Source organism: Carcharodon carcharias, unplaced genomic scaffold, assembly GCF_017639515.1.
Source record: "Carcharodon carcharias isolate sCarCar2 unplaced genomic scaffold, sCarCar2.pri scaffold_784_ctg1, whole genome shotgun sequence".
Lineage (NCBI taxonomy): Eukaryota > Metazoa > Chordata > Chondrichthyes > Lamniformes > Lamnidae > Carcharodon > Carcharodon carcharias.
Window position 1 is genome coordinate 10,001 of NW_024471111.1, and position 128,521 is coordinate 138,521.

A 128,521-nucleotide genomic window follows, 5' to 3' on the forward strand; every position below is an offset into this window, starting at 1 on the left:
CTCTCAAATACACACACAGAGACACACTCTTACTCTCACACACACAGACACACACACTCTCAAATACACACACAGAGACACACTCTCAAATACAAACACACATACATACACACTGAAACACACACTTACACTCACACAGACACATACACTCTCAAATACACACACACACTCACAAGACCTGCACAGACCCCCAATACACACACACACACACACACACTCACAAGACCTGCACAGACCCCCAATACACACACACACACACATACGGACACGAACACACACGGACTCTCACCCACACACAGACTCTCATCCACACATGGATGGACACAGACACATATACACACAGACACAAGACACACACGTTTACAGATGCACGGGCACACACACACACACACTCAAACACACAAGATGCACACACATACACACAAACATGGATTTTAAGAGTGGGATGAAACAGTTTAATAGCACCGATTCCGGAGTACAGGATTCGATGGGTTGATTTTGAGCGATGTCTTCCAAACTCCTTTCAGTTCTTGTTTATGACACGAGGTGGTCTCCCAACATTTTCAATATTTAGTTCACTCGTTGAGCATTTGCTTTCAATGTCTCTGACAGTGATTTTCCCCTTTGCCTCTTGACAGGGGTTTTGAGCAGGTTATAGAGATGAGAGAAAAACAACCACTCGTTGTAATTGTGGGAATGATTGGAATCTTCCATACAAAGGAGAAAGCAGTTCTGTTGAAGGGTCATTCGGACTCGAAATGTTATCTGCAGATGCTGCCAGACCTGCTGAGTTTATCCAGGTATTTGTGTTTTTGTTTTGGATTTACAGCATCCGCAGTTTTTTTTGCTTTTAAGCAGATTTGGGTCTTATTCCTTTCAGGCTAGGAGCTCTACTGCACTGCTGTCACACAAAACCTGGTCACCTGGTCAGGAGCCAATTAAAATGCTGTTGTCAGGCTGCCCCCTTGGTCCAGGACTCCTTTCGGACACCATCCTGTCTTCCAAGGGACATGCTGTTCCAAGATTGTGACCTTGTATATATCTCTCATCCTGTTCCAGTGGACATGTCTTTCAAACTGCAGCCATGGAACAATAATTCGCAGTCCGAAGAAAATAAAAAGATATGTTCTTAACAACAGTCCAACTGAAATAAACGGATATGTTCCTTACACTTCCCACACCCCAACACGCAACCCCCAACATCACACGGACCCCACCCAATCACCCAGACACCCCCAACATCACACAGTAAACACCCATTCACCCAGACACCCGCAGCACCCCCAAAACCCCCCCCCAACATCCCCAACACCCCCCCAAACATCACACAGTAAACACCCACTCACCCAGACAGACCCAAAACCCCCCCAACATCACACAGTAAACACCCACTCACCCAGACACCCCCAACACCCCCAACACCCCCCCCAACATCACACAGTAAACACCCACTCACCCAGACACCCCCAACACCCCCCCAAACATCACACAGTAAATACCCACTCACCCCGACACCCCCAACACCCCCCCCCCAACATCACACAGTAAACACCCACTCACCCAGACACCCCCAACATCACACAGTAAACAGCCACTCACCCAGACACCCCCAACACCCCCCCAAACATCACACAGTAAACACCCACTCACCCAAACACCCCCAACACCCACCCCAACATCAAGCAGTAAACACCCACTCACCCAGACACCCCCAACATCACACAGTAAACACCCACTCACCCAGACACACCCAACACCCCCCCAACATCACACAGTAAACACCCACTCACCCAGACACCCACAACACCCCCCCCAACATCACACAGTAAACATCCACTCACCCAGACACCCCCAACACCCCCAACAACCCCCCAAACATCACACAGTAAACACCCACTCACGCAGACACCCCAACACCCCCAACACCCCCCTCCCAACATCACACAGTAAACACCCACTCACCCAGACACCCCAACACCCCCAACACCCCCCTCCCAACATCACACAGTAAACACACACTCACCCAGACACCCCCAACAACCCCCCAAACATCACACAGTAAACACCCACTCACGCAGACACCCCAACACCCCCAACACCCCCCTCCCAACATCACACAGTAAACACCCACTCACCCAGACACCCCCAACACCCCCCCCCAACATACAGTAAACACCCACTCACCCAGACACCCCCAACACCCCCCCCAACATCACACAGTAAACACCCACTCACCCAGACACCCCCAACACCCCCAACACCCCCCCCCCCATCACACAGTAAACACCCACTCACCCAGACACCCCCAACACCCCCCCCCAACATCACACAGTAAACACCCACTCACCCAGACACCCCCCAACACCCCCCCCAACATCACACAGTAAACACCCACTCACCCAGACACCCCCAACACCCCCAACACCCCCCCCCCCATCACACAGTAAACACCCACTCACCCAGACACCCCCAACACCCCCCCCCATCACACAGTAAACACCCACTCACCCAGACACCCACAACACTCCCCCCCAACATCCCCAACACCCCCCCCAACATCACACAGTAAACACCCACTCACCCAGAAACACCCAACACCCCCCCAACATCACACAGTAAACACCCACTCACCCCGACACCCCCAACACCCCCAACACCTCCCCCAACATCAGACAGTAAACACCCACTCACCCAGACACCCCCAACACCCCCCCCAACATCACACAGTAAACACCCACTCACCAAGACACCCCTAACACTCCCCCCCAACATCACACAGTAAACACCCACTCACCCAGACACCCCCAACACTCCGCCCCAACATCACACAGTAAACACCCACTCACCCAGACACCCCCAACACCCCCAACACCCCCCCCCCAACATCACACAGTAAACACCCACTCAACCAGACACCCCCAACAACCCCCCCCAACATCACACGGTAAACACCCACTAACCCAGACACCCCCAACACACATAACACCCCCCACAACATCACACAGTAAACACCCACTCACCCAGACACCCCCAACACTCCGCCCCAACATCACACAGTAAACACACACTCACCCAGACACCCCCAACACCCCCCACAACATCACACAGTAAACACCCACTCACCCAGACACCCCCAACACCCCCCCCAACATCACACAGTAAACACCCACTCACCCAGACACCCCCAACAGCCCCCCCCAACATCACACAGTAAACACCCACTCACCCAGACACCCCCAACACCCCCCCCAACATCACACAGTAAACACCCACTCACCCAGACACCCCCAAGACCCCCCACAACATCACACAGTAAACACCCACTCACCCAGACACCCCCAACAGCCCCCCCAACATCACACAGTAAACACCCACTGACCCAGACACACCCAACACCCCCAACACCCCCCCAACATCACACAGTAAACACCCACTCACCCAGACACCCCCAACACCCCCCAACATCACACAGTAAAGACCCACTCACCCAGACACCCCCAACACCACCAACACCCCCCCCAACATCACACAGTAAACACCCACTCACCCAGACACCCCCAACACACCCCCCAACATCACACAGTAAACACCCACTCACCCAGACACTCCCAACACCCCCCCCAACATCACACAGTAAACACCCACTCACCCAGACACCCCCAACACTCCCAACACACCCCCCCCAACATCACACAGTAAGCACACACTCACCCAGACACCCCCAACACCCCCAACACCCCCCCCAACATCACACAGTAAACACCCACTCACCCAGACACCCCCAACACGCCCCCCAACATCACACAGTAAACACCCACTCACCCAGACACCCCCAACACCCCCCCCATCACACAGTAAACACCCACTCACCCAGACACCCCCAACAGCCCCCCCAACATCCCCAACACCTCCCCCAACATCACACAGTAAACACCCACTCACCCAGACACCCCCAACACCCCCCCCAACATCACACAGTAAACACCCACTCACCCAGACACCCCCAACACCCCCCCCAACATCACACAGTAAACACCCACTCACCCAGACACCCCCAACACCCCCCCCCCAACATCACACAGTAAACACCCACTCACCCAGACACCCCCAAGACCCCCCCCATCACACAGTAAACTCCCACTCACCCAGACACCCCCAACACACCCCCAACATCACACAGTAAACACCCACTCACCCAGACACCCCCAACACCCCCAACACCCGCCCCAACATCACACAGTAAACACCCACTCACCCAGACACCCCCAACACCCCCCCCAACATCACACAGTAAACACACACTCACCCAGACACCCCCAACACCCCTCCCAACATCACACAGTAAACACCCACTCACCCAGACACCCCCAACACAACCCCCAACAACACACAGTAAACACCCACTAACCCAGACACCCCCAACACACCCAACACCCCCCTCAACATCACACAGTAAACACCCACTCACCCAGACACCCCCAACACCCCCCCCCAACATCACACAGTAAACACCCACTCACCCAGACACCCCCAAAACCCACAACACCCCCCCCAACATCACACAGTAAACACCCACTCACGCAGACACCCCCAAAACCCACAACACCCCCCCCAACATCACACAGTAAACACCCACTCACCCAGACACGCCCAACACCCCCCACAACATCACACAGTAAACACCCACTCACCCAGACACCCCCAACACCCCCCCCAACATCACACAGTAAACACCCACTGACCCAGACACACCCAACACCCCCCCCAACATCACACAGTAAACACCCACTCACCCAGACACCCACAACACCCCCCCAACATCACACAGTAAACACCCACTCACCCAGACACCCCCAACACCCCCAACACCCCCCCAACATCACACAGTAAACACCCACTCACCCAGACACCCCCAACACCCCCAACACCCCCCCAACATCACACAGTAAACACCCACTCACCCAGACACCCACAACACCCCCCCAACATCACACAGTAAACACCCACTCACCCAGACACCCCCAACACCCCCAACACCCCCCCAACATCACACAGTAAACACCCACTCACCCCGACACCCCCAACACCCCCCCCCAACATCACACAGAAAAAACCCATTCACCCAGACACCCCCAACACCCCCCCAACATCACACAGTAAACACCCACTCACCCAGACACCCCCAACACCCCCCCAACATCACACAGTAAACACCCACTCACCCAGACACCCCCAACACCCCCCCCAACATCACACAGTAAACGCCCACTCACCCAGACACCCCCAACACTCCCAACACACCCCCCCCAACATCACACAGTAAACACCAACTCACCCAGACAACCCAACACCCCCAACACCCCCCACCAACATCACACAGTAAACACCCAATCACCCAGACACCCCCAACACCCCCCCCAACATCACACAATAAACACCCACTCACCCAGACACCCCAACAACCCCCCCCCATCACACAGTAAACACCCACTCACCCAGACAGCCCCAACACCCCCCCCAACATCCCCAACACCTCCCCCAATATCACACAGTAATCACCCACTCACCCAGACACCCACAACACCCCCCCAACATCACACAGTAAACACCCACTCACCCAGACACCCCCAACACCCCCAACACCCCCCCAACATCACACAGTAAACACCCACTCACCCCCGACACCCCCCAACACCCCCCCCAACATCACACAGTAAACACCCACTCACCCAGACACCCCCAACACCCTCCCCAACATCACACAGTAAACACCCACTCACCCAGACACCCACAACACCCCCCCCAACATCACACAGTAAACACCCACTCACCCCGACACCCCCAACACCCCCCCCAACATCACACAGTAAACACCCACTCACCCAGACACCCCCAACACCACCAACACCCCCCCCAACATCACACAGTAAACACCCAATCACCCAGACACCCCCAACACCCCCCCCAACATCACACAGTAAACATCCACTCACCCAGACACCCCCAACACCCCCCCCAACATCCCCAACACCTCCCCCAATATCACACAGTAAACACCCACTCACCCAGACACCCCCAACACCCCCCCCAACATCACACAGTAAACACCCACTCACCCCGACACCCCCAACACCCCCCCCAACATCACACAGTAAACACCCACTCACCCAGACACCCCCCAACACCCCCAACATCCCCCCCAACATCACACAGTAAACACCCACTCACCCAGACACCCCCAACACCCCCCCCAACATCACACAGTAAACACCCACTCACCCAGACACCCACAACACTCCCAACACACCCCCCCCAACATCACACAGTAAACACCCACTCACCCAGACACCCCCAACACCCCCAACACCCGCCCCAACATCACACAGTAAACACCCACTCACCCCGACACCCCCAACACACCCCCCAACATCACACAGTAAACACCCACTCACCCAGAAACCCCCAACACCCCCCCAACATCACACAGTAAACACCCACTCACCCAGACACCCCCAACATCCCCCCCAACATCACACAATAAACACCCACTCACCCAGACACCCCCAACACCCCCCCCCAACATCACACAGTGAACACCCACTCACCCCGACACCCCCAACACCCCCAACACCTCCCCCAACATCAGACAGTAAACACCCACTCACCAAGACACCCCCAACACTCCCCCCCAACATCACACAGTAAACACACACTCACCCAGACACCCCCAACACCCCCCCCAACATCACACAGTAAACACCCACTCACCCAGACAACCCCAACACCCCCAACACCCCCCCCCCAACATCACACAGTAAACACCCACTCAACCAGACACCCCCAACACCCCCCCCAACATCACACGGTAAACAACCACTAACCCAGACACCCCCAACACACATAACACCCCCCACAACATCACACAGTAAACACCCACTCACCCAGACACCCCCAAAACCCCCAACACCCCCCCAACATCACACAGTAAACACCCACTCACCCAGACACCCCCAACACCCCCCCAACATCACACAGTAAACACCCACTCACCCAGACACCCCCAACACCCCCCCCCCCAACATCACACAGTAAACACCCACTCACCCAGACACCCCAACACCCCCCCCAACATCACACAGTAAACACCCACTCACCCAGACACCCCCAAGACCCCCCACAACATCACACAGTAAACACCCACTCACCCAGACACCCCCAACAGCCCCCCCAACATCACACAGTAAACACCCACTGACCCAGACACACCCAACACCCCCAACACCCCCCCAACATCACACAGTAAACACCCACTGACCCAGACACACCCAACACCCCCAACACCCCCCCAACATCACACAGTAAACACCCACTCACCCAGACACCCCCAACACACCCCCCAACATCACACAGTAAAGACCCACTCACCCAGACACCCCCAACACCCCCCAACATCACACAGTAAAGACCCACTCACCCAGACACCCCCAACACCCCCAACACCCCCCCCAACATCACACAGTAAACACCCACTCACCCCGACACCCCCAACACCCCCCCCCCAACATCACACAGTAAACACCCACTCACCCAGACACCCCCAACACCACCAACACCCCCCCCAACATCACACAGTAAACACCCACTCACCCAGACACCCCCAACACAACCCCCAACATCACACAGTAAACACCCACTCACCCAGACACTCCCAACACCCCCCCCCAACATCACACAGTAAACATCCACTCACCCAGACACCCCCAACATTCCCACACACCCCCCCCCCAACATCACACAGTAAACAGCCACTCACCCAAACACCCCCAACACCCCCCCCCAACATCACACAGTAAACACCCACTCACCCAGACACCCCCAACACGCCCCCCAACATCACACAGTAAACACCCACTCACCCAGACACCCCCAACACCCCCAACACCCCCCCCATCACACAGTAAACACCCACTCACCCAGACACCCCCAACAGCCCCCCCAACATCCCCAACACCTCCCCCAACATCACACAGTAAACACCCACTCACCCAGACATCCCCAACACACCCCCAACATCACACAGTAAACACCCACTCACCCAGACACCCCCAACACCCCCCCAACATCACACAGTAAACACCCACTCACCCAGACACCCCCAACAACCCCCCCAACATCACACAGTAAACACCCACTCAACCCGACACCCCCAACACACCCCCCAACATCACACAGTAAACACCCACTCACCCAGACACCCCCAACACCCCCCCCCAACATCACACAGTAAACACCCACTCACCCAGACACCCCCAACACCCCCCCCCAACATCACACAGTAAACACCCACTCACCCAGACACCCCCAACACCCCCCCCAACATCACACAGTAAACACCCACTCACCCAGACACCCCCAACACACCCCCAACATCACACAGAAAACACCCACTCACCCAGACACCCCCAACACCCCCAACACCCGCCCCAACATCACACAGTAAACACCCACTCACCCAGACACCCCCAACACCCCCCAACATCACACAGTAAAGACCCACTCACCCAGACACCCCCAACACCCCCCAACATCACACAGTAAAGACCCACTCACCCAGACACCCCCAACACCCCCAACACCCCCCCCAACATCACACAGTAAACACCCACTCACCCCGACACCCCCAACACCCCCCCCCCAACATCACACAGTAAACACCCACTCACCCAGACACCCCCAACACCACCACACCCCCCCCAACATCACACAGTAAACACCCACTCACCCAGACACCCCCAACACCCCCCCCCAACATCACACAGTAAACACCCACTCACCCAGACACTCCCAACACCCCCCCCAACATCACACAGTAAACATCCACTCACCCAGACACCCCCAACATTCCCAACACACCCCCCCCCCAACATCACACAGTAAACAGCCACTCACCCAAACACCCCCAACACCCCCCCCCAACATCACACAGTAAACACCCACTCACCCAGACACCCCCAACACCCCCCCCCATCACACAGTAAACACCCACTCACCCAGACACCCCCAACACGCCCCCCAACATCACACAGTAAACACCCACTCACCCAGACACCCCCAACACCCCCAACACCCCCCCCATCACACAGTAAACACCCACTCACCCAGACACCCCCAACAGCCCCCCCAACATCCCCAACACCTCCCCAACATCACACAGTAAACACCCACACACCCAGACATCCCCAACACACCCCCAACATCACACAGTAAACACCCACTCACCCAGACACCCCCAACACCCCCCCAACATCACACAGTAAACACCCACTCACCCAGACACCCCCAACAACCCCCCCAACATCACACAGTAAACACCCACTCAACCCGACACCCCCAACACACCCCCCAACATCACACAGTAAACACCCACTCACCCAGACACCCCCAACACCCCCCCCCAACATCACACAGTAAACACCCACTCACCCAGACACCCCCAACACCCCCCCAACATCACACAATAAACACCCACTCACCCAGACACCCCCAACACCCCCCCCCAACATCACACAGTGAACACCCACTCACCCCGACACCCCCAACACCCCCAACACCTCCCCCAACATCAGACAGTAAACACCCACTCACCAAGACACCCCCAACACTCCCCCCCAACATCACACAGTAAACACACACTCACCCAGACACCCCCAACACCCCCAACATCACACAGTAAACACCCACTCACCCAGACACCCCCAACACCCCCAACACCCCCCCCCCAACATCACACAGTAAACACCCACTCAACCGGACACCCCCAACACCCCCCCCAACATCACACGGTAAACAACCACTAACCCAGACACCCCCAACACACATAACACCCCCCACAACATCACACAGTAAACACCCACTCACCCAGACACCCCCAAAACCCCCAACACCCCCCCAACATCACACAGTAAACACCCACTCACCCAGACACCCCCAACATCCCCCACAACATATCACAGTAAACACCCACTCACCCAGACACCCCCAACACCCCCCCAACATCACACAGTAAACACCCACTCACCCAGACACCCCCAACACCCCCCCCCAACATCACACAGTAAACACCCACTCACCCAGACACCCCCAAGACCCCCCACAACATCACACAGTAAACACCCACTCACCCAGACACCCCCAACAGCCCCCCCAACATCACACAGTAAACACCCACTGACCCAGACACACCCAACACCCCCAACACCCCCCCAACATCACACAGTAAACAACCCACTCACCCAGACACCCCCAACACCCCCCAACATCACACAGTAAAGACCCACTCACCCAGACACCCCCAACACCCCCAACACCCCCCCCCAACATCACACAGTAAACACCCACTCACCCCGACACCCCCAACACCCCCCCCCAACATCACACAGTAAACACCCACTCACCCAGACACCCCCAACACCACCAACACCCCCCCCAACATCACACAGTAAACACCCACTCACCCAGACACCCCCAACACACCCCCCAACATCACACAGTAAACACCCACTCACCCAGACACTCCCAACACCCCCCCCAACATTACACAGTAAACATCCACTCACCCAGACACCCCCAACATTCCCAACACACCCCCCCCAACATCACACAGTAAGCAGCCACTCACCCAGACACCCCCAACACCCCCAACACCCCCCCCAACATCACACAGTAAACACCCACTCACCCAGACACCCCCAACACGCCCCCCAACATCACACAGTAAACACCCACTCACCCAGACACCCCCAACACCCCCCCCCATCACACAGTAAACACCCACTCACCCAGACACCCCCAACAGCACCCCCAACATCCCCAACACCTCCCCCAACATCACACAGTAAACACCCACTCACCCAGACACTCCCAACACCCCCCCCAACATTACACAGTAAACATCCACTCACCCAGACACCCCCAACATTCCCAACACCCCCCCCCCAACATCACACAGTAAGCAGCCACTCACCCAGACACCCCCAACATCCCCAACACCTCCCCCAACATCACACAGTAAACACCCACTCACCCAGACACCCCCAACACCCCCAACATCACACAGTAAACACCCACTCACCCAGACACCCCCAACACCCCCAACACCCCCCCAAACATCACACAGTAAACACCCACTCACCCAGACACCCCCAACACCCCCCCCAACATCACACAGTAAACACCCACTCACCCAGACACCCCCAACACCCCCCCAACATCACACAGTAAACACCCACTCACCCAGACACCCCCAACACACCCCCCACAACATCACACAGTAAACACCCACTCACCCCGACACCCCCAACACCCCCCCCAACATCACACAGTAAACACCCACTCACCCAGACACCCCAACACCCCCCCCAACATCACACAGTAAACACCCACTCACCCAGACACCCCCAACACCCCCCCCAACATCACACAGTAAACACCCACTCACCCAGACACCCCCAACACTCCCAACACACCCCCCCCAACATCACACAGTAAACACCCACTCACCCAGACAACCCAACACCCCCCCCAACATCACACAGTAAACACCCAATCACCCAGACACCCCCAACACCCCCCCCCAACATCACACAATAAGCACCCACTCACCCAGACACCCCAACAACCCCCCCCCATCACACAGTAAACACCCACTCACCCAGACACCCCCAACACCCCCCCCAACATCCCCAACACCTCCCCCAATATCACACAGTAAACACCCACTCACCCCGACACCCACAACACCCCCCCCAACATCACACAGTAAACACCCACTCACCCAGACACCCCCAACACCCCCCCCAACATCACACAGTAAACACCCACTCACCCAGACACCCCCAACACCCCCCCCAACATCACACAGTAAACACCCACTCACCCAGACACCCACAACACTCCCAACACACCCCCCACCAACATCACACAGTAAACACCCACTCACCCAGACACCCCCAACACCCCCAACACCCCCCCCCCAACATCACACAGTAAACACCCACTCACCCAGACACCCCCAACACCCCCCCCATCACACAGTAAACACCCACTCACCCAGACACCCCCAACACCCCACACAACATCACACAGAAAACACCCACTCACCCAGACACCCCCAACACCCCCCCAACATCACACAGTAAACACCCACTCACCCAGACACCCCCAACACCTCCCCCAACATCACACAGTAAACACCCACTCACCCAGACACCCCCAAAACCCCCAACACCCCCCCCAACATCACACAGTAAACACCCACTCACCCAGACACCCCCAACACCCCACACAACATCACACAGAAAACACCCACTCACCCAGACACCCCCAACACCCCCCCAACATCACACAGTAAACACCCACTCACCCAGACACCCCCAACACTCCCAACATCACACAGTAAACACCCACTCACCCAGACACCCCCAACACCCCCCCCAACATCCCCAACACCCCCCCAACATCACACAGTAAACACCCACTCACCCAGACACCCCCAACACCCCCCAACATCACACAGTAAACACCCACTCACCCAGACACCCCGAACACCCCCAACACCCCCCCAACATCACACAGTAAACACCCACTCACCCCGACACCCCCAACAACCCCCCCAACATCACACAGTAAACACCCACTCACCCAGACACCCCCAACACCACCAACACCCCCCCCCAACATCACACAGTAAACACCCACTCACCCAGACACCCCCAACACCCCCCCCAACATCACACAGGAAACACCCACACACCCAGACACCCCCAACACCCCCCCCAACATCACACAGTAAACACCCACTCACCCAGACACCCCCAACACTCCCAACACACCCCCCACCAACATCACACAGTAAACACCCACTCACCCAGACACCCCCAACACCCCCCCCAACATCACACAGTAAACACCCACTCACCCAGACACCCCCAACACACCCAACATCACACAGTAAACACCCACTCACCCAGACACCCCCAACACCCCCCCCAACATCCCCAACACCTCCCCCAATATCACACAGTAAACACCCACTCACCCAGACATTCCCAACACACCCCCAACATCACACAGTAAACACCCACTCACCCAGACACCCCCAAAACCCCCAACACCCCCCCCCAACATCACACAGTAAACACCCACTCACCCAGACACCTCCAACACCCCCCACAACATCACACAGTAAACACCCACTCACCCAGACACCCCCAACACCCCCCCAACATCACACAGTAAACACCCACTCACCAAGACACCCCCAACACCGCCCCCAACATCACACAGTAAACACCCACTCACCAAGACACCCCCAACACCGCCCCCAACATCACACAGTAAACATCCACTGACCCAGAAACACCCAACACCCCCCCCAACATCACACAGAAAACACCCACTCACCCAGACACCCCCAACACCCCCAACACCCCCCCAACATCACACAGTAAACACCCACTCACCCAGACGCACCCAACACCCCCCCAACATCACACAGTAAACACCCACTCACCCAGACACCTCCAACACCCCCAACATCACACAGTAAGCACCCACACACCCAGACACCCCCAACCCCCCCCCAACATCACACAGTAAACACCCACTCACCCAGACACCCCCAACACCCACCCCCAACATCACACAGTAAATACCCACTCACCCAGACACCCCCAACACCCTCCCAACATCACACAGTAAACACCCACTCACCCAGACACACCCAACACCCCCCCCAACATCACACAGTAAACACCCACTCACCCAGACACCCCCAACACCCTCCCCAACATCACACAGTAAACACCCACTCACCCAGACACCCCCAACACCCCCAACATCACACAGTAAACACCCACTCACCCAGACACCCCCAACACACCCAACACCCCCCCCCAACATCACACAGTAAACACCCACTCACCCAGACACCCCCAACACACCCAACAACCCCCCCAACATCACACAGTAAACACCCACTCACCCAGACACCCCCAACACCCCCCAACATCACACAGTAAACACCCACTCACCCAGACACCCCCAACACCACCAACACCCCCCCCAACATCACACAGTAAACACCCACTCACCCAGACACCCCCAACACCCCCCAACATCACACAGTAAACACCCACTCACCCAGACACCCCCAACACCCCCAACACCCCCCCCAACATCACACAGTAAACACCCACTCACCCAGACACCCCCAACACCCCCCCCCAACATCACACAGTAAACACCCACTCACCCAGACACCCCCAACACCCCCAACATCACACAGTAAACACCCACTCACCCAGACACCCCCAACACACCCAACACCCCCCCCCAACATCACACAGTAAACACCCACTCACCCAGACACCCCCAACACACCCAACAACCCCCCCAACATCACACAGTAAACACCCACACACCCAGACACCCCCAACACCACCAACACCCCCCCCAACATCACACAGTAAACACCCACTCACCCAGACACCCCCAACACCCCCCAACATCACACAGTAAACACCCACTCACCCAGACACCCCCAAAACCCCCAACACCCCCCCCCCAACATCACACAGTAAACACCCACTCACCCAGACACCCCCAACACCCCCCCCCAACATCACACAGTAAACACCCACTCACCCAGACACCCCCAACACTCCCAACACCCCCCCCAACATCACACAGTAAACACCCACTCACCCAGACACCCCCAACACCCCCCGCCCAACATCACACAGTAAACACCCACTCACCCAGACACCCCCAGCACACCCAACACCCCCCCTCAACATCACACAGTAAACACCCACTCACACAGACACCCCCAACACCCCCAACACCCCCCCAACATCACACAGTAAACACCAACTCACCCAGACACCCCTAACACCCCCCCCCAACATCACACAGTAAACACCCACTCACCCAGACACCCCCAACACAACCAACACCACCCACAACATCACACAGTAAACACCCACTCACCCAGACACCCCCAACACCCCCCCCAACATCACACAGTAAACACCCACTCACCCAGACACCCCCAACACCCCCCCCAACATCACACAGTAAACACCCACTCACCCAGACACCCCCAACACCCCCCCAACATCACACAGTAAACACCCACTCACCCAGACACCCCCAACACCCCCCCCAACATCACACAGTAAACACCCACTCACCCAGACACCCCCAACACCCCCAACATCACACAGTAAACACCCACTCACCCAGACACCCCCAACACCCCCCCCAACATCACACAGTAAACACCCACTCACCCAGACACCCCCAACACCCCCAACATCACACAGTAAACACCCACTCACCCAGACACCCCCAACACCCCCCACAACATCACCTAGTAAACACCCACTCACCCAGACACCCCCAAAACCCCCAAAACCCCCCCCCAACATCACACAGTAAACACCCACTCACCCAGACACCCCCAACACCCCCCCCCAACATCACACAGTAAACACACACTCACCCAGACACCCCCAACACCCCCCCCAACATCACACAGTAAACACCCACTCACCCAGACACCCCCAACACCCCCCCCAACATCACACAGTAAACACCCACTCACCCAGACACCCCCAAAACCCCCAACATCCCCAACACCCCCCCCAACATCACACAGTAAACACCCAATCACCCAGACACCCCCAACACCCCCCCCAACATCACACAGTAAACACCCAATCACCCAGACACCCCCAACACCCCCCCCCAACATCACACAGTAAACATCCACTCACCCAGACACCCCCAACACCCCCCCCAACATCCCCAACACCTCCCCCAATATCACACAGTAAACACCCACTCACCCCGACACCCACAACACCCCCCCCAACATCACACAGTAAACACCCACTCACCCAGACACCCCCAACACCCCCCCCAACATCACACAGTAAACACCCACTCACCCCGACACCCCCAACACCCCCCCCAACATCACACAGTAAACACCCACTCACCCAGACACCCCCAACACCACCAACACCCCCCCCCAACATCACACAGTAAACACCCACTCACCCAGACACCCCCAACATCCCCCCCAACATCACACAGTAAACACCCACTCACCCAGACACCCCCAACACCCCCCCCAACATCACACAGTAAACACCCACTCACCCAGACACCCACAACACTCCAACACACCCCCCCCAACATCACACAGTAAACACCCACTCACCCAGACACCCCCAACACCCCCAACACCCGCCCCAACATCACACAGTAAACACCCACTCACCCCGACACCCCCAACACACCCCCCAACATCACACAGTAAACACCCACTCACCCAGAAACCCCCAACACCCCCCCAACATCACACAGTAAACACCCACTCACCCAGACACCCCCAACATCCCCCCCAACATCACACAATAAACACCCACTCACCCAGACACCCCCAACACCCCCCCCCCAACATCACACAGTGAACACCCACTCACCCCGACACCCCCAACACCCCCAACACCTCCCCCAACATCAGACAGTAAACACCCACTCACCAAGACACCCCCAACACTCCCCCCCCAACATCACACAGTAAACACACACTCACCCAGACACCCCCAACACCCCCCCCAACATCACACAGTAAACACCCACTCACCCAGACAACCCCAACACCCCCAACACCCCCCCCCCCAACATCACACAGTAAACACCCACTCAACCAGACACCCCCAACACCCCCCCCAACATCACACGGTAAACAACCACTAACCCAGACACCCCCAACACACATAACACCCCCCACAACATCACACAGTAAACACCCACTCACCCAGACACCCCCAAAACCCCCAACACCCCCCCAACATCACACAGTAAACACCCACTCACCCAGACACCCCCAACACCCCCCACAACATCACACAGTAAACACCCACTCACCCAGACACCCCCAACACCCCCCCAACATCACACAGTAAACACCCACTCACCCAGACACCCCCAACACCCCCCCCCCCCAACATCACACAGTAAACACCCACTCACCCAGACACCCCCAAGACCCCCCACAACATCACACAGTAAACACCCACTCACCCAGACACCCCCAACAGCCCCCCCAACATCACACAGTAAACACCCACTGACCCAGACACACCCAACACCCCCAACACCCCCCCAACATCACACAGTAAACACCCACTGACCCAGACACACCCAACACCCCCAACACCCCCCCAACATCACACAGTAAACACCCACTCACCCAGACACCCCCAACACCCCCCCAACATCACACAGTAAAGACCCACTCACCCAGACACCCCCAACACCCCCCAACATCACACAGTAAAGACCCACTCACCCAGACACCCCCAACACCCCCAACACCCCCCCCAACATCACACAGTAAACACCCACTCACCCCGACACCCCCCAACACCCCCCCCCCAACATCACACAGTAAACACCCACTCACCCAGACACCCCCAACACCACCAACACCCCCCCCAACATCACACAGTAAACACCCACTCACCCAGACACCCCCAACACAACCCCCAACATCACACAGTAAACACCCACTCACCCAGACACTCCCAACACCCCCCCCAACATCACACAGTAAACATCCACTCACCCAGACACCCCCAACATTCCCAACACACCCCCCCCCCAACATCACACAGTAAACAGCCACTCACCCAAACACCCCCAACACCCCCCCCCAACATCACACAGTAAACACCCACTCACCCAGACACCCCCAACACGCCCCCCAACATCACACAGTAAACACCCACTCACCCAGACACCCCCAACACCCCCAACACCCCCCCCATCACACAGTAAACACCCACTCACCCAGACACCCCCAACAGCCCCCCCAACATCCCCAACACCTCCCCCAACATCACACAGTAAACACCCACTCACCCAGACATCCCCACCACACCCCCAACATCACACAGTAAACACCCACTCACCCAGACACCCCCAACACCCCCCCAACATCACACAGTAAACACCCACTCACCCAGACACCCCCAACACCCCCCCAACATCACACAGTAAACACCCACTCACCCAGACACCCCCAACAACCCCCCCAACATCACACAGTAAACACCCACTCAACCCGACACCCCCAACACACCCCCCAACATCACACAGTAAACACCCACTCACCCAGACACCCCCAACACCCCCCCCCAACATCACACAGTAAACACCCACTCACCCAGACACCCCCAACACCCCCCCCCAACATCACACAGTAAACACCCACTCACCCAGACACCCCCAACACCCCCCCCAACATCACACAGTAAACACCCACTCACCCAGACACCCCCAACACACCCCCAACATCACACAGAAAACACCCACTCACCCAGACACCCCCAACACCCCCAACATCACACAGTAAACACCCACTCACCCAGACACCCCCAACACCCCCAACACCCGCCCCAACATCACACAGTAAACACCCACTCACCCAGACACCCCCAACACCCCCAACACCCGCCCCAACATCACACAGTAAACACCCACTCACCCAGACACCCCCAACACCCCCCAACATCACACAGTAAAGACCCACTCACCCAGACACCCCCAACACCCCCCAACATCACACAGTAAAGACCCACTCACCCAGACACCCCCAACACCCCCAACACCCCCCCAACATCACACAGTAAACACCCACTCACCCCGACACCCCCAACACCCCCCCCCAACATCACACAGTAAACACCCACTCACCCAGACACCCCCAACACCACCAACACCCCCCCCAACATCACACAGTAAACACCCACTCACCCAGACACCCCCAACACCCCCCCCCAACATCACACAGTAAACACCCACTCACCCAGACACTCCCAACACCCCCCCCAACATCACACAGTAAACATCCACTCACCCAGACACCCCCAACATTCCCAACACACCCCCCCCCCAACATCACACAGTAAACAGCCACTCACCCAAACACCCCCAACACCCCCCCCCAACATCACACAGTAAACACCCACTCACCCAGACACCCCCAACACCCCCCCCATCACACAGTAAACACCCACTCACCCAGACACCCCCAACACGCCCCCCAACATCACACAGTAAACACCCACTCACCCAGACACCCCCAACACGCCCCCCAACATCACACAGTAAACACCCACTCACCCAGACACCCCCAACACGCCCCCCAACATCACACAGTAAACACCCACTCACCCAGACACCCCCAACACCCCCAACACCCCCCCCATCACACAGTAAACACCCACTCACCCAGACACCCCCAACAGCCCCCCCAACATCCCCAACACCTCCCCCAACATCACACAGTAAACACCCACTCACCCAGACATCCCCAACACACCCCCAACATCACACAGTAAACACCCACTCACCCAGACACCCCCAACACCCCCCCAACATCACACAGTAAACACCCACTCACCCAGACACCCCCAACAACCCCCCCAACATCACACAGTAAACACCCACTCAACCCGACACCCCCAACACACCCCCCAACATCACACAGTAAACACCCACTCACCCAGACACCCCCAACACCCCCCCCCAACATCACACAGTAAACACCCACTCACCCAGACACCCCCAACACCCCCCCAACATCACACAATAAACACCCACTCACCCAGACACCCCCAACACCCCCCCCCAACATCACACAGTGAACACCCACTCACCCCGACACCCCCAACACCCCCAACACCTCCCCCAACATCAGACAGTAAACACCCACTCACCAAGACACCCCCAACACTCCCCCCCAACATCACACAGTAAACACACACTCACCCAGACACCCCCAACACCCCCAACATCACACAGTAAACACCCACTCACCCAGACACCCCCAACACCCCCAACACCCCCCCCCCAACATCACACAGTAAACACCCACTCAACCGGACACCCCCAACACCCCCCCCAACATCACACGGTAAACAACCACTAACCCAGACACCCCCAACACACATAACACCCCCCACAACATCACACAGTAAACACCCACTCACCCAGACACCCCCAAAACCCCCAACACCCCCCCAACATCACACAGTAAACACCCACTCACCCAGACACCCCCAACATCCCCCACAACATATCACAGTAAACACCCACTCACCCAGACACCCCCAACACCCCCCAACATCACACAGTAAACACCCACTCACCCAGACACCCCCAACACCCCCCCCCAACATCACACAGTAAACACCCACTCACCCAGACACCCCCAAGACCCCCCACAACATCGCACAGTAAACACCCACTCACCCAGACACCCCCAACAGCCCCCCCAACATCACACAGTAAACACCCACTGACCCAGACACACCCAACACCCCCAACACCCCCCCAACATCACACAGTAAACACCCACTCACCCAGACACCCCCAACACCCCCCAACATCACACAGTAAAGACCCACTCACCCAGACACCCCCAACACCCCCAACACCCCCCCCCAACATCACACAGTAAACACCCACTCACCCCGACACCCCCCAACACCCCCCCCCAACATCACACAGTAAACACCCACTCACCCAGACACCCCCAACACCACCAACACCCCCCCCAACATCACACAGTAAACACCCACTCACCCAGACACCCCCAACACACCCCCCAACATCACACAGTAAACACCCACTCACCCAGACACTCCCAACACCCCCCCCAACATTACACAGTAAACATCCACTCACCCAGACACCCCCAACATTCCCAACACACCCCCCCCCAACATCACACAGTAAGCAGCCACTCACCCAGACACCCCCAACACCCCCAACACCCCCCCCAACATCACACAGTAAACACCCACTCACCCAGACACCCCCAACACGCCCCCCAACATCACACAGTAAACACCCACTCACCCAGACACCCCCAACACCCCCCCCCATCACACAGTAAACACCCACTCACCCAGACACCCCCAACAGCACCCCCAACATCCCCAACACCTCCCCCAACATCACACAGTAAACACCCACTCACCCAGACACTCCCAACACCCCCCCCCAACATTACACAGTAAACATCCACTCACCCAGACACCCCCAACATTCCCAACACACCCCCCCCCAACATCACACAGTAAGCAGCCACTCACCCAGACACCCCCAACATCCCCAACACCTCCCCCAACATCACACAGTAAACACCCACTCACCCAGACACCCCCAACACCCCCAACATCACACAGTAAACACCCACTCACCCAGACACCCCCAACACCCCCAACACCCCCCCAAACATCACACAGTAAACACCCACTCACCCAGACACCCCCAACACCCCCCCCAACATCACACAGTAAACACCCACTCACCCAGACACCCCCAACACCCCCCCAACATCACACAGTAAACACCCACTCACCCAGACACCCCCAACACACCCCCCACAACATCACACAGTAAACACCCACTCACCCCGACACCCCCAACACCCCCCCCAACATCACACAGTAAACACCCACTCACCCAGACACCCCCAACACCCCCCCCCAACATCACACAGTAAACACCCACTCACCCAGACACCACCAACACCCCCCCCCAACATCACACAGTAAACACCCACTCACCCAGACACCCCCAACACTCCCAACACACCCCCCCCAACATCACACAGTAAACACCCACTCACCCAGACAACCCAACACCCCCCCCAACATCACACAGTAAACACCCACTCACCCAGACAACCCAACACCCCCCCCAACATCACACAGTAAACACCCAATCACCCAGACACCCCCAACACCCCCCCCCAACATCACACAATAAACACCCACTCACCCAGACACCCCAACAACCCCCCCCCATCACACAGTAAACACCCACTCACCCAGACACCCCCAACACCCCCCCCAACATCCCCAACACCTCCCCCAATATCACACAGTAAACACCCACTCACCCCGACACCCACAACACCCCCCCCAACATCACACAGTAAACACCCACTCACCCAGACACCCCCAACACCCCCCCCAACATCACACAGTAAACACCCACTCACCCAGACACCCCCAACACCCCCCCCAACATCACACAGTAAACACCCACTCACCCAGACACCCACAACACCCCCAACATCACACAGTAAACACCCACTCACCCAGACACTCCCAACACACCCCCCACCAACATCACACAGTAAACACCCACTCACCCAGACACCCCCAACACCCCCCCCAACATCACACAGTAAACACCCACTCACCCAGACACCCCCAACACCCCCAACACCCCCCCCCCAACATCACACAGTAAACACCCACTCACCCAGACACCCCCAACACCCCCCCCATCACACAGTAAACACCCACTCACCCAGACACCCCCAACACCCCACACAACATCACACAGAAAACACCCACTCACCCAGACACCCCCAACACCCCCCCAACATCACACAGTAAACACCCACTCACCCAGACACCCCCAACACCTCCCCCAACATCACACAGTAAACACCCACTCACCCAGACACCCCCAAAACCCCCAACACCCCCCCCAACATCACACAGTAAACACCCACTCACCCAGACACCCCCAACACCCCACACAACATCACACAGAAAACACCCACTCACCCAGACACCCCCAACACCCCCCCAACATCACACAGTAAACACCCACTCACCCAGACACCCCCAACACTCCCAACATCACACAGTAAACACCCACTCACCCAGACACCCCCAACACCCCCCCCAACATCCCCAACACCCCCCCAACATCACACAGTAAACACCCACTCACCCAGACACCCCCAACACCCCCCAACATCACACAGTAAACACCCACTCACCCAGACACCCCGAACACCCCCAACACCCCCCCAACATCACACAGTAAACACCCACTCACCCCGACACCCCCAACAACCCCCCCAACATCACACAGTAAACACCCACTCACCCAGACACCCCCAACACCACCAACACCCCCCCCCAACATCACACAGTAAACACCCACTCACCCAGACACCCCCAACACCCCCCCCAACATCACACAGTAAACACCCACTCACCCAGACACCCCCAACACCCCCCCCAACATCACACAGTAAACACCCACTCACCCAGACACCCCCAACACTCCCAACACACCCCCCACCAACATCACACAGTAAACACCCACTCACCCAGACACCCCCAACACACCCAACATCACACAGTAAACACCCACTCACCCAGACACCCCCAACACCCCCCCCAACATCCCCAACACCTCCCCCAATATCACACAGTAAACACCCACTCACCCAGACATTCCCAACACACCCCCAACATCACACAGTAAACACCCACTCACCCAGACACCCCCAAAACCCCCAACACACCCCCCAACATCACACAGTAAACACCCACTCACCCAGACACCCCCAACACCACCAACACCCCCCCCCAACATCACACAGTAAACACCCACTCACCCAGACACCCCCAACACCCCCCAACATCACACAGTAAACACCCACTCACCCAGACACCCCCAACACCCCCAACACCCCCCCCAACATCACACAGTAAACACCCACTCACCCAGACACCCCCAACACCCCCCCCCAACATCACACAGTAAACACCCACTCACCCAGACACCCCCAACACCCCCAACATCACACAGTAAACACCCACTCACCCAGACACCCCCAACACACCCAACACCCCCCCCCAACATCACACAGTAAACACCCACTCACCCAGACACCCCCAACACACCCAACAACCCCCCCAACATCACACAGTAAACACCCACTCACCCAGACACCCCCAACACCACCAACACCCCCCCCAACATCACACAGTAAACACCCACTCACCCAGACACCCCCAACACCCCCCAACATCACACAGTAAACACCCACTCACCCAGACACCCCGAACACCCCCAACACCCCCCCCAACATCACACAGTAAACACCCACTCACCCAGACACCCCCAACACCCCCCCCCCAACATCACACAGTAAACACCCACTCACCCAGACACCTCCAACACTCCCAACACCCCCCCCAACATCACACAGTAAACACCCACTCACCCAGACACCCCCAACACCCCCCGCCCAACATCACACAGTAAACACCCACTCACCCAGACACCCCCAGCACACCCAACACCCCCCCTCAACATCACACAGTAAACACCCACTCACACAGACACCCCCAACACCCCCAACACCCCCCCAACATCACACAGTAAACACCAACTCACCCAGACACCCCTAACACCCCCCCCCAACATCACACAGTAAACACCCACTCACCCAGACACCCCCAACACAACCAACACCACCCACAACATCACACAGTAAACACCCACTCACCCAGACACCCCCAACACCCCCCCCAACATCACACAGTAAACACCCACTCACCCAGACACCCCCAACACCCCCCCCAACATCACACAGTAAACACCCACTCACCCAGACACCCCCAACACCCCCCCAACATCACACAGTAAACACCCACTCACCCAGACACCCCCAACACCCCCCCCAACATCACACAGTAAACACCCACTCACCCAGACACCCCCAACACCCCCAACATCACACAGTAAACACCCACTCACCCAGACACCCCCAACACCCCCCCCAACATCACACAGTAAACACCCACTCACCCAGACACCCCCAACACCCCCAACATCACACAGTAAACACCCACTCACCCAGACACCCCCAACACCCCCCACAACATCACCTAGTAAACACCCACTCACCCAGACACCCCCAAAACCCCCAAAACCCCCCCCCAACATCACACAGTAAACACCCACTCACCCAGACACCCCCAACACCCCCCCCAACATCACACAGTAAACACCCACTCACCCAGACACCCCCAAAACCCCCAACATCCCCAACACCCCCCCCAACATCACACAGTAAACACCCACTCACCCAGACACCCCCAACACCCCCCCCCCAACATCACACAGTGAACACCCACTCACCCAGACACCCCCAACACCCCCCCCCAACATCACACAGTAAACACCCACTCACCCAGACACCCCCAAAACCCCCAACACCCCCCCCAACATCACACAGTAAACACCCACTCACCCAGACACCCCCAAAACCCCCAACACCCCCCCCCAACATCACACAGTAAACACCCACTCACCCAGACACCCCCAACACCCCCCCCAACATCACACAGTAAACACCCACTCACCCAGACACCCACAACACTCCCAACACACCCCCCCCCCAACATCACACAGTAAACACCCACTCACCCAGACACCCCCAACACCCCCAACACCCCCCCCCAACATCACACAGTAAACACCCACTCACCCAGACACCCACAACACTCCCAACACACCCCCCCCCAACATCACACAGTAAACACCCACTCACCCAGACACCCCCAACACCCCCCCCAACATCACACAATAAACACCCACTCACCCAGACACCCCCAACACCCCCCCCAACATCACACAATAAACACCCACTCACCCAGACACCCCCAACACCCCCCCCAACATCACACAGTAAACACCCACTCACCCAGACACCCCAACAACCGCCCCCCATCACACAGTAAACACCCACTCACCCAGACACACCCAACACCCCCCCCAACATCCCCAACACCTCCCCCAATATCACACAGTAAACACCCACTCACCCCGACACCCACAACACCCCCCCCAACATCACACAGTAAACACCCACTCACCCAGACACCCCCAACACCACCAACACCCCCCCCCAACATCACACAGTAAACACCCACTCACCCAGACACCCCCAACATCCCACCCAACATCACACAGTAAACACCCACTCACCCAGACACCCCCAACACGCCCCCCAACATCACACAGTAAACACCCACTCACCCAGACACCCACAACACTCCCAACACACCCCCCCCCCAACATCACACAGTAAACACCCACTCACCCCGACACCCCCAACACCCCCCCCAACATCACACAGTAAACACCCACTCACCCAGACACCCCCAAAACCCCAACACCCCCCCCCCAACATCACACAGTAAACACCCACTCACCCAGACACCCCCAACACCCCACACAACATCACACAGTAAACACCCACTCACCCAGACACCCCCAACACCCCCCCCAACATCACACAGTAAACACCCACTCACCCAGACACCCCCAACACCCCCAACACCCCCCCCAACATCACACAGTAAACACCCACTCACCCCGACACCCCCAACACCCCCCCCAACATCACACAGTAAACACCCACTCACCCAGACACCCCCAACACCCCCCCCAACATCACACAGTAAACACCCACTCACCCAGACACCCCCAACACCCCCCAACATCACACAGTAAACACCCACTCACCCAGACACCCCCAACACCCCCCCAACATCACACAGTAAACACCCACTCACCCAGACACCCCCAACACCCCCCCCAACATCCCCAACACCTCCCCCAACATCACACAGTAAACACCCACTCACCCAGACACCCCCAACACCCCCCCCCAACATCCCCAACACCTCCCCCAACATCACACAGTAAACACCCACTCACCCAGACACCCCCAAAACCCCCAAAACCCCCCCCAACATCACACAGTAAACACCCACTCACCCAGACACCCCCAACACCCCCCCCCAACATCCCCAACACCTCCCCCAACATCACACAGTAAACACCCACTCACCCAGACACCCCCAAAACCCCCAAAACCCCCCCCAACATCACACAGTAAACACCCACTCACCCAGACACCCCCAACACCCCCCCCCAACATCACACAGTAAACACACACTCACCCAGAAACACCCAACACCCCCCCAACATCACACAGTAAACACCCACTCACCCAGACACCCCCAACACCCACCCCCAACATCACACAGTAAACACACACTCACCCAGACACCCCCAACAACCCCCCCAACATCACACAGTAAACACCCACTCACCCAGACACCCCCAACACCCCCCCCAACATCACACAGTAAACACCCACTCACCCAGACACCCCCAACACCCCTCCCAACATCACACAGTAAACACCCACTCACCCAGACACCCCCAACAGCCCCCCCAACATCACACAGTAAACACCCACTCACCCAGACACCCACAACACTCCCAACACACCCCCCCCAACATCACACAGTAAACACCCACTCACCCAGACACCCCCAACACCCCCCCCAACATCACACAATAAACACCCACTCACCCAGACACCCCAACAACCGCCCCCCATCACACAGTAAACACCCACTCACCCAGACACCCCCAACACCCCCCCCAACATCCCCAACACCTCCCCCAATATCACACAGTAAACACCCACTCACCCCGACACCCACAACACCCCCCCCAACATCACACAGTAAACACCCACTCACCCAGACACCCCCAACACCACCAACACCCCCCCCAACATCACACAGTAAACACCCACTCACCCAGACACCCCCAACATCCCACCCAACATCACACAGTAAACACCCACTCACCCAGACACCCCCAACACGCCCCCCAACATCACACAGTAAACACCCACTCACCCAGACACCCACAACACTCCCAACACACCCCCCCCCAACATCACACAGTAAACACCCACTCACCCCGACACCCCCAACACCCCCCCCAACATCACACAGTAAACACCCACTCACCCAGACACCCCCAAAACCCCCAACACCCCCCCCCCAACATCACACAGTAAACACCCACTCACCCAGACACCCCCAACACCCCACACAACATCACACAGAAAACACCCACTCACCCAGACACCCCCAACACCCCCCCCAACATCACACAGTAAACACCCACTCACCCAGACACCCCCAACACCCCCAACACCCCCCCCAACATCACACAGTAAACACCCACTCACCCCGACACCCCCAACACCCCCCCCAACATCACACAGTAAACACCCACTCACCCAGACACCCCCAACACCCCCCCCAACATCACACAGTAAACACCCACTCACCCAGACACCCCCAACACCCCCCCCAACATCACACAGTAAACACCCACTCACCCAGACACCCCCAACACTCCCAACACACCCCCCCCAACATCACACAGTAAACACCAACTCACCCAGACAACGCAACACCCCCCACCAACATCACACAGTAAACACCCAATCACCCAGACACACCCAACACCCCCCCCCAACATCACACAATAAACACCCACTCACCCAGACACCCCAACAACCCCCCCCCATCACACAGTAAACACCCACTCACCCAGACACCCCCAACACCCCCCCCAACATCCCCAACACCTCCCCCAATATCACACAGTAAACACCCACTCACCCCGACACCCACAACACCCCCCCCAACATCACACAGTAAACACCCACTCACCCAGACACCCCCAACACCCCCCCCAACATCACACAGTAAACACCCACTCACCCAGACACCCCCAACACCCCCCCCAACATCACACAGTAAACACCCACTCACCCAGACACCCCCAACACCCCCCCCAACATCACACAGTAAACACCCACTCACCCAGACACCCACAACACTCCCAACACATCCCCCCAACATCACACAGTAAACACCCACTCACCCAGACACCCCCAACAACCCCCCCAACATCACACAGTAAACACCCACTCACCCAGACACCCCCAACACCCCCCCCAACATCACACAGTAAACACCCACTCACCCAGACACCCCCAACACCCCCAACACCCCCCCCAACATCACACAGTAAACACCCACTCACCCAGACACCCCCAACACCCCCCCCAACATCCCCAACACCTCCCCCAACATCACACAGTAAACACCCACTCACCCAGACACCCCCAAAACCCCCAACACCCCCCCCAACATCACACAGTAAACACCCACTCACCCAGACACCCCCAACACCCCACACAACATCACACAGAAAACACCCACTCACCCAGACACCCCCAACACCCCCCCAACATCACACAGTAAACACCCACTCACCCAGACACCCCCAACACCCCCAACACCCCCCCAACATCACACAGTAAACACCCACTCACCCCGACACCCCCAACAACCCCCCCAACATCACACAGTAAACACCCACTCACCCAGACACCCCCAACACCACCAACACCCCCCCCAACATCACACAGTAAACACCCACTCACCCAGACACCCCCAACACCCCCCCCAACATCACACAGTAAACACCCACTCACCCAGACACCCCCAACACCCCCAACATCACACAGTAAACAGATAGACCTAGTGGGGGTGGGGTGGGGTTGAAGGTACAGATAGCCCTAGTGGGGGTCGGGTGAAGGTACAGATAGCTCTAGTGGGGGTGGAGGTGAAGGTACAGATAGCCCGAGAGGGGGTAGGGTGGGATGAAGGTACAGATAGCCCTAGTGGGGGTGGGGGTGGGGTGAAGGTACAGTGGGCTCTAGTGGGGGTGGGGTGAAGGTACAGATAGCCCTAGTGGGGGTGGGGTGAAGGTACAGATAGCCCTAGTGCGGCTGGGGGTGGGGAGAAGGTACAGAGAGCCCAAGTGGGGGTGGGGGTGGGGTGAAGGTACAGATATCCCCAGTGGGGGTGGGGTAAAGGTACAGATAGCCGTAGTGGGGGTGGGGGTGGGGTGAAGGTACAGATATCCCCAGTGGGTGTGGGGTAAAGGTACAGATAGCCCTAGTGGGGGTGGAGGTGGGGCGAAGGTACAGATAGCCCTAGTGGGGGTGGGGCGAAAGTACAGTTAGTCCTAGTGGGGGTGGAGTGAAGGTACAGATAGCCCAAGTGGGGCTGGGGTGGAGTGAAGGTACAGATACCCCTAGTGAGGGTGGGGGTGGGGTGAAGGTACAGATAGTCCTAGTGGGGGTGGGGTGAAGGTACAGATAGTCCTAGTGGGGGTGGGGTGAAGGTACAGATAGTCCTAGTGGGGGTGGGGTGGGGTGAAGATAAAGATAGCCCTAGTGGAGGTGTGGTGAAGGTACAGATAGCCCTAGTGGGGGTGGGGTGAAGGTACAGATAGTCCTAGTGGGGGTGGGGTGAAGGTACAGATAGTCCTAGTAGGGGTGGGGGTGGGGTGAAGATACCGATAGTCATAGTGGGGGTGTGGTGAAGGTACAGATAGCCCTAGTGGGGGTGGGGAGGTGTGAAGTTACAGAAAGCCCTAGTGGGGGTGGGGTGAAGGTACAGATAGCCCTAGTGGGTGTGGTGTGAAGGTACAGACAGCCCTGGTTGGGGTGGGGTGAAGGTACAGATAGCACTGGTGGGGGTGGGGTGAAGGTACAGATAGTCCTAGTGGGTGAGGGGTGAAGGTACAGATAGCCCTGGTGGGGGTGGAGTGAAGGGAAGATGTGTTTGGTGGTGGCATCATGCTGGAGTTGGCGGAAATGGCGGAGGACGATCCTTTGAATGCGGAGGCTGGTGGGGTGATAAGTGGGGACAAGGGGGACCCTATCAAGTTTCTGCGAGGTAGGAGAAGGCGTGAGGTCGGATGCGCAGGAGATGGGCCGGACACGGTTGAGGGCCCTGTCAACGAACAAGGGTGGAAAACCTCGGTTAAGGAAGAAGGAGGACATGTCAGAGGAACTGTTTTTGAAGGTAGCATCATCGGAACAGATGCAACGGAGGCGAAGGAACTGAGAGAATGGGATGGAGTCCTTACAGGAAGCGGGCTGTGAGGAGCTGTAGTCGGGGTAGCTGTGGGAGTTGGTGGGTTTGTAATGGATATTGGTGGACAGTCTATCACCAGAGATTGAGACAGAGAGGTCAAGGAAGGGAAGGGAAGTGTCAGAGATGGACCACGTGAAAATGATGGAGGGGTGGAGATTGGAAGCAAAATTAATAAATTTTTCCAAGTCCTGACGAGAGCATGAAGCAGCACCGAAGTAATCATCGATGTACCGGAGAAAGAGTTGTGGGAGGGGGCCGGAGTAGGACTGGAACAAGGAATGTTCCACATACCCCATAAAGAGACAAGCATAGCTGGGGCCCATGTGGGTACCCATAGCCACACCTTTTATTTGGAGGAAGTGAGAGGAGTTGAAGGAGAAATTGTTCAGCATGAGAACAAGTTCAGCCAGACGGAGGAGAGTAGTGGTGGATGGGGATTGTTCGGGCCTCTGTTCGAGGAAGAAGCTAAGGGCCCTCAGACCATCCTGGTGGGGGATGGACGTGTAGAGGGATTGGACGTCCATGGTGAAGAGGAAGCGCTTGGGGCCAGGGAACTGGAAATTGTTGATGTGAGGTAAGATGTCTGTGCCCCCTCCCTCCAGCGCGGGACCCTCTCCCTCCACCGCGGGACCCTCTCCCTCCACCACGGGACCCTCTCCCTCCACCGCGGAACCCTCTCCCTCCACCGTGGGACCCTCTCCCTCCACCAAGGGACCCTTCCCATCCACCGAGGGACCCTCTCCCTCCACCGCGGGACCCTCTCCCTACACCGAGGGACCCTCTCCCTCCACCGCGGAGTCTGTGACAAAAACAGAAACAGAAAGAGCTGGAAAAACTCAGCAGGTCTGGCAGCATTGGCGGAGAGGGACACAGTTAAAGTTTCCAGTCCTCATGACCCTTCAACAGAACTAAGGAAAAATAGGAAAGGGGTGAAATATAAACTGGTTTAAGGTGGGGGGGGTTGGAGAGAAGGTGGGGGGATGGTGGTTGGGACAAGCAGCCAGTGATAGGTGGAGATAACCAAAAGATGTCACAGACAAAAGAACAAAGAGGTGTTGAAGGTGGTGATATTATCTAAAGGAATGTGCTAATTAAGGGTAGAAAGCAGGACAAGCAAGGTCCAGATAGCTCTAGTGGGCGGGTGGGGGGGGTGGATGGTGGGGTGAAGGTACAGATAGCCCTAATGGGGGTGAGGTGGGGTGAAGGTACAGATAGTCCTAGCGGGGGTGGGGTGAAGGTACAGATAGTCCTAGTGGGGGTGGGGGGAAGGTACAGATAGCACTAGTGGGGGTGGGGTGAAGGTACAGATAGCCCTAGCGGGGGTGGGGTGAAGGTACAGATAGCCCTAGTGGGGGTGGGGGTGGGGTGAAGGTAGCGATAGCCCTAGTGGGGGTGGGGGTGGGGTGAAGGTACAGATAGTCCTAGTGGGGGTGGGGTGAAGGTACAGATAGCTCTAGTGGGGGTGGGGGGAAGGTACAGATAGCCCTAGTGGGGGTGGGATGAAGGTACAGATAGTCCTAGTGACGGTGGGTTGAAGGTACAGATAGCCCTAGTGGGGGTGGGGTGAAGGTACAGATAGTCCTAGCGACGGTACAGATAGCCCTAGTGGGGGTGGGGTGAAGATACAGATAGCCATAGTTGGGGTGGGGTGAAGTTACAGATAGCCCTACTGGGGGTGGGGGTGGGGTGAAGGTACAGATAGCCCTAGTGGGGGTGGGGTGAAGGTACAGATAGTCCTAGTGGGGCTGGGGTGAAGGTACAGGTAGTCCTAGTGGGGGTGGGGGTGGGGTGAAGGCACAGATTGCCCAAGTGGGTGTGGGGTGAAGGTACAGGTAGCCCTAGTGGGGGTGGGGTGAAGGTACAGATAGTCCTAGTGCGGGTGGGGGTGAAGGTACAGATAGCCCTAGTGGGTGTGGGGTGGAGGTACAGATAGCCCAGGTGGGGGTGGGGTGAAGGTACAGGTAGTCCTAGTGGGGGTGGGGGTGGGGTAAAGGTACAGATAGCCCTAGTTGGGGTGGGGGTGAGGTGAAGGTACAGATAGCCCTAGTGGGGGTGGGGTGAAGGTACAGATAGCCCAAGTGGGGGTGGGGTGAAGGTACAGGTAGCCCTAGTGGGGGTGGGGTGAAGGTAAGATAGTCCTAGTGGGTGTGGGGTAGAGGTAGAGATAGCCCTAGTGGGGGTGGGGTGGAGGTAGAGATAGCCCTAGTGGGGGTGGGGTGAAGGTACAGATAGCCCTAGTGGGTGTGGGGTGAAGGTACAGATAGCCCTAGTGGGCGTGGGGTGAAGGTACAGGTAGTCCTAGTGGGGGTGGGGGTGGGGTAAAGGTACAGATAGCCCTAGTTGGGGTGGGGGTGGGGTGAAGGTACAGATAGCCCTAGTGGGGGTGGGTTGAAGATACAGATAGCCCTAGTGGGGGTGGGTTGAAGGCACAGATAGCCCTAGTGGGGGTGGGGGTGGGGTGAAGGTACAGATAGCCCTAGTGCGGGTGGGGTGAAGGTACAGATAGCCCTAGTGGGGTTGGGGTGAAGGTACAGATAGCCCTAGTGGGGATGGGGTGAAGGTACAGATAGCCCTAGTGGGGGTGGGGGTGGGGTGAACGTTCAGATAGTCCTAGTGGGGGTGCTGTGAATGTACAGATAGTCCTAGTGGGGATGGGGTGAAGGTACAGATAGCCCTAGTGGGGATGGGGTGAAGGTACAGATAGCCCTAGTGGGGGTGGGGGTGGGGTGAACCTTCAGATAGTCCTAGTGGGGGTGCTGTGAAGGTACAGATAGTCCTAGTGGGGATGGGGTGAAGGTACAGATAGTCCTAGTGGGGGTGGGGTTAAGGTACAGATAGCCCTAGTGGGGGTGGGGTGAAGGTACAGATAGCCCTGGTGGGGGTGGAGTGAAGGGAATATGTGTTTGGTGGTGGCATCATGCTGAGTTGGCGGAAAAGTCGGAGGATGATCCTTTGAATGCGGAGGCTGGTGGGGTGATAAGTGAGGACAAGGGGGACTATATCATGTTTCTGGGAGGGAGGAGAAGGCGTGAGGGTGGATGCGCGGGAAATGGGCCGGACACGGTTGAGGGCCCTGTCAACGACCGTGGGTGGAAAACCTCGGTTAAGGAAGAAGGAGGACATGTCAGAGGAACTGTTTTTGAAGGTAGCATCATCAGAACAGATGCTACGGAGGCGAAGGAACTGAGAGAATGGGATGGAGTCCTTACAGGAAGTGGGGTGTGAGGAGCTGTAGTCGAGGTAGCTGTGGGAGTCGATGGGCTTGTAATGGATATTGGTGGACAGTCTATCACCAGAGATTGAGACAGAGAGGTCAAGGAAGGGAAGGGAAGTGTCAGAGATGGACCACGTGAAAATGATGGAGGGGTGGAGATTGGAAGCAAAATTAATACATTTTTCCAGGTCCCGACGAGAGCACGAAGCGGCACCGAAGTAATCATCGATGTACCGGAGAAAGAGTTGTGGGAGGGGGCCGGAGTAGGACTGGAACAAGGAATGTTCCACATACCCCATAAAGAGACAAGCATAGCTGGGGCCCATGCGGGTACCCATAGCCACACCTTTTATTTGGAGGAAGTGAGAGGAGTTTAAGGAGAAATTGTTCAGCGTGAGAATAAGTTCAGCCAGACAGAGGAGAGTAGTGGTGGATGGGGATTGTTCGGTCCTCTGTTCGAGGAAGAAGCTAAGGGCCCTCAGACCATCCTGGTGGGGGATGGAGGTGTAGAGGGATTGGACGTCCGTGGTGAAGAGGAAGTGGTTGGGGCCAGGGAACTGGAAATTGTTGATGTGAGGTAAGATGTCTGTGCCCCCTCCCTCAAGCGCAGGACCGTATACCTCCACCGAGGGACCCTATCCCTACACCAAGGGACCCTCTCCCTACACCGAGGGACCCTCTCCCTCCACCGCGGACTCTGTGACAAAAACAGAAACAGAAAGAGCTGGAAAAAACTCAGCAGGTCTGGCAGCATCGGCGGAGAGGGACACAGTTAACCTTTCCAGTCCTCATGACCCTTCAACAGAACTAAGGAAAAATAGGAAAGGGGTGAAATATAAACTGGTTTAAGGTGGGGGGGGTTGGAGAGAAGGTGGGGGGATGGTGGTTGGGACAAGCAGCCAGTGATAGGTGGAGATAACCAAAAGATGTCACAGACAGAAGAACAAAGAGGTGTTGAAGGTGGTGATATTATCTAAAGGAATGTGCTAATTAAGGGTAGAAAGCAGGACAAGCAAGGTACAGATAGCAAAACAAAAACAGAATTACCTGGAAAAACTCAGCAGGTCTGGCAGTATCAGCGGAAAGAAAAGAGTTGACGTACAGAAAGCTCTAGTGGGCGGGGGGTGGGGGGGTGGGGTGAAGGTACAGATAGCCCTAGTGGGGGTGGGGTGGTGTGAAGGTACAGATAGACCTAGTGGGGGTGGGGTGAAGGTACAGACAGCCCTAGTGGGGGTAGGGTGGGTTGAAGGTACAGATAGCCCTAGTGGGAGTGGGGTTAAGGTACAGATAGCCCTATTGGGGGTGGGGTGAAGGTACAGATAGCTCTAGTGGGGATGGGGTGAAGGTACAGATAGACCTAGTGTGGGTGGGGTGAAGGTACAGATAGCCCTATTGGGGGTGGGGTGAAGGTACAGATAGCTCTAGTGGGGGTGGGGTGAAGGTACAGAGAGCCCTAGTGGGGGTGGGTGGGTTGAAGGTACAGATAGCCCTAGTGGGGGTGGGGTGAAGGTACAGATAGCCCTAGTGGGGGTGGGGGTGGGGTGAAGGTACAGATAGCCCTAGTGGGGGTGGGGTGAGGTGAAGGTACAGGTAGACCTAGTGTGGGTGGGGTGGGGTGAAGGTACAGATAGCCCTAGTGGGGGTGGGTTGAAGGTACAGATAGCCCTAGTGGGGGTGGGGTGAATGTACAAATAGCCCTAGTGGGGGTGGGGGTGAAGGTACAGATAGCCCTAGTGGGGGTGGGGTGAAGGTACAGATAGCCCTAGTGGGGGTGGGGGGAAGGTACAGATAGCCCTAGTGGGGATGGGGGTGAAGGTACAGATAGCCCTAGTGGGGGTGGGGGGAAGGTACAGATAGCCCTAGTGGGGGGTGGGGTGGGGTGAAGGTACAGATAGCCCTAGTGGGGGTGGGGGTGAAGGTACAGATAGCCCTAGTGGGGGTGGGGGGAAGGTACAGATAGCCCTAGTGGGGATGGGGGTGAAGGTACAGATAGCCCTAGTGGGGGTGGGGTGGGGTGAAGGTACAGATAGCCCTAGTGGGGGTGGGGGTGAAGGTACAGATAGCCCTAGTGGGGGTGGGGGTGGGGTGAAGGTACAGATAACCCTAGTGGGGGTGGGAAGAAGATACAGATAGCCCTAGTGGGGGTGGGGTGAAGGTACAGATAGCCCTGGTGGGGGTGGAGTGAAGGGAAGCTGTCTTTGGTGGTGGCATCATGCTGGAGTTGGCGGAAATGGCGGAGGATGATCCTTTGAATGCGGAGGCTGGTGGGGTGAAAAGTGGGGACAAGGGGGACCCTATCATGTTTCTGGGAGGGAGGAGAAGGTGTGAGGACGGATGTGCGGGAGATGGGCCGGACACGGTTGAGGGCTCTGTCAACCACCGTGGGTGGAAAACCTTGGTTAAGGAAGAAGGAGGACATGTCAGAGGAACTGTTTTTGAAGGTAGCATCATCAGAACAGACACGACGGAGGTGAATGAACTGAGAGAATGGGATGGAGTCCTTACAGGAAGCGGGGTGTGAGGAGCTGTAGTCGAGGTAGCTGTGGGAGTCGGTGGGTTTATAATGGATATTGGTGGACAGTCTATCACCAGAGATTGAGACAGAGAGGTCAAGGAAGGGAAGGGAAGTGTCAGAGATGGACCACGTGAAAATGATGGAGGAGTGCAGATTGGAAGCAAGATTAATACATTTTTCCAAGTCCCGACAAGAGCATGAAGCAGCACCGAAGTAATCATCGATGTACCGGAGAAAGAGTTGTGGAAGGGGGCCGGAGTAGGACTGGAACAAGGAATGTTCCACATACCCCATAAAGAGACAAGCATAGCTGGGGCCCATGCGGGTACCCATAGCCACACCTTTTATTTGGAGGAAGTGAGAGGAGTTTAAGGAGAAATTGTTCAGTGTGAGAACAAGTTCAGCCAGACGGAGGAGAGTAGTGGTGGATGGGGATTGTTCGGGCCTCTGTTCGAGGAAGAAGCTAAGGGCTCTCAGACCATCCTGGTGGGGGGTGGAGGTGTAGAGGGATTGGACGTCCATGGTGAAGAGGAAGCGCTTGGGGCCAGGGAACTGGAAATTGTTGATGTGACGTAAGATGTCTGTGCCCCCTCCCTCCAGCGCGGGACGCTCTCCCTCCACCGCGAGACCCTCTACCTCCACAGCGAGAACCTCTCCATCCACCGCGGGACCCTCTCCCTCCACCGCGAGACCCTCTACCTCCACAGCGAGAACCTCTCCATCCACCACGGGACCCTCTCCTTCCACCGCGGGACCCTTCCCTCCACCGCGGGACCCTCTCCCTCCACCGCGGGACCCTCTCCCTCCACCGCGAGACCCTCTACCTCCACAGCGAGAACCTCTCCATCCACCACGGGACCCTCTCCTTCCACCGCGGGACCCTCTCCCTCCACCGCGGGACACTCTCCCTCAACCGCGGGACCCTCTCCCTCAACCACGGGACCCTCTCCCTCCACCCTGGGACCCTCTCCCTCCACCCTTGGACCTCCCCCTCCACCCTGGGCCCTCCTCCTCCACCCTGGGCCCCCCTCCTCCTCCTCCACCCTGGGCCCTCCTCCTCCACCGTGGGACCAGCTCCTCCACCCTGGGACCTCCTCCTCCACCCTGGGCCCTCCCTCTCCACCCTGGGCCCTCCTCCTCCACCCTGGGACCAGCTCCTCCATCCTGGGACCTCCTCCTCCACCCTGGGACCTCCTCCTCCACCCTGGGACCAGCTCCTCCACCGTGGGACCTGCTCCTCCACCGTGGGACCTGCTCCTCCACCCTGGGACCTCCACCTCCACCCTGGGACCTGCTCCTCCACCCTGGGGCCCTCCTCCTCCACCCTGGGACCTCCTCCTCCTCCACCGTGGGACCTCCTCCTCCTCCACCCTGGGACCTCCTCCTCCACCCTGGGACCAGCTCCTCCACCCTGGGACCAGCTCCTCCACCCTGGGCCCTCCTCCTCCACCCTGGGCCCTCCTCCTCCACCCTGGGTCCTCCTCCTCCACCCTGGGACCAGCTCCTCCACCCTGGGACCTCCTCCTCCACCGTGGGACCTCCTCATCCACCCTGGGACCTCCTCCTCCACCCTGGGCCCCCCTCCTCCACCCTGGGGCCCTCCTCCTCCACCCTGGGACCTCCTCCACCACCCTGGGACCTCCTCCTCCACCCTGGGACCTCCTCCACCACCCTGGGACCTCCCCCTGCACCCTGGGCCCCCCTCCTCCACCCTGGGCCCCCCTCCTCCACCCTGGGGCCCTCCTCCTCCACCCTGGGACCTCCTCCTCCTCCACCCTGGGACCTCCTCCTTCACCCTGGGACCTCCTCCTCCACCCTGGGGCCCTCCTCCTCAACCATGGGACCTCCTCCTCCACCCTGGGACCTCCTCCTCCACCCTGGGCCCCCCTCCTCCACCCTGGGGCCCTCCTCCTCCACCCTGGGACCTCCTCCGCCACCCTGGGACCTCCTCCTCCACCCTGGGACCTCCTCCACCACCCTGGGGCCTCCCCCTTCACCCTGGGCCCCCCTCCTCCACCCTGGGACCTCCTCCTCCACCCTGGTCCCCCCTCCTCCACCCTGGGGCGCTCCTCCTCCACCCTGGGACCTCCTCCTCCACCCTGGGACCAGCTCCTCCACCCTGGGACCAGCTCCTCCACCCTGGGACCCTCCTCCTCCACCGTGGGACCTCCTCCTCCACCCTGGGCCCCCCTCCTCCACCCTGGGGCCCTCCTCCTCCACACTGGGACCTCCTCCACCACCCTGGGACCTCCTCCTCCTCCACCCTGAGACCTCCTCCTCCACCCTGGGACCAGCTCCTCCACCCTGGGACCTCTTCCTCCACCCTGGGACCTCCTCCTCCTCCACCCTGGGACCTCCTCCTCCACCCTGGGACCAGCTCCTCCACCCTGGGACCTCCTCCTCCTCCACCCTGGGACCTCCTCCTTCATCCTGGGACCTCCTCCTCCACCCTGGGGCCCTCCTCCTCAACCATTGGACCTCCTCCTCCACCCTGGGACCTCCTCCTCCACCCTGGGCCCCCCTCCTCCACCCTGGGGCCCTCCTCCTCCACCCTGGGACCTCCTCCACCACCCTGGGACCTCCTTCTCCACCCTGGGACCTCCTCCACCACCCTGGGGCCTCCCCCTTCACCCTGGGCCCCCCTCCTCCACCCTGGGCCCCCCTCCTCCACCCTGGGGCCCTCCTCCTCCACCCTGGGACCTCCTCCACCTCCACCCTGGGACCTCCTCCTCCTCCACCCTGGGACCTCCTCCTTCACCCTGGGACCTCCTCCTTCACCCTGGGACCAGCTCCTCCACCCTGGGACCTCCTCCTCCACCGTGGGACCAACTCCTCCACCCTGGGACCTCCTCCTCCACCCTGGGACCAGCTCCTCCACCCTGGGTCCTCCTCCTCCACCCTGGGTCCTCCTCCCCCACCCTGGGACCTCCTCCACCACCCTGGGACCTCCTCCTCCTCCACCCTGGGACCTCCTCCTCCTCCACCCTGGGACCAGCTCCTCCACCCTGGGTCCTCCTCCTCCACCCTGGGACCTCCTCCACCACCCTGGGACCTCCTCCTCCACACTGGGGACCTCCTCCTCCACCCTGGGACCTCCTCCTCCACCCTGGGACCAGCTCCTCCACCCTGGGTCCTCCTCCTCCACCCTGGGGCCCTCCTCCTCCACCCTGGGACCTCCTCCTCCTCCACCCTGGGACCAGCTCCTCCACCCTGGGGCCCTCCTCCTCCACCCTGGGACCTCCTCCACCACCCTGGGACCTCCTCCTCCTCCACCCTGGGACCTCCTCCGCAACCCTGGGACCAGCTCCTCCACCCTGGGACCTCCTCCTCCACCGTGGGACCTGCTCCTCCACCGTGGGAACTCCTCCTCCACCCTGGGCCCCCCTCCTCCACCCTGGGCCCCCCTCCTCCACCCTGGGGCCCTCCTCCTCCACCCTGGGGCCCTCCTCCACCATGGGACCTCCTCCTCCACCCAGGGGCCCTCCTCCTCCACCCTGGGCCCTCCTCCTCCACCCTGGGACCAGCTCCTCCACCCTGGGCCCTCCTCCTCCACCCTGGGGCCCTCCTCCTCCACCCTGGGACCTCCTCCTCCACCCTGGTCCCCCCTCCTCCACCCTGGGGCGCTCCTCCTCCACCCTGGGACCTCCTCCTCCACCCTGGGACCAGCTCCTCCACCCTGGGACCAGCTCCTCCACCCTGGGACCCTCCTCCTCCACCGTGGGACCTCCTCCTCCACCCTGGGCCCCCCTCCTCCACCCTGGGGCCCTCCTCCTCCACACTGGGACCTCCTCCACCACCCTGGGACCTCCTCCTCCTCCACCCTGGGACCTCCTCCTCCACCCTGGGACCAGCTCCTCCACCCTGGGACCTCTTCCTCCACCCTGGGACCTCCTCCTCCTCCACCCTGGGACCTCCTCCTCCACCCTGGGACCAGCTCCTCCACCCTGGGACTCCTCCTCCACCCTGGGACCAGCTCCTCCACCCTGGGCCCTCCTCCTCCACCCTGGGTCCTCCTCCTCCACCCTGGGACCAGCTCCTCCACCCTGGGCCCTCCTCCTCCACCCTGGGCCCTCCTCCTCCACCGTGGGACCAGCTCCTCCAGCCTGGGACCTCCTCCTCCACCCTGGGACCACCTCCTCCACCCTGGGCCCTCCCTCTCCACCCTGGGCCCTCCTCCTCCACCCTGGGGCCCTCCTCCTCCACCCTGGGCCCTCCTCCTCCACCCTGGGCCCTCCTCCACCACCCTGGGCCCTCCTCCTCCTCCACCCTGGGACCTCCTCCTCCACCCTGGGACCTCCTCCTCCACACTGGGGACATCCTCCTCCACCCTGGGGCCCTCCTCCTCCTCCTACTCCACCCTGGGACCTCCTCCTCCTCCACCCTGGGACCTCCTCCTTCACCCTGGGACCAGCTCCTCCACCCTGGGACCAGCTCCTCCACCCTGGGACCTCCTCCTCCACCGTGGGACCAGCTCCTCCACCGTGGGACCAGCTCCTCCACCCTGGGACCTCCTCCTCCTCCACCCTGGGACCATTCCACCCTGGGTCCTCCTCCTCCACCCTGGGTCCTCCTCCTCCACCCTGGGACCTCCTCCACCACCCTGGGACCTCCTCCTCCTCCACCCTGGGGCCCTCCTCCTCCACCCTGGGCCCCCTCCTCCACCCTGGGCCCTCCTCCTCCACACTGGGACCTCCTCCTCCACCCTGGGACCAGCTCCTCCACCCTGGGACCTCCTCCTCCACCCTGGGACCTCCTCCTCCACCCTGGGACCTCCTCCTCCACCCTGGGACCTCCTCCTCCACACTGGGGACCTCCTCCTCCACCCTGGGACCAGCTCCTCCACCCTGGGTCCTCCTCCTCCACCCTGGGCCCTCCTCCTCCACCCTGGGGCCCTCCTCCTCCACCCTGGGACCTCCTCCTCCTCCACCCTGGGACCAGCTCCTCCACCCTGGGGCCCTCTTCCTCCACCCTGGGACCTCCTCCACCACCCTGGGACCACCTCCTCCTCCACCCTGGGACCTCCTCCTCCACCCTGGGACCAACTCCTCCACCCTGGGACCTCGTCCTCCACCGTGGGACCTGCTCCTCCACCGTGGGACCTCCTCCTCCACCCTGGGACCAGCTCCTCCACCCTGGGACCTCCTCCTCCACCCTGGGACCAGCTCCTCCACCCTGGGACCTCCTCCTCCACCGTGGGACCTGCTCCTCCACTGTGGGACCTCCTCCTCCACCCTGGGACCTGCTCCTCCACCCTGGGCCCCCCTCCTCCACCCTGGGGCCCTCCTCCTCCACCCTGGGGCCCTCCTCCACCATGGGACCTCCTCCTCCACACTGGGGCCCTCCTCCTCCACCCTGGGCCCTCCTCCTCCACCCTGGGACCAGCTCCTCCACCCTGGGACCTCCTCCTCCACCCTGGGACCAGCTCCTCCACCCTGGGACCTCCTCCTCCACCCTGGGGCCCTCCTCCTCCACCGTGGGACCAACTCCTCCACCCTGGGACCTCCTCCTCCTCCACCCTGGGACCTCCTCCTCCTCCACCCTGGGACCTCCTCCTCCACCCTGGGACCAGCTCCTCCACCCTGGGACCTCCTCCTCCTCCACCCTGGGGCCCTCCTCCTCCACCGTGGGACCACAGCCTTTCTCATGCTCTCACCTTGTGTAGTGCAGACTGGGTGGTTCGTCTAGAATCCTCAGTGTTCTGAGCTGTAACAGAACGAAACCAAAATACTGCCAAAGTCAACAAAAAAAAACTGGTCTTTCCAGAGCTGCTTCAGCCTCCTCCAAAACATGTCAACAAGATGCAGACGATTGCAAACGAGATAAAATCGAACAAAGAATCACTTCAGAAGGATATCAGAGACAGGAGACTCGGTCAAAGAGGTCAGATGAAGGAGCGTCTAAAGGGTGTGGAGAAAGAGAGAGAGAGAGGAGAGTGATAGAGAGAGAGCGAGGGAGGGACAGAGGGAAAGAGAGAGAGAGAGAGAGGAGAGTGATAGAGAGAGAGAGAGGGAGAGACAGAGGGAAAGAGAGAGAGAGAGAGAGAGGAGAGTGATAGAGAGAGAGCGAGGGAGGGACAGAGGGAGAGAGAGAGAGAGAGAGGAGAGTGATAGAGCGAGGGAGGGACAGAGGGAAAGAGAGAGAGGAGAGTGATAGAGAGAGAGCGAGGGAGGGACAGAGGGAAAGAGAGAGAGAGAGAGGAGAGTGATAGAGAGAGAGCGAGGGAGGGACAGAGGGAAAGAGAGAGAGAGAGAGGGAGAGACAGAGGGAAAGAGAGAGAGAGAGAGAGGAGAGTGATAGAGAGAGAGCGAGGGAGGGACAGAAGGAAAGAGAGAGAGAGAGGAGAGTGATAGAGAGCGAGGGAGGGACAGAAGGAAAGAGAGAGAGAGAGAGGAGAGTGATAGAGAGAGAGCGAGGGAGGGACAGAGGGAAAGAGAGAGAGAGCGAGGCAGGGACAGAAGGAAAGAGAGAGAGAGAGAGGGAGAGACAGAGGGAAAGAGAGAGAGAGAGAGGAGAGTGATAGAGAGAGAGCGAGGGAGGGACAGAGGGAAAGAGAGAGAGAGAGAGGAGAGTGATAGAGAGAGAGAGAGGGAGGGACAGAGGGAGAGAGAAAGAGAGAGAGAGGAGAGTGATAGAGAGAGAGCGAGGGAGGGACAGAGGGAAAGAGAGAGAGAGAGAGAGAGAGGAGAGTGATAGAGAGAGAGCGAGGGAGGGACAGAAGGAAAGAGAGAGAGAGGAGAGTGATAGAGAGAGAGAGAGAGGGAGGGACAGAGGGAGAGAAAGAGAGAGAGAGGAGAGTGATAGAGAGAGAGAGGGAGGGACAGAGGGAGAGAGAGAGAGAGAGGAGAGTGATAGAGAGAGAGCGAGGGAGGGACAGAAGGAAAGAGAGAGAGAGAGGAGAGTGATAGAGAGCGAGGGAGGGACAGAAGGAAAGAGAGAGAGAGAGAGGAGAGTGATAGAGAGAGAGCGAGGGAGGGACAGAGGGAAAGAGAGAGAGAGCGAGGCAGGGACAGAAGGAAAGAGAGAGAGAGAGAGGGAGAGACAGAGGGAAAGAGAGAGAGAGAGAGGAGAGTGATAGAGAGAGAGCGAGGGAGGGACAGAGGGAAAGAGAGAGAGAGAGAGAGAGGAGAGTGATAGAGAGAGAGAGAGGGAGGGACAGAGGGAGAGAAAGAGAGAGAGAGGAGAGTGATAGAGAGAGAGCGAGGGAGGGACAGAGGGAGAGAGAAAGAGAGAGAGAGGAGAGTGATAGAGAGAGAGCGAGGGAGGGACAGAGGGAAAGAGAGAGAGAGAGAGGAGAGTGATAGAGAGAGAGCGAGGGAGGGACAGAAGGAAAGAGAGAGAGAGGAGAGTGATAGAGAGAGAGAGAGAGGGAGGGACAGAGGGAGAGAAAGAGAGAGAGAGGAGAGTGATAGAGAGAGAGAGGGAGGGACAGAGGGAGAGAGAGAGAGAGGAGAGTGATAGAGAGAGAGCGAGGGAGGGACAGAGGGAAAGAGAGAGAGAGAGAGAGAGGAGAGTGATAGAGAGAGAGCGAGGGAGGGACAGAAGGAAAGAGAGAGAGAGGAGAGTGATAGAGAGAGAGAGAGAGGGAGGGACAGAGGGAGAGAAAGAGAGAGAGAGGAGAGTGATAGAGAGAGAGAGGGAGGGACAGAGGGAGAGAGAGAGAGAGAGGAGAGTGATAGAGAGAGAGCGAGGGAGGGACAGAAGGAAAGAGAGAGAGAGAGGAGAGTGATAGAGAGCGAGGGAGGGACAGAAGGAAAGAGAGAGAGAGAGAGGAGAGTGATAGAGAGAGAGCGAGGGAGGGACAGAGGGAAAGAGAGAGAGAGCGAGGCAGGGACAGAAGGAAAGAGAGAGAGAGAGAGGGAGAGACAGAGGGAAAGAGAGAGAGAGAGAGGAGAGTGATAGAGAGAGAGCGAGGGAGGGACAGAGGGAAAGAGAGAGAGAGAGAGAGAGGAGAGTGATAGAGAGAGAGAGGGAGGGACAGAGGGAGAGAAAGAGAGAGAGAGGAGAGTGATAGAGAGAGAGCGAGGGAGGGACAGAGGGAGAGAGAAAGAGAGAGAGAGGAGAGTGATAGAGAGAGAGCGAGGGAGGGACAGAAGGAAAGAGAGAGAGAGGAGAGTGATAGAGAGAGAGAGAGAGGGAGGGACAGAGGGAGAGAAAGAGAGAGAGAGGAGAGTGATAGAGAGAGAGAGGGAGGGACAGAGGGAGAGAGAGAGAGAGAGGAGAGTGATAGAGAGAGAGCGAGGGAGGGACAGAGGGAAAGAGAGAGAGAGAGAGAGAGGAGAGTGATAGAGAGAGAGCGAGGGAGGGACAAAGGGAAAGAGAGAGAGACAGGCAAGGAGAGAGAGAGAGAGAGAGAGGGAGAAACAGAGGTGGAGAGAGAGGGAGAGACAGAGAAAGTGGGAAAGAGAAAGAGGGAGAGACAGAGGTAAGGAGAGAAGAGGGAAGAGAGTGAGACAGAGTGAAATAGAGAGAAGAGGGAAGAGAGACAGAGAGAGTAAGAGAGAGAGAGACAGAGAAAGAGAGAGAGATAGAGAGAGACAGAGGAAGAGACACGGAGTGGGAGAGAGGGAGGTGGAGACGTTTTGGGAGGGTAATCCCAGAGCTCAGGATTCTCCACAGCAACTGGAGAAGGTTACAGAGATAGGGAGGGTTGTAGGGGGCTGGAGGAGGATACAGAGATAGGGAGGGGTGTAGGGGCTGGAGGAGGTTACAGAGATATGGAGGGGGTAGGGGCTGGAGGAGGTTACAGAGATAGGGAGGGGTGTAGGGGCTGGAGGAGGTTACAGAGATAGGGAGGGGTGTAGGGGCTGGAGGAGGTTACAGAGATAGGGAGGGGTGTAGGGGCTGGAGGAGGTTACAGAGATAGGGAGGGGTGTAGGGGCTGGAGGAGGTTACAGAGATAGGGAGGGGTGTAGGGGCCTGGAGGAGGTTACAGAGATAGGGAGGGTTGTAGGGGGCTGGAGGAGGTTACAGATATAGGGAGGGGTGTAGGGGCTGGAGGAGGTTACAGAGATAGGGAGGGGTGTAGGGGGCTGGAGGAGTTTACAGAGATAGGGAGGGGTGTAGGGGCTGGAGGAAGTTACAGAGATAGGGAGGGGTGTAGGGACTGGAGGAGATTACAGTGATAGAGAGGGGTGTAGGGGCTGGAGGAGGTTACAGAGATAGGGAGGGGTATAGGGGTAGGAGGAGGTTACAGAGATAGGGAGGGATGTAGGGGCTGGAGGAGGTTACAGAGATAGGGAGGGTTGTAGGGGCTGGAGGAGGTTACAGAGATAGGGAGGGGTGTAGGGGGCTGGAGGAGGTTACAGAGATAGGGAGGGGTGTAGGGGCTGGAGGAGGTTACAGAGATAGGGAGGGGTGTAGGGGGCTGGAGGAGGTTACAGAGATAGGGAGGGGTGTAGGGGCTGGAGGAGGTTACAGAGATAGGGAGGGGTGTAGGGACTGGAGGAGATTACAGAGATAGGGAGGGGTGTAGGGGCTGGAGGAGGTTACAGAGATAGGGAGGGGTATAGGGGTTGGAGCAGGTTACAGAGATAGGGAGGGTTGTAGGGGCTGGAGGAGGTTACAGAGATAGGGAGGGTTGTAGGGGCTGGAGGAGGTTACAGAGATAGGGAGGGTTGTAGGGGGCTGGAGGAGGTTACAGAGGTAGGGAGGGGTGTAGGGGCTGGAGGTGGTTACAGAGATAGGGAGGGGTGTAGGGGCTGGAGGAGGTTACAGAGATAGGGAGGGGTGTAGGGGACTGGAGGAGTTTACAGAGATAGGGAGGAGTGTAGGGGCTGGAGGAGGTTACATAGATAGCGAGGGTGTAGGGGGCTGGAGGAGTTTGGGACTAGCTGACGGTTACTGAGGGTGGAATGTGGGAGAGCGGCTGGGATAGTCGAGTCTGTAGGGTTACGAACGTGTGGGCGAGGGTTTCCGCAGTCGATGAGCTGAGATAGGGGCGGAGTTGGGTGATGTTACGGAGGGGGGAATGGGCGCTCTGAGCGATGGAGCAGAGCTGGGGTCAGAAGCTCATCCCGAGGTTGTGAACAATGGTCGGACAGGGAACTCCGGCTGAGGCCTGACTTCAGCAGGAACTTTCCTGCTCTCGGACATGCTCGTGTTAACGAAGTCAAGGATCCTGAATACTTCGTAGAAGGGCCTTTGCAACCTGTCCTGCCCCCTTCAATGATTCATACACATTTGCCCCCAGCTCCCTCTGCTCCTGCATCCCCCGTTAGAATTGTCCCCCTTCATTTTATACTGTCTCCCCGCATACTTCCCACCAAAATGAGTCGCTTTGCACTTCTCTGTGTTAAACTGTATCTGCCACTTGTCTGCCCATTTCTCCAGCCTCTCTGTGTCCTTTTGAGGTTCCGCACTCTCCTCCTCACAGTTTGCAATGCTCCCAAGTTTCGTATCATCCACAGATTTTGAAATGCTCCCCTGTACACCTGTGTGCCCTGAGTAAATATACTGTCTGTACGAATGTGGATCGCTCACCTCTTGGGTGGTCGCAGATGCATCCTGTTCTCGCTGGTCAGTCTGAAAGCAATGAAAACACAGTCAGGGCTTTGCAGACTGGATGGGGACAAAGACACGGAGCCTGGATGAGTGCAGCTCCCACAACACTCAAGAAGCTCGACACCGTCCAGGACAAAGCAGCCCCCCGCTCGATCGGCACCACATCCACAAACACTCACTCCCTCCACCCACCGACGCACTGTAGCAGCAGCATCTACAAGATGCACTGCAGCAACTCGCCAAGGCTCCTTCGACAGCGCCGCCCAAACCCACGTCCTCTAGCGTCTAGAAGGACAAGGGCAGCAGACACATGGGGAAAACCCACCACCTGGAAGTTCCCCTCCGAGCCCCTCACCGTCCCACATTGTCGGAGGGTCAGTGCTGAGGGAGAGACACACTGTCGGGGGGTCAGTACTGAGGGGGAGCCGCACTGTCGGAGCGTCAGTGCAGAGGGAGTGCCTCACTATCAGAGGGTCAGTACTGAGGGAGAGCCGCACTGTCGGAGGGTCAGTGCTGAGGGAGAGCCGCACTGTCGGAGGGTCAGCGCTGAGGGAGAGCCGCACTGTCGGAGGGTCAGCGCTGAGGGAGAGCCGCACTGTCGGAGGGCAGACTGGGGAGAGCCGCACTGTGGGAGGGTCAGTGCTGAGGGAGAGCCGCACTGTCGGAGGGTCAGCGCTGAGGGAGAGCCGCACTGTCGGAGGGTCAGCGCTGAGGGAGAGCCGCACTGTCGGAGGGTCAGTGCTGAGGGAGAGCCGCACTGTCGGAGGGACGTACTGAGGGAGAGCCGCACTGTCGGAGGGTCAGTGCTGAGGGAGAGCCGCACTGTCGGAGGGTCAGCGCTGAGGGAGAGCCGCACTGTCGGAGGGTCAGCGCTGAGAGGGGAGGAATTCTCCCCAGTGTCCCGGGGCCAATACTGATGGTTAGTTATTATTACTGGGTGGTTAGCTGGTTGCTGTTTGTGGGCGATGGCTGTGCACCAGCGAGCTGCACTGCTTCACACGCTGCACCACCTACGTCATGGGCTGCCAGCAGCTGCTTCCTGAGGTTGGGACAGGTGCTACCCCAATGCCGGTCTTGCTTCCAGTGTTGCAAAGCTCGGAGCAGCCACTGGGGTGACCAGTGAATCACCAGCGCTGTGAGCCAGCGGGTTGTCTAGCGCACAGCAAGCTCCCACAGAGGGCGCTGAGAAGGGGCTGACCTCTGACCTCTGACCCCAGCCCGGGCCCACGTGGTTAGCGCACGGTGGGGGATACTCACGGCTCTCTTCGGAAAAGCCAACCAACGCACGACACAGGCGAGCGACAACAGCAAGAGGATGCTCAGCGTGGCGACCGTGACCATCACGCCGGTGTTCAGAAGAGGCACACACCGATTCACTGCAGAGTCACAAACACACTGTTACACTCTCAGAATCACAGTCAGGAGCGGGGGTAGGGGGTGGGGGTGTGTTACACTGTCAGGGTAGTGTAGAGCGAGCTCTGTATTGTACCTGTCCCTGGGAGGAGTGCTGGATGCTGACACTGGGTATAAAGTGGGGAGGGGGTTACACTGTCAGTGTAGTGTAGAGGAAGCTCTGTATTGTACCTGTCCCTGGGAGGAGTCCTGGATGCTGACACTGGGTATAAAGTGGGGAGGGGGTTACACTGTCAGGGTAGTGTAGAGTGAGCTCTGTATTGTACCTGTCCCTGGGAGGAGTGCTGGATGCTGACACTGGGTATAAAGTGGGGAGGGGGTTACACTGTCAGTGTAGTGTAGAGGAAGCTCTGTATTGTACCTGTCCCTGGGAGGAGTCCTGGATGCTGACACTGGGTATAAAGTGGGGAGGGGGTTACACTGTCAGGGTAGTGTAGAGTGAGCTCTGTATTGTACCTGTCCCTGGGAGTGCTCGATGCTGACACTGGGTATAAAGTGGGGAGGGGGTTACACTGTCAGGGTAGTGTAGAGGAAGCTCTGTATTGTACCTGTCCCTGGGAGGAGTGCTGGATGCTGACACTGGGTATAAAGTGGGGAGGGGGTTACACTGTCAGGGTAGTGTAGAGGGAGATCTGTATTGTACCTGTCCCTGGGAGGACTGCTGGATGCTGACACTGGGTATAAAGTGGGGAGGGGGTTACACTGTCAGGGTAGTGTAGAGGGATCTCTGTATTGTACCTGTCCCTGGGAGGAGTGCTGGATGCTGACACTGGGTATAAAGTGGGGAGGGGGTTACACTGTCAGGGTAGTGTAGAGGGAGATCTGTATTTGTACCTGTCCCTGGGAGGAGTGCTGGATGCTGACACTGGGTATAAAGAGGCGAGGGGGTTACACTGTCAGGGTAGTGTAGAGAGAGCTCTGTATTGTACCTGTCCCTGGGAGTGCTGGATGCTCACACTGGGTATAAAGAGGCGAGGGGGTTACACTGTCAGGGTAGTGTACAGAGAGCTCTGTATTGTACCTGTCCCTGGGAGTGCTCGATGCTGACAGTGGGTATAAAGTGGGGAGGGGGTTACGCTGTCAGGGTAGTGTAGAGTGAGCTCTGAATTGTATCTGTCCCAGGGAGTGCTCGATGCTGACACTGGGTATAAAGTGGGGAGGGGGTTACGCTGTCAGGGTAGTGTAGAGGGAGCTCTGTATTGTACCTGTCCCTGGGAGGAGTGCTGGATGCTGACACTGGGTATAAAGTGGGGAGGGGGTTACGCTGTCAGGGTAGTGTAGAGGGAGCTCTGTATTGTACCTGTCCCTGGGAGGAGTGCTGGATGCTGACACTGGGTGGAAAGGGTTCACTCTCGGGGTAGTTACCTGGCAGTGTTGCGCTGATGTTGTGGTGAGGGGTGAGCAGTGGGTTGGAGACTGAGCAAGTGTAGGTTCGATTGGAGTGGGTGGAAATATTGATCTGGCTGCTCATCTGGATGAGTCCGTCTTCAGCGGCGACGTTGGTGGTTTCAGAGTGGGCTGTGCGATCTTCTCCCAGGTCGTTGTGCCAGTGGATGTGGGCCAGAGGGTATCCTCCGCTCACGGTGCAGGTCAGATAGTGCAGGGCGGTTTTGTTCTGAGAGCAGACTGTGGACAGGCTGATCAGCGGCTGGGAGTATCGAGCTGGAACAATGACAGGACAGTGAACACAGCGGCTGTGGGAGAGTCGGTGCCCGGACCCCGGGGAGAGTCTGTAACCCGTACCCCGGGGAGAGTCGGTGCCCGTACCCCGGGGAGAGTCAGTGCCGGGACCCCGGAGAGAGTCTGTAACCCGTACCCCGGGGAGAGTCGGTGCCCGTACCCCGGGGAGAGTCTGTAACCCCTACCCCGGGGAGAGTCGGTGCCGGGACCCCAGGGAGAGTCGGTGCCCGTACCCCGGGGAGAGTCGGTGCCCGTACCCCGGGGAGAGTCGGTGCCGGGACCCCGGGGAGAGTCGGTGCCGGGACCCCGGGGAGAGTCGGTGCCCGTACCCCGGGGAGAGTCGGTGCCGGGACCCCGGGGAGAGTCGGTGCCGGGACCCCGGGGAGAGTCGGTGCCCGTACCCCGGGGAGAGTCGGTGCCGGGACCCCGGGGAGAGTCGGTGCCGGGACCCCGGGGAGAGTCGGTGCCCGTACCCCGGGGAGAGTCGGTGCCCGTAGGGAGACCCCGGGTAGAGTCGGTGCCCGTGGGGGTGACCTCTGGCACTGACCTGCGACCTGCAGCTCTGTGTACGCGTTGCGGTAATGACCAATTCCGAGCCGGGTCCGGACAAAAGCTTTGTACTTCCCGGCGTCAGTGGTCCTGACCCCAGTGAGGAGCAGGGCACAGCTCCCAGGGGCAGCGCTGGAGTGAAACAGCCGGGTGCGGTTCACAAACTCCACATCCACTTGGTCCCACTGCTCCCGGTTATGGTAGAAGCTGTAGATGGTGCCCTCTCTCGCTGAGGGCCACAACCTGATCCAGTGAAGAACAAAATCTTCAGCGGAGTAACGAGCCGGGGCGAAGGTGCAGTTCAGCAGGGCGTCCTCCCCGAGTAAGGCTAGCGAGGCCGAGGGAACGACCACTTCCAGTCCGTCTGAAGCAAGAACAGGCAGAGGTTAACAGCTGGAGGTGGCCGTTCAGCCCCTTGTGCCTGCTCTCCCCTTAATCCAGCCTGTGGCTGATCTTCTCCCTCAACTCCACCTTAATCCAGCCTGTGGCTGATCATCCACCTCAACTCCACCTTAATCCAGCCTGTGGCTGATCTTCCACCTCAACTCCACCTTAATCCAGCCTGTGGCTGATCTTCTCCCTCAACTCCACCTTAATCCAGCCTGTGGCTGATCTTCTCCCTCAACTCCACCTTAATCCAGCCTGTGGCTGATCATCCACCTCAACTCCACCTTAATCCAGCCTGTGGCTGATCATCCACCTCAACTCCACCTTAATCCAGCCTGTGGCTGATCTTCTCCCTCAACTCCACCTTAATCCAGCCTGTGGCTGATCTTCTCCCTCAACTCCACCTTAATCCAGCCTGTGGCTGATCATCCACCTCAACTCCACCTTAATCCAGCCTGTGGCTGATCATCCACCTCAACTCCACCTTAATCCAGCCTGTGGCTGATCTTCTCCCTCAACTCCACCTTAATCCAGCCTGTGGCTGATCATCCACCTCAACTCCACCTTAATCCAGCCTGTGGCTGATCATCCACCTCAACTCCACCTTAATCCAGCCTGTGGCTGATCATCCACCTCAACTCCACCTTAATCCAGCCTGTGGCTGATCTTCTCCCTCAACTCCTCCTTAATCCAGCCTGTGGCTGATCATCCACCTCAACTCCTCCTTAATCCAGCCTGTGGCTGATCTTCTCCCTCAACTCCAACTTAATCCAGCCTGTGGCTGATCTTCTCCCTCAACTCCACCTTAATCCAGCCTGTGGCTGATCATCCACTTCAACTCCACCTTAATCTAGCCTGTGGCTGATCTTCTCCCTCAACTCCATCTTAATCCAGCCTGTGGCTGATCTTCTCCCTCAACTCCACCTTAATCCAGCCTGTGGCTGATCTTCTCCCTCAACTCCACCTTAATCCAGCCTGTGGCTGATCTTCTCCCTCAACTCCATCTTAATCCAGCCTGTGGCTGATCTTCTCCCTCAACTCCATCTTAATCCAGCCTGTGGCTGATCATCCACCTCAACTCCACCTTAATCCAGCCTGTGGCTGATCATCCACTTCAACTCCACCTTAATCCAGCCTGTGGCTGATCTTCTCCCTCAACTCCATCTTAATCCAGCCTGTGGCTGATCTTCCACCTCAACTCCACCTTAATGCAGCCTGTGGCTGATCTTCTCCCTCAACTCCACCTTAATCCAGCCTGTGGCTGATCTTCTCCCTCAACTCCATCTTAATCCAGCCTGTGGCTGATCATCCACCTCAACTCCACCTTAATCCAGCCTGTGGCTGATCTTCTCCCTCAACTCCATCTTAATCCAGCCTGTGGCTGATCTTCTCCCTCAACTCCACCTTAATCCAGCCTGTGGCTGATCTTCCACCTCAACTCCACCTTAATGCAGCCTGTGGCTGATCTTCTCCCTCAACTCCACCTTAATCCAGCCTGTGGCTGATCATCCACTTCAACTCCACCTTAATCTAGCCTGTGGCTGATCTTCTCCCTCAACTCCATCTTAATCCAGCCTGTGGCTGATCTTCTCCCTCAACTCCACCTTAATCCAGCCTGTGGCTGATCTTCTCCCTCAACTCCACCTTAATCCAGCCTGTGGCTGATCTTCTCCCTCAACTCCATCTTAATCCAGCCTGTGGCTGATCTTCTCCCTCAACTCCATCTTAATCCAGCCTGTGGCTGATCATCCACCTCAACTCCACCTTAATCCAGCCTGTGGCTGATCATCCACTTCAACTCCACCTTAATCCAGCCTGTGGCTGATCTTCTCCCTCAACTCCATCTTAATCCAGCCTGTGGCTGATCTTCCACCTCAACTCCACCTTAATGCAGCCTGTGGCTGATCTTCTCCCTCAACTCCATCTTAATCCAGCCTGTGGCTGATCTTCTCCCTCAACTCCACCTTCCCGCCCTCTCCCCATATCCCTCGCTCCCCAAAACCCTCTCGATCTCCCGGTCTTGAACCTACTCGATGACGGACCCCCCCACCGCTCTCTGGGGTGGAGAAATCCAAAGATTCACAACTCTCCCGAGTGAAGACATTTCTCCTTCATCTCAGCCCAGAATGGCCGACCCCCTTCTCCTGAGACTGGGACCCCCCCGTGTTCTAGGCTCTCCAGCCCGGGGAGGGGGGGAGAGAGAGGGAGGTGGAAACAGCCTCTCAGCATCGACCCTTTCAAAACCTCTTCAGAATTTTCTACGTGTCGGTGGGACGACCTCTCGTTCTTCGAAACTCCAGGGAACAGAGACCCATTCGGCTCAATCTCTCCTCCTGGGACAATCCCTCTCATCCCAGGGACCAGTCTAGTGAACCTTCGTCACGCTCCCTCTAGGGCAGGGATGTTCCTTCTTCAGGTAAGGAGACCCAAACCGGACCCAGAGCTCCGGGTGTGGTCTCACCAACGCCCTGTATCGTTGTAGCGAGACTCCCTCACTCTGAAACTCCAATCCTCTTTGTGACGAAGACTCACAGACCATTTCCCTTCCCAATTACTTGCTGTACCTACAGGATAAGTTTATGATTCATGTACAAGGACAGCCAGGTCCCTCTGAGTGTCAACATTTCCCAGTCTCTCTCTCTCTCTCTCTCTCTCTCTTCAATAAATATTCGTCTTCTCCAACCTTACAACCAAAGTGAATAACTCTGCTCTTCCCCACTTTATACTCCATCGGCCATGTACACTCACCCACTCCCCCAGCCTGTATGTAACCCTCCCCAGCCCCTCTCGACCCCCTCCGCTGTGTCGTTACCTGTGACGGGCAGGTGAACGAGGAGGCAGGCGTGGATGAAGACGGCGAATGAAGCGATGGCGGAGTCTGGATCGAGAGAAGGAGAAACGCAGCTGTTACCCCAGCAGTTACAACGTCCAGACCAAGTCCCAGCGAACGCCCGTCTCCGAGCTGGAAATGCTCCCGCCCGTCGTCTTGGTCCGACAGGTTCCCTCTGCACCCCCACCCTCCCCATGCATTGAAGATATTCGACTGCAGAGCCATCGCTTTTGTGCCCCACCGCTCAGTCTAAACCTGTACACTTTGTTTCTGCGTGTGAGTGTGTGTGTGTGTGTGTGTGTCCGTGCGAGTGTGTGTCTGTGTGTGTGTGTCCGTGTGAGTGTGTGTGTGTTTGCATGTGTGTCTCTCCGTTTGAGTGTGTGTCTGTGTCTGCATGTGTGTGTGTGTGTGTCTGTGTGCATGTATGTGTGTGCATCTGTGTGTGTGTTCATGAGTCCGTATGTGACTGTGCGTGTGTGTGTGTGCATGGGTCTATGTGTGTGTGTGTCTGTGTCTCTGCGTGTGTCTGTGTCTCTGTGCGTGTGTGTGTGTGTGTGTGTGTGTCTCTGTGCGTGTCTGTGTCTCTGTGCGTGTGTGTGTGTGTGTCTCTGTGCGTGTCTGTGTCTCTGTGCGTGTGTGTGTGTCTCTGTGTGTGTGTGTCTGTGTCTCTGCGAGCGTGTGTCTGTGTCTGTGCGTGTGTGTGTGTGTCTCTGTGTGTGTCTGTGTCTCTGTGCGTGTGTGTGTGTCTCTGTGTGTGTGTGTCTGTGTCTCTGCGAGCATGTGTGTGTCTCTGTGCGTGTGTGTGTGTGTGTGTCTCTGTGTGTGTCTGTTTCTCTGCGCATGTATGTGTGTCTCTGTGTGTGTGTGTCTGTGTCTCTGTGCATGTGTGTATGTCTCTGTGTGTGTGTGTGTGTGTGTGTGTCTCTGCGTGTGTCTGTGTCTCTGTGTATGTGTGTATGTCTCTGTGTGTGTGTGTGTGTGTGTGTGTGTCTCTGCGTGTGTCTGTGTCTCTGTGTATGTGTGTATGTCTCTGTGTGTGTGTGTGTGTGTGTGTGTCTCTGCGTGTGTCTGTGTCTCTGTGTATGTGTGCCTGTGTCTGTGTCTATGTCTGTGCGCGTGTCTGTGTCTATGTCTGTGCGTGTTACAGAGGAAGATCCCAGGGTGGGGGTGGGGGAAGGTGTCGGGGTTACAGAGGAAGATCCGAGGGAACTGGAGGGGGGGACAGAGAGCGACAGAGGGAGCGGGGAGGTAGGTGACGGAGGGAGGGGAGGCTTGTCGGAGGGCGGGGTCTCCGGACGCTTACCTGGCATGGTGGCTGTCCGGCAGTGGGTCCCGCTGCCCCGGCTCTCTGTGGGGGAAAGGTCAGTGAGGGGTGTGAGCGGGTGAAGAGCGAGGTTTCGGTGCCGACAGGAACTGTAGCCGACCAGTTTCTGTATTCCTGCAGTAATGGCCTCAAACCGGTTGTGTGACATTCCACCGGGGGAACCAGCAGCCGGAATGGCTGGAAACGGCGGAGGGGATGGGGTGGGGGCGTGGGAAACGACACCGAAGCAGGGGCTGGGATCTTCCTCTGTAACCCCGACACCTTCCCCCACCCCCCCTCCCCCCCCCTACCCCGGGATCTTCCTCTGTAAACCCGACACCTTTCCCCACCCCCCCTCCCCCCACCCCGGGATCTTCCTCTGTAACCTTGACACCTTCCCCCCCTCCCCCCCCTACCTCGGGATCTTCCTCTGTAACCCCGACACCTTCCCCCCTCCCCCCCCCTACCCCGGGATCTTCCTCTGTAACCCTGACACCTTCCCCACCTCCCCCCCTACCCCGGGATCTTCCTCTGTAACCCTGACACCTTCCCCCACCCCCCCTCCCCCCCCTACCCCGGGATCTTCCTCTGTAACCCCGACACCTTCCCCCACCCCCCCTCCCCCCACCCCGGGATCTTCCTCTGTAACCCCGACACCTTCCCCCACCCCCCCTCCCCCCCCTACCCCGGGATCGTCTTCTGTAATCCTGACACCTTCCCCCCCTCCCCCCCATACCCCGGGATCTTCCTCTGTAACCCCGACACCTTCCCCCCCTCCCCCCCCTCCCCCGGGATCTTCCTCTGTAACCCTGACACCTTCCCCCCCTCCCCCCCCTACCCCGGGATCTTCCTCTGTAACCCTGACACCTTCCCCCTCCCCCACCCCCCACCCCGGGATCTTCCTCTGTAACCCTGACACCTTCCCCCCCTCCCCCCCCTACCCCGGGATCTTCCTCTGTAACCCTGACACCTTCCCCCCCTCCCCCCCCTACCCCGGGATCTTCCTCTGTAACCCCGACACCTTCCCCCCCCACCCCCAACCCCGGGATCTTCCTCTGTAACCCCGACACCTTCCCCCCCTCCCCCCCCTACCCCGGGATCTTCCTCTGTAACCCTGACACCTTCCCCCCCTCCCCCCCCTACCCCGGGATCTTCCTCTGTAACCCTGACACCTTCCCCCCCTACCCCCCCACCCCGGGATCTTCCTCTGTAACCCTGACACCTTCCCCCACTCCCCCCCACCCCGGGATCTTCCTCTGTAACCCCGACACCTTCCCCCTCCCCCCCACCCCGGGATCTTCCTCTGTAACCCTGACACCTTCCCCACCTCCCCCCCACCCCGGGATCTTCCTCTGTAACCCTGACACCTTCCCCCCCTCCCCCCCACCCCCGGGATCTTCCTCTGTAACCCCGACACCTTCCCCCTCCACCCCCACCCCGGGATCTTCCTCTGTAACCCCGACACCTTCCCCCTGCCCCCCCCCACCCCGGGATCTTCCTCTGTAACCCCGACACCTTCCCCCCTCCCCCCTACCCCGGGATCTTCCTCTGTAACCCCGACACCTTCCCCCCCCCCCCCCCCACCCCGGGATCTTCCTTTGTAACCTTGACACCTTCCCCCCCCTCCCCCCCCACCCCGGGATCTTCCTCTGTAACCCCGACACCTTCCCCCCCTCCCCCCCACCCCGGGATCTTCCTCTGTAACCCCGAAACCTTCCCCACCTCCCCCCCTACCCCGAGGATCTTCCTCTGTAACCCCGACACCGTCCCCCAACCCCACCCCCGGGATCTTCCTCTGTAACCCCGACACCTTCCCCCACCCCCACCACCCCCCGGGATCTTCCTCTGTAACCCCGACACCTTCCCCACCTCCCCCCCACCCCGGGATCTTCCTCTGTAACCCCGACACCTTCCCCCTCCCCCCCACACCGGGATCTTCCTCTGTAACCCCGACACCTTCCCCGCCTCCCCCCCACCCCCCGGGATCTTCCTCTGTAACCCCGACACCTTCCCCCACCCCCACCCCGGGATCTTCCTCTGTAACCCCGACACCTTCCCCCTCCCCCACCCCCACCCCCGGGATCTTCCTCTGTAACCCCGACAACTTCCCCCTACCCCCCACCCCGGGATCTTCCTCTGTATCACCGACACCTTCCCCCCCCCACCCCGGGATCTTCCTCTGTAACCCTGACACCTTCCCCCCCTCCCCCCCCACCCCGGGATCTTCCTCTGTAACCCTGACACATTCCCCCACCCCCCCACCCCGGGATCTTCCTCTGTAACCCCGACACCTTCCCCCACCCCCACCCCGGGATCTTCCTCTGTAACCCCGACACCTTCTCCCTCCCCCCCACCCCGGGATCTTCCTCTGTAACCCCGACACCTTCCCCCTCACCCCGGGATCTTCCTCTGTAACCCCGACAACTTCCCCCCCCCCCCCCACCCCGGATCTTCCTCTGTAACCCCGACACCTTCCCCCTCCCCCCCACCCCGGGATCTTCCACTGTAACCCTGACACCTTCCCCCTCCCACACCCCCCACCCCGGGATCTTCCTCTGTAACCCCGACACCTTCCCCCCCTCCCTCCCACCCCGGGATCTTCCTCTGTAACCCCGACACCTTCCCCCCCTCCCCCCCACCCCGGGATCTTCCTCTGTAACCCCGACACCTTCCCACTCCCCCCTACCCTGGGATCTTCCTCTGTAACCCTGACAACTTCCCCCTCCCCCCCCCACCCCGGGATCTTCCTCTGTAACCCCGACACCTTCCCCCCCTCCCCCCCATCCCGGGATCTTCCTCTGTAACCCCGACACCTTCCCCCCTCCCCCCTACCCCGGAATCTTCCTCTGTAACCCCGACACCTTCCCCCACCCCCACCCCCACCCCGGGATCTTCCTCTGTAACCCTGACACTTTCCCCCCCCCCCCCCACCCCGGGATCTTCCTCTGTAACGCCGACACCTTCCCCCCCTCCCCCCACCCCGGGATCTTCCTCTGTAACCCTGACACCTTACCCCCGCACCCCCACCCCGGGATCTTCCTCTGTAACCCCGACACCATCCCCCCCTCCCCCCCACCCCGGGATCTTCCTCTGTAACCCCGACAACTTCCCAACTCCCCCCCACCCCGGGATCTTCCTCTGTAACCCCGACACCTTCCCCCCCCTCCCCCCCACCCCGGGATCTTCCTCTGTAACCCCGACACCTTCCCCCTCCCCCCCACCCCGGGATCTTCCTCTGTAACCCTGACACCTTCCCCCCCTCCCCCCCAACCCGGTATCTTCCTCTGTAACCCCGACACCTTCCCCCCCTACCCCCCACCCCGGGATCTTCCTCTGTAACCCCGACACCTTCCCCCAACCCCCACCCCGGGATCTTAATCTGTAACCCCGACAACTTCCCCCCCTCCCCCCCATCCTGGGATCTTCCTCTGTAACCCCGACACCTTCCCCCTTCCCCACAACCCACCCCCGGGATCTTCCTCTGTAACCCCGACACCTTCCCCCCCTCCCCCCCACCCCCCGGGATCTTCCTCTGTAACCCCGACACCTTCCCCCTCACCCCCCTCCCCCCACCCCGGGATCTTCCTCTGTAACCCCGACACCTTCCCCCTCACCCCCCTCTCCCCTACCCCGGGATCTTCCTCTGTAACCCCGACACCTTCCCCCACTCCCACCCAACCCCGGGATCTTCCTCTGTAACCCCGACACCTTCCCCCCTCCCCCCCACCCCGGGATCTTCCTCTGTAACCCCGACACCTTCCCCCCCCACCCCCGGGATCTTCCTCTGTATCCGACACCTTCCCCCCCTCCCCCCCACCCCGGGAACTTCCTCTGTAACCCCGACACCTTCCCCCCTCCCCCCCACCCCGGGATCTTCCTCTGTAACCCCGACACCTTCCCCCCCTCCCCCCACCCCGGGATCTTCCTCTGTAACCACGAAACCTTCCCCTTCCCCCCCACCCCGGGATCTTCCTCTGTAACCCCGACACCTTCCCCCACCCCCACCCCGGGATCTTCCTCTGTAACCCCGACACCTTCCCCCACCCCCCCCCCACCCCGGGATCTTCCTCTGTAACCCCGACACCTTCCCCCTCACCCCCAACCCCGGGATCTTCCTCTGTAACCCTGACACCTTCCCCCCGCCCCCCCACCCCGGGATCTTCCTCTGTAACCCTGACACCTTCCCCCCTCACCCCCACCCCGGGATCTTCCTCTGTAACCCCGACACCTTCCCCCTCCACCCCCGGGATCTTCCTCTGTAACCCTGACACCTTCCCCCACAACCACCCCGGGATCTTCCTATGTAAACCCGACACCTTCCCCCCCACCCCCCCCACCCCCCGGGATCTTCCTCTGTAACCCTGACACCTTCCCCCCCTCCCCCCCCACCCCGGGATCTTCCTCTGTAACCCCGACACCTTGCCCCACCCCCCCAACCCGGGATCTTCCTCTGTAACCCCGACACCTTCCCCCCTCCCCCCCACCCCGGGATCTTCCTCTGTAACCCCGACACCTTCCCCCCCCCCACCCCGGGATCTTCCTCTGTAACCCCGTCACCTTCCCCCCCTCCCCCCCACCCCGGGATCTTCCTCTGTAATTCCGACACCTTCCCCCCCCCACCCCCCCCACCCCCCGGGATCTTCCTCTGTAACCCCGACACCTTCCCCGCTCCCCCCCTACCCCGGGATCTTCCTCTGTAACCCCGACACCTTCCCCCCCCACCCCCACCCCGGGATCTTCCTCTGTAACCCCGACACCTTCCCCCCACCCCCCCACCCCGGGATCTTCCTCTGTAACCCCGACACCTTCCCCCCCTCCCCCCCACCCCGGGATCTTCCTCTGTAACCCCGTCACCTTCCCCCCCTCCCCCCCACCCCGGGATCTTCCTCTGTAATTCCGACACCTTCCCCCCCCCACCCCCCCCACCCCCCGGGATCTTCCTCTGTAACCCCGACACCTTCCCCGCTCCCCCCTACCCCGGGATCTTCCTCTGTAATCCCGACACCTTCCCCCCACCCCCCCACCCCGGGATCTTCCTCTGTAACCCCGACACCTTCCCCCCCTCCCCCCCACCCCGGGATCTTCCTCTGTAACCCTGACACCTTCCCCCACCCCCACCCCCGGGATCTTCCTCTGTAACCCCGACACCTTACCCCACCCCCACCCCGGGATCTTCCTCTGTAACCCCGACACCTTCCCCCCCTCCCCCCCTACCCCGGGATCTTCCTCTGTAACCCCGACACCTTCCCCCCTTCCCCGGGATCTTCCTGTGTAACCCCGACACCTTCCCCCCCCCACCCACCCCGGGATCTTCCTCTGTAACCCCGACACCTTCCCCCACCCTGGGATCGTCCTCTGTAACCCTGACAACTTCCCCCACCCCCCCCACCCCCCACCCCCGGGATCTTCCTCTGTAACCCCGACACCTTCCCACCCCCCCCACCCCCACCCCGGGATCTTCCTCTGTAACCCCGACACCTTCCCCCCGCCCCCCCACCCTGGGATCTTCCTCTGTAACCCCGACACCTTCCACCCTCCCCCCCACACGGGATCTTCCTCTGTAAACCCAACACCTTCCCCCCCACCCCCCCCACCCCCCGGGATCTTCCTCTGTAACCCCGACACCTTCCCCCACTCCCCCCCACCCCGGGATCTTCCTTTGTAACCCCGACAACTTCCCCCCTCCCCCCCACCCCGGGATCTTCCTCTGTAACCCCGACACCTTCCCCCACCCCCACCCCCGGGATCTTCCTCTGTAACCCCGACACCTTCCCACCCCCCCCCACCCCCGGGATCTTCCTCTGTAACCCCGTCACCTTCCCCCAACCCCCCCACCCCGGGATCTTCCTCTGTAACCCCGTCACCTTCCCCCCCTCCCCCTCACCCCGGATTCTTCCTCTGTAAACCCGACACCTTCCCCCGCCTCCCCCCCACCCCGGGATCTTCCTCTGTAACCCCGACACCTTCCCCCCCCTCCCCCACACCCCGGGATCTTCCTCTGTAACCCCGACACCTTCCCCCTCCCCCCCACCCCGGGATCTTCCTCTGTAACCCCGACACCTTCCCCACTCCCCCCCACCCCGGGATCTTCCTCTGTAACCCCGTCACCTTCCCCCCCTCCCCCTCACCCCGGGATCTTCCTCTGTAACCCCGACACCTTCCCCCCCCTCCCCCCCACCCCGGGATCTTCCTCTGTAACCCCGACACCTTCCCCCTCCCCCCCTACCCTGGATCTTCCTCTGTAACCCTGACACCTTCCCCCTCCCCCCCTACCCCGGTATCTTCCTCTGTAACCCCGACACCTTCCCCCACCCCCACCCCGGGATCTTCCTCTGTAACCCCGACACCTTCCCCCCCCCAGCCGCCCCCCCACCCCCCGGGATCTTCCTCTGTAACCCCGACACCTTCCCCCCCTCCGCCCCCCTACCCCGGGATCTTCCTCTGTAACCCCGACACCTTCCCCCTCTCCCCCCCACCCCGGGATCTTCCTCTGTAACCCCGACACCTTCCCCCCCTCCGCCCCCCTACCCCGGGATCTTCCTCTGTAACCCTGACACCTTCCCCCAACCCCCACCCCGGGATCTTCCTCTGTAACCCCGACACCTTCCCCCAACCCCCACCCCGGGATCTTCCTCTGTAACCCCGACACCTTCCCCCCCCCCCACTCCGGGATCTTCCTCTGTAACCCCGACAACTTCCCCCCCTCCCCCCCATCCTGGGATCTTCCTCTGTAACACCGACACCTTCCCCCCCGCCCCCCCACCCCCCGGGATCTTCCTCTGTAACCCCGACACCTTCCCCCACCCCGGGATCTTCCTCTGTAACCCCGACACCTTCCCCCTCCCCCCCACACCGGGATCTTCCTCTGTAACCCTGACACCTTCCCCCTCCCCCCCACCCCGGGATCTTCCTCTGTAACCCTGACACCTTCCCCCACCCCGGGATCTTCCTCTGTAACCCCGACACCTTCCCCCACTCCCACCCAACCCTGGGATCTTCCTCTGTAACCCCGACACCTTCCCCCCTCCCCCCCACCCCGGGATCTTCCTCTGTAACCCCGACACCATCCCCCCCCACCCCGGGATCTTCCTCTGTAAACCCGACGCCTTCCCCCACACCCACCCCCGGGATCTTCCTCTGTAACCCCGAAACCTTCCCCCCCCCCACCCCGGGATCTTCCTCTGTAAACCCGACGCCTTCCCCCACACCCACCCCCGGGATCTTCCTCTGTAAACCCGACACCTTCCCCCCCACCCCCCCCACCCCCCGGGATCTTCCTCTGTAACCCCGACACCTTCCCCCCGCACCCCCACCCCGGGATCTTCCTCTGTAACCCCGACAACTTCCCCCCTCCCCCCCACCCCGGGATCTTCCTCTGTAACCCCGTCACCTTCCCCCCCTCCCCCCTACCCCGGGATCTTCCTCTGTAACCCCGACACCTTCCCCCACACCCCCCCCCACCCCGGGATCTTCCTCTGTAACCCCGACACCTTCCGCCTCCCCCACACCCCGGGATCTTCCTCTGTAACCCCGACACCTTCCCCCCCTCCCCCCCACCCCGGGATCTTCCTCTGTAACCCCGACACCTTCCCCCCCTCCCCCCTCACCCCGGGATCTTCCTCTGTAACCCCGACACCTTCCCCCCCTCCCCCCCACCCCGGGATCTTCCTCTGTAACCCTGACTCCTTCCCCCCTCCCCCCCCACCCCGGGATCTTCCTCTGTAACCCCGACACCTTCCCCCCCCCTCCCCCCCACCCCGGGATCTTCCTCTGTAACCCCGACACCTTCCCCCCTCCCCCCCACCCCGGGATCTTCCTCTGTAACCCAGACACCTTCCCCCCCTCCCCCCCACCCCGGGATCTTCCTCTGTAACCCCGACACCTTCCCCCCCTCCTCCCCACCCCGGGATCTTCCTCTGTAACCCTGACACCTTCCCCCACCCCCACCCCCGGGATCTTCCTCTGTAACCCCGACACCTTCCCCCTCCCCCACCCCCACCCCGGGATCTTCCTCTGTAACCCCGACACCTTCCCCCTCTCCCCCACCCCGGATCTTCCTCTGTAACCCCGACACCTTCCCCCCGCCCCCCTACCCCGGGATCTTCCTCTGTAACCCCGACACCTTCCCCCCCTCCCCCCCCACCCCGGGATCTTCCTCTGTAACCCCGACACCTTCCCCCCCTCCCCCCCACCCCGGGATCTTCCTCTGTAAACCCGACACCTTCCCCCCCACCCCCCCCACCCCCCGGGATCTTCCTCTGTAACCCCGACACCTTCCCCCACTCCCCCCCACCCCGGGATCTTCCTTTGTAACCCCGACAACTTCCCCACTCCCCCCCACCCCGGGATCTTCCTCTGTAACCCGTCACCTTCCCCCCTCCCCCTCACCCCGGGATCTTCCTCTGTAACCCCGACACCTTCCCTCCCTCCCCCCCACCCCGGGATCTTCCTCTGTAACCCCGACACCTTCCTCCCCCTCCCCCCACCCCCGGGATCTTCCTCTGTAACCCCGACACCTTCCCCCCCCCCCACCCACCCCGGGATCTGCCTCTGTAACCCCGACACCTTCCCTCTCCCCCACCCCCACCCCCGGGATCTTCCTCTGTAACACCGACACCTTCCCCCTCCCCCCCACCCCGGGATCTTCCTCTGTAACCCCGACACCTTCCCCACTCCCCCCCACCCCGGGATCTTCCTCTGTAGCCCCGTCACCTTCCCCCCCTCCCCCTCACCCCGGGATCTTCCTCTGTAACCCCGACACCTTCCCCCTTCCCCACAACCCACCCCCGGGATCTTCCTCTGTAACACCGACACCTTCCCCCCCGCCCCCCCACCCCCCGGGATCTTCCTCTGTAACCCCGACACCTTCCCCCAGCCCCACCCCGGGATCTTCCTCTGTAACCCCGACACCTTCCCCCCCTCCCCCACACCCCGGGATCTTCCTCTGTAACCCCGACACCTTCCCCCACCCCGGGATCTTCCTCTGTAACCCCGACACCTTCCCCCTCCCCCCCACACCGGGATCTTCCTCTGTAACCCTGACACCTTCCCCCACCCCGGGATCTTCCTCTGTAACCCCGACACCTTCCCCCCTCCCCCCCACCCCGGGATCTTCCTCTGTAACCCCGACACCTTCCCCCCTCCCCCCACCCCGGGATCTTCCTCTGTAACCCCGACACCTTCCCCCCCTCCCCCCACCCCGGGATCTTCCTCTGTAACCCCGACACCATCCCCCCCCACCCCCGGGATCTTCCTCTGTAACCCGAACACCTTCCCCCTCCCCTCTACCCCGGGATCTTCCTCTGTAATCCGACACCATCCCCCCCCCACCCCCCCACCCCGGGATCTTCCTCTGTAACCCCGAAACCTTCCCCCCCCCCACCCCGGGATCTTCCTCTGTAAACCCGACGCCTTCCCCCACACCCACCCCCGGGATCTTCCTCTGTAACCCCGACACCTTCCCCACCCCCACCCCGGGATCTTCCTCTGTAACCCCGACACCTTCCCCCTCCCCCCCACCCCGGGATCTTCCTCTGTAACCCCGACACCTTCCCCCTCCCCCCCACCCCGGGATCTTCCTCTGTAACCCCATCACCTTCCCCCCCTCGCCCTCACCCCGGGATCTTCCTCTGTAACCCCGACACCTTCCCCCCCCCCCACCCCGGGATCTTCCTCTGTAACCCCGACACCTTCCCCCCCCCCCCCCCCACCCCGGGATCTTCCTCTGTAACCCCGACACCTTGCCCCAACCCCCAACCCGGGATCTTCCTCTGTAACCCCGACACCTTCCACCCTCCCCCCCACCCCGGGATCTTCCTCTGTAACCCCGACACCTTCCCCCCCCACCCCCCCCACCCCCCGGGATCTTCCTCTGTAACCCCGACACCTTCCCCCCCCTCCCCCCCACCCCGGGATCTTCCTCTGTAACCCCGACACCTTCCCCCCTCCCCCCCACCCCGGGATCTTCCTCTGTAATTCCGAAACCTTCCCCCCCCCACCCCCCCCACCCCGGGATCTTCCTCTGTAACCCCGACACCTTCCCCGCTCCCCCACCCCGGGATCTTCCTCTGTAACCCCGACACCTTCCCCCCCTCCCCCCCACCCCGGGATCTTCCTCTGTAACCCCGACACCTTCCCTCCCCCCCACCACGGGATCTTCCTCTGTAACCCTGACACCTTCCCCCCCTCCCCCCCACCCCGGGATCTTCCTCTGTAACCCCGACACCTTCCCCCACCCCGGGATCTTCCTCTCTAACCCCGACAACTTCCCCCCACCCCCACCCTGGGATCTTCCTCTGTAACCCCGACACATTCCCCCCACCCCCACCCCGGGATCTTCCTCTGTAACCCTGACACCTTCCCCCCCTCCCCCCCACCCCGGGATCTTCCTCTGTAACCCCGACACCTTCCCCCTCCCCCACCCCCGGGATCTTCCTCTGTAACGCTGACACCTTCCCCCCCTCCCCCCCACCCCGGGATCTTCCTCTGTAACCCCGACACCTTGCCCCACCTCCCCCCCACCCCCCGGGATCTTCCTCTGTAACCCCGACACCTTCCCCCTCCCCCCCACCCCGGGATCTTCCTCTGTAACCCCGACACCTTCCCCCACCCCCACCCCCGGGATCTTCCTCTGTAACCCCGACAACTTACCCCACCCCCACCCCGGGATCTTCCTCTGTAACCCCGACACATTCGCCCACCCCCCACCCCGGGATCTTCCTCTGTAACCCCGACACCTTCCCCCCCTCCCCCCCCCCACCCCGGGATCTTCCTCTGTAACCCCGAAACCTTCCCCCCCTCCCCCCCCCCCCACCCCGGGATCTTCCTCTGTAACCCCGACACATTCGCCCACCCCCCACCCCGGGATCTTCCTCTGTAACCCCGACACATTCGCCCACCCCCCACCCCGGGATCTTCCTCTGTAACCCCGACACCTTCCGCCCTCAACCCCACCCCGGGATCTTCCTCTGTAACCCCGACACCTTCTCCCCCTCCCCCCACCCCGGGATCTTCCTCTCTAACCCCGACACCTTCCCCCCACCCCCCTACACCGGGATCTTCCTCTGTAACCCCGACACCTTCCCCCTCCCCCCCACCCCGGGATCTTCCTCTGTAACCCCGACACCTTCCCCCCCTCCCCCCCACCCCGGGATCTTCCTCTGTAACCCCGACACCTTCCCCCCTCCTCCCCACCCCGGGATCTTCCTCTGTAACCCTGACACCTTCCCCCCCTCCCCCCCACTACCCCGGGATCTTCCTCTGTAACCCTGACACCTTCCCCCCCTCCCCCACACCCCGGGATCTTCCTCTGTAACCCCGACACCTTCCCCCCCCCACTCCGGGATCTTCCTCTGTAACCCCGACAACTTCCCCCCCTACCCCCCATCCTGGGATCTTCCTCTGTAACCCCGACACCTTCCCCCTTCCCCACAACCCACCCCCGGGATCTTCCTCTGTAACCCCGACACCTTCCCCCCCTCCCCCCACCCCGGGATCTTCCTCTGTAACCCCGACACCTTCCCCCTCCCCCCCACACCGGGATCTTCCTCTGTAACCCTGACACCTTCCCCCACCCCGGGATCTTCCTCTGTAACCGACACCTTCCCCTCCCCCCCCCACCCCGGGATCTTCCTCTGTAACCGACACCTTCCCCCCCTCCCCCCCACCCCCGGGATCTTCCTCTGTAACCCCGACACCTTCCCCCACCCCGGGATCTTTCTCTGTAACCCCGACACCTTCCCTCTCCCCCACCCCCACCCCCGGGATCTTCCTCTGTAACCCCGACACCTTCCCCCACCCCCCTACCCCGGGATCTTCCTCTGTAACCCTGACACCTTCCCCCCCTCCCCCCCATCCCGGGATCTTCCTCTGTAACCCCGACACCTTCCCTCTCCCCCATCCCCACCCCCGGGATCTTCCTCTGTAACCCCGACACCTTCCCCGCCTCCCCCCACCCCGGGATCTTCCTCTGTAACCCCGACACCTTCCCCCTCCCCCCTACCCCGGGATCTTCCTCTGTAACCCCGACACCTTCCCCCTCCCGCCCCCCACCCCGGGATCTTCCTCTGTAACCCCGACACCTTCCCCCACCCCCCTACCCCGGGATCTTCCTCTGTAACCCCGACACCTTCCCCCTCCCCCACCCCCGGGATCTTCCTCTGTAACCCTGACACCTTCCCCCCCTCCCCCCCATCCCGGGATCTTCCTCTGTAACCCCGACACATTCCCTCTCCCCCATCCCCACCCCCGGGATCTTCCTCTGTAACCCCGACACATTCCCCCCCTCCCCCCACCCCGGGATCTTCCTCTGCAACCCCGACAACTTCCCCCCTCCTCCCCCTACCCCGGGATCTTCCTCTGTAACCCCGACACCTTCCCCCCCTCCCCCCACCCCGGGATCTTCCTCTGTAACCCCGACACCTTCCCCCCACACCACCCCAGGATCTTCCCCTGTAACCCCGACACCTTCCCCCCCTCCCCCCACCCCGGGATCTTCCTCTGTAACCCCGACACCTTCCCCCCTCCCCCCTACCCCGGGATCTTCCTCTGTAACCCCGACACCTTCCCCCCCTCCCCCCTACCCCGGGATCTTCCTCTGTAACCCCGACACCTTCCCACCCCCCCCCCCACCCCCAGGATCTTCCTCTGTAACCACGACACCTTCCCCCCTTCCCCCCCACCCCGGGATCTTCCTCTGTAACCCCGACACGTTCCCCCCCCTCCCCCCTCACCCCGGGATCTTCCTCTGTAACCCCGACACCTTCCCCCACCCCCACCCCGGGATCTTCCTCTGTAACCCCGACACCTTCCCCCACCCCGGGATCTTTCTCTGTAACCCCGACACCTTCCCTCTCCCCCACCCCCACCCCCGGGATCTTCCTCTGTAACCCCGACACCTTCCCCCACCCCCCCACCCCGGGATCTTCCTCTGTAACCCCGACACCTTCCGCCACGCCGGGATCTTTCTCTGTAACCCCGACACCTTCCCCCTCCCCCACCCCCACCCCCGGGATCTTCTTCTGTAACCCTGACACCTTCCTCCTCCCCCCCCACCCCGGGATCTTCCTCTGTAACCCCGACACCTTCCCCCCTCCCCCCTACCCCGGGATCTTCCTCTGTAACCCCGACACCTTCCCCCCCTCCCCCCCACCCCGGGATCTTCCTCTGTAACCCCGACACCTTCCCACCCCCCCGCACCCCCGGGATCTTCCTCTGTAACCCCGACACCTTCCCCCTCCCCCCCACCCCGGGATCTTCCTCTGTAACCCCGACACCTTCTCACCCACCCCCCCCACCCCGGGATCTTCCTCTGTAACCCCGACACCTTCCCCCACCCAGGGATCTTCCTCTGTAACCCTGACACCTTCCCCTCCCCCCCACCCCGGGATCTTCCTCTGTAACCCCGACACCTTACCCCTCCCCCCCCACCCCGGGATCGTCCTCTGTAACCCCGACACCTTCCCCACCCCCCCCACCCCGGGATCTTCCTCTGTAACCCCGAGACCTTCCCCCCCTCCCCCCCACCCCGGGATCTTCCTCTGTAACCCCGACACCTTCCCCCCTCCCCCTTACCCCGGGATCTTCCTCTGTAACCCTGACACCTTCCCCCCCCCACCCCACCCCGGGATCTTCCTCTGTAACCCCGACACCTTACCCCCCTCCCCCCCACCCCGGGATCTTCCTCTGTAAGCCTGACACCTTCCCCCCCCCACCCCACCCCGGGATCTTCCTCTGTAACCCCGACACCTTCCCCCTCCCCCTCACCCCGGGATCTTCCTCTGTAACCCCGACACCTTCCCCCCCTCCCCCCCACCCCGGGATCTTCCTCTGTAACCCCGACACCTTCCCCCCCTCCCCCCCACCCCGGGATCTTCCTCTGTAACCCCGAAACCTTCCCCCCCCCCACCCCGGGATCTTCCTCTGTAAACCCGACGCCTTCCCCCACACCCACCCCCGGGATCTTCCTCTGTAACCCCGACACCTTCCCCCACCCCCACCCCGGGATCTTCCTCTGTAACCCCGACACCTTCCCCCTCCCCCCCACCCCGGGATCTTCCTCTGTAACCCCGACACCTTCCCCCTCCCCCCCACCCCGGGATCTTCCTCTGTAACCCCATCACCTTCCCCCCCTCGCCCTCACCCCGGGATCTTCCTCTGTAACCCCGACACCTTCCCCCCCCCCCCACCCCGGGATCTTCCTCTGTAACCCCGACACCTTCCCCCCCCCCCCCCCCCCACCCCGGGATCTTCCTCTGTAACCCCGACACCTTGCCCCAACCCCCAACCCGGGATCTTCCTCTGTAACCCCGACACCTTCCACCCTCCCCCCCACCCCGGGATCTTCCTCTGTAACCCCGACACCTTCCCCCCCCACCCCCCCCACCCCCCGGGATCTTCCTCTGTAACCCCGACACCTTCCCCCCCTCCCCCCCACCCCGGGATCTTCCTCTGTAACCCCGACACCTTCCCCCCTCCCCCCCACCCCGGGATCTTCCTCTGTAATTCCGAAACCTTCCCCCCCCCACCCCCCCCACCCCGGGATCTTCCTCTGTAACCCCGACACCTTCCCCGCTCCCCCACCCCGGGATCTTCCTCTGTAACCCCGACACCTTCCCCCCCTCCCCCCCACCCCGGGATCTTCCTCTGTAACCCCGACACCTTCCCTCCCCCCCACCACGGGATCTTCCTCTGTAACCCTGACACCTTCCCCCCCTCCCCCCCACCCCGGGATCTTCCTCTGTAACCCTGACACCTTCCCCCTCCCCCCCACCCCGGGATCTTCCTCTGTAACCCCGACACCTTCCCCCACCCCGGGATCTTCCTCTCTAACCCCGACAACTTCCCCCCACCCCCACCCTGGGATCTTCCTCTGTAACCCCGACACATTCCCCCCACCCCCACCCCGGGATCTTCCTCTGTAACCCTGACACCTTCCCCCCCTCCCCCCCACCCCGGGATCTTCCTCTGTAACCCCGACACCTTCCCCCTCCCCCACACCCCGGGATCTTCCTCTGTAACCCTGACACCTTCCCCCCCTCCCCCCACCCCGGGATCTTCCTCTGTAACCCCGACACCTTCCCCCCTCCTCCCCACCCCGTGATCTTCCTCTGTAACCCCGACACCTTCCCCCCCTCCCCCCCACCCCGGGATCTTCCTCTGTAACCCCGACACCTTCCCCCCCTCCCCCCCACCCCGGGATCTTCCTCTGTAACCCCGACACCTTCCCCCCTCCCCCCCACCCCGGGATCTTCCTCTGTAACCCCGACACCTTCCCCCACCCCCACCCCCGGGATCTTCCTCTGTAACCCCGACAACTTACCCCACCCCCACCCCGGGATCTTCCTCTGTAACCCCGACACATTCGCCCACCCCCCACCCCGGGATCTTCCTCTGTAACCCCGACACCTTCCCCCCCTCCCCCCCCCCACCCCGGGATCTTCCTCTGTAACCCCGAAACCTTCCCCCCCTCCCCCCCCCCCACCCCGGGATCTTCCTCTGTAACCCCGACACATTCGCCCACCCCCCACCCCGGGATCTTCCTCTGTAACCCCGACACATTCGCCCACCCCCCACCCCGGGATCTTCCTCTGTAACCCCGACACCTTCCGCCCTCAACCCCACCCCGGGATCTTCCTCTGTAACCCCGACACCTTCTCCCCCTCCCCCCACCCCGGGATCTTCCTCTCTAACCCCGACACCTTCCCCCCACCCCCCTACACCGGGATCTTCCTCTGTAACCCCGACACCTTCCCCCTCCCCCCCACCCCGGGATCTTCCTCTGTAACCCCGACACCTTCCCCCCCTCCCCCCCACCCCGGGATCTTCCTCTGTAACCCCGACACCTTCCCCCCCTCCCCCCCACACCGGGATCTTCCTCTGTAACCCTGACACCTTCCCCCACCCCGGGATCTTCCTCTGTAACCGACACCTTCCCCTCCCCCCCCCACCCCGGGATCTTCCTCTGTAACCGACACCTTCCCCCCCTCCCCCCCACCCCCGGGATCTTCCTCTGTAACCCCGACACCTTCCCCCACCCCGGGATCTTTCTCTGTAACCCCGACACCTTCCCCTCTCCCCCACCCCCACCCCCGGGATCTTCCTCTGTAACCCCGACACCTTCCCCCACCCCCCCTACCCCGGGATCTTCCTCTGTAACCCTGACACCTTCCCCCCCTCCCCCCCATCCCGGGATCTTCCTCTGTAACCCCGACACCTTCCCTCTCCCCCATCCCCACCCCCGGGATCTTCCTCTGTAACCCCGACACCTTCCCCGCCTCCCCCCACCCCGGGATCTTCCTCTGTAACCCCGACACCTTCCCCCTCCCCCCTACCCCGGGATCTTCCTCTGTAACCCCGACACCTTCCCCCTCCCGCCCCCCACCCCGGGATCTTCCTCTGTAACCCCGACACCTTCCCCCACCCCCCTACCCCGGGATCTTCCTCTGTAACCCCGACACCTTCCCCCTCCCCCACCCCCGGGATCTTCCTCTGTAACCCTGACACCTTCCCCCCCTCCCCCCCATCCCGGGATCTTCCTCTGTAACCCCGACACATTCCCTCTCCCCCATCCCCACCCCCGGGATCTTCCTCTGTAACCCCGACACATTCCCCCCCTCCCCCCACCCCGGGATCTTCCTCTGCAACCCCGACAACTTCCCCCCTCCTCCCCCTACCCCGGGATCTTCCTCTGTAACCCCGACACCTTCCCCCCCTCCCCCCACCCCGGGATCTTCCTCTGTAACCCCGACACCTTCCCCCCACACCACCCCAGGATCTTCCCCTGTAACCCCGACACCTTCCCCCCCTCCCCCCACCCCGGGATCTTCCTCTGTAACCCCGACACCTTCCCCCCTCCCCCCCTACCCCGGGATCTTCCTCTGTAACCCCGACACCTTCCCCCCCTCCCCCCTACCCCGGGATCTTCCTCTGTAACCCCGACACCTTCCCACCCCCCCCCCCACCCCCGGGATCTTCCTCTGTAACCACGACACCTTCCCCCCTTCCCCCCCACCCCGGGATCTTCCTCTGTAACCCCGACACGTTCCCCCCTCCCCCCTCACCCCGGGATCTTCCTCTGTAACCCCGACACCTTCCCCCACCCCCACCCCGGGATCTTCCTCTGTAACCCCGACACCTTCCCCCACCCCGGGATCTTTCTCTGTAACCCCGACACCTTCCCTCTCCCCCACCCCCACCCCCGGGATCTTCCTCTGTAACCCCGACACCTTCCCCCACCCCCCCACCCCGGGATCTTCCTCTGTAACCCCGACACCTTCCGCCACCCCCGGGATCTTTCTCTGTAACCCCGACACCTTCCCCCTCCCCCACCCCCACCCCCGGGATCTTCTTCTGTAACCCTGACACCTTCCTCCTCCCCCCCCACCCCGGGATCTTCCTCTGTAACCCCGACACCTTCCCCCTCCCCCCTACCCCGGGATCTTCCTCTGTAACCCCGACACCTTCCCCCCCTCCCCCCCACCCCGGGATCTTCCTCTGTAACCCCGACACCTTCCCACCCCCCCGCACCCCCGGGATCTTCCTCTGTAACCCCGACACCTTCCCCCTCCCCCCCACCCCGGGATCTTCCTCTGTAACCCCGACACCTTCTCACCCACCCCCCCCACCCCGGGATCTTCCTCTGTAACCCCGACACCTTCCCCCACCCAGGGATCTTCCTCTGTAACCCTGACACCTTCCCCCTCCCCCCCACCCCGGGATCTTCCTCTGTAACCCCGACACCTTACCCCTCCCCCCCCACCCCGGGATCGTCCTCTGTAACCCCGACACCTTCCCCACCCCCCCCACCCCGGGATCTTCCTCTGTAACCCCGAGACCTTCCCCCCCTCCCCCCCACCCCGGGATCTTCCTCTGTAACCCCGACACCTTCCCCCCTCCCCCTTACCCCGGGATCTTCCTCTGTAACCCTGACACCTTCCCCCCCCCACCCCACCCCGGGATCTTCCTCTGTAACCCCGACACCTTACCCCCCTCCCCCCCACCCCGGGATCTTCCTCTGTAAGCCTGACACCTTCCCCCCCCCACCCCACCCCGGGATCTTCCTCTGTAACCCCGACACCTTCCCCCTCCCCCTCACCCCGGGATCTTCCTCTGTAACCCCGACACCTTCCCCCCCTCCCCCCCACCCCGGGATCTTCCTCTGTAACCCCGACACCTTCCCCCCCTCCCCCCCACCCCGGGATCTTCCTCTGTAACCCCGAAACCTTCCCCCCCCCCACCCCGGGATCTTCCTCTGTAAACCCGACGCCTTCCCCCACACCCACCCCCGGGATCTTCCTCTGTAACCCCGACACCTTCCCCCACCCCCACCCCGGGATCTTCCTCTGTAACCCCGACACCTTCCCCCTCCCCCCCACCCCGGGATCTTCCTCTGTAACCCCGACACCTTCCCCCTCCCCCCCACCCCGGGATCTTCCTCTGTAACCCCATCACCTTCCCCCCCTCGCCCTCACCCCGGGATCTTCCTCTGTAACCCCGACACCTTCCCCCCCCCCCACCCCGGGTTCTTCCTCTGTAACCCCGACACCTTCCCCCCCCCCCCCCCCCACCCCGGGATCTTCCTCTGTAACCCCGACACCTTGCCCCAACCCCCAACCCGGGATCTTCCTCTGTAACCCCGACACCTTCCACCCTCCCCCCCACCCCGGGATCTTCCTCTGTAACCCCGACACCTTCCCCCCCCACCCCCCCCACCCCCCGGGATCTTCCTCTGTAACCCCGACACCTTCCCCCCCTCCCCCCCACCCCGGGATCTTCCTCTGTAACCCCGACACCTTCCCCCCTCCCCCCCACCCCGGGATCTTCCTCTGTAATTCCGAAACCTTCCCCCCCCCACCCCCCCCCACCCCGGGATCTTCCTCTGTAACCCCGACACCTTCCCCGCTCCCCCACCCCGGGATCTTCCTCTGTAACCCCGACACCTTCCCCCCCTCCCCCCCACCCCGGGATCTTCCTCTGTAACCCTGACACCTTCCCCCACCCCGGGATCTTCCTCTGTAACCGACACCTTCCCCTCCCCCCCCCACCCCGGGATCTTCCTCTGTAACCGACACCTTCCCCCCCTCCCCCCCACCCCCGGGATCTTCCTCTGTAACCCCGACACCTTCCCCCACCCCGGGATCTTTCTCTGTAACCCCGACACCTTCCCTCTCCCCCACCCCCACCCCCGGGATCTTCCTCTGTAACCCCGACACCTTCCCCCACCCCCCTACCCCGGGATCTTCCTCTGTAACCCTGACACCTTCCCCCCCTCCCCCCCATCCCGGGATCTTCCTCTGTAACCCCGACACCTTCCCTCTCCCCCATCCCCACCCCCGGGATCTTCCTCTGTAACCCCGACACCTTCCCCGCCTCCCCCCACCCCGGGATCTTCCTCTGTAACCCCGACACCTTCCCCCTCCCCCCTACCCCGGGATCTTCCTCTGTAACCCCGACACCTTCCCCTCCCGCCCCCCCACCCCGGGATCTTCCTCTGTAACCCCGACACCTTCCCCCACCCCCCTACCCCGGGATCTTCCTCTGTAACCCCGACACCTTCCCCCTCCCCCACCCCCGGGATCTTCCTCTGTAACCCTGACACCTTCCCCCCCTCCCCCCCATCCCGGGATCTTCCTCTGTAACCCCGACACATTCCCTCTCCCCCATCCCCACCCCCGGGATCTTCCTCTGTAACCCCGACACATTCCCCCCCTCCCCCCACCCCGGGATCTTCCTCTGCAACCCCGACAACTTCCCCCCTCCTCCCCCTACCCCGGGATCTTCCTCTGTAACCCCGACACCTTCCCCCCCTCCCCCCACCCCGGGATCTTCCTCTGTAACCCCGACACCTTCCCCCCACACCACCCCAGGATCTTCCCCTGTAACCCCGACACCTTCCCCCCCTCCCCCCACCCCGGGATCTTCCTCTGTAACCCCGACACCTTCCCCCCTCCCCCCTACCCCGGGATCTTCATCTGTAACCCCGACACCTTCCCCCCCCCTACCCCGGGATCTTCCTCTGTAACCCCGACACCTTCCCCCCCCCCCCCCCCCCCCCGGGATCTTCCTCTGTAACCACGACACCTTCCCCCCTTCCCCCCCACCCCGGGATCTTCCTCTGTAACCCCGACACGTTCCCCCCTCCCCCCTCACCCCGGGATCTTCCTCTGTAACCCCGACACCTTCCCCCACCCCCACCCCGGGATCTTCCTCTGTAACCCCGACACCTTCCCCCACCCCGGGATCTTTCTCTGTAACCCCGACACCTTCCCTCTCCCCCACCCCCACCCCCGGGATCTTCCTCTGTAACCCCGACACCTTCCCCCACCCCCCCACCCCGGGATCTTCCTCTGTAACCCCGACACCTTCCGCCACCCCGGGATCTTTCTCTGTAACCCCGACACCTTCCCCCTCCCCCACCCCCACCCCCGGGATCTTCTTCTGTAACCCTGACACCTTCCTCCTCCCCCCCCACCCCGGGATCTTCCTCTGTAACCCCGACACCTTCCCCCCTCCCCCCTACCCCGGGATCTTCCTCTGTAACCCCGACACCTTCCCCCCCTCCCCCCCACCCCGGGATCTTCCTCTGTAACCCCGACACCTTCCCACCCCCCCGCACCCCCGGGATCTTCCTCTGTAACCCCGACACCTTCCCCCTCCCCCCCACCCCGGGATCTTCCTCTGTAACCCCGACACCTTCTCACCCACCCCCCCCACCCCGGGATCTTCCTCTGTAACCCCGACACCTTCCCCCACCCAGGGATCTTCCTCTGTAACCCTGACACCTTCCCCCTCCCCCCCACCCCGGGATCTTCCTCTGTAACCCCGACACCTTACCCCTCCCCCCCCACCCCGGGATCGTCCTCTGTAACCCCGACACCTTCCCCACCCCCCCCACCCCGGGATCTTCCTCTGTAACCCCGAGACCTTCCCCCCCTCCCCCCCACCCCGGGATCTTCCTCTGTAACCCCGACACCTTCCCCCCTCCCCCTTACCCCGGGATCTTCCTCTGTAACCCTGACACCTTCCCCCCCCCACCCCACCCCGGGATCTTCCTCTGTAACCCCGACACCTTACCCCCCTCCCCCCCACCCCGGGATCTTCCTCTGTAAGCCTGACACCTTCCCCCCCCCACCCCACCCCGGGATCTTCCTCTGTAACCCCGACACCTTCCCCCTCCCCCTCACCCCGGGATCTTCCTCTGTAACCCCGACACCTTCCCCCCCTCCCCCCCACCCCGGGATCTTCCTCTGTAACCCCGACACCTTCCCCCCCTCCCCCCCACCCCGGGATCTTCCTCTGTAACCCCGACACCTTCCCCCCCTCCCCCCCACCCCCGGGATCTTCCCCTGTAACCCCGACACCTTCCCCCCCTCCCCCCACCCCGGGATCTTCCTCTGTAACCCCGACACCTTCCCCCCCTCCCCCCACCCCGGGATCTTCCTCTGTAAGCCCGACACCTTCCCCCCCTCCCCCCCACCCCGGGATCTTCCTCTGTAACCCCGACACCTTCCCCCCCTCCCCCCTACCCCGGGATCTTCCTCTGTAACCCCGACACCTTCCCACCGCCCCCCCCACCCCGGGATCTTCCTCTGTAACCCCGACACCTTCCCCCCCTTCCCCCCCACCCCGGGATCTTCCTCTGTAACCCCGACACCTTCCCCCCCTCCCCCCTCACCCCGGGATCTTCCTCTGTAACTCCGACACCTTCCCCCACCCCCACCCCGGGATCTTCCTCTGTAACCCCGACACCTTCCGCCACCCCGGGATCTTTCTCTGTAACCCCGACACCTTCCATCTCCCCCACCCCCACCCCCGGGATCTTCTTCTGTAACCCTGACACCTTCCTCCTCCCCCCCACCCCGGGATCTTCCTCTGTAACCCTGACACCTTCCTCCGCCCCCCCACCCCGGGATCTTCCTCTGTAACCCTGACACCTTCCCCCTCCCCCCCACCCCGGGATCTTCCTCTGTAACCCCGACACCTTCCCCCTCCCCCCCCCACCCCGGGATCTTCCTCTGTAACCCCGACACCTTCCCCACCCCCCCCACCCCGGGATCTTCCTCTGTAACCCCGACACCTTCCCCCCCTCCCCCCCACCCCGGGATCTTCCTCTGTAACCCCGACACCTTCCCCCCTCCCCCTTACCCCGGGATCTTCCTCCGTAACCCCGACACCTTCCCCCCTCCACCCCCACCCCGGGATCTTCCTCTGTAACCCCGACACCTTCCCCCCCTCCCCCCCACCCCGGGATCTTCCTCTGTAACCCCGACACCATCCCTCTCCCCCACCCCCACCCCCGGGATCTTCCTCTGTAACCCTGACACCTTCCCCCTCTCCCCCACCCCGGGATCTTCCTCTGTAACCCCGACACCTTCCCCCTCCCCCACCCCCACCCCGGGATCTTCCTCTGTAACCCCGACACCTTCCCCCCCTCCCCCACACCCCGGGATCTTCCTCTGTAACCCCGACACCTTCCCCCTCCCCCCCACCCCGGGATCTTCCTCTGTAACCCCGACACCTTCCCCCACCCCGGGATCTTCCTCTGTAACCCCAACACCTTCCCCCACCCAGGGATCTTCCTCTGTAACCCCGACACCTTCCCCCTCCCCCCAGCCCGGGATCTTCCTCTGTAACCCCAACACCTTCCCCCACCCAGGGATCTTCCTCTGTAACCCCGACACCTTCCCCCACCCAGGGATCTTCCTCTGTAACCCCGACACCTTCCCCCACCCCAGGATCTTCCTCTGTAACCCCGACACCTTCCCCCACCCCCCCACCCCCACCCCCCGGGATCTTCCTCTGTAACCCTGACACCTTCCCCCTCCCCCCACCCCGGGATCTTCCTCTGTAAACCCGACATCTTCCCCCCTCCACCCCCGGGATCTTCCTCTGTAACCCCGAAAGCTTCCCCACCCCCCCCCCACCCCGGGATCTTCCTCTGTAAACCCGACACCTTCCCCCCTCCACCCCCGGGATCTTCCTCTGTAACCCCGAAACCTTCCCCACCCCCCCCCCCCACCCCGGGATCTTCCACTGTAACCCCGACACCTTCCCCCACCCCCACCCCCCACCCCGGGATCTTCCTCTGTAACCCCGACACCTTCCCCCCCCTCCCCCCCACCCCGGGATCTTCCTCTGTAACCCCGACACCTTCCCCCTCCCCCCCCACCCAGGGATCTTCCTCTGTAACCCCGATACATTCCCACCCCCCCCCCACCCAGGGATCTTCCTCTGTAACCCCGACACCTTCCCCCCTCCACCCCCGGGATCGTCCTCTGTAACCCCGACACCTTCCCCCCCACCCCCCCCACCCCGGGATCTTCCTCTGTAACCACGACACCTTCCCCCCTCCCCCCTACCCCGGGATCTTCCTCTGTAACCCCGACACCTTCCCCCCTCCCCCCCACCCCGGGATCTTCCTCTGTAACCACGACACCTTCCCCCCTCCCCCCTACCCCGGGATCTTCCTCTGTAACCCCGACACCTTCCCCCCCTACCCCGGGATCTTCCTCTGTAACCCCGACACCTTCCCCACCTCCCCCCCACCCCGGGATCTTCCTCTGTAACCCCGACACCTTCCCCCTCCCCCCCACACCGGGATCTTCCTCTGTAACCCCGACACCTTCCCCGCCTCCCCCCCACCCCGGGATCTTCCTCTGTAACCCCGACACCTTCCCCCCCTCCCCCCCCCACCCCGGGATCTTCCTCTGTAACCCCGACACATTCCCCCCTCCCCCCCACCCCGGGATCTTCCTCTGTAACCCCGACACCTTTCCCCCACCCCCACCCCGGGATCTTCCTCTGTAACCCCGACACCTTGCCCCTCCCCCCCACCCCGGGATCTTCCTCTGTAACCCCGACACCTTCCCCCCCTCCCCTCCACCCCCGGGATCTTCCTCTGTAACCCCGAAACCTTCCCCACCCCCCCCCCACCCCGGGATCTTCCTCTGTAACCCCGCCACCTGCCCCCCCTCCCCTCCACCCCCGGGATCTTCCTCTGTAACCCCGAAACCTTCCCCACCCCCCCCCCACCCCGGGATCTTCCTCTGTAACCCCGTCACCTTCCCCCCCTCCCCCTCACCCCGGGATCTTCCTCTGTAACCCTGACACCTTCCCCCATCCCCCCTACCCCGGGATCTTCCTCCGTAACCCCGACACCTTCCCCACTCCCCCCCACCCCGGGATCTTCCTCTGTAACCCCGACACCTTCCCCACTCCCCCCCACCCCGGGATCTTCCTCTGTAACCCCGACACCTTCCCCCCCTCCCCCCACCCCGGGATCTTCCTCTGTAACCCCGAAACCTTCCCACCCCCCCCCATCCCGGGATCTTCCTCTGTAACCCCGACACCTTCCCCACTCCCCACCACCCCGGGATCTTCCTCTGTAACCCCGACACCTTCCCCACTCCCCCCCACCCCGGGATCTTCCTCTGTAACCCCGACACCTTCCCCCTCCCCCCTACCCCGGGATCTTCCTCTGTAACCCCGACACCTTCCCCCCCTCCCCTCCACCCCCGGGATCTTCCTCTGTAACCCCGAAACCTTCCCCACCCCCCCCCCACCCCGGGATCTTCCTCTGTAACCCCGCCACCTGCCCCCCCTCCCCTCCACCCCCGGGATCTTCCTCTGTAACCCCGAAACCTTCCCCACCCCCCCCCCACCCCGGGATCTTCCTCTGTAACCCCGTCACCTTCCCCCCCTCCCCCTCACCCCGGGATCTTCCTCCGTAACCCCGACACCTTCCCCACTCCCCCCCACCCCGGGATCTTCCTCTGTAACCCCGACACCTTCCCCACTCCCCCCCACCCCGGGATCTTCCTCTGTAACCCCGACACCTTCCCCCACCCCCCCACCCCGGGATCTTCCTCTGTAACCCCGACACCTTCCCCCCCTCCCCCCACCCCGGGATCTTCCTCTGTAACCCCGAAACCTTCCCACCCCCCCCCATCCCGGGATCTTCCTCTGTAACCCCGACACCTTCCCCACTCCCCCCCACCCCGGGATCTTCCTCTGTAACCCCGACACCTTCCCCACTCCCCCCCACCCCGGGATCTTCCTCTGTAACCCCGACACCTTCCCCCTCCCCCCTACCCCGGGATCTTCCTCTGTAACCCCGAAACCTTCCCCACCCCCCCCCCACCCCGGTATCTTCCTCTGTAACCCCGCCACCAGCCCCCCTCCCCTCCACCCCCGGGATCTTCCTCTGTAACCCCGAAACCTTCCCCACCCCCCCCCCCACCCCGGGATCTTCCTCTGTAACCCCGTCACCTTCCCCCCCTCCCCCTCACCCCGGGATCTTCCTCTGTAACCCTGACACCTTCCCCCATCCCCCCTACCCCGGGATCTTCCTCCGTAACCCCGACACCTTCCCCACTCCCCCCCACCCCGGGATCTTCCTCTGTAACCCCGACACCTTCCCCACTCCCCCCCACCCCGGGATCTTCCTCTGTAACCCCGACACCTTCCCCCTCCCCCCTACCCCGGGATCTTCCTCTGTAACCCCGACACCTTCCCCCAACCCCCCCCACCCCGGGATCTTCCTCTGTAACCCTGAAACCTTCCCCCCCTCCCCCCCCACCCCGGGATCTTCCTCTGTAACCCCGACACCTTCCCCCACCCCCACCCCGGGATCTTCCTCTGTAACCCTGACACCTTCACCCCCCCCCCCACCTCGGGATCTTCCTCTGTAACCCCGACACCTTCCCCCACCCCCACCCCGGGATCTTCCTCTGTAACCCTGACACCATCCCCACCTCCCCCCTACCCCGGGATCTTCCTCTGTAACCCCGAGAACTTCCCCCAACCCCCCCACCCCGGGATCTTCCTCTGTAAACCCGACACCTTCCCCCCCACCCCCCCCCACCCCCCGGGATCTTCCTCTGTAACCCCGACACCTTCCCCCACCCCCCTACCCCGGGATCTTCCTCTGTAACCCTGACACCTTCCCCCCCTCCCCCCCATCCCGGGATCTTCCTCTGTAACCCCGACACCTTCCCTCTCCCCCATCCCCACCCCCGGGATCTTCCTCTGTAACCCCGACACCTTCCCCGCCTCCCCCCACCCCGGGATCTTCCTCTGTAACCCCGACACGTTCCCCCCACCCCGGGATCTTCCTCTGTAACCCCGAAACCTTCCCCACCCCCCCCACCCCGGGATCTTCCTCTGTAACCCCGACACCTTCCCCCACCCCGGGATCTTCCTCTGTAACCCCGACACCTTCCCCCCCTCCCCCCCACCCCGGGATCTTCCTCTGTAACCCCGACACCTTCCCCACCTCCCCCCCACCCCGGGATCTTCCTCTGTAACCCCCGACACCTTCCCCCTCCCCCCCACACCGGGATCTTCCTCTGTAACCCCGACACCTTCCCCGCCTCCCCCCCACCCCGGGATCTTCCTCTGTAACCCCGACACATTCCCCCTCCCCCCCACCCCGGGATCTTCCTCTGTAACCCCGAAACCTTCCCCCCCCCCACCCCGGGATCTTCCTCTGTAACCCCGACACCTTTCCACCACCCCAACCCCGGGATCTTCCTCTGTAACCCCGACACCTTCCCCCCCTCCCCCCCACCCCGGGATCTTCCTCTGTAACCCCGACACCTTCCCCCCCTCCCCTCCACCCCCGGGATCTTCCTCTGTAACCCCGAAACCTTCCCCACCCCCCCACCACCCCCGGGATCTTCCTCTGTATCCCCGTCTCCCCTCCGCACCCCGGGATCTTCCTCTGTAACCCTGCACCTTCCCCCCATCCCCCCTACCCCGGGATCTTCCTCGTAACCCAGACACCTTCCCCACTCCCCCCCTACCCCGGGATCTTCCTCGTAACCCCGACACCTTCCCACTCCCCCCCACCCCGGGATCTTCCTCTGTACCCCGACACCTTCCCCCCTCCCCCCCCACCCCGGGATCTTCCTCTGTACCCCGACACCTTCCCCCCGCCCCCCCACCCGGGATCTTCCTCTGTAACCCTGACACCTTCCCCCCCTCCCTCCCACCCCGGGATCTCCTCTGTAACCCCGACACCTTCCCCCCCCTCCCCCCCCCACCCCCGGGATCTTCCTCTGTAACGCCGACACCTTCCCCCAGCCCCACCCCGCGATCTTCCTCTGTAAACCCGACACCTTCCCCCTCCCCCACCCCCACCCCCGGGATCTTCCTCTGTAACCCCGACACCTTCCCCCACGCCCACCCCGGGATCTTCCTCTGTAACCCCGACACCTTCCCCCCCTCCCCCCAACACCCCGGGATCTTCCTCTGTAACCCCGACACCTTCCCCCAGCCCCACCCCGGGATCTTCCTCTGTAACCCTGACACCTTCCCCCCCCCACCACGGGATCTTCCTCTGTAACCCCGACACCTTCCCCCTCCCCCACCCCCACCCCCGGGATCTTCCTCTGTAACCCCGACACCTTCCCCACCCCCCCCACCCCGGGATCTTCCTCTGTAACCCCGACACCTTGCCCCTCCCCCCCACCCCGGGATCTTCCTCTGTAACCCCGACACCTTCCCCCCCTCCCCCCCTACCCCGGGATCTTCCTCTGTAACCCCGACACCTTCCCCCAGCCCCACCCCGGATCTTCCTCTGTAACCCCGACACCTTCCCCCCCTCCCCCTCACTCCGGGATCTTCCTCTGTAACCCCGACACCTTCCCCACTCCCCCCCACCCCGGGATCTTCCTCTGTAACCCGACACCTTCCCCCTCCCCCCTACCCCGGGATCTTCCTCTGTAACCCTGACACCTTCCCCACTCCCCCCCACCCCGGGATCTTCCTCTGTAACCCCGACACCTTGCCCTCCCCCCCCACCCCGGGATCTTCCTCTGTAACCCTGACAAATTCCCCCCCTCCCCCCCACCCCGGGATCTTCCTCTGTAACCCCGACACCTTCCCCCCCTCCCCCACACCCCGGGATCTTCCTCTGTAACCCTGACACCTTCCCCCCCACACCCCGGGATCTTCCTCTGTAACCCCGACACCTTCCCCCTCCCCCCTACCCCGGGATCTTCCTCTGTAACCCCGACACCTTCCCCCCTCCCCCACACCCCGGGATCTTCCTCTGTAACCCCGACACCTTCCCCCCCTCCCCCCTCCCCGGGATCTTCCTCTGTAACCCCGACACCTTCCCCCCCTCCCCCCCACCCCGGGATCTTCCTCTGTAACCCCGACACCTTCCCCCTCCCCCCCGGGATCTTCCTCTGTAACTCCGACACCTTCCCCCACCCTGGGATCGTCCTCTGTAACCCCGACAACTTCCCCCCCCCACCCCGTGATCGTCCTCTGTAACCCCGACACCTTCCCCCCCTCCCCCCACCCCGGGATCTTCCTCTGTAACCCCGACACCTTCCCCCTCCCCCCCACCCGGGATCTTCCTCTGTAACCCCGACACCTTCCCCCAGCCCCACCCCGGGATCTTCCTCTGTAACCCCGACACCTTCCCACTCCCCCCACCCCGGGATCTTCCTCTGTAACCCCGACACCTTCCCACTCCCCCCACCCCGGGATCTTCCTCTGTAACCCCGACACCTTCCCCCCCTCCCCCCCCACCCCGGGATCTTCCTCTGTAACCCCGACACCTTCCCCCCCTCCCCCCCACCCAGGGATCTTCCTCTGTAAACCCCGACACCTTCCCCCCCTCCCCCCCCCTACACCGGGATCTTCCTCTGTAACCCCGACACCTTCCCCCCCTCCCCCCCACCCCGGGATCTTCCTCTGTAACCCCGATACCTTCCCCCCCTCCCCCCACCCCGGGATCTTCCTCTGTAACCCCGACACCTTTCGCCTCCCCCCTACCCCGGGATCTTCCTCTGTAACCCTGACAACTTCCCCCCTCCCCCCCACCCCGGGATCTTCCTCTGTAACCCCGACACCTTCCCTCTCCCCCCCCTACCCCGGGATCTTCCTCTGTAACCCCGACACCTTCCCCCTCCCCCCCCAACCCCCGGGATCTTCCTCTGTAACCCCGACACCTTCCCCCTCCCCCCCCTACCCCGGGATCTTCCTCTGTAACCCCCGACACCTTCCCCCTCCCCCCCACCCCGGGATCTTCCTCTGTAACCCCGACACCTTCCCCCACCCCCCCCTACCCTGGGATCTTCCTCTGTAACCCCGACACCTTCCCCACCCCCCACCCCGGGGATCTTCCTCTGTAACCCCGACACCTTCCCCACCCCCCCACCCCGGGATCTTCCTCTGTAACCCTGACACCTTCCCCACCTCCCCCCCCCCACCCCGGATCTTCCTCTGTAACCCCGACACCTTCCCCCCCTCACACCCCACCCCGGGATCTCCTCTGTAACCCCGACACCTTCCCTCCCTCCCCCCCACCCCGGGATCTTCCTCTGTAACCCGGACACCTTCCCCCACCCCCCCCACCCACGGGATCTTCCTCTGTAACCCTGACACCTTCCCCCCCTCCCCCCCACCCCGAGATCTTCCTCTGTAACCCTGACACCTTCCCCCCCTCCCCCCCACCCCGGGATCTTCCTCTGTAACCCTGACAACCTTCCCCCACCACCCCCACCACCCCGGGATCTTCCTCTGTAACCCGACACCTTCCCCACCACCCCCCCACCCCCGGGATCTTCCTCTGTAACCCTGACACCTTCCCCCACCCCAACCCCCACCCCCGGGATCTTCCTCTGTAACCCTGACACCTTCCCCCACCCCCACCCCGGGATCTTCCTCTGTAACCCTGACACCTTCCCCCTCCCCCCCACCCCGGGATCTTCCTCTGTAACCCCGACACCTTGCCCCACCCCCCCACCCCGGGATCTTCCTCTGTAAACCCGACACCTTCCCCCAACCCGCCCACCCCGGGATCTTCCTCTGTAACCCCGACACCTTCCCCCCCTCCCCCCCACCCCGGGATCTTCCTCTGTAACCCCGTCACCTTCCCCCACCACCCCCCCCAACCCCGGGATCTTCCTCTGTAACCCCGACACCTTCCCCCCCTCCCCCTCACCCCGGGATCTTCCTCTGTAACCCTGACACCTTCCCCCTCCCCCCCTCCCCGGGATCTTCCTCTGTAACCCCGACACCTTCCCCCCCTCCCCCCCACCCCCGGGATCTTCCTCTGTAACCCCGACACCTTCCCCCACCCCCATCCCGGGATCTTCCTCTGTAACCCCGACACCTTCCCCCAAACCCCCCCCTACCCCGGGATCTTCCTCTGTAACCCCGACACCTTCACCCACCCCCACCCCCACCCCGGGATCTTCCTCTGTAACCCTGACACCTTCCCCCACCCCCACCCCGGGATCTTCCTCTGTAACCCCGACACCTTTCGCCTCCCCCTACCCCGGGATCTTCCTCTGTAACCCCGACACCTTCCCCCAACCCCCCCACCCCGGGATCTTCCTCTGTAACCCCGACACATTCCCCCCTCCCCCCCCACCCGGGATCTTCCTCTGTAACCCCGACACCTTCCCTCTCCCCCACCCCCACCCCGGGATCTTCCTCTGTAACCCTGACACCTTCCCCCCCTCCCCCCCACCCCGGGATCTTCCTCTGTAACCCTGACACCTTCCCCCCCTCCCCCCCCCACCCCGGGATCTTCCTCTGTAACGCCGACACCTTCCGCCCCTCCCCCCCCCACCCCGGGATCTTCCTCTGTAACCCCGACACCTTCCCCCAAACCCCCCTACCCTGGGATCTTCCTCTGTAACCCCGACACCTTCCCCCACCCCCCCCACCCCGGGATCTTCCTCTGTAACCCCGACACCTTCCCCCCCTCCCCCCCCACCCCGGGATCTTCCTCTGTAACCCCGACACCTTCCCCCTCACCCCCAACCCCGGGATCCTCCTCTGTAACCCCGACACCTTCCCTCCCTCCCCCCCACCCCGGGATCTTCCTCTGTAACCCCGACACCTTCCCCCACCCCCCCCACCCACGGGATCTTCCTCTGTAACCCTGACACCTTCCCCCACGCCCACCCCGGGATCTTCCTCTGTAACCCTGACACCTTCCCTCTCCCCCACCCCCACCCCCGGGATCTTCCTCTGTAACCCCGACACCTTCCCCCTCCCCCACCCCGGGATCTTCCTCTGTAACCCCGACACCTTCCCCCCGCACCCCCACCCCGGGATCTTCCTCTGTAACCCCGTCACCTTCCCCCCCTTCCCCCAACCCCGAGATCTTCCTCTGTAACCCCGACACCTTCCCCCACCACCCCCCCCCCACCCCGGGATCTTCCTCTGTAACCCTGACACCTTCCCCCCCTCGCCCCCCCCCACCCCGTGATCTTCCTCTGTAACCCCGACAACTTCCCCCCTTCCCCCCACCCCCGGGATCTTCCTCTGTAACCCCGACACCTTCCCCCCCTCCCCCCCACCCCGGGATCTTCCTCTGTAACCCCGACACCTCCCCCTCCCCCCCGACCCCGGGATCTTCTTCTGTAACCCCTGACACCTTCCCCCACCTCCCCCCCAGCCCGGGATCTTCCTCTGTAACCCCGACACCTTCCCCCTCCCCCACCCCTACCCCGGGATCTTCCTCTGTAACCCTGACACCTTCCCCCCTCCCCCCCCCCTACCCCGGGATCTTCCTCTGTAACCCTGACACGTTCCCCCGCTCCCCCCACTACCCTGGGATCTTCCTCTGTAACCCCGACACCTTCCCCCCCCCCACCCCGGGATCTTCCTCTGTAACCCCTGACACCTTCCCCCACCCCCACCCCGGGATCTTCCTCTGTAACCCCTGACACCTTCCCCCTCCCCCCCAACCCGGGATCTTCCTCTGTAACCCTGACACCTTCCCCCCACCCCCACCCCGGGATCTTCCTCTGTAACCCCGACACCTTCCCCCCCCCCCCCCTCACCCCGGGATCTTCCTCTGTAACCCTGACACCTTCCCCCTCCCCCACACCCCGGGATCTTCCTCTGTAACCCCGACACCTTCCCCCCCTCCCCCCCTCCCCGGGATCTTCCTCTGTAACCCCGACACCTTCCCCCCTCCCCCCTACCCCGGGATCTTCCTCTGTAACCCCGACACCTTCCCCCACCCCCATCCCGGGATCTTCCTCTGTAACCCCGAAACCTTCCCCCCCTACCCCGGATCTTCCTCTGTAACCCTGACACCTTCCCCCCCTCCCCCCCACCCCGGATCTTCCTCTGTAACCCCGACACCTTCCCCCACCCCCACCCCGGGATCTTCCTCTGTAACCCCGACACCTTCCCCCCCTCCCCCCCACCCCGGGATCTTCCTCTGTAACCCCGACACCTTCCCCCCTCCCCCCTACCCCGGGATCTTCCTCTGTAACCCCGACACCTTCCCCCTCCCTCCCCCCCACCCCCGGGATCTTCCTCTGTAACCCCGACACCTTCCCCCACCCCCCCACGCCGGATCTTCCTCTGTAACCCCGACACCTTCACCCACCCCCACCCCCCCCCGGGATCTTCCTCTGTAACCCTGACACCTTCCCCCACCCCCACCCCGGGATCTTCCTCTGTAACCCTGACACCTTCCCCCACCCCCCCACCCCCGGGATCTTCCTCAGTAACCCCGACACCTTCCCCCCCACCCCCCCACCCCGGGATCTTCCTCTGTAACCCCGACACATTCCCCCCTCCCCCCCCTACCCCGGGATCTTCCTCTGTAAACCCAACACCTTCCCCCCCTCCCCCCCAACCCCGGGATCTTCCTCTGTAACCCCGACACCTTCCCTCTCCCCCACCCCCACCCGGGATCTTCCTCTGTAACCCTGACACCTTCGCCCCTCCCCCCCACCCCGGATCTTCCTCTGTAACCCCGACACCTTCCCCCACCCCCCCCACCCCGGGATCTTCCTCTGTAACCCCGACACCTTCCCTCTCCCCCACCCCGGGATCTTCCTCTGTAACCCCGACACCTTCCCCCCTCCCCCCCACCCCGGGATCTTCCTCTGTAACCCCGACACCTTCCCCCCTCCCCCCCACCCCGGGATCTTCCTCTGTAACCCTGACTCCTTCCCCCACCACCCCCCCACCCCGGGATCTTCCTCTGTAACCCTGACACCTTCCCCCACCCCCACCCCCACCCCCGGGATCTTCCTCTGTAACCCTGACACCTTCCCCCACCCCCACCCCGGGATCTTCCTCTGTAACCCTGACACCTTCCCCACCCCCACCCCGGTTCTCCTCTGTAACCCCGACACCTTGCCCCACCCCCCCAACCCGGGATCTTCCTCTGTAACCCCGACACCTTCCCTCCCTCCCCCCACCCCGGGATCTTCCTCTGTAACCCCGACACCTTGCCCCACCCCCCCCTACCCCGGGATCTTCCTCTGTAACCCCGACATCTCCCCCCCTCCCCCCCACCCGGGGATCTTACTCTGTAACCCCGACACCTTCCCCCCCCCCCCCTACACCGGGATCTTCCTCTGTAACCCTGACACCTTCCCCCCCCCCACCCCGGGATCTTCCTCTGTAACCCCGACACCTTCCCCCCCTCCCCCGCACCCCGGGATCTTCCTCTGTAACCCCGACACCTTCCCCCCCTCCCCCCCACCCCGGGATCTTCCTCTGTAACCCTGACACCTTCCCCCCCCCACCCCGGGATCTTCCTCTGTAAACCCGACACCTTCCCCCCCTCCCCCCCACCCCGGGATCTTCCTCTGTAACCCCGACACCTTCCCCCACCCCCACCCCGGGATCTTCCTCTGTAACCCCGACACCTTCCCCCTCCCCCCCCACCCCGGGATCTTCCTCTGTAACCCCGACACCTTCCCCCCCTCCCCCCCACCCCGGGATCTTCCTCTGTAACCCCGACACCTTCCCCCCCACCCCCACCACCCCGGGATCTTCCTCTGTAACCCCGACACCTTCCCCCACCCCTACCCCGGGATCTTCCTGTGTAACCCCGACCCCTTCCCCCTTCCGCACAACCCCGGGATCTTCCTCTGTAACCCCGACACTTTCAGCCTCCCCCCCACCCCGGGATCTTCCTCTGTAACCCCGACACCTGCCCCACCCCCCTACCCCGGGATCTTCCTCTGTAACCCTGACACCTTCCCCCACCCCCCTACCCCGGGATCTTCCTCTGTAACCCCGACAATTTCCCCCCCCACCCCCCCACCCCGGGATCTTCCTCTGTAACCCCGACACCTTCCCCCCCTCCCCCCTCACCCCGGGATCTTCCTCTGTAACCCCGACACCTTCCCCCTCCCCCTCACCCCGGGATCTTCCTCTGTAACCCCGACACCTTCCCCCCCACCCCCAACCCCGGGATCTTCCTTTGTAACCTTGACACCTTCCCCCCTCCCCCCCCCACCCCGGGATCTTCCTCTGTAACCCCGACACCTTCCCCCTCCCCCCCACCCCGGGATCTTCCTCTGTAACCCCGACACCTTCCCCCTCCCCCCCACCACGGCATCTTCCTCTGTAACCCCGACACCTTCCCCACCCCCACCCCCGGGATCTTCCTCTGTAACCCCGACACCTTCCCCACCTCCCCCCCACCCCGGGATCTTCCTCTGTAACCCCGACACCTTCCCCCTCCCCCCCACCCCGGGATCTTCCTCTGTAACCCCGACACCTTCCCCACCTCCCCCCCACCCCGGGATCTTCCTCTGTAACCCCGACACCTTCCCCCTCCCCCCCACCACGGCATCTTCCTCTGTAACCCCGACACCTTCCCCCACCCCCACCCCCGGGACCTTCCTCTGTAACCCCGACACCTTCCCACCCTCCCCCCCACCCCGGGATCTTCCTCTGTAACTCCGACACCTTCCCCATCCCCCCCACCCCGGGATCTTCCTCTGTAACCCTGACAAATTCCCCCCCTCCCCCCCACCCCGGGATCTTCCTCTGTAACCCTGACACCTTCCCCCTCCCCCCCACCCCGGGATCTTCCTCTGTAACCCCGACACCTTCCCCCCTCCCCCCCACCCCGGGATCTTCCTCTGTAACCCTGACAACTTCCCCCCCTCCCCCCCACCCCGGGATCTTCCTCTGTAACCCCGACACCTTCCCCCACCCCCACCCCGGGATCTTCCTCTGTAACCCTGACACCTTCCCCCACCACCCCCCCACCCCGGGATCTTCCTCTGTAACCCTGACACCTTCCCCCTCCCCCCCACCCCGGGATCTTCCTCTGTAACCCCGACACCTTCCCCCCCTCCCCCCCACCCCGGGATCTTCCTCTGTAACCCTGACACCTTCCCCCCCTCCCCCCCCCACCCCGGGATCTTCCTCTGTAACCCCGACACCTTCCCCCTTCTCCTGGGATCTTCCTCTGTAACCCCGACACCTTCCCATCCCCCCCACCCCGGGATCTTCCTCTGTAACCCTGACAAATTCCCCCCCTCCCCCCCACCCCCGGGATCTTCCTCTGTAACCCTGACACCTTCCCCCCCTCCCCCACCCCGGGATCTTCCTCTGTAACCCTGACACCTTCCCCCACCCCCCCCTCCCACCCACCCCGGGATCTTCCTCTTAACCCTGACACCTTCCCCCACCCCCACCCCGGATCTTCCTCTGTAACCCTGACACCTTCCCCCACCCCAACCCCCACCCCCGGGATCTTCCTCTGTAACCCTGACACCTTCCCCCTCCCCCCCAACCCGGGATCTTCCTCTGTAACCCCGACACCTTCCCCCACTCCCCCCCCACCCCGGGATCTTCCTCTGTAAACCCGACACCTTCCCCCCCTCCCCCCACCCCGGATCTTCCCTCTGTAACCCTGACACCTTCCCCCACCCCCACCCCGGGATCTTCCTCTGTAACCCCGACACCTTCCCCCCCTCCCCCTCACCCCGGGATCTTCCTCTGTAACCCTGACCACCTTCCCCCTCCCCCACACCCCCGGGATCTTCCTCTGTAACCCCGACACCTTCCCCCCCTCCCCCCTCCCGGGATCTTCCTCTGTAACCCCGACACCTTCCCCCCGTCCCCCCCAACCCTGGGATCTTCCTCTGTAACCCCGACACCTTCCCCACCCCCCCAGCCCGGATCTTCCTCTTGAACCCCGACACCTTTCCCCAAACCTCCCCCCTACCCCGGGATCTTCCTCTGTAACCCCGACACCTTCACCCACCCCCACCTCCACCCCGGGATCTTCCTCTGTAACCCTGACACCTTCCCCCACCCCCACCCCGGGATCTTCCTCTGTAACCCTGACACCTTCCCCCACCCCCCCACCCCGGGATCTTCCTCTGTAACCCCGACACCTTCCCCCCACCCCCCCACCCCGGATCTTCCTCTGTAACCCCGACACATTCCCCCCTCCCCCCCCCTACCCCGGGATCTTCCTCTGTAAACCCGACACCTTCCCCCCCTCCCCCCCAACCCGGGATCTTCCTCTGTAACCCCGAAACCTTCCCCCCCCCCCACCCCGGGATCTTCCTCTGTAACCCCGACACCTTCCTCTCCCCCACCCCCCACCCCGGGATCTTCCTTTGTAACCCCGACACCTCGACCCTCCCCCCCACCCCGGGATCTTCCTCTGTAACCCCGACACCTTCCCCCACCCCCCCACCCCGGGATCTTCCTCTGTAACCCCGACACCTTCCCCCTCCCCCCCACCCGGGATCTTCCTCTGTAACCCTGACACCTTCCCCCCCTCCCCCCCACCCCGGGATCTTCCTCTGTAAGCCTGACACCTCCCCCCGCCCCCCCCTACCCCGGGATCTTCCTCTGTAACCCCGACACCTTCCCCCCCCCCCCCCACCCGGGATCTTCCTCTGTAACCCCGACACCTTCCCCCACCCCCCCCCCACCCCGGGATCGTCCTCTGTAACCCCGACACCTTCCCCCCCCCCCCCCCACCCCCGGGATCTTCCTCTGTAACCCCGACACCTTCCCCCACCCCCACCCCGGGATCTTCCTCTGTAACCCCGACACCTTCCCCCCCCCACCCCGGGATCTTCCTCTGTAACCCCGACACCTTCCCCCCCCCCCCCCCCCCCGGGATCTTCCTCTGTAACCCCGACACCTCCCCCCCTCCCCCCACCCCGGGATCTTCCTCTGTAACCCCGACACCTTCCCCCCCCCCCCCTACCCCGGGATCTTCCTCTGTAACCCCGACACCTTCCCCCCCTCCCCCCCCCGGGATCTTCCTCTGTAACCCCGACACCTTCCCCCCACCCCGGGATCTTCCTCTGTAACCCCGACACCTTCCCCCCCCCCCCCACCCCGGGATCTTCCTCTGTAACCCTGACACCTTCCCCCCCCCCACCCCGGGATCTTCCTCTGTAACCCCGACACCTTCCCCCCCTCCCCCGCACCCCGGGATCTTCCTCTGTAACCCCGACACCTTCCCCCCCTCCCCCCCACCCCGGGATCTTCCTCTGTAACCCTGACACCTTCCCCCCCCCCTACCCCGGGATCTTCCTCTGTAACCCGACACCTTCCCCCCCCCCCCACCCCGGGATCTTCCTCTGTAACCCCGACACCTTCCCCCTCCCCCACCCCGGGATCTTCCTCTGTAACCCCGACACCTTCCCCTCCCCCCCACCCCCGGGATCTTCCTCTGTAACCCCGACACCTTCCCCCCCCCCATCCCCAGGGATCTTCCTTGTAACCCGACACCTTCCCCCTCCCCCCCCCACCCCGGGATCTTCCTCTGTAACCCCGACACCTTCCCCCCCTCCCCCCCACCCCGGGATCTTCCTCTGTAACCCCGACACCTTCCCCCTCCCGCTACCCCGGGATCTTCCTGTGTAACCCCGACACCCTTCCCCCTTCCCCACAACCCCGGGATCTTCCTCTGTAACCCCGACACTTTCCAGCCTCCCCCCCACCCCGGGATCTTCCTCTGTAACCCCGACAACCTGCCCCTCCCCCCCCTACCCCGGGATCTTCCTCTGTAACCCCGACAATTTCCCCCCCATCCCCCCACCCCGGGATCTTCCTCTGTAACCCCGACACCTTCCCCCCCTCCCCCCTCACCTCCGGGATCTTCCTCTGTAACCCCGACACCTTCCCCCCTCCCCCTCACCCCGGGATCTTCTCTGTAACCCCGACACCTTCGCCCCCCCACCCCCAACCCCGGGATCTTTCCTTTGTAACCTTGACACCTTACCCCCCTCCCCCCCTACCCCGGGATCTTCCTCTGTAACCCCGAAACCTTCCCCCCCTCCCCCGGGATCTTCCTCTGTAACCCCGACACCTTCCCCCTCCCCCCACCCCGGGATCTTCCTCTGTAACCCCTACACCTTCCCCTCCCCCCCGCCACGGCATCTTCCTCTGTAACCCCGACACCTTCCCCCACCCCCACCCCCGGGATCTTCCTCTGTAACCCCGACACCTTCCCACCTCCCCCCCCACCCCGGGATCTTCCTCTGTAACCCCGACACCTTCCCCTCCCCCCCACCCCGGGATCTTCGTCTGTAACCCCGACACCTTCCCCACCTCCCCCCCACCCCGGGATCTTCCTCTGTAACCCCGACACCTTCCCCCTCCCCCCCACCACGGCATCTTCCTCTGTAACCCCGACACCTTCCCCCCCCACCCCCCCACCCCGGGATCTTCCTCTGTAACCCCGACACCTTCCCCCCCTCCCCCCCACCCCGGGATCTTCCTCTGTAACCCTGACACCTTCCCCCTCTCCCCCCCCACCCCGGGATCTTCCTCTGTAACCCCGACACCTTCCCCCTTCCCCTGGGATCTTCCTCTGTAACCCCGACACCTTCCCCCTTCCCCTGGGATCTTCCTCTGTAACCCCGACACCTTCCCCATCCCCCCCACCCCGGGATCTTCCTCTGTAACCCCGACACCTTCCCCCTCCCCCCCACCCCGGGATCTTCCTCTGTAACCCCATCACCTTCCCCCCCTCCCCCCACCCCCGGGATCTTCCTCTGTAACCCCGACACCTTCCCCCCCTCCCCCCCACCCCGGGATCTTCCTCTGTAACCCTGACAAATTCCCCCCCTCCCCCCCACCCCGGGACCTTCCTCTGTAACCCCGACACCTTCCCCCCCCCACCCCGGGATCTTCCTCTGTAACCCTGACAACTTCCCCCCCCCACCCCGGGATCTTCCTCTGTAAACCCGACACCTTCCCCCCCCCCCCCCACCCCGGGATCTTCCTCTGTAACCCCGACACCTTCCCCCCACCCCCACCCCCGGGATCTTCCTCTGTAACCCCGACACCTTCCCCCTCCCCCCACCCCGGGATCTTCCTCTGTAACCCCGACACCTTCCCCCCCTCCCCCCCACCCCGGGATCTTCCTCTGTAACCCCGACACCTTCCCCCCCACCCCCACCACCCCGGGATCTTCCTCTGTAACCCCGACACCTTCCCCCACCCCTACCCCGGGATCTTCCTGTGTAACCCCGACCCCTTCCCCCTTCCGCACAACCCCGGGATCTTCCTCTGTAACCCGACACTTTCAGCCTCCCCCCCACCCCGGGAACTTCCTCTGTAACCCCGACACCTGCCCCACCCCCCTACCCCGGGATCTTCCTCTGTAACCCTGACACCTTCCCCCCCTCCCCCCCACCCCGGGATCTTCCTCTGTAACCCTGACAACTTCCCCCCCTCCCCCCCACCCCGGGATCTTCCTCTGTAACCCCGACACCTTCCCCCCTCCCCCCCACCCCGGGATCTTCCTCTGTAACCCTGACACCTTCCCCCCCCCCCCCCCCCCCACCCCGGGATCTTCCTCTGTAACCCCGACACCTTCCCCCTTCCCCTGGGATCTTCCTCTGTAACCCCGACACCTTCCCCATCCCCCCCACCCCGGGATCTTCCTCTGTAACCCTGACAAATTCCCCCCCTCCCCCCCACCCCGGGATCTTCCTCTGTAACCCTGACACCTTCCCCCCACCCCCCACCCCGGGATCTTCCTCTGTAACCCTGACACCTTCCCCCACCCCCACCCCGGGATCTTCCTCTGTAACCTGACACCTTCCCCCACCCCCCCACCCCGGGATCTTCCTCTGTAACCCCGACACCTTCCCCCCCCACCCCCCCACCCCGGGATCTTCCTCTGTAACCCCGACACATTCCCCCCCTCCCCCCCCCTACCCCGGGATCTTCCTCTGTAAACCCGACACCTTCCCCCCCTCCCCCCCAACCCCGGGATCTTCCTCTGTAACCCCGAAACCTTCCCCCCCCCCCACCCCGGGATCTTCCTCTGTAACCCCGACACCTTCCCTCTCCCCCACCCCCACCCCCGGGATCTTCCTTTGTAACCCCGACACCTCGACCCTCCCCCCCACCCCGGGATCTTCCTCTGTAACCCCGACACCTTCCCCCAACCCCCCCACCCCGGGGATCTTCCTCTGTAACCCCGACACCTTCCCCCTCCCCCCCACCCCGGGATCTTCCTCTGTAAGCCTGACACCTTCCCCCCGCCCCCCCCCTACCCCGGATCTTCCTCTGTAACCCCGACAACTTCCCCCCTCCCCCCACCCCGGGATCTTCCTCTGTAACCCTGACTCCTTCCCCCACCACCCCCCCACCCCGGGATCTTCCTCTGTAACCCTGACACCTTCCCCCACCCCCACCCCCACCCCCGGGATCTTCCTCTGTAACCCCGACACCTTCCCCCACCCCCACCCCGGGATCTTCCTCTGTAACCCTGACACCTTCCCCCACCCCCACCCCGGGATCTTCCTCTGTAACCCCGACACCTTGCCCCACCCCCCCAACCCGGGATCTTCCTCTGTAACCCCGACACCTTCCGTCCCTCCCCCCCACCCCGGGATCTTCCTCTGTAACCCCGACACCTTGCCCCACCCCCCCCTACCCCGGGATCTTCCTCTGTAACCCCGACATCTTCCCCCCCTCCCCCCCACCCGGGGATCTTACTCTGTAACCCCGACACCTTCCCCCACCCCGGGATCTTCCTCTGTAACCCCGACACCTTCCCCCCCCCCTACCCCGGGATCTTCCTCTGTAACCCTGACACCTTCCCCCCCCCCACCCCGGGATCTTCCTCTGTAACCCCGACACCTTCCCCCCTCCCCCGCACCCCGGGATCTTCCTCTGTAACCCCGACACCTTCCCCCCCTCCCCCCCACCCCGGGATCTTCCTCTGTAACCCTGACACCTTCCCCCCCCCCTACCCCGGGATCTTCCTCTGTAAACCCGACACCTTCCCCCCCCCCCCCACCCCGGGATCTTCCTCTGTAACCCCGACACCTTCCCCCTCCCCCACCCCGGGATCTTCCTCTGTAACCCCGACACCTTCCCACTCCCCCCACCCCGGGATCTTCCTCTGTAACCCCGACACCTTCCCCCCCCCCATCCCCAGGATCTTCCTGTGTAACCCCGACACCTTCCCCCCCTCCCCCCCACCCCGGGATCTTCCTCTGTAACCCCGACACCTTCCCCCCCTCCCCCCCACCCCGGGATCTTCCTCTGTAACCCCGACACCTTCCCCACCCCCACCCCGGGATCTTCCTCTGTAACCCCGACACCTTCCCCCCCTCCCCCCCCACCCCGGGATCTTCCTCTGTAACCCCGACACCTTCCCCCCCCACCCCCACCACCCCGGGATCTTCCTCTGTAACCCCGACACCTTCCCCCACCCCTACCCCGGGATCTTCCTGTGTAACCCCGACCCCTTCCCCCTTCCCCACAACCCCGGGATCTTCCTCTGTAACCCCGACACTTTCAGCCTCCCCCCCACCCCGGGATCTTCCTCTGTAACCCCGACACCTGCCCCACCCCCCTACCCCGGGATCTTCCTCTGTAACCCCGACAATTTCCCCCCCCATCCCCCCACCCCGGGATCTTCCTCTGTAACCCCGACACCTTCCCCCCCTCCCCCCTCACCCCGGGATCTTCCTCTGTAACCCCGACACCTTCCCCTCCCCCTCACCCCGGGATCTTCCTCTGTAACCCCGACACCTTCCCCCCCCACCCCCAACCCCGGGATCTTCCTTTGTAACCTTGACACCTTCCCCCCTCCCCCCCCTACCCCGGGATCTTCCTCTGTAACCCCGAAACCTTCCCCCCCTCCCCCGGGATCTTCCTCTGTAACCCCGACACCTTCCCCCTCCCCCCCACACCGGGATCTTCCTCTGTAACCCCTACACCTTCCCCCTCCCCCCCGCCACGGCATCTTCCTCTGTAACCCCGACACCTTCCCCCACCCCCACCCCCGGGATCTTCCTCTGTAACCCCGACACCTTCCCCCTCCCCCACCCCCACCCCGGGATCTTCCTCTGTAACCCCGACACCTTGCCCCAACCCCCACCACCCCGGGATCTTCCTCTGTAACCCCGACACCTTCCCCCCCTCCCCCCACCCCGGGATCTTCCTCTGTAACCCCGACACCTTCCCCCCCCCCCCACCCCCGGGATCTTCCTCTGTAACCCCGACACCTTCCCCCCTCCCCCCCACCCCGGGATCTTCCTCTGTAACCCCGACACCTTCCCCCCCCCCCCACCCCCGGATCTTCCTCTGTAACCCCGACACCTTCCCCCCCTCCCCCCCACCCCGGGATCTTCCTCTGTAACCCCGACACCTTCCCCCTCCCCCCCACCCGGGATCTTCCTCTGTAACCCCGACACCTTCCCCCCCCCCCCCCCCACCCCGGGATCTTCCTCTGTAACCCCGACACCTTCCCCCCTCCCCCCCACCCCGGGATCTTCCTCTGTAACCCCGACACCTTCCCCCCTCCCCCCCCACCCCGGGATGTTCCTCTGTAACCCCGACACCTTCCCCCTCCCCCCCGACCCCGGGATCTTCCTCTGTAACCCCGACACCTTCCCCTCCCCCCCCACCCCGGGATCTTCCTCTGTAACCCCGACACCTTCCCCCCCTCCCCCCACCCCGGGATCTTCCTCTGTAACCCCGACAACATCCCCCCTCCCCCCCACCCCGGGATCTTCCTCTGTAACCCCGACACCTTCCCCCCCTCCCCCCCACCCCGGGATCTTCCTCTGTAACCCCGACACCTTCCCCCCCCCCCCCCCACCCCGGGATCTTCCTCTGTAACCCCGACACCTTCCCCCCCCCCCCCCCCCCCCCGGATCTTCCTCTGTAACCCCGACACCTTCCCCCCCACCCCCACCACCCCGGGTTCTTCCTCTGTAACCCCGACACCTTCCCCCACCCCTACCCCGGGATCTTCCTGTGTAACCCCGACCCCTTCCCCCTTCCGCACAACCCCGGGATCTTCCTCTGTAACCCCGACACTTTCAGCCTCCCCCCCACCCCGGGATCTTCCTCTGTAACCCCGACACCTGCCCCACCCCCCTACCCCGGGATCTTCCTCTGTAACCCTGACACCTTCCCCCCCTCCCCCCCACCCCGGGATCTTCCTCTGTAACCCTGACAACTTCCCCCCCTCCCCCCCACCCCGGGATCTTCCTCTGTAACCCCGACACCTTCCCCCCTCCCCCCCACCCCGGGATCTTCCTCTGTAACCCTGACACCTTCCCCCCCTCCCCCCCCCACCCCGGGATCTTCCTCTGTAACCCCGACACCTTCCCCCTTCCCCTGGGATCTTCCTCTGTAACCCCGACACCTTCCCCATCCCCCCCACCCCGGGATCTTCCTCTGTAACCCTGACAAATTCCCCCCCTCCCCCCCCACCCCGGGATCTTCCTCTGTAACCCTGACACCTTCCCCCCCTCCCCCACCCCGGATCTTCCTCTGTAACCCTGACACCTTCCCCCCACCCCAACCCCCACCCCCGGGATCTTCCTCTGTAACCCTGACACCTTCCCCCACCCCCACCCCGGGATCTTCCTCTGTAACCCTGACAACTTCCCCCTCCCCCCCAACCCGGGATCTTCCTCTGTAACCCCGACACCTTCCCCCACTCCCCCCCCACCCCGGGATCTTCCTCTGTAAACCCGACACCTTCCCCCCCTCCCCCCCACCCCGGGATCTTCCTCTGTAACCCTGACACCTTCCCCCACCCCCACCCCGGGATCTTCCTCTGTAACCCCGACACCTTCCCCCCCTCCCCCTCACCCCGGGATCTTACTCTGTAACCCTGACACCTTCCCCCTCCCCCACACCCCGGGATCTTCCTCTGTAACCCCGACACCTTCCCCCCCTCCCCCCTCCCCGGGATCTTCCTCTGTAACCCCGACACCTTCCCCCCGTCCCCCCCAACCCCGGGATCTTCCTCTGTAACCCCGACACCTTCCCCCACCCCCATCCCGGGATCTTCCTCTGTAACCCCGACACCTTACCCCAAACCCCCCCCTACCCCGGGATCTTCCTCTGTAACCCCCGACACCTTCACCCACCCCCACCCCCAGCCCCGGGATCTTCCTCTGTAACCCTGACACCTTCCCCCACCCCCCACCCCGGGATCTTCCTCTGTAACCCTGACACCTTCCCCCACCCCCCCACCCCGGGATCTTCCTCTGTAACCCCGACACCTTCCCCCCCACCCCCCCACCCCGGGATCTTCCTCTGTAACCCCGACACATTCCCCCCTCCCCCCCCCTACCCCGGGATCTTCCTCTGTAAACCCGACACCTTCCCCCCCCCTCCCCCCCAACCCCGGGATCTTCCTCTGTAACCCCGAAACCTCCCCCCCCCCCACCCCGGGATCTTCCTCTGTAACCCCGACACCTTCCCTCTCTCCCCCACCCCCACCCCCGGGATCTTCCTTTGTAACCCCGACACCCTCGACCCTCCCCCCCACCCCGGGATCTTCCTCTGTAACCCCGACACCTTCCCCCAACCCCCCCCACCCCGGGATCTTCCTCTGTAACCCCGACACCTTCCCCCTCCCCCCACCCCGGGATCTTCCTCTGTAACCCTGACACCTTCCCCCCCTCCCCCCCACCCCGGGATCTTCCTCTGTAAGCCTGACACCTTCCCCCCGCCCCCCCCCTACCCCGGGATCTTCCTCTGTAACCCCGACAACTTCCCCCCTCCCCCCCACCCCGGGATCTTCCTCTGTAACCCTGACTCCTTCCCCCACCACCCCCCCCACCCCGGATCTTCCTCTGTAACCCTGACACCTTCCCCCACCCCCACCCCCACCCCCGGGATCTTCCTCTGTAACCCTGACAACTTCCCCCACCCCCACCCCGGGATCTTCCTCTGTAACCCTGACACCTTCCCCCACCCCCACCCCGGGATCTTCCTCTGTAACCCCGACACCTTGCCCCACCCCCCCAACCCGGGATCTTCCTCTGTAACCCCGACACCATCCCCACCTCCCCCCCCACCCCGGGATCTTCCTCTGTAACCCCGACACCTTCCCCCTCCCTCCCCCCCACCCCGGGATCTTCCTCTGTAACCCCGACACCTTGCCCCACCCCCCCCTACCCCGGGATCTTCCTCTGTAACCCCGACATCTTCCCCCCCTCCCCCCCACCCCGGGATCTTCCTCTGTAACCCCGACACCTTCCCCCACCCCGGGATCTTCCTCTGTAACCCCGACACCTTCCCCCCCCCCCCTACCCCGGGATCTTCCTCTGTAACCCTGACACCTTCCCCCCCCCCACCCCGGGATCTTCCTCTGTAACCCCGACACCTTCCCCCCCTCCCCCGCACCCCGGGATCTTCCTCTGTAACCCCGACACCTTCCCCCCCTCCCCCCCACCCCGGGATCTTCCTCTGTAACCCTGACACCTTCCCCCCCCCCTACCCCGGGATCTTCCTCTGTAAACCCGACACCTTCCCCCCCCCCCCCACCCCGGGATCTTCCTCTGTAACCCCGACACCTTCCCCCTCCCCCACCCCGGGATCTTCCTCTGTAACCCCGACACCTTCCCCCTCCCCCCCACCCCGGGATCTTCCTCTGTAACCCCGACACCTTCCCCCCCCCCCATCCCCAGGATCTTCCTGTGTAACCCCGACACCTTCCCCCCCTCCCCCCCACCCCGGGATCTTCCTCTGTAACCCCGACACCTTCCCCCCCTCCCCCCCACCCCGGGATCTTCCTCTGTAACCCCGACACCTTCCCCCACCCCCACCCCGGGATCTTCCTCTGTAACCCCGACACCTTCCCCCCCTCCCCCCCACCCCGGGATCTTCCTCTGTAACCCCGACACCTTCCCCCCCACCCCCACCACCCCGGGATCTTCCTCTGTAACCCCGACACCTTCCCCCACCCCTACCCCGGGATCTTCCTGTGTAACCCCGACCCCTTCCCCCTTCCCCACAACCCCGGGATCTTCCTCTGTAACCCCGACACTTTCAGCCTCCCCCCCACCCCGGGAACTTCCTCTGTAACCCCGACACCTGCCCCACCCACCTACCCCGGGATCTTCCTCTGTAACCCTGACACCTTCCCCCACCCCCCTACCCCGGGATCTTCCTCTGTAACCCTGACACCTTCCCCCACCCCCCTACCCCGGGATCTTCCTCTGTAACCCCGACAATTACCCCCCCCACCCCCCCACCCCGGGATCTTCCTCTGTAACCCCGACACCTTCCCCCCCTCCCCCCTCACCCCGGGATCTTCCTCTGTAACCCCGACACCTTCCCCCTCCCCCTCACCCCGGGATCTTCCTCTGTAACCCCGACACCTTCCCCCCCCACCCCCAACCCCGGATCTTCCTTTGTAAACCTTGACACCTTCACCCCTCCCCCCCCTACCCCGGATCTTCCTCTGTAACCCCGAAACCTTCCCCCCCTCCCCCCGGGATCTTCCTCTGTAACCCCGACACCTTCCCCCTCCCCCCACCCCCGGGATCTTCCTCTGTAACCCCGACAACTTCCCCCTCCCCCCCGCCACGGCATCTTCCTCTGTAACCCCGACACCTTCCCCCACCCCCACCCCCGGGATCTTCCTCTGTAACCCCGACACCTTCCCCACCTCCCCCCCACCCCGGGATCTTCCTCTGTAACCCCGACACCTTCCCCCTCCCCCCCACCCCGGGATCTTCGTCTGTAACCCCGACACCTTCCCCACCTCCCCCCCACCCCGGGATCTTCCTCTGTAACCCTGACAACTTCCCCCCCTCCCCCCCACCCCGGGATCTTCCTCTGTAACCCCGACACCTTCCCCCCCTCCCCCCCACCCCGGGATCTTCCTCTGTAACCCCGACACCTTCCCCCTTCCCCCGGGATCTTCCTCTGTAACCCCGACACTTTCAGCCTCCCCCCCACCCCGGGATCTTCCTCTGTAACCCCGACACCTTCCCCCCCCTCCCCCCCACCCCGGGATCTTCCTCTGTAACCCTGACAACTTCCCCCCTCCCCCCCACCCCGGGATCTTCCTCTGTAACCCCGACACCTTCCCCCCCTCCCCCCCACCCCGGGATCTTCCTCTGTAACCCCGACACCTTCCCCCCCACCCGCCCACCCCCCGGGATCTTCCTCTGTAACCCCGACACCTTCCCCCACCCCTACCCCGGGGTCTTCCTGTGTAACCCCGACCCCTTCCCCCTTCCCCACAACCCCGGGATCTTCCTCTGTAACCCCGACACTTTCAGCCTCCCCCCCACCCCGGGATCTTCCTCTGTAACCCCGACACTTTCCCCCCCCACCCCCCCACCCCGGGATCTTCCTCTGTAACCCTGACACCTTCCCCCCCTCCCCCCCACCCCGGGATCTGCCTCTGTAACCCCGACACCTTCCCCCCCACCCCCCTCACCCCGGGATCTTCCTCTGTAACCCCGACACCTTCCCCCTCCCCCTCACCCCGGGATCTTCCTCTGTAACCCCGACACCTTCCCCCCCCACCCCCAACCCCGGGATCTTCCTTTGTAACCTTGACACCTTACCCCCCTCCCCCCCCTACCCCGGGATCTTCCTCTGTAAACCCGACACCTTGCCCCTCCCCCCCACCCCGGGATCTTCCTCTGTAACCCCGACACCTTCCCCCAACCCCCCCACCCCGGGATCTTCCTCTGTAACCCCGACACCTTCCCCCTCCCCCCCACCCCCGGGATCTTCCTCTGTAACCCCGACACCTTCCCCCCCTCCCCCGGGATCTTCCTCTGTAAACCCGACACCTTGCCCCTCCCCCCCACCCCGGGATCTTCCTCTGTAACCCCGACACCTTCCCCCAACCCCCCCACCCCGGGATCTTCCTCTGTAACCCCGACACCTTCCCCCTCCCCCCCACCCCGGGATCTTCCTCTGTAACCCTGACACCTTCCCCCCCCTCCCCCCACCCCGGGATCTTCCTCTGTAACCCCGACACCTTCCCCCTCCCCCCCACCCCGGGATCTTCCTCTGTAACCCCGAAACCTTCCCCCCCTCCCCCCCACCCCGGGATCTTCCTCTGTAACCCCGAAACCTTCCCCCCCTCCCCCCCACCCCGGGATCTTCCTCTGTAACCCCGAAACCTTCCCACCCCCCCCCACCCCGGGATCTTCCTCTGTAACCCTGACTCCTTCCCCCACCCCCACCCCCACCCCCGGGATCTTCCTCTGTAACCCTGACACCTTCCCCACCCCCACCCCGGGATCTTCCTCTGTAACCCCGACACCTTCCACCCTCCCCCCACCCCGGGATCTTCCTCTGTAACCCCGACAGCTTCCCCCTCCCCCCTACCCCGGGATCTTCCTCTGTAACCCCGACACCTTCCCACCCCCCCCACCCCGGGATCTTCCTCTGTAACCCCGACACCTCCCCCCCTCCCCCCCACCCCGGGATCTTCCTCTGTAACCCCGACACCTTCCCCAGCCCCACCCCGGGATCTTCCTCTGTAACCCCGACACCTTGCCCCACCCCCCCCAACCCGGGATCTTCCTCTGTAACCCCGACACCTTCCCTCCCTCCCCCCCACCCCGGGATCTTCCTCTGTAACCCCGACACCTTGCCCCACCCCCCCCACCCCGGGATCTTCCTCTGTAACCCCGACATCTTCCCCCCCTCCCCCCCACCCGGGGATCTTCCTCTGTAACCCCGACACCTTCCCCCACCCCCACCCACCCCCCCCAGGATCTTGCTCTGTAACCCTGACACCTTCCCCACCCCCCACCCCGGGATCTTCCTCTGTAACCCCGACACCTTCCCCCCCACCCCCCCACCCCGGGATCTTCCTCTGTAACCCCGACACCTTCCCCACCCCACCCCGGGATCTTCCCCTGTAACCCCGACACCTTCCCCCCCTCCCCCCACCCCGGGATCTTCCTCTGTAACCCCGACACCTTCCCCCCTCCCCCGCACCCCGGGATCTTCCTCTAAAACCCCGACACCTTCCCCCCCTCCCCCCCACCCCGGGATCTTCCTCTGTAACCCTGACACCTTCCCCCCCACACACCCCCCCACCCCGGGATCTTCCTCTGTAACCCTGACACCTTCCCCCCCTCCCCCTCACCCCGGGATCTTCCTCTGTAACCCCGACAACTTCCCTCTCCCCCCCCCCCTACCCCGGGATCTTCCTCTGTAACCCTGACACCTTCCCTCTCCCCCCACCCCCACCCCGGGATCTTCCTCTGTAACCCCGACACCTTCCCTCTCCCCCCCCCCCCTACCCCGGGATCTTCCTCTGTAAACCTGACACCATCCCCCCCCCCCACCCCGGGATCTTCCTCTGTAACCCCGACACCTTCCCCCACCCCTACCCCGGGATCTTCCTGTGTAACCCCGACCCCTTCCCCCTTCCCCACAACCCCGGGATCTTCCTCTGTAACCCCGACACTTTCAGCCTCCCCCCCACCCCGGGATCTTCCTCTGTAACCCCGACACTTTCCCCCCCCACCCCCCCACCCCGGGATCTTCCTCTGTAACCCTGACACCTTCCCCCCCTCCCCCCCACCCCGGGATCTGCCTCTGTAACCCCGACACATTCCCCACCCCCACCCCGGGATCTTCCTCTGTAACCCCGACACCTTCCCCCCCACCCCCCTCACCCCGGGATCTTCCTCTGTAACCCCGACACCTTCCCCCTCCCCCTCACCCCGGGATCTTCCTCTGTAACCCCGACACCTTCCCCCCCCACCCCCAACCCCGGGATCTTCCTTTGTAACCTTGACACCTTACCCCCCTCCCCCCCCACCCCGGGATCTTCCTCTTTTACCCCGACACCTTCCCCCCCTCCCCCGGGATCTTCCTCTGTAAACCCGACACCTTGCCCCTCCCCCCCACCCCGGGATCTTCCTCTGTAACCCCGACACCTTCCCCCCCTCCCCCCCACCCCGGGATCTTCCTCTGTAACCCCGAAACCTTCCCACCCCCCCCCATCCCGGGATCTTCCTCTGTAACCCCGACACCTTCCCCCCTCCCCCCCACCCCGGGATCTTCCTCTGTAACCCTGACTCCTTCCCCCACCCCCACCCCCACCCCCGGGATCTTCCTCTGTAACCCTGACACCTTCCCCCACCCCCACCCCGGGATCTTCCTCTGTAACCCCGACACCTTCCACCCTCCCCCCCACCCCGGGATCTTCCTCTGTAACCCCGACAGCTTCCCCCTCCCCCCTACCCCGGGATCTTCCTCTGTAACCCCGACACCTTCCCACCCCCCCCACCCCGGGATCTTCCTCTGTAACCCCGACACCTTCCCCCCCTCCCCCCCCACCCCGGGATCTTCCTCTGTAACCCCGACACCTTGCCCCACCCCCCCCAACCCGGGATCTTCCTCTGTAACCCCGACACCTTCCCTCCCTCCCCCCCACCCCGGGATCTTCCTCTGTAACCCCGACACCTTGCCCCACCCCCCCCACCCCGGGATCTTCCTCTGTAACCCCGACATCTTCCCCCCCTCCCCCCCACCCGGGGATCTTCCTCTGTAACCCCGACACCTTCCCCCCCTCCCCCCCACCCCCGGGATCTTCCTCCGTAACCCCGACACCTTCCCCCCCACCCCGGGATCTTCCTCTGTAACCCCGACACCTTCCCCCACCCCCACCCACCCCCCCCAGGATCTTGCTCTGTAACCCTGACACCTTCCCCACCCCCCACCCCGGGATCTTCCTCTGTAACCCCGACACCTTCCCCCCCACCCCCCCACCCCGGGATCTTCCTCTGTAACCCCGACACCTTCCCCCCCTCCCCCCACCCCGGGATCTTCCTCTGTAACCCTGACACCTTCCCCCTCCCCCACACCCCGGGATCTTCCTCTGTAACCCCGACACCTTCCCCACCCCACCCCGGGATCTTCCCCTGTAACCCCGACACCTTCCCCCCCTCCCCCCACCCCGGGATCTTCCTCTGTAACCCCGACACCTTCCCCCCTCCCCCGCACCCCGGGATCTTCCTCTAAAACCCCGACACCTTCCCCCCCTCCCCCCCACCCCGGGATCTTCCTCTGTAACCCTGACACCTTCCCCCCCACCCCCCCCCCCACCCCGGGATCTTCCTCTGTAACCCCGACACCTTCCCCCCCTCCCCCCCACCCCGGGATCTTCCTCTGTAACCCCGACACCTTCCCCCCCTCCCCCCTACCCCGGGATCTTCCTCTGTAAACCTGACACCTTCCCCCCGCCCCACCCCGGGATCTTCCTCTGTAACCCCGACACCTTCCCCCTCCCCCCCACCCCGGGATCTTCCTCTGTAACCCTGACACCTTCCCCCCCTCCCCCACCCCGGGATCTTCCTCTGTAACCCCGACACCTTCCCCCTCCCCCCCACCCCCCACCCCGGGATCTTCCTCTGTAACCCCGACACCTTCCCCCACCCCTACCCCGGGATCTTCCTGTGTAACCCCGACCCCTTCCCCCTTCCCCACAACCCCGGGATCTTCCTCTGTAACCCCGACACTTTCAGCCTCCCCCCCACCCCGGGATCTTCCTCTGTAACCCCGACACCTTCCCCCTCCCCCTCACCCCGGGATCTTCCTCTGTAACCCCGACACCTTCCCCCCCCACCCCCAACCCCGGGATCTTCCTTTGTAAACTTGACACCTTCCGCCCCTCCCCCCCCTACCCCGGGATCTTCCTCTGTAACCCCGACACCTTCCCCCCCTCCCCCCGGGATCTTCCTCTGTAACCCCGACACCTTCCCCCTCCCCCCCACCCCGGGATCTTCCTCTGTAACCCCGACACCTTCCCCCTCCCCCCCACCAAGGCATCTTCCTCTGTAACCCCGACACCTTCCCCCACCCCCACCCCCGGGATCTTCCTCTGTAACCCCGACACCTTCCCCACCTCCACCCCACCCCGGGATCTTCCTCTGTAACCCCGACACCTTCCCCCTCCCCCCCACTCCGGGATCTTCCTCTGTAACCCTGACACCTTCCCCCTCCCCCCCACCCCGGGATCTTCCTCTGTAACCCCGACACCTTCCCCACCTCCCCCCCACCCCGGGATCTTCCTCTGTAACCCTGACACCTTCCCCACCTCCCCCCCACCCCGGGATCTTCCTCTGTAACCCTGACACCTTCCCCCTCCCCCCTACACCGGGATCTTACTCTGTAACCCCGACACCTTCCCCCCCCCACCCCCACCCCGGGATCTTCCTCTGTAACCCCGACACCTTCCCCCTCACCCTGGGATCTTCCTCTGTAACCCCGACACCTTCCCCCTCCCCCCTACACCGGGATCTTACTCTGTAACCCCGACACCTTCCCCCCCCCACCCCCACCCCGGGATCTTCCTCTGTATCCCTGACACCTTCCCCCAACCCCCCCACCCCGGGATCTTCCTCTGTAACCCCGACACCTTCCCCCCCCTCCCCCCCCTACCCCGGGATCTTCCTCTGTAACCCCGACACCTTCCCCCAACCCCCCCACCCCGGGATCTTCCTCTGTAACCCAGACACCTTCCCCCCCCTCCCCCCCACCCCCGGGATCTTCCTCTGTAACCCCGACACCTTCCCCCAACCCCCCCACCCCGGGATCTTCCTCTGTAACCCAGACACCTTCCCCCCCTCCCCCCCTACCGCGGGATCTTCCTCTGTAACCCCGACACCTTCCCCCCCTCCCCCGGGATCTTCCTCTGTAACCCCGACATCTTCACCCCTCCCCCCCACCCCGGGATCTTCCTCTGTAACCCCGACACCGTCCCCCAACCCCACCCCCGGGATCTTCCTCTGTAACCCCGACACCTTCCCCCACCCACACCTCCCCCCGGGATCTTCCTCTGTAACCCCGACACCTTCCCCACATCCCCCCCACCCCGGGATCTTCCTCTGTAACCCCGACACCTTCGCCCTCCCCCCCCCACCCCGGGATCTTCCTCTGTAACCCCGACAAATTCGCCCCCTACCCCCCACCCCGGGATCTTCCTCTGTAACCCCGACACCTTCCGCCCCCCCACCCCCGGGATCTTCCTCTGTAACCCTGACACCTTCCCCCTCCCCCACCCCCACCCCCGGGATCTTCCTCTGTAACCCCGACACCTTCCACCTCCCCCACCCCCACCCCCGGGATCTTCCTCTGTAACCCCGACACCTTCCCCCACGCCCACCCCGGGATCTTCCTCTGTAACCCCGACACCTTATACCCCTCCCCCACACCCCGGGATCTTCCCCTGTAACCCCGACACCTTCCCCCCTCCCCCCCACCCCGGGATCTTCCTCTGTAACCCTGAAACCTTCCCCCACCCCCACCCCGGGATCTTCCTCTGTAACCCCGACACCTTCCCCCTCCCCCACCCCCTCCCCCGGGATCTTCCTCTGTAACCCCGACAACTTCCCCCTCCCCCCCACCCCGGGATCTTCCTCTGTAACACCGACACATTCCCCCCTCCACCCCCACCCCGGGATCTTCCTCTGTAACCCTGACACCTTCCCCCCCTCCCCCCCAACCCGGGATCTTCCTCTGTAACCCCGAAACCTTCCCACCCCCCCCCACCCCGGGATCTTCCTCTGTAACCCCGACAACTTCCCCCCTCCCCCCCACCCCGGGATCTTCCTCTGTAACCCTGACTCCTTCCCCCACCCCCACCCCCACCCCCGGGATCTTCCTCTGTAACCCTGACACCTTCCCCCACCCCCACCCCGGGATCTTCCTCTGTAACCCCGACACCTTCCCCCCCACCCCCCCACCCCGGGATCTTCCTCTGTAACCCCGACACCTTCCCCCCCTCCCCCCCACCCCGGGATCTTCCTCTGTAACCCTGACACCTTCCCCCTCCCCCACACCCCGGGATCTTCCTCTGTAACCCCGACACCTTCCCCACCCCACCCCGGGATCTTCCCCTGTAACCCCGACACCTTCCCCCCCTCCCCCCACCCCGGGATCTTCCTCTGTAACCCCGACACCTTCCCCCCTCCCCCGCACCCCGGGATCTTCCTCTAAAACCCCGACACCTTCCCCCCCTCCCCCCCACCCCGGGATCTTCCTCTGTAACCCTGACACCTTCCCCCCCACACCCCCCCCACCCCGGGATCTTCCTCTGTAACCCTGACACCTTCACCCACCCCCACCCCGGGATCTTCCTCTGTAACCCCGACACCTTCCCTCTCCCCCCCCCCCTACCCCGGGATCTTCCTCTGTAACCCCGACACCTTCCCCCTCCCCCCCACCCCGGGATCTTCCTCTGTAACCCTGACACCTTCCCCCCCTCCCCCACACCGGGATCTTCCTCTGTAACCCCGACACCTTCCCCCTCCCCCCCACCCCCCACCCCGGGATCTTCCTCTGTAACCCCGACACCTTCCCCCACCCCTACCCCGGGATCTTCCTGTGTAACCCCGACCCCTTCCCCCTTCCCCACAACCCCGGGATCTTCCTCTGTAACCCCGACACTTTCAGCCTCCCCCCCACCCCGGGATCTTCCTCTGTAACCCTGACACCTTCCCCCACCCCCCTACCCCGGGATCTTCCTCTGTAACCCCGACACTTTCCCCCCCCACTCCGGGATCTTCCTCTGTAACCCCGACACCTTCCCCCCCTCCCCCCTCACCCCGGGATCTTCCTCTGTAACCCCGACACCTTCCCCCTCCCCCTCACCCCGGGATCTTACTCTGTAACCCCGACACCTTCCCCCCCCACCCCCAACCCCGGGATCTTCCTTTGTAAACTTGACACCTTCCCCCCCTCCCCCCCCTACCCCGGGATCTTCCTCTGTAACCCCGACACCTTCCCCCCCTCCCCCGGGATCTTCCTCTGTAACCCCGACACCTTCCCCCTCCCCCCCACCCCGGGATCTTCCTCTGTAACCCCGACACCTTCCCCCTCCCCCCCACCCCGGGATCTTCCTCTGTAACCCCGACACCTTCCCCCACCCCCACCCCCGGGATCTTCCTCTGTAACCCCGACACCTTCCCCACCTCCACCCCACCCCGGGATCTTCCTCTGTAACCCCGACACCTCCCCCTCCCCCCCACTCCGGGATCTTCCTCTGTAACCCTGACACCTTCCCCCTCCCCCCCACCCCGGGATCTTCCTCTGTAACCCCGACACCTTCCCCACCTCCCCCCCACCCCGGGATCTTCCTCTGTAACCCCGACACCTTCCCCCTCCCCCCCACCACGGCATCTTCCTCTGTAACCCCGACACCTTCCCCCACCCCCACCCCCGGGATCTTCCTCTGTAACCCCGACACCTTCCCCACCTCCCCCCCACCCCGGGATCTTCCTCTGTAACCCTGACACCTTCCCCCTCCCCCCTACACCGGGATCTTACTCTGTAACCCCGACACCTTCCCCCCCCCACCCCCCACCCCGGGATCTTCCTCTGTAACCCCGACACCTTCCCCCTCACCCTGGATCTTCCTCTGTAACCCCGACACCTTCCCCTCCCCCCTACACCGGGATCTTACTCTGTAACCCCGACACCTTCCCCCCCCCACCCCCACCCCGGGATCTTCCTCTGTATCCCTGACACCTTCCCCCAACCCCCCCACCCCGGATCTTCCTCTGTAACCCCGACACCTTCCCCCCCTCCCCCGGGATCTTCCTCTGTAACCCCGACATCTTCACCCCTCCCCCCCACCCCGGGATCTTCCTCTGTAACCCCGACACCGTCCCCCAACCCCACCCCCGGGATCTTCCTCTGTAACCCCGACACCTTCCCCACCCACACCTCCCCCCGGGATCTTCCTCTGTAACCCCGACACCTTCCCCACATCCCCCCCACCCCGGGATCTTCCTCTGTAACCCCGACACCTTCGCCCTCCCCCCCCACCCCGGGATCTTCCTTGTAACCCCGACAAATTCGCCCCCTCCCCCCCACCCCGGGATCTTCCTCTGTAACCCCGACACCTTCCGCCCCCCCACCCCCGGGATCTTCCTCTGTAACCCTGACACCTTCCCCCTCCCCCACCCCCACCCCCGGGATCTTCCTCTGTAACCCCGACACCTTCCACCTCCCCCACCCCCACCCCCGGGATCTTCCTCTGTAACCCCGACACCTTCCCCCACGCCCACCCCGGGATCTTCCTCTGTAACCCCGACACCTTATACCCCTCCCCCACACCCCGGGATCTTCCCCTGTAACCCCGACACCTTCCCCCCTCCCCCCCACCCCGGGATCTTCCTCTGTAACCCTGAAACCTTCCCCCACCCCCACCCCGGGATCTTCCTCTGTAACCCCGACACCTTCCCCCTCCCCCACCCCCACCCCCGGGATCTTCCTCTGTAACCCCGACAACTTCCCCCTCCCCCCCACCCCGGGATCTTCCTCTGTAACACCGACACATTCCCCCCTCCACCCCCACCCCGGGATCTTCCTCTGTAAGCCCGACACCTTCCCCCCCCCCCCCTCCCCCGGGATCTTCCTCTGTAACCCCGACACCTTCCCCCTCCCCCCCCACCCCGGGATCTTCCTCCGTAACCCCGACACCTTCCCCCTCCCCCCCACCACGGCATCTTCCTCTGTAACCCCGACACCTTCCCCACCTCCCCCCCACCCCGGGATCTTCCTCTGTAACCCCGACACCTTCCCCCTCCCCCCCACTCCGGGATCTTCCTCTGTAACCCCGACACCTTCCCCACCTCCCCCCCACCCCGGGATCTTCCTCTGTAACCCCGACACCTTCCCCCTCCCCCTGGGATCTTCCTCTGTAACCCCGACACCTTCCCCATCCCCCCCACCCCGGGATCTTCCTCTGTAACCCCGACACCGTCCCCCAACCCCACCCCCGGGATCTTCCTCTGTAACCCCGACACCTTCCCCCACCCCCACCTCCCCCCGGGATCTTCCTCTGTAACCCCGACACCTTCCCCACCTCCCCCCCACCCCGGGATCTTCCTCTGTAACCCCGACAAATTCGCCCCCGCCCCCCCACCCCGGGATCTTCCTCTGTAACCCCGACACCTTCCCCCGCACCCCCCCCACCCCGGGATCTTCCTCTGTAACCCCGACACCTTCCGCCCCCCCACCCCCGGGATCTTCCTCTGTAACCCTGACACCTTCCCCCTCCCCCACCCCCACCCCCGGATCTTCCTCTGTAACCCCGACACTTTCCACCTCCCCCACCCCCACCCCCGGGATCTTCCTCTGTAACCCTGACACCTTATACCCCTCCCCCACACCCCGGGATCTTCCTCTGTAACCTCGACAACTTCCCCCACGCCCACCCCGGGATCTTCCTCTGTAACCCCGACACCTTCCCCCACGCCCACCCCGGGATCTTCCTCTGTAACCCCGACACCTTATACCCCTCCCCCACACCCCGGGATCTTCCCCTGTAACCCCGACACCTTCCCCCCTCCCCCCCACCCCGGGATCTTCCTCTGTAACCCTGACACCTTCCCCCCCCCCACCCCGGGATCTTCCTCTGTAACCCCGACACCTTCCCCCTCCCCCACCCCCACGTCCGGGATCTTCCTCTGTAACCCCGACAACTTCCCCCTCCCCCCCACCCCGGATCTTCCTCTGTAACACCGACACATTCCCCCCTCCACCCCCACCCCGGGATCTTCCTCTGTAAGCCCGACACCTTCCCCCCCCCCCTACCCCGGGATCTTCCTCTGTAACCCCGACACCTTGCCCCTCCCCCCCACCCCGGGATCTTCCTCTGTAACCCCGACACCTTCCCCCCCTCCCTCCCTACCCCGGGATCTTCCTCTGTAACCCAGAAACCTTCCCCCCCTCCCCCCCACCCCGGGATCTTCCTCTGTAACCCCGACACCTTCCCCCACCCCCACCCCGGGATCTTCCTCTGTAACCCCGATACCTTCCCCCCCTCCCCCCCTACCCCGGGATCTTCCTCTGTAACCCTGACACCTTCCCCCCCCACACCCCGGGATCTTCCTCTGTAACCCTGACACCTTCCCCCCCTCCCCCACACCCCGGGATCTTCCTCTGTAACCCTGACACCTTCCCCCCCTCCCCCCCACCCCGGGATCTTCCTCTGTAACCCCGACACCGTCCCCCAACCCCACCCCCGGGATCTTCCTCTGTAACCCCGACACCTTCCCCCACCCCCACCTCCCCCCGGGATCTTCCTCTGTAACCCTGACACCTTCCCCCACCCCGGGATCTTCCTCTGTAACCCCGACAAATTCGCCCCCTCCCCCCCAACCCCGGGATCTTCCTCTGTAACCCCGACACCTTCCCCCGCTCCGCCCCACCCCAGGATCTTCCTCTGTAACCCCGACACCTTCCGCCCCCCCACCCCCGGGATCTGCCTCTGTAACCCTGACACCTTCCCCCTCCCCCACCCCCACCCCCGGGATCTTCCTCTGTAACCCCGACACCTTCCACCTCCCCCACCCCCACCCCCGGGATCTTCCTCTGTAACCCCGACACCTTCCCCCACGCCCACCCCGGGATCTTCCTCTGTAACCCCGACACCTTATACCCCTCCCCCACACCCCGGGATCTTCCTCTATAACCCCGACACCTTCCCCCCTCCCCCCCACCCCGGGATCTTCCTCTGTAACCCTGACACCTTCCCCCCCCCCACCCCGGGATCTTCCTCTGTAACCCCGACACCTTCCCCCTCCCCCACCCCCACCCCCGGGATCTTCCTCTGTAACCCCGACAACTTCCCCCTCCCCCCCACCCCGGGATCTTCCTCTGTAACACCGACACATTCCCCCCTCCACCCCCACCCCGGGATCTTCCTCTGTAAGCCCGACACCTTCCCCCCCCCCCTACCCCGGGATCTTCCTCTGTAACCCCGACACCTTGCCCCTCCCCCCCACCCCGGGATCTTCCTCTGTAACCCCGACACCTTCCCCCCCACCCCCCCTACCCCGGGATCTTCCTCTGTAACCCAGAAACCTTCCCCCCCTCCCCCCCACCCCGGGATCTTCCTCTGTAACCCCGACACCTTCCCCCACCCCCACCCCGGATCTTCCTCTGTAACCCCGACACCTTCCCCCCCTCCCCCCCTACCCCGGGATCTTCCTCTGTAACCCTGACACCTTCCCCCCCTCCCCCACACCCTGGGATCTTCCTCTGTAACCCCGACACCTTCCCCCCTCCCCCCTACCCTGGGATCTTCCTCTGTAACCCCGACAACTTCCCCCCCCCCCCCCACCCCGGGATCTTCCTCTGTAACCCTGACACCTTCCCCCCCACACACCCCGGGATCTTCCTCTGTAACCCCGACACCTTCCCCCCACCCCCCCACCCCGGGATCTTCCTCTGTAACCCCGACACCTTCCCCCCCTTCCCCCCTTCCCCGGGATCTTCCTCTGTAACCCCGACACCTTCCCCCACCCTGGGATCGTCCTCTGTAACCCCGACACCTTCCCCCTCCCCCACCCCCCACCCCGCGATCTTCCTCTGTAACCTCGACAACTTCCCCCCCCCACCCCGGGATCTTCCTCTGTAACCCCGACACCTTCCCCCCCTCCCCCCCACCCCGGGATCTTCCTCTGTAACCCTGACACCTTCCCCCCCTCCCCCTCACCCCGGGATCTTCCTCTGTAACCCTGACACCTTCCCCCCTCCACCCCCGGGATCTTCCTCTGTAACCCCGACACCTTCCCCCTCCCCCACCCCCCACCCCGGGATCTTCCTCTGTAACCCCGACACCTTCCCCCCTCCCCCCTACCCCGGGATCTTCCTCTGTAACCCCGACACCTTCCCCCTCCCCCCTACCCTGGGATCTTCCTCTGTAACCCCGACACCTTCCCCCACCCCCACCCCGGGATCTTCCTCTGTAACCCTGACACTTCCCCCCCCCAACCCCACCCCGGGATCTTCCTCTGTAACCCCGACACCTTCCCCCCCACCCCCCCACCCCGGGATCTTCCTCTGTAACCCCGACACCTTCCCCCTCCCCCCCACCCCGGGATCTTCCTCTGTAACCCCGACACCTTCCCCCCTCCCCCGCACCCCGGGATCTTCCTCTGTAACCCCGACACCTTCCCCCCCTCCCCCCCCACCCCGGGATCTTCCTCTGTAACCCTGAAACCTTCCCCCCCTCCCCCCTACACCGGGATCTTCCTCTCTAACCCCGACACCTTCCCCCAACCACCCCACCCCGGGATCTTCCTCTGTAAACCCGACACCTTCCCCCACCACCCCGGGATCTTCCTCTGTAACCCCGACACCTTCCCCCCCTCCCCCCCACCCCGGGATCTTCCTCTGTAACCCTGACACCTTCCGCCCCTCCCCCCTACCCCGGGATCTTCCTCTGTAACCCTGACACCTTCCCCCCCTCCCCCCCACCCCGGGATCTTCCTCTGTAACCCCGACAACTTCCCCCCTCCCCCCCACCCCGGGATCTTCCTCTGTAACCCCGACACCTTCCCCCCCCCCACCCCGGGATCTTCCACTGTAACCCCAACACCTTCCCCCCCCCCCACCCCGGGATCTTCCTCTGTAACCCCGACACCTTCCACCTCCCCCACCCCCACCCCCGGGATCTTCCTCTGTAACCCCGACACCTTCCCCCACGCCCACCCCGGGATCTTCCTCTGTAACCCCGACACCTTATACCCCTCCCCCACACCCCGGGATCTTCCTCTGTAACCCCGACACCTTCCCCCCTCCCCCCCACCCCGGGATCTTCCTCTGTAACCCTGACACCTTCCCCCCCCCCCACCCCGGGATCTTCCTCTGTAACCCCGACACCTTCCCCTCCCCCACCCCCACCCCCGGGATCTTCCTCTGTAACCCCGACAACTTCCCCCTCCCCCCCACCCCGGGATCTTCCTCTGTAACACCGACACATTCCCCCCTCCACCCCCACCCCGGGATCTTCCTCTGTAAGCCCGACACCTTCCCCCCCCCCCCTACCCCGGGATCTTCCTCTGTAACCCCGACACCTTGCCCCTCCCCCCCACCCCGGGATCTTCCTCTGTAACCCCGACACCTTCCCCCCCTCCCCCCCTACCCCGGGATCTTCCTCTGTAACCCAGAAACCTTCCCCCCCTCCCCCCCACCCCGGGATCTTCCTCTGTAACGCCGACACCTTCCCCCACCCCCACCCCGGGATCTTCCTCTGTAACCCCGACACCTTCCCCCCCTCCCCCCCTACCCCGGGATCTTCCTCTGTAACCCTGACACCTTCCCCCCCTCCCCCACACCCCGGGATCTTCCTCTGTAACCCTGACACCTTCCCCCCCCCACACCCCGGGATCTTCCTCTGTAACCCCGACACCTTCCCCCCCTTCCCCCCTTCCCCGGGATCTTCCTCTGTAACCCCGACACCTTCCCCCACCCTGGGATCGTCCTCTGTAATCCCGACACCTTCCCCCTCCCCCACCCCCCACCCCGGGATCTTCCTCTGTAACCTCGACAACTTCCCCCCCCACCCCGGGATCTTCCTCTGTAACCCCGACACCTTCCCCCCCTCCCCCCCACCCCGGGATCTTCCTCTGTAACCCCGACACCTTCCCCCTCCCCCACCCCCCACCCCGGGATCTTCCTCTGTAACCCCGACACCTTCCCCCCCTCCCCCACACCCCGGGATCTTCCTCTGTAACCCCGACACCTTCCCCCCCTCCCCCCTACCCCGGGATCTTCCTCTGTAACCCCGACACCTTCCCCCTCCCCCCTACCGTGGGATCTTCCTCTGTAACCCCGACACCTTCCCCCACCCCCACCCCGGGATCTTCCTCTGTAACCCCGACACCTTCCCCCCTCCCCCGCACCCCGGGATCTTCCTCTGTAACCCCGACACCTTCCCCCCCTCCCCCCCCACCCCGGGATCTTCCTCTGTAACCCTGAAACCTTCCCCCCCTCCCCCCTACCCCGGGATCTTCCTCTGTAACCCCGACACCTTCCCCCAACCACCCCACCCCGGGATCTTCCTCTGTAAACCCGACACCTTCCCCCCGCACCCCCACCCCGGGATCTTCCTCTGTAACCCTGACACCTTCCCCCCTCCCCCCTACCCCGGGATCTTCCTCTGTAACCCTGACACCTTCCCCCCCTCCCCCCCCACCCCGGGATCTTCCTCTGTAACCCCGACAACTTCCCCCCTCCCCCCCACCCCGGGATCTTCCTCTGTAACCCCGACACCTACCCCCCCCCCCACCCAGGGATCTTCCACTGTAACCCCAACACCTTCCCCCCCCCCCCACCCCGGGATCTTCCTCTGTAACCCCGACACCTTCCACCTCCCCCACCCCCACCCCCGGGATCTTCCACTGTAACCCCGACACCTTATCCCCCTCCCCCCCACCCCGGGAGCTTCCTCTGTAACCCCGTCACCTTCCCCCCCTCCCCCTCACCCCGGGATCTTCCTCTGTAACCCCGACACCTTCCCCCCCTCCCCCCCACCCCGGGATCTTCCTCTGTAACCCCGTCACCTTCCCCCCCTCCCCCTCACCCCGGGATCTTCCTCTGTAACCCCGACACCTTCCCCCCCTCCCCCCCACCCCGGGATCTTCCTCTGTAACCCCGACACCTTCCCCCTCCCACACCCCCCACCCCGGGATCTTCCTCTGTAACCCCGACACCTTCCCCCCCTCCCCCCCACCCCGGGATCTTCCTCTGTAACCCCGACACCTTCCCCCCTCCCCCCCACCCCGGGATCTTCCTCTGTAACCCTGACACCTTCCCCCCCTCCCCCCCACCCCGGGATCTTCCTCTGTAACCCCGACACCTTCCCCCACCCCCCTACCCCGGGAACTTCCTCTGTAACCCCGACACCTTCCCCCTCCCCCCCCCGCCCCGGGATCTTCCTCTGTAACCCCGACACCTTCCCCACCCCCACCCCGGGATCTTCCTCTGTAACCCCGACACCTTCCCCCCTTCCCCCCCACCCCGGGATCTTCCTCTGTAACCCCGACACCTTCCCCCTCCCCCCTACCCTGGGATCTTCCTCTGTAACCCCGACACCTTCCCCCACCCCCAGCCCGGGATCTTCCTCTGTAACCCTGACACTTCCCCCCCCCCACCCCCACCCCGGGATCTTCCTCTGTAACCCCGACACCTTCCCCCACCCCCACCCCGGGGTCTTCCTCTGCAACCCCGACACCTTCCCCCCCTCCCCCCCCACCCCGGGATCTTCCTCTGTAACCCCGACACCTTCCCCACCTCCCCCCCTACCCCGGGATCTTCCTCTGTAACCCCGACACATTGCCCCAACCCCCCCACCCCGGGATCTTCCTCTGTAACCCTGAAACCTTCCCCCGCTCCCCCCCACCCCGGGATCTTCCTCTGTAACCCCGACACCTTCCGCCCCCCCACCCCCGGGATCTTCCTCTGTAACCCTGACACCTTCCCCCTCCCCCACCCCCACCCCCGGGATCTTCCTCTGTAACCCCGACACCTTCCACCTCCCCCACCCCCACACCCCGGGATCTTCCTCTGTAACCCCGACACCTTCCCCCCTCCCCCCCACCCCGGGATCTTCCTCTGTAAACCCGACACCTTCCCCCTCCCCCACCCCCACCCCCGGGATCTTCCTCTGTAACCCCGACAACTTCCCCCTCCCCCCCACCCCGGGATCTTCCTCTGTAAGCCCGACACCTTCCCCCCCCCTACCCCGGGATCTTCCTCTGTAACCCCGACACCTTGCCCCTCCCCCCCACCCCGGGATCTTCCTCTGTAACCCCGACACCTTCCCCCCCTCCCCACCTACCCCGGGATCTTCCTCTGTAACCCAGAAACCTTCCCCCCCTCCCCCCCACCCCGGGATCTTCCTCTGTAACCCCGACACCTTCCCCCACCCCCACCCCGGGATCTTCCTCTGTAACCCCGACACCTTCCCCCCCTCCCCCCCTACCCCGGGATCTTCCTCTGTAACCCTGACACCTTCCCCCCCTCCCCCCCACCCCGGGATCTTCCTCTGTAACCCCGACACCGTCCCCCAACCCCACCCCCGGGATCTTCCTCTGTAACCCCGACACCTTCCCCCACCCCCACCTCCCCCCGGGATCTTCCTCTGTAACCCCGACACCTTCCCCCACCCCGGGATCTTCCTCTGTAACCCCGACAAATTCGCCCCCTCCCCCCCACCCCGGGATCTTCCTCTGTAACCCTGACACCTTCCCCCACCCCGGGATCTTCCTCTGTAACCCCGACAAATTCGCCCCCTCACCCCCACCCCGGGATCTTCCTCTGTAACCCCGACACCTTCCGCCCCCCCACCCCCGGGATCTGCCTCTGTAACCCTGACACCTTCCCCCCCTCCCCCCCACCCCGGGATCTTCCTCTGTAACCCTGACACCTTCCCCCTCCCCCACCCCCACCCCCGGGATCTTCCTCTGTAACCCCGACACCTTCCACCTCCCCCACCCCCACCCCCGGGATCTTCCACTGTAACCCCGACACCTTCCCCCACGCCCACCCCGGGATCTTCCTCTGTAACCCCGACACCTTATACCCCTCCCCCACACCCCGGGATCTTCCTCTGTAACCCCGACACCTTCCCCCCTCCCCCCCACCCCGGGATCTTCCTCTGTAACCCTGACACCTTCCCCCCCCCCCACCCCGGGATCTTCCTCTGTAACCCCGACACCTTCCCCCTCCCCCACCCCCACCCCCGGGATCTTCCTCTGTAACCCCGACAACTTCCCCCTCCCCCCCACCCCGGGATCTTCCTCTGTAACCCCGACACCTTCCCCCCTCCCCCCCACCCCCGGGATCTTCCTCTGTAACCCCGACACCTTTCCCCCCTCCCCCCCACCCCGAGATCTTCCTCTGTAACCCCGACACCTTCCCCCCCTCCCCCCCCTACCCCGGGATCTTCCTCTGTAAGCCCGACACCTTCCCCCCACCCCTACCCCGGGATCTTCCTCTGTAACCCCGACACCTTGCCCCTCCCCCCCACCCCGGGATCTTCCTCTGTAACCCCGACACCTTCCCCCCCTCCCCCCCTACCCCGGGATCTTCCTCTGTAACCCAGAAACCTTCCCCCCCTCCCCCCCCACCCCAGGATCTTCCTCTGTAACCCCGACACCTTCCCCCACCCCCACCCCGGGATCTTCCTCTGTAACCCCGACACCTTCCCCCCCTCCCCCCCTACCCCGGGATCTTCCTCTGTAACCCTGACAGCTTCCCCCCCTCCCCCACACCCCGGGATCTTCCTCTGTAACCCTGACACCTTCCCCCCCCCACACCCCGGGATCTTCCTCTGTAACCCCGACACCTTCCCCCCCTTCCCCCCTTCCCCGGGATCTTCCTCTGTAACCCCGACACCTTCCCCCACCCCCGGGATCTTCCTCTGTAACCCTGACACCTTCCCCCTCCCCCCCACCCCGGGATCTTCCTCTGTAACCCCGACACCTTCCCCCCTCCCCCGCCCCCCCGGGATCTTCCTCTGTAACCCCGACACCTTCCCCCACCCCTCCACCCCACCCCGGGATCTTCCTCTGTAACCCCGACACCTTCCCCCTCCCCCACCCCCCACCCCGGGATCTTCCTCTGTAACCTCGACAACTTCCCCCCCCACCCCGGGATCTTCCTCTGTAACCCCGACACCTTCCCCCCCTCCCCCCCACCCCGGGATCTTCCTCTGTAACCCCGACACATTCCCCCTCCCCCACCACCCACCCCGGGATCTTCCTCTGTAACCCTGACACCTTCCCCCCCTCCCCCCTACCCCGGGATCTTCCTCTGTAACCCCGACACCTTCCCCCTCCCCCCTACCCTGGGATCTTCCTCTGTAACCCCGACACCTTCCCCCACACCCACCCCGGGATCTTCCTCTGTAACCCCGACACCTTCCCCCCTCCCCCGCACCCCGGGAGCTTCCTCTGTAACCCCGACACCTTCCCCCCTCCCCCGCACCCCGGGATCTTCCTCTGTAACCCCGACACCTTCCCCCCCTCCCCCCCACCCCGGGATCTTCCTCTGTAACCCCGACACCTTCCCCCTCCCCCCTACCCTGGGATCTTCCTCTGTAACCCCGACACCGTCCCCCCCTCCCCCCCACCCCGGGATCTTCCTCTGTAACCCCGACACATTCCCCCTCCCCCACCCCCCACCCCGGGATCTTCCTCTGTAACCTCGACAACTTCCCCCCCCACCCCGGGATCTTCCTCTGTAACCCCGACACCTTCCCCCCCTCCCCCCCACCCCGGGATCTTCCTCTGTAACCCCGACACCTTCCCCCTCCCCCACCCCCCACCCCGGGATCTTCCTCTGTAACCCTGACACCTTCCCCCCCTCCCCCCTACCCCGGGATCTTCCTCTGTAACCCCGACACCTTCCCCCTCCCCCCTACCCTGGGATCTTCCTCTGTAACCCCGACACCTTCCCCCACCCCCACCCCGGGATCTTCCTCTGTAACCCCGACACCTTCCCCCCTCCCCCGCACCCCGGGAGCTTCCTCTGTAACCCCGACAACTTCCCCCCTCCCCCCCACCCCGGGATCTTCCTCTGTAACCCCGACACCTTCCCCCACCCCCACCCCGGGATCTTCCGCTGTAACCCTGACACCTTCCCCCCCTCCCCCCCACCCCGGGATCTTCCTCTGTAACCCCGACACCTTCCACCTCCCCCACCCCCACCCCCGGGATCTTCCTCTGTAACCCCGACACCTTATCCCCCTCCCCCACACCCCGGGATCTTCCTCTGTAACCCTGACAACTTCCACCACCCCCCCCTCCCCCCCACCCCGGGATCTTCCTCTGTAACCCCGACACCTTCCCCCCCTCCCCCCCACCCCGGGATCTTCCTCTGTAACCCCGACACCTTCCCCCCCTCCCCCCCACCCCGGGATCTTCCTCTGTAACCCCGACACCTTCCCCACTCCCCCCTACCCCGGGAACTTCCTCTGTAACCCCGACACCTTCCCCCTCCCCCCCACCCCGGGATCTTCCTCTGTAACCCCGACACCTTCCCCGCCTCCCCCCTACCCTGGGATCTTCCTCTGTAACACCGACACCTTCCCCCACCCCCAGCCCGGGATCTTCCTCTGTAACCCTGACACTTCCCCCCCCCCACCCCCACCCCGGGATCTTCCTCTGTAACCCCGACACCTTCCCCCCCTCCCCCCCACCCCGGGATCTTCCTCTGTAACCCTGACACTTCCCCCCCCCCACCCCCACCCCGGGATCTTCCTCTGTAACCCCGACACCTTCCCCCCCTCCCCCCCACCCCGGGATCTTCCTCTGTAACCCCGACACATTGCCCCAACCCCCCCACCCCGGGATCTTCCTCTGTAACCCTGAAACCTTCCCCCCCTCCCCCCTACCCCGGGATCTTCCTCTGTAACCCCGACACCTTCCCCCCCTCCCCCCTACCACGGGATCTTCCTCTGTAACCCTGACACCTTCCCCCCCTCCCCCCCACCCCGGGATCTTCCTCTGTAACCCCGACAAGTTCCCCCCTCCCCCCCACCCCGGGATCTTCCCCTGTAACCCCGACACCTTCCCCCTCCCCTCTACCCCGGGATCTTCCTCTGTAACCCCGACACCTTCCCCCTCCCCTCTACCCCGGGATCTTCCTCTGTAACCCCGACACCTTCCCCCTCCCCCCGACCCCGGGATCTTCCTCTGTAACCCCGACACCTTCCCCCTCCCCCCCACCCCGGGATCTTCCTCTGTAACCCCAACACCTACCCCCCCCCCCCCCAACCCGGGATCTTCCTCTGTAACCCCGACACCTTCCCCCTCCCCCCCACCCCGGGATCTTCCTCTGTAACCCCGACACCTTCCCCCCCTCCCCCCCACCCCGGGATCTTCCTCTGTAACCCCGACACCTTCCCCCTCCCCCCCACCCCGGGATCTTCCTCTGTAACCCCGACACCTTCCCCCCCTCCCCCCCACCCCCCGGGATCTTCCTCTGTAACCCCGACACCTTCCCCCTCCCCCCCACACCGGGATCTTCCTCTGTAACCCTGACACCTTCCCCCACCCCGGGATCTTCCTCTGTTACCCCGACACCTTCCCCCCTCCCCCCTACCCCGGGATCTTCCTCTGTAACCCCGACACCTTCCCCCACTCCCACCCAACCCCGGGATCTTCCTCTGTAACCCCGACACATTCCCCCCTCCCCCCCACCCCGGGATCTTCCTCTGTAACCCTGACACCTTCCCCCCTCCCCCCTACCCCGGGATCTTCCTCTGTAACCCTGACACCTTCCCCCCTCCCCCCCACCCCGGGATCTTCCTCTGTAACCCCGACACCTTCCCCCCCTCCCCCCCCCTACACCGGGATCTTCCTCTGTAACCCTGACACCTTCCCCCTCCCCCCCCACCCCGGGATCTTCCTCTGTAACCCCGACACCTTCCCCCCCTCCCCCCCACCCCCGGGATCTTCCTCTGTAAACCCCGATACCTTCCCCCCCTCCCCCCACCCCGGGATCTTCCTCTGTAACCCTGACACTTTCCCCCCCTCCCCCCCCACCCCGGGATCTTCCTCTGTAACCCCGACACCTTTCGCCTCCCCCCCACCCCGGGATCTTCCTCTGTAACCCCGACACCTTACCCCACCCCCACCCCCGGGATCTTCCTCTGTAACCCCGACACCTTCCCCCCCTCCACCCCACCCCGGGATCTTCCTCTGTAACCCCGACACCTTCCCCCCCTCCCCCCTACCCCGGGATCTTCCTCTGTAACCCCGACACCTTCCCTCTCCCCCACCCCCACCCCCGGGATCTTCCTCTGTAACCCCGACACCTTCCCCCTCCCCCCCACCCCGGGATCTTCCTCTGTAAACCCGACACCTTCCCCCCGCCCCCCCACCCCGGGATCTTCCTCTGTAACCCTGACACCTTCCCCCCTCCCCCCCTACCCCGGGATCTTCCTCTGTAACCCTGACAACTTCCCTCCTCCCCCCCACCCGGGGATCTTCCTCTGTAACCCCGAAACCTTCCCCCTCCCCCACCCCCCCCCGGGATCTTCCTCTGTAACCCCGACACCTTCCCTCTCCCCCACCCCCACCCCCGGGATCTTCCTCTGCAACCCCGACACCTTCCCCACCTCCCCCCCACCCCGGGATCTTCCTCTGTAACCCCGACACCTTCCCCCTCCCCCCCACCCCGGGATCTTCCTCTGTAACCCCGACACCTTCCCTCTCCCCCACCCCCACCCCCGGGATCTTCCTCTGTAACCCCGACACCTTCCCCCTCCCCCCCACCCCGGGATCTTCCTCTGTAACCCTGACACCTTCCCCCCCACCCCCCCACCCCGGGATCTTCCTCTGTAACCCTGAAACCTTCCCCCCCACCCCCCCACCCCGGGATCTTCCTCTGTAACCCCGACACCTTCCCCCCCACCCCGGGATCTTCCTCTGTAACCCTGACACCTTCCCCCCTCCCCCCCACCCCGGGATCTTCCTCTGTAACCCTGACACCTTCCCCCTCCCCCACCCCGGGATCTTCCTCTGTAACCCTGACACCTTCCCCCTCCCCCACCCCGGGATCTTCCTCTGTAACCCTGACACCTTCCCCCACCCCCCCCACCCCGGGATCTTCCTCTGTAACCCCGACACCTTCCCCCCACCCCCACCCCGGGATCTTCCTCTGTAACCCCGACACCTTCCCCCCGCCCCACCCCGGGATCTTCCTCTGTAACCCCGACACCTTCCACCCCTCCCCCCCCACCACGGGATCTTCCTCTGTATCCCCGACACCTTCCCCCCCTCCCCCCTCACCCCGGGATCTTCCTCTGTAACCCTGAGATCTTCCCCCCGCCCCACCCCGGGATCTTCCTCTGTAACCCCGACACCTTCCCCCACCCCCACCCCGGGATCTTCCTCTGTAACCCCGACACCTTCCCCCACCCCCACCCCGGGATCTTCCTCTGTAACCCCGACACCTTCCCTCTCCCCCACCCCCACCCCGGGATCTTCCTCTGTAACCCCGACACCTTCCCCCCCTCCCCCACCCCGGGATCTTCCTCTGTAACCCCGACACCTTCCACCCCTCCCCCTCACCCCAGGATCTTCCTCTGTAACCCCGACACCTTCCCCCTCCCCCACCCCCACCCCCGGGATCTTCCTCTGTAACCCCGACACCTTCCCCCACGCCCAGCCCGGGATCTTCCTCTGTAACCCCGAAACCTTATACCCCTCCCCCACAACACGGGATCTTCCTCTGTAACCCCGACACCTTCCCCCACCCCCACCCCGGGATCTTCCTCTGTAACCCTGACACCTTCCCTCCCCCCACCCCGGGATCTTCCTCTGTAACCCCGACACCTTCCCCCTCCCCCACCCCCACCCCCGGGATCTTCCTCTGTAACCCCGACACCTTCCCCCCCTCCCCCCCATCCCGGGATCTGCCTCTGTAACCCTGACACCTTCCCCCTCCCCCACCCCCACCCCCGGGATCTTCCTCTGTAACCCCGACACCTTCCCCCTCCCCCACCCCCACCCCCGCGATCTTCCTCTGTAACCCCGACACCTTCCCCACCACCCCCACCCCGGGATCTTCCTCTGTAACCCCGACACCTTGCCCCTCCCCCCCTACCCCGGGATCTTCCTCTGTAACCCCGACACCTTCCACCGCTCCCCCCCACCCCGGGATCTTCCTCTGTAACCCTGACACCTTCCCCCCCTCCCCCACACCCCGGGATCTTCCTCTGTAACCCTGACACCTTCCCCCCCACACCCCGGGATCTTCCTCTGCAACCCCGACACCTTCCCCCCCTTCCCCCCTTCCCCGGGATCTTCCTCTGTAACGCCGACACCTTCCCCCACCCTGGGATCGTCCTCTGTAACCCTGACAACTTCCCCCACCCCCCCCACACCCCACCCCGGGATCTTCCTCTGTAACCTCGACAACTTCCCCCACCCCCCCCACCCCCCAACCCCGGGATCGTCCTCTGTAACCCCGACACCTTCCCCCCTCCCCCTCCTACCCCCGGGATCTTCCTCTGTAACCCCGACACCTTCCCCCCCACCCCCCACCCCGGGATCGTCCTCTGTAACCCCGACACCTTCCCCCTCACCCCGGGATCTTCCTCTGTAACCTCGACAACATCCCCCCCCCACCCCGGGATCTTCCTCTGTAACCCCGACACCTTCCCCCTCCCCCACCCCCCACCCCGGGATCTTCCTCTGTAACCCCGACACCTTCCCCCTCCCCCTCACCCCGGGATCTTCCTCTGTAACCCCGACACCTTCCCCCTCATTCGGGGATCTTCCTCTGTAACCCTGACACCTTCCCCCTCCCCCCTACCCTGGGATCTTCCTCTGTAACCCCGACACCTTCCCCCACCCCCACCCCGGGATAATCCTCTGTAACCCCGACACCTTCCCCCTCCCGCACCCCCCACCCCGGGATCTTCCTCTGTAACCCTGACACTTTCCCACCCCCACCCCCACCCCGGGATCTTCCTCTGTAACCCCGACACCTTCCGCCCCTCCCCCCACCCCGGGATCTTCCTCTGTAACCCCGACACCTTCCCCCTCCCCCCTACCCTGGGATCTTCCTCTGTAACCCCGACACCTTCCCCCCCTCCCCCCCCACCCCCGGGATCTTCCTCTGTAACCCCGACACCTTCCCCACCACCCACGCCCGGATCTTCCGTCTGTAATCCCCGACACCTTCCCCACCCCCCCCCACCCCCCCCCCACCCCGGATCTTCCTCTGTAACCCCGACACCTTCCCCACCCCCTACCTCCCGGGATCTTCCTCTGTAACCCCCGACACCTTCCCCACCTCCCCCTACCCCGGGTCTTCCTTCTGTAACCACCCGACACCTTCCCCCCCAACCCCCCCCACCCCGGATCTTCCTCTGTAACCCCGACATCCTTCTCCCCTCTCCCCCACCCGGCCCCCGGGATCTTCCTCTGTACACCCCGACACCTTCCGCTCCCCCCCCCCCCCCCGGGATCTTCCTCTGTAACCCCGACACCTTCCCCCCTCCCCCCCCCACCCGGATCTTCCTCTGTAACCCCGACACCTTCCCCTCCCCCCCACCCCCGGGATCTTCCTCTGTAACCCCGACACCTTCCCCCACCCCCCCCCCCCCCGGATCTTCCTCTGTAACCCCGACACCTCCCCCCTCCCCCACCCCGGGATCTTCCTCTGTAACCCCGACAACTTCCCCCCCCCCCCTCCCCCCCACCCCCGGGATCTTCCTCTGTAACCCCGACACCTTCCCCCTCCCCCCCACCCCCGGGATCTTCCTCTGTAACCCCGACACCTTCCCCCCCACCCCCCCCACCCCCGGGATCTTCCTCTGTAACCCCGACACCTTCCCCCCCCCACCCCGGGATCTTCCTCTGTAACCCCGACACCTTTCCCCCCCCCCCCCCCACCCCGGGATCTTCCTCTGTAACCCCCGACACTTCCCCCTCCCCCCACCCCCGGATCTTCCTCTGTAAACCCCGACACCTTCCCCCCCCCCCAACCCCGGATCTTCCCCTGTAACCCCGACACCTTCCCCCCCTCCCCCCACCCCGGGATCTTCTCCTCTGTAACCCCGACACCCTTCCCCCCTCCCCCCCACCCCGGGATCTTCCTCTGTAACCCCGACACCTTCCCCCCCTCCCCCCCCCCCCCCGGGATCTTCCTCTGTAACCCCGACACCTTCCCCCCACCCCACCCCGGGATCTTCCCCTGTAACCCCGACACCTTCCCTCCCCCCCCCCACCCCGGGATCTTCCTCTGTAACCCCGACAACCTTCCCCCACCCCGGGATCTTCCTCTGTAACCCCGACACCTCCCCTCTCCCCCCCCCCCCCCCGGGATCTTCCTCTGTAAACCCAGACACCTTCCCCCTCCCCCCCACCCCGGGATCTTCCTCTGTAACCCCGACACCTTCCCCCCCACCAGGGATCTTCCTCTGTAACCCTGACACCTTCCCCCCATCCCCCACCCCGGGATCTTCCTCTGTAACCCCGACACCTTCCCCACCCCCCCCCACCCCGGGATCTTCCTCTGTAACCCCGACAACCTTCCCCCCCCCCCCCCCACCCCCGGATCTTCCTCTGTAACCCCGACACCTTCCCCCCTCCCCCCTAACCCCGGGATCTTCCTCTGTAACCCCGACACCCCCTTCCCCCCTCACCCCCACCCCGGGATCTTCCTCTGTAACCCCGACACCTTCCCACCCCCTCCCCCCCACCCCGGTATCTTCCTCTGTAATACCACCCCGACACCTTCCCCCACCGACCCCCCCCAACCCCGGGATCTTCCTCTGTAACCCCGACACCTCCCTCCCCCCCACCCCGGATCCTTCCTCTGTAACCCCGACACCTTCCCCCCCCACCTCCGGATCTTCCTCTGTAACCCCGACACCTTCCCCCACCCCCACGCCCCGGATCTTCCTCTGTAACCCCGACACCTTCCCCCCCTCCACCCCACCCCGGATCTTCCTCTGTAACCCCGACACCTTCCCCCCTCCCCCACCCCGGATCTTCCTCTGTAACCCCGACACCTTCCCCCCCCCCCCCCCACCCCGGGATCTTCCTCT

The 128,521-nt window shown here is 63.0% G+C and overlaps 1 protein-coding gene across 3 annotated transcripts; it reads right to left on the minus strand.

The window, feature by feature from the left end:
* Window positions 1-875: 875 nt before the first annotated feature.
* On the minus strand, window positions 876-55,393 carry LOC121275193 (CD276 antigen-like). Of its 3 annotated transcripts, none has more exons than XM_041182615.1 (8): window positions 55,186-55,393; window positions 53,865-53,930; window positions 50,664-51,029; window positions 49,802-50,098; window positions 48,281-48,399; window positions 47,003-47,044; window positions 42,177-42,226; window positions 897-1,076 (listed from the first exon to the last, which is right to left on the minus strand). In XM_041182615.1, exons 1-8 carry the CDS (start codon window positions 55,352-55,354, stop codon window positions 1,046-1,048), a joined length of 1,140 nt encoding a protein of 379 aa, XP_041038549.1. In that variant the 5' UTR covers window positions 55,355-55,393; the 3' UTR covers window positions 897-1,045. The 3 variants fall into 3 exon arrangements, with proteins under 3 accessions (XP_041038547.1, XP_041038549.1, XP_041038548.1); XM_041182614.1 differs by having other exon boundaries at window positions 1,043-1,144; XM_041182613.1 differs by lacking the exon at window positions 42,177-42,226 and having other exon boundaries at window positions 876-1,076.
* Between the last annotated feature and the right edge of the window lie 73,128 nt (window positions 55,394-128,521).

Excerpts from the sequence above, each read along its gene's own strand:
- LOC121275193 (XM_041182613.1), bottom strand. The coding sequence starts at position 55,354 with ATGTCACACAACCGGTTTGAGGCCATTACTGCAGGAATACAGAAACTG. Across the intron at positions 53,931-55,185 it reads CCGGACAGCCACCATGCCAG|ACTCCGCCATCGCTTCATTC; the intron begins GTAAGCGTCCGG and ends CTCTCGATCCAG. Across the intron at positions 47,045-48,280 it reads TGGCTTTTCCGAAGAGAGCC|ACTGACCAGCGAGAACAGGA; the intron begins GTGAGTATCCCC and ends CATTGCTTTCAG.